This window comes from Aquarana catesbeiana, linkage group LG01, assembly GCF_042186555.1.
Source record: "Aquarana catesbeiana isolate 2022-GZ linkage group LG01, ASM4218655v1, whole genome shotgun sequence".
Lineage (NCBI taxonomy): Eukaryota > Metazoa > Chordata > Amphibia > Anura > Ranidae > Aquarana > Aquarana catesbeiana.
In genome coordinates, this window is record NC_133324.1 from 316,751,655 (window position 1) to 316,895,833 (window position 144,179).

General features: G+C 42.8%; 2 protein-coding genes across 4 annotated transcripts; one reads left to right on the forward strand and one right to left on the reverse strand.

Annotated features, from left to right (window-relative positions):
• Positions 1 to 15,240: 15,240 nt before the first annotated feature.
• On the reverse strand, positions 15,241 to 85,471 carry MVK (mevalonate kinase). 3 transcript variants are annotated; one of them, XM_073629747.1, is made up of 11 exons: positions 85,337 to 85,471; positions 75,480 to 75,566; positions 66,063 to 66,210; positions 54,769 to 54,913; positions 50,290 to 50,445; positions 49,979 to 50,082; positions 48,672 to 48,717; positions 47,794 to 47,884; positions 37,275 to 37,391; positions 28,492 to 28,645; positions 15,241 to 18,252 (listed from the first exon to the last, which is right to left on the reverse strand). In XM_073629747.1, exons 2-11 carry the CDS (start codon positions 75,552 to 75,554, stop codon positions 18,101 to 18,103), a joined length of 1,188 nt encoding a protein of 395 aa, XP_073485848.1. In that variant the 5' UTR covers positions 75,555 to 75,566; positions 85,337 to 85,471; the 3' UTR covers positions 15,241 to 18,100. The 3 variants fall into 3 exon arrangements, with proteins under 3 accessions (XP_073485848.1, XP_073485839.1, XP_073485829.1); XM_073629738.1 differs by lacking the exon at positions 85,337 to 85,471 and adding an exon at positions 79,372 to 79,520 and having other exon boundaries at positions 15,242 to 18,252; XM_073629728.1 differs by lacking the exon at positions 85,337 to 85,471 and adding an exon at positions 79,368 to 79,519 and having other exon boundaries at positions 15,242 to 18,252.
• On the forward strand, positions 79,681 to 112,749 carry MMAB (metabolism of cobalamin associated B). The gene is made up of 9 exons (XM_073629759.1): positions 79,681 to 79,834; positions 89,914 to 89,975; positions 90,060 to 90,153; positions 97,549 to 97,606; positions 99,779 to 99,851; positions 101,773 to 101,870; positions 108,037 to 108,101; positions 108,464 to 108,523; positions 111,078 to 112,749. Exons 1-9 carry the CDS (start codon positions 79,740 to 79,742, stop codon positions 111,163 to 111,165), a joined length of 693 nt encoding a protein of 230 aa, XP_073485860.1. The 5' UTR covers positions 79,681 to 79,739; the 3' UTR covers positions 111,166 to 112,749.
• Positions 112,750 to 144,179: the final 31,430 nt, after the last annotated feature.

Consider the following 144,179-nt stretch of genomic DNA (forward strand, 5'->3'; position numbering starts at 1 on the left):
TGTTTTTCAAAATGTTTTCCAAATAAATATGTGAAAAGTGTGGCATGCATTAGTATTCAGCCCCCCCGAGTCGATAAATTGTAGAACCACCTTTCACTGCAATTACAGTTGCAAGTCTTTTTGGGGATGTCTCTACCAGCTTTGCAGATCTAGAGAGTGACATTTTTGCCCATTCTTCTTTGCAAAATAGCTCAAGCTCTGTCAGATTGGATGGAGAGTGTCTGAACAGCAATTTTTAAGTCTTGCCACAGATTCTCAATTGGATTTAGGTCTGGACTTTGACTGGGCCATTCTAACACATGAATGTACTTTAATCTAAACCATTCCATTGTAGCTCTGGCTATATGTTTAGTGTTGTTGTTCTGCTGAAAGGTGAACCTCCGCCCCAGTCTTAAGCCTTTTGCAAACTCTAATGCCCCGTACACACGGTCGGATTTTCCGATGGACATTGTCCGATTGGAGCGTGTTGTTGGAAATTCCGACCGTGTGTGGGCGCCATCGGACATTTTCCATCGGATTTTCCGACACACAAAGTTGGACAGCAGGAGATAAAATTTTCCGACAACAAAATCCGATCAAGTCAATTCCGACCGTGTGTGGCCTGTTCCGACGCACAAAGTGCCATGCATGCTCAGAAGAAATTCCGACACGGGACAGCTCGTTCTGGTAAACTTAGCGTTCGCAATGGATACAGCACTTTCGTCACGCTGCAATGTTAAAAATGGTTTAATACAGCGTACTCTCTTCTTCTTTATAATGTCACAAGAATTAAGTCGTTTTGCTGCTCATATTCACACACACTTCTCACAAACTTTTATTTGTGTTTTTTTAGTGGGATTCCCTCAATATATTGTTATTAGTTGTCACATCTGACAGTTTTATATTTTTTATGTTTTTTTTTTTTTTTGTTTTTAAGCCTTTTTTTTTCTTTAATGTTTGGATTTTTTCCAAGGCTGATCTTTGTTCAATGTTATTTTTATTTTTACTCCAGAATATTTTTGTGTGTGTTTTGTGTGTCAAGTTACCCCAACACCATTGATATCTTTTATTATTTAATCTCCAGGAGATTTTTTGTTGTTGGTGACCCTTGTTCATTTCACATTGTATATTAGAAATGTACCTGAATCCTCACAAACAAACTGTCATTTTTGAAGTAAAACACATAGGAGAGTATAATTCAAAACAAAAATCCTTTATTAAGGGATCAGAACCAAACAAAGAGGAAGGCAACACTGGATCAACAGCAGAAATTAGTGAAGCCTGGGACCCCCACGGCAGACATCAATTCTTAAACATCAAAATTGGTGGCCTGAGGAGTCCATATGTAAGGGAGGGCAGTCTGGTCCGGGATTCACAGAGACTCGCATAGCAGCAGATGACATCTGTGTCCCCAGGCTGTGGTACCACAAGAGGCTGCATCTTTTGGCCGACCAGACTGGATCCAGGGCAATCACTGTCTGGTCTTCCTTCCACACTTCCTTCCGGGCTGTGGCTGTGCTGTTGGAGATGTGGCAGGAGGAGGAGTAGGACCTGGAGGAGGAGGAGGAGGAGGACTGGGAGGACCTGGAGGAGGACTGGGAGGACCTGGAGGAGAGGGAGGAGGAGGAGGAGGACCTGCAGGAGGAGGAGGAGGACCATCCCAAAGCTGTGTGTGAGGTGTAATTTGGCCCCTCACACCTTTCTCCAGAGCCTCTGATATGAGGGCCTGACACATGGCTTTTTGGCCCTCCTCCATCCTCTGCATTTTATATGCTATGAATGCAGCAATGTTCTCCTGCCTGGTCTGTGGTGCTCCCAGGACCTCTGTAGCCCTCCAAAAGAATCTGATAGCCGCCTCCTCTAGGGCACTCGTCCTACTGCCACTTTCTGTTTTCAGGGGGGGTGGAGGGACCTACAGATCAGCCAGCCGGCTCGGCCCGGCCACCTCCTGGCTGAGACTTCCCTGTGTTTGAAAAAAGGACATAGTTGTAATGTTTTGCATCATCAATCACAATCATAAATTAGTACTCCCAACTAACATATAGTTCACATCATTGATTGGACAAGCAGAAATATTTAGAGGAATGCTATACCTGGCTCAATCTGGGCTCCTCCACATATGGCCTGGAAGGCCCAGGTTGGGCGTCAGAAGCCTCAGCCGGGGGGGAAGGAAGCGTGGAAGGAAGACTGGAGAGGGATGGCCTGGGTTCAGTCTGGCCTGCCAGAAAATGCAGCCTGTCGTAGTACAACATCCTGGGGACATAGATGTCATCTGCTGCTCCGGATCTCTGTGAATCCAGGACTTTCTTGCGCTCCCTCAGATATGTGCTCCTCAGGCCACCAATGAAAATCTTTAAATAAGTGATGTCTGCCATGGGGATCACCTGCTTCACAATTTCACACAATTGCTCCAGTGCTGCCTTCCTCTTTGCTTGGTTCTTGAAATGGGGGTGGGTAATCTCCCACAGACAGGGCAGCTCCCTTAGCATATCAATGAATAGTGACATGAAGTCAGTATCTCTTATTAAGATATCCATGTTCACTGCAAGACACAACACAAGACAAAGCCTAATGTCAGACCAAACTCTCCTAATCTTGTTACAATATAGGCCTCAATCTAGAAGCAGTATAGGCCCAAGTTTGTCTCTTACCTTCATTCTTACGATCGGCGCGTCCAATGCTCCTTCCTCCGCTCACAGATCGTACGTAATACGCACGCGTGTTACACTTTATACACACTGCGCATGCGTGTAACTCCGCCCGCCCCTGACGTTCTTTCTAGTCTATTCCCCGCCCCTTTTCGTTCGGCGCAGTGGGGGAAGAGCATGATGGCGGAGTTACAACAGGTGCGTGATAATTCTAACAACGAGGAGGAGGAGGAGGAAAGCCCGGATCCAGGCACGTCCCGATCCAGAAGGAGACGTTTTAAGGCCACAAATATGTAGTTTGGGGAGATGTTGGAGATGGTAGACATCATGAGGAAGTCCGACTATGACGGAAAATATGGGCCTTACCCCCACTCCAACATCAGAAAGGCCAAAATCATTGGTAAAGTGGTCAGGAGTCTTGAGCGGAATTTCGGGGTACGAAGGTCTAAAGATCAGCTCAGGAAGCGGTGGTCGGACCTGAAGTTGAGAGAGCCAGAGCAGTACCGAAAGATCCGGAGAGTGCTGCAAAAAAGTAAGTAGTTGTGCTGTGTTCATATTCTTTCTGTCTTTATTCCGTTCGTTCTGCTCCATATGCTTTTAGTAATTGTAACGTTTAAAAAGGTCAGCTTTAATGTTCATGGGCCCATTATTCGTTCGTATCAAACATTTTTCTTTCGGCCTCTAGAACACCATTGTTTAGGCCATATGCATTTTCCCACATTTTTTTTGGGCCTACTTGGATGCCAAATATTTTTTTGTGTAGATGGGTTTGTTACTAGAATGAAATGCAAACTAGATTGTGTGTAAGGAGAGGACACTGAGCAGCTGTTTTCACATCTGGACACTGGAGCACTAGTGTGGGACACAAGAACACCATTTTTATTAGGGGGGGCACACAGGTGCTCCAGTATATACTATAGGGGGGTCTCCATCTGTGAAGCTTGTACCAAACAGGTAAAGTATTGCAGCTTGACAAAGGACAATAAAAAAAAGACATCTTTGAACTCGGCTAAAATAGAAAATTGTACCCCACTTCCAAGCAATGTTTCCTATTTCTAGTTCTGCCATCAAATATCTGTGTGCTAATTATACCATTTTTGTTTTACATAGGGGAGAAAAGACTCGGAGGACACCCCTCATCCCAGGAGACCAGAGACCCCCCCCCTCTGGAAGAAGGGGAAATACCAACCCAAGAAGAAGAGCAGGAGGAAGAAGAAGATGTGGTGGAGATTGGCACCACAACAGGTGAGTGTCTGCGACCACAGGCTCAGGTAAAAGAGATGGATGGTGGCAGATTTTTGAGACCTGTTTTTTTTGTTCTTTATCTCTTTTTAGGTGATCGTGATCCAGAACGCTTTACATCTGAAAATGCCCAGATACTGATCGGGGAGATCATGGGGTGTAATCTCCAATTGCAAAACATCCAGCAACAAATCAGTGATGTTATTAAAAAAAATAATAACATCATTGATGTTTTGGGGCGAATTTAAACCCCACAAAATCACCTGTTTTATCTTACAAAAATTTTTACAATGTTTAGAAAAGCCAAATTTGGAGGATGCACACAGTGTGCCAACATGTGCTATCTGCCATCACGGGAGATCAATGGACGCGTTTTGGGGGTGCAACCCCTTCCTCAATTATAAAGTAGCGTTGAGGAAGGGCTTGCTCCCCCAAAACACGTCCCTTGATCCCCCCTGATGGCAGATAGCACATGTTGACATTGGGAAATTTGTGTGCATCTTCCAAATTTGGCTTTTCCAGGGGTGATTTCCCCCCATCTGAACGCTATATCAAACCCAGTTCCTAAATACTGATGTCTGATATAGCCTTCAGGTTTTACCTAATGTGAACTTTGTAAGTTCAAGTTTTTTGGCTTTCTTGTTGGTTTTACACAGGCCTGTTTTATCTGAAATGGATATTTCGATTTTTGATAATGCCCCCCCAAAAATTGTTATACAACAAACATGTTGTTTTGTTTTAAAAACCTTTGGCAAATGCACATGTGATTGTGCAGGTATAAAAAAGTGCCTTACTCAAGAATGTGTGGATTATTGTCTCAACACTACAACACTTTTGGGGTGATGTAATTGCTGTTTTATGCAAAAATGGGGGTTATTTCCTAAGGGCAAATACACTTTGCACTACAAGTGCAAGTTCAGTGCAGTTGCAAGTGCACTTGTAGTGAAATGTGTTTTTGCATTTAGGAAGTACCAGCCAACACTATTCTTTATAAGGTTACCCAATCACGACATTTTCTGCACTCAACACATTTCTGTCAGGGTCAGCTCAAACAAACACAAGCAGTAAATGTCCACCAAGAATTGCTTTTGGTTGTTTTTTATTTGAAAAAGGTGTCACAGATTGTCTGGCATATTGATAGTCCCCCTACCCGCAAAGAACTCCAGGTATCGTAACCGGACATCACGGGCACTCAGGGAGGGCAAGCCAGGACGGCCGCTTTCAAGCGCCGTCATTGTTGATGTATTTGGTATTCCGGCCTCAGGCCCAACTGAGCCAGCATAGTTGGCTGAATGTTTTCTTAAAAAATTATGGAGAACACAGCACGCCAGTATAATATGGTTCAGTTTATACTCCGCCATATGGATGGGTGTCAGAAATAGTCGGAACCGGCTGGCCAGGATTCCAAATGTGTTCTCCACCACTCTTCGGGCTCTGGCCAGCCGGTAATTAAAAACCCTCTGTTCCGGGGTGAGGGTCCTCATCGGGAATGGCCGCATCAGGTGGTCCCCCAGCGCAAACGCTTCATCAGCAACGAACACAAATGGGAGACCTTCAACATTGTCCTCTGTAGGTGGCAAGTCCAAGCTGCCATTCTGGAGACGCCTGTAGAACTCCGTCTGGGCGATCACTCCACCATCGGACATCCGGCCATTCTTCCCCACGTCTACATACAAGAAGTCGTAATTAGCCGACACCACTGCCAACATCACTATACTATTAAACCCCTTGTAATTATAATAGTACGACCCCGAGTTGGGTGGTGGGACGATGTGGACGTGTTTCCCATCAATTGCCCCTCTGCAGTTAGGAAAGTCCCACCGCTGGGCAAAGTGGGAGGCCACAGTCTGCCATTCCTGTGGCGTTGAAGGAAACTGTTGAGGAAAAAACAATAAACATTACTATTTTTTCACAGAAACATGGCAAGCAGATTAGACACAAACATTATGGGTCAACCTCCAGATAGCATTTACTAAGGGGAATTTTACAACAACAAAGTATAAGGTACACCTATCATATTCCCCCTCCCCCCCTCTCATGGTCCATTTCTAACATTATAGGGGGGGGGGACTCTTGGACAGGTAACCCTCTTCACTTCATTGAGAGATGAATGCCTAAATACAGGGTATTACTTGGAACAGCCCCTCCTTAGTTACACTATTGGCAGCCCACTGGACAGGTAAGAAGTGTCATAATACAAAGATATAAATACACACTGTACACATTTGAGGACATTTGAACATTCTGCTATTACCTAGCAAGATAATAATAGGATACAAGAACTTTAAACAGTACCATTGGAAAGTAGACAGGCAGGCCCTTGCACTACATGCTTTGGGGAATTCATCCATAAATCTGACCAGTAAAGAGATGGGTATAGTGTGTATGGGTTTGGCAAAGTCAGCAGATAGATGATTGAGGATAATGAATTTGGATCAGCTGACTTAGCAGTTGGGGGGGGGGGGGTTACAAAAAATTTGGGGACACCACAAAAAAAGCCTCTGGCCCTCTGCCTGAATTTAAATCAAAAATAACATTTCCAAACATTTTAGGGGGTGTTTGGGGTAAAGCACTACTATGGAGCTGATAAAATACATTGTTAAGTGACTACATGAGGTGAATATAGGGCAGGAGACACCATGCTGGGGAGGTTAGTGAAGGGCAAATATGTATGAAGGACATAAAATAATAATTACATAAAAATCCAGCATGCATGAGGACAAAGGGGACATTCACAGCATATTACAATCATGGTAATTAGGGAATGAGGAAAGAAATACAATATATTATCAAACATTCAATACAATAAAATGTGATATAAAAGGATAAAAATCTTACCTTCATATACTCCTTCTGCAGGACCTGGATGATGGCAGAACAGGTCTCTGGGATAATGATCCCCAGAGCCTGGGGGGAGATGCCTGTCGAGAACTTCAAGTCCTGCAGACTTCTCCCTGTGGCCAAATACCGCAAGGTAGCGACCAACCTCTGCTCCGGAGTGATGGCTTGCCTCATGCAGGTATCCTGCCTGCTGATATAGGGGGTCAGCGAAGCCAACAAACGATGAAACACGGGGTCCGTCATCCTGAAAAAGTTCCTGAAATCATCAGGATTATTCTCACGGATCTCACGGAGCAAAGGCATATGACAGAACTGGTCACGCTGAAGCAACCAATTCTTGGTCCATGAACTCCTCCCCACCCTGTTCATGGACTGGACTTGTGTCAAAGTCAGGACCCCAACACCAAGCCCCCGCACAGCACGAACTCTACGAGGAGTACGCATACGAAACATGGCTAGAAAACGGTCGGCTGCTCAGAACGAAGTAACAGAACGCACTGAAGAACAGCAAGGCCTGTGAAGAGCGACCTGAAAAACAGCAACGAGCAGGCAAGATCACACAGAAAACTCCGATACAAACTGACTGCATGCACTGAAGAGCAGATACAAACCCACAAGCACAAACTGAACGTCAGAAAACGATCTGAAAGCCACGAGTCTGAAAAAGCGCGAATCGTCTCTCACCAAACTTTTACTAACACGAGATTAGCAAAAGGAGCCCAAAGGGTGCCGCACTTGGTTCTGAACCGGCCTTTTCTAGTCTCGTCGTACGTGGTGTACGTCACCGCGTTGTTGTCGATCGGAAATTCCGACAACTTTGTGCGACCGTGTGTAGGCAAAACAAGTTTGAGCCAACATCCGTCGGAAAAAATCCTAGGATTTTGTTGTCGGAATGTCCGAACAAAGTCCGACCGTGTGTACGCCCTATAACAGGTTTTCTTCTAAGATTGCCCTGTATTTGGCTCCATCCATCTTCCCATTCCCTGTCCCTGCTGAAGAAAAGCATTCTCACAACATGATGCTGCCACCACGTTTCACGGTGGGGATGGTGTGTTCAGGGTGATGTGCAGTGTTAGTTCTCCACCACACAGCGTTTTTCTTTTATGCCAAAAAGTTAGATTTTGGTCTCATCTGACCTGAGCACCTTCTTCCACATTTGCTGTGTCCCGCACATGGCTCCTCGCAAACTGCAAATGGGACTTCTTATGGCTTTCTTTCAACAATGGCTTTTTTCTTGCCACTCTTCCATAAAGGCCAGATTTGTAGAGAGCACAAATAGTTGTCCTGTGGACAGATTCTCCCACCTGAGCTGTGGATCTCTGCAGCTCCGCCGGGGTTACCATGGGCCTCTTGGGTGCTTCCCTGATGAATGCTCTCCTTGCCCATCCTGTCAGTTTAAGTGGACAGCCATGTCTTGGTAGGTTTGTACTTGTGCCATACTCTTTCCATTTTCGGATGATGGATTGAACAGTGCTCTGTGAGATGTTCAAAGCTTGGGATATATATATTTTTTTTTATAACCTAACCCTGCTTTAAACTTCTCCACAACTTTATCCCTGACCTGTCTGGTGTGCTGCTTGGCCTTCATGATGCTGTTTGTTCACTAAGGTTCTCTAACAAACCTCTGAGGGCTTCAAAGAATAGCTGTATTTATACTGAGACTAAATCACACACAGGTGGACGCTATTTACTAATTAGGTGACTTCTGAGGGCAATTGGTTCCACTAGATTTTAGTTAGGGGTATCAGAATAAAGGGGGCTGAATACAAATGCATGCCACACTTTTCAGATATTTGTAAAAAATATGGAAGACCATTTATCATTTTCCTTCCACTTCACAATTATGTGCCACTTTGTGTTGGTCTATCATATAAAAGCCCAATAAAATACATTTACGTTTTAGGTTGTAACGTGACAAAATGTGGAAAATTTCAAGGGGTTTGAATACGTTTTTCAAGGCACTGTATATACAAACTGGGAGTGGTCCTGGGGAGCGAATCTGGATAAAACTGCTGGAGGGAAGATATACTCTTAAAGCGCTAAAGACCCATTTATGGGGGGTTATGGAGATCTGGTGAGTGCGGAGTTCACAAGGGATCACATCGATCACTATAAGTGAAGATACTGGATTTTCTATCTCTGGGCACAAAACACTTTTTAAAGAGCATTTTATGAACACTGAATCTTAACACAGTTTATTGGATATATGTACTTCACACAGAGACTTGTGTTACTGACTTTTGCATAGAATCTATTTTGTTTACAATATTTATGCACTATATTGCACAGTGATCGTTATAGTTGAAATATTGTGTTATTGATTTATGCACTTTACTTAGTTAAGGATGCAAATGAGGGAGGTGCATTGTAGTACAGTTCCACGGGTATGGAGTCACTCAAGGGAATTTATTTACTTCCTTGTATAGGGGAATTGTGTTGTAGTATTGCAAGCGCCACACCATATTATCTTTACTTACCTTGATTATATTTATAGGAAAGAAGCACAGTGGGGGCAGCAGCAACTGTTACAAGACCCATAGCGTGGAGTATTGAATTGATGGATTTATCATAGTTTTTTTTGCCATTGCACAGGCATGCTCAATTTTGAGGCTTGGCATTATATTGCGTTTGCCACAAAATGCATTTCGGGGCATTTTCCCTCAAAATATGTAGTTGATAAAAACAGCTATGCAGATATTGTGCAACAGAAAAAAAATTGCAATTGCCACAATTTTTTTTCTACAGGGTCCTTGTGTGTAAAATTACTGTTTGGGTGTTCTAAGTAATTTTCTAGCACAAAATTACTGATTTTAACATGTGTGAAAATTTTAAAAATTGCCATGGATACAAGCAGTATTAAACCCAAAACCCACATTTATTATATTGCAGCTTACCAATTCTTAGGTGTGACGGCTGCATTTTTTTAGGCTTTCTTTCCTTTCGTTTCAGCCGTGAGCTGGCCAGTAAATCAGTTAGAGGGTTGAGAAAAACGATTTACTACCGACAGGGATGCTTACAATGATGAGCTTTTTTTATGTTTTTATCCTAAAGGAAAAAATGTTGGTACAGCATATAAAGTATTAGCTGGAGGTTGGCTTCAATTTGTTAGTGTATCTAAGAGATATGCTAGTACATTTAACACTTCCCTTCCCCCAGATTAACAATGCGGCTTTCCAAAGGTGCCCTTGTGCTCCTTCATCCAAAGTTGGGGCACTCTAATACAGGAGGTATCAAAGTGAAACACTACCTGCGCTAATCCAAAAAACCATACTAATAACCCCTTTACCAAAAAAGAAAAGAAAAATTTTATATATATATATATATATATATGTATATATATATATATATATATATATATATATATATATATATATATATATATATATATATATATATATATTTTCCGCACAAGTAGGCAGATAAATAATAGACAGCAGCTAACACCAGAAAGCATACACCAATCTGTGCAAATGAAAAAAATATTATACTAGTGTAGCGCTTATTTTTAGTGGCAAAATGAAAATATCTGGGTATTTGGATCACGAGCGATATAAATCAGTATGTCAATAATAACTTAGCCCCATTACTATTTAAATTAAAGCAAAAAGGGGACATCTGGAGTCGACTCCCTCTATCTGTGGCAGGACGCTGCAATCTAATAAAGATGATATGGCTACCACAGATACTATACTTGCTCCACAATTCCCCGACTTGGATTGGTCAAAAGTGGTTCAAAAAAATAGAATCCTTTTTAGGGAATTAATTTGGAAAAAGGGCCAATCTAGGATGGCCTGCAAACTATGCAGTTACCAATTAAGGAAGGAGGCAGGGCGGTTCCACACCCGAAGTCATACTTTTTGGCATCTCAGCTACAACATCTAGCACAGTGGTTCTCAACCTTCCTAGTGCCGTGACCCCTTGATAAAATTTCCCAAGTTGTGGGGACCCCTAACAGTAAAATTATTTTCGAAGTGTGGATTGTCAGCAACAAAGGCAAGACAAGTAATTTGCGCCCCTAACCCACGGACATTTAGCGCTCCCTGAGTCCTTTCCACTCGTACAGTATTAAAACCCCTTATGGTACATTGTGGATGCACCACTCTTTCTCTTTGTTCTCCTTTCTTTCCCTTTTATCTCTCTCTATCCTATTTTCTTGTCGCCCCCCCCCCTAGCCGTCTTTCTTGTTCTTTCTCTTATTCTTTCTCTCCCTTTTTCTTTGTTCCTCCCCCTCTTTATATCTCCCTTCCATGTATTCTCTATTTTTGTTCCTTCTCTTACTCTTTGGTGGTGGTGGTGGTGGTGGTGGGGGGGGGGGGGGGTGAATGGCAGTGCTGGTGAGGGGTGGGATGAGTGGCAGTGCTGGCGGGAAGTTGGGATGAGTGACAATGCTGGGGGGAGTTCTGATCAGCCAAATTAGGTTCTCTTGATCAAGGTCATCTGCTGATCTGAGAACTGTAGTGGGGACTTTTAATGGCAACTATAATCACAGGTAGTGTTACTCACTGTGTCTCCGACTTTGTGGTGTCTCGTAGCAGTGACACCTATGCCGAAATCAGGAGATAGGGTCTCCTTCAGCCCCTCCCACTTCACATTCCTCACCAGTCAGCTGACCTCTAGTCTCTGCCCCCCAGCCATGCCATGAACTGAATGGTTGGCTGCGAAGAGGCTGAGTGGGCAGCTGCAGGCTCCAGGGACAGCCCTGCTGGGCGACCACGAGAAGGCTGGGAGAGTGGTGCAGGCTTCAGGAACAGCCTAGGATTTGGTGACCCCTGGCAAATCATCATTTGACCCCCCAGGGGGTCCCGACCCCCAGGTTGAGAACCACTGATCTAGCAGATTGTGGAGTCATAGGAGGGGGGAAGTCCAGCGATAGAATGATGATAATGGAGATCCCACATAACATACTAGGGGAGGTATTATGCAGCGTACACATGGTCAGACTTTTCGACCGGACTTGTCCGACGGACGCCGATGGACCAAATCCGGCGTACAATCTGATCGTGTGTGGGCTTCACCGGACCTTCAGCGGACTTTTCCAGTCGCAAATCTGACGGACTTTAGATTTGGAACATGCTTCAAATCTTTACGTTGTAACTCCGCCGGACCCAGAAATCCGCACGTCTGTATGCTAGTCCGACAGACAAAAACCCACGCTAGGGCAGCTATTGGCTACTGGCTATCAACTTCCTTATTTTAGTCCGGTGTACGTCATCACGTACAAATCCGTCGGACTTTGGTGTGATTGTGTGTAGGCAAGTCCGTTCGTTAAAAAGGCCGTTGGAAGTCCGTCAAAAGTCCGTCGAAAGTCCGCTGGAAAGTCTGTCGGACCAGTCCGGTTGAAAAGTCCGCCCGTGTGTACGCGGTCTTAGAGGCAGACTCATTTATTCACAGATGCCCAACGATAAAACTTGTCAGTAAGGTATGGCAGGAAACGAAGGTATTAATGGGATATAGAGGGGTAACTGAATGTACCACCCTATGGAACAATAGAAATCTAGCGGAAGTAAAGAGTATAGAGAGGTCTAAAGAATGGGAGAGACAGGGCATTAACCGATTAATCCAACTATACGAGGGTAATTTTATGAAAACCTTCTTAGACTTGAAAAGGGAATTTAATATATCAAATAAATTGTTTTTAAAATATATTCAAATTAGGCATGCCATTCAAGTCTAGTTTAGGTCACAGATAATTGAATGGTCCCAGGTCCCCACTCTCCTAAAAATAATTAAGCCAGACACATCCAAAGCATTGGTCTCGATCTCTTCTTCACAGAAATTATCTCATTTATTTGTAATATACAGAGTCTATTAAACTCCTAAAAAAATGTTTAAACTTGGGTGGAGACAAAACGATGAGTGTCCCAGGTGTAAGGCGGCAGGGGATTTTATCCACATGGTATGGAAATGCCCAAAGCTATTTAGATACTGGGTGGAGATAATAGACAGGATAAATAAAACCTTTAAGACCACATTGGAACCGGTAGCCAAGACATGTCTATTAGGGAGTTTGGAGGAAGGTGGAGTTCTGACTGGTACCACCGAAGTAGTGTTGAGATGCCTATTTCAGGCGAGAAAATTAATCGCACAGAAAAGGCAGGCACAGACTCCCCCGACTGTGAAGAACTGGGTTGAGACCATTAACTCTATAGTTTGGAGCGAGAAAGTGGTACTTGTTAGGCAAGGTAACTACAGGAAGTTTGAGAGAATGTGGAAACCTTGGCTGGATGAGATGGGGTGTCCCCTATAGGAGGATGGTAAGGAGTGAATTTCTTTTTCTTCTTCTTCGTGGGGGACAATAGACGATCTAGCCTACTGTACTGCTCTCTTTCCCTTTGAGTGCTCCTCTTTAGTCCCCCCTGAGGCTCTGTAACTAACAGAACCACATGCACAAATAATGTTAAGGTGGTGTGGGTGAGGTGGGGAGGGTGGTGGCAGGGAGGGACAGGGAAGGTAGGAAGGGTGGGAGAGGGAGGGTAAAACAATAAATCAGTTAATGTACTGTAAGATACTGTATGTTATTTTATAATGTTGCATTTTTTCACTGCTTTTGTTACTTGCGAAATAAAAAAAAAAAAAAAAAAAAAAAGCTCGTAGCGCTTATTTTACAATAAATAATATATTTTATATATATATATATATATATATATATAATGCATACTAAATCAGCAAATATCATAGAATTAGTAAAAAAAAAAAATCATAAATAAAATATTATATAAAGTGTATGAAGATGGATTTTACACTTTATAAATTATTTATGATTTTTTTTCACTAATTCTATGGTATTTGCTGATTGATTAGTATGAATTATACATTATATACACAGTTATTTATTGTAAGATAAGAGTTACACTAGTAAATTATGATCTAATACAGGAGGTGTGTTACTGGCCAGATCACCATTTGAAAATAGAAGGGGGGGGGGGGGTGGATGCAGCCATTGCATCTAATGATTGGTAAGGTGCATTATATTACATTTTTTGGTTTATTACTGCTTTAAATACTAGGCATGTGATATAAGCATACATGATCATTATGTGTGGAACAGAAAGAGATGCACAGATCAATTAAAGCATATCCAAACCCAAAAACATAAATGTAATATATTTCTGCTTACCAGCCCTAAATGCAGTGGCTGCATTAGATTCCTTTTTTTTTTCTGGATGTTTGTCCTTTATTTTCTCCTGGTGATCCTGCTAGTAACACTTTCTGTCTTTTGGACAGGATCAACAAGAATGTCTCTGCAGTTGCAGCAAATATACCTGGCCTGAGAAAAGGAAACTAATGAAGCCACCATATATAAAGGGACTCATAAGCTGCCATTTAAAATGTACCATAGTGGCTAAGTAGTTAGCACTTCCACCTAGCAGCACGAGGGTCGTTGGTTCAAATCCCAACCATGGCCTTACCTTGGAGTTTGCATGTTCTCCCTGTACCTGCGTGGGTTTCCTCCCACACTCCAAAGACATGCTGGTAGGTTAATTGGCTCTAGTATGTGTTATGTATGACTGTGAGTTTGGGACCTTAGATTGTAAGCTCCTTGAGGGACTGAATGTGCTATGTATGTGTAAAGCGCTGCATAAATTGATGGCGCTATACTAGTACCTGTAATAAATATCTTCTGCATTGAATTAAAGCATTATCTGTAAAGTGACACATTTATATAAAAGTTCATAATTGTGTCCATAAAAGCAATAAATTAGGGCCTATATTGCTTTCAAAATGTTTTTACTGAAAGAGTAAAAGACAAGCATAAAAAAAGACAAATATGGAGTGGTGATGAGTAAAGTGAAAAACTTCAGAACCGAATGTCCATCAGTATAACTAAATAAATTAGGAAACAGAGCTAAGGTACAAATGAGAACAGAGCTCTCTGCCAACAAGCAATGGCTGCAAAATGTGGGTCTATATTTCAAAGTACATTCAGATGTTGTGCACACTCTACTTGTTACACAGGGGAGTACCAAATAATTTATAACAAAAAGCATTTAATGTCTGCTCAATGAAACCTTTTTGCAAAAAGAACTATAAAAGCTGCTATTGCCGACTTCTCATTCTCCAATTGCTACTTGTCTAGCAGTCATGCTGACCCCCTTTAAAAATTTTATGTTCAATACTATGGGGCGTATTTGAAAAAAAAAACAAAAAAAAAACTATTTAAAACTGCAAGGACCTTCATTCTGTGCCAAATAGGGGCAATGCTATGAGATGAGGGGTGGTAAGTTTAATATAGAACAATATATTGAAAATGAAAGGTGGAGACACCAACTCTGTAAAAATGTAATAATAATAATAATTTTGATTAACTTGAAAAATCAATATTAATAAAAAGAGAACATACAAAAAAAAAAAGAAAAAAAAAGTAAAATCAGGAAAACACTGCTCTATACAGTAATATGGCCATTAGATGGAGCTGATGATCATAGGAAATAAATACTTATTTCCTATGATCTCCAAGCTCCATCTAGTAGTCATAAAGCAGTATTTTATTGATTTACTCCATTCTTATGAATGAAGAACATCGAATCTGGAGAAATAGCCTAATAATATACAATTTGCCCCCATTCATACAGCATGAATGTACATGTTTCACAAGACAAACAGCTCTGTGATTTTTATTTTATAAATACACTCCAATGGGTCACCAACAAAGAGCAAGTATTCTAACTGTTTACTTATCTTTTCTTTGCATGCAAATGAACCAGCATAACAACAACAGGAACTAGCATTTTCAGGTCAACAATGGCAAACCCCATATTTCTCTCAGGAATGGTTTAACTTTAAAGAGGGAGTCCAGGGAAAAAAAAAAATTAAATGTCAGCAGCTACAAATACTGCAGCTGCTGACTTTTAAAATAAGGACACTTACCTGTCTCAGGGTCCAGCGATGTCGGCACCCGAGGCCGAACCGCCGCTCGGCTCTCGAGTGCTGCCGCCGCCATCTTCTGTAAGGGAATCAGGAAATGAAGCCTTGCGACCTCACTTCCCGGTTCCCTACTGCGTATGTGCGAGTCGCGCTGGGCAATCAGAACGGTCCGTGCTGTCTCTGGGACCCGTGTGTGTCCCAGCAGACAGCGCGGGGGGACAGGAAGTGGCGTAGACTCCCGTGGGAGTCTACGCCCGACTCCCAGAAGTGGGTGCAAATACCTGTATCAGACAGGTATCTGCACCCCCCTCCCCCCTGAAAGGTGCTAAATGTGACACCGGAGGGGGGGAGGGTTCCAAAAAGCGGAGGTTCGATTTTTGTGTGAACCTCCGCTTTAAATAACAATGTTATTTATAACTTAAAGATCACCACAGCACCTTCTGTCTGTAGGGAAAGATCTATTTCTTTTCCAAACACTGCTACTGCCCAGTGACCATATCTGCAGAGTAGTCTTGCACATGTGGGTATAGTATATGTAAGCCCATTTGTTGTAGACATTGACTTCTCACGGGTATTGGGACACTGCCAATTAAAGCTCCTCAGTGGCATTGCAAAGAAGCACTGAACGAGTTTAGCAGGCATGTACAGTGTGTGACACCAGACTCAATACATAGCGTGCAACAATGGATTGTGGAACAAAAGCATCAAATATGTGTAACAATTCTTCAAGTACATAGAGCGGGGAAAAGAAGTATTGAAGGTGCTATTGACATAACATTTTCACCAGTTGTCAGTAACAACTCATGCAATCCATACATACAAACAAACCAAAACAAATACGTTCAGAAATTAAGTTATGCGTAATAACAGGGAATGACACAGGGAAAAAGAATTGAACACGCTAACTGAAATGTATTTAATACTTCATACAAAATCCTTTGTTGGTAATGACAGCTTCAAGACACCTCCTGTATGGAGAAACCATACCTGGAATTAGCAATAATGGTGACGTGTTCAATACTAATTTTACCTGCGGTATAAACCCAACAACTAAAAATCCCATGTAAGCTTTGCCATGTTAATGTCATTACAAAAGTAATTTTTTTTTATATTTTTAAATCAGGGGCTTTTAAAAGAACACCCTGCCATGAAAGTCCTTGTTCAGGCACATTCTGTGATAGGTATGTGACACTCTGTCCCAGTCTTGCAATTGTGCTCCAACACACATTATGCAGGCATAGTCCAATGATGTCACCATTAGAAAATCAACCCTGTGAAATGCCATGCAGCCTTCTCTGGAGCACATAAAAACAGGGACTAGTTGCAAAGAAGCTGCAGGGGTTAATCAGCACTGAGAGATTTACAATGATTTTTCAAAAAATGGGGTAACTTTGGTATGAGGAGAGGAGAGGAAAAAAAAATTATATGTGATAAACCGTTCATCTGCAAAAAATGTTTCAGGCTTACATATACTTTAAAGTCGATTGTAAACCTGATTCATGAAATTTGACCTAGGCACGGATATCTGCAGTGTTTTCTTATCTCTCTCCAAAGCACTAAATCCCATGTCTTTTTGCTGCTCCGCTCTTCTGTTATCAGCATGATAACTTCTGCACATTCCTTCCTTCTTCTGCCTATGTGGAGGGGGGGTGCCTTTCCTCCAATTAGCTGTCACACAGTGTATGCCAAGACTTCACTTCCAGTGCTGAACAGGATGAAGAAAAATCTCTAACACAATGTGCACTTTCTAAAGAATATAGCAAGCTGAAGACAGCAGATATACATGTAAAACTTATGAAGGGAGATTTGTTTCATCCCTGTGTATCATATGAGGCTATTCACTTCACTGAGTATATGTGAGGGTTTACATCCACTTTATTTAAAATATAAACATTTTCTATTTGGTGCCACAGGTCCGCTTTGATCATATCATGTTTTGCTGACGACTAGTCCAAGATGCTGATTATGCGACTACACACATTTAGAGGTAGATTTACTAAAGGCAAACAGACTGCACTCTGCAAGTGCAGTTGGTCCAGAGCTTAGTAAATGAAGTGAAACTCATTGACTATCATGTAACCAAAAATGCAGTTTTTTTTTCCTTGCATGTGATTGGGTTCTTTGCAAAGTGAAGCTTCATCTCATTTACTAAGCTCCAGAGCAACTGTAATTGCAAAGTGCATAGTCTATTTGCCTATAGTATAATAATCTCATAGCATTTTGTCAGCTCATGAAAACTGTGGTTGGTGCTCTGCAAGCAATAGGAAACACAAATTTTATGTTTTTTTTTTCTTTTTTTTTAATTTTAAAACTAAATACATTTCTCCAAACCAACAATTTGATTTCAAACAATGGCATCTCTGGTTGGTGCGATGACTGATAGCTGGTAACAGGTAATACCCCATTATTAAAGGTTCGCATCTTTTCGCTGCATCAGTAAGGCAAGCAGTTCTAATACAATCTTCATGAGATACGCAAGTCCATGATGGTGCTCCACAATGTAATATCCATGGGCTAAATATAGGTTATTCATTTCTGAAAGCTCTTATAATATCTTGTGGCAATGACACAGAAGAATGCAAAGAAACACCTGGGGCTCCGATACTGGTCTCCCAGCACTGATATCCACAGTCTGTGAGCTGCTGCTTGGCCGCTTCCACCACACTTCGGTCTACATCTAAAAAAAAAAAAAAAACAGGAGAACTGCTATTGGAAGTTAGATTTTACAGTATATTTCTGCTACAAGGAACATCCCATATATATGTTCATTTGCTTTTTACTACTTTTTATGTTCTTTTGTAACAATTTATTGATAGAGATAGGGGGCAATTTAAGATTAATTATCACACACACACAGAATTAGCTAATCTAGACTTCACAGTTCATTATAATCTGGGAAATACTGCCACCTAGCAACCATTCCTGGTACTGCCCTTACTTGGTATATGTCTAGTCATAATTTCTGAATCAAAGGGAACATTGTTATTGTTCAATTAACACCTTTACGAATTGAAGATCTTGAATTTGAAAGAGATGTGCGACTTCTGGTCATCTAATCACTGGTCTGTTATTGCTATCCTGAAAAATCCACAGCACTGCATTTCATCAGGGGATCCGTGGGGATGCACTCCACTGAAACATGTGTGTTCTTGGACAATCAACATCTGACTTGACACATTCCATTGCGATTAGGTAAATATGACTGAGTTACCTCTGTGGCTACAAATGCTGGCGCATGTTCCTGACTCATCAGAACCGAGGAAGCTGCTTGGATAAGCTGCAAACATTACAGAACTTCAGTTGAATGTGACCCAACTACTAGTTATACTGTTCTGCATTGTAAAACCACACTGCCCATTCAAAGAAATATATGTGATTAAATTCACTACTCCTATCCAAAACTAAAAAAAAAAAAAAGGTTTTTGCTGGAGTTCCATTCCACAGACATAAGATAACTGCTGCCTGACCTGTGAAATTAGAATGCTATCCAAATTACTATGGTTCTCCCAGCAGTGTCTGTCTGCATTACTATTATTTGGCTCCTGTTTCCCCTCTCTATAGGCATACATTTGCTAACAAGTTTATGGAGATCTCTGCAACACTTTGAACATTTCCTGCCTTAAAGATTACTAGATCATGCCACCACATCTGACCACCCTTTAAAGCAATGGTCTCCAAACTTTATACCTTGCCTGCCTTTATCCAGCTCTTGGGGCACTATTCCTCTCACTGATAGGAGACACTATTCTTCCAACAATGGGTCACCATCAATGGGGTACTATTCCTTCCAATGATACCAACAATGGGGCACTGTTCCTCCCCCTAATACCAAAATGTGGCGATGTTTACTCCCACCGATGCCAGGAAAATTTCCACTCCCACTGCCCACTGTCTGCCCGCCCCCCCAAAGTCTGAAAGACAATAAACTGGCTCTTTGTTTAAAAAGTTTGGAGATCCCCTGCTTTAAAGCCTATGGGCAGCCTAGGACATTAGGAGAGTAAATGACCAATGATATTTGGGTACTACTGCTGTGTGCAAACTCTTAATCTCCAAAAGCAGAAATTCAAGAACCAAACAAAAGCCTCACAATATCATGCAGTCAATGTTTGGTCAATAGTTTTCCACATGGCTTAGTCTATTTTTAATTCAACTTTTCAAAGTCGGGTGGTTCTTGCAGTGCCAATCATGGTTCAAACAGAATTTCTCCCAGCTCCTGCTGAATCAAAATTAAACAAACTGTCTTATAGGGGCCTTTCATTTGCATCCAGAATATATTGTTGGTTAAGCATCAGTGGTGTCTCAATTTTCCTTTAAAAAGAGAAGTTTGAAAAAGTAAAAAAAAAAAAAAAACTAAAAAATATTTATATACTCACCTAAGTGGATGCAGCATTGATCCGATGCTGCGTTTTTACCCTGCCGCCTCTGCAGTGAGAACTGAGCAATCAAAACACAGCTCAGTTCTCCCCCTCCAATCTGAGCAGAGGCGAGACTGTCAATCACTGGCTATCTGCTCTCCCCTCCAGCGCTCATTGGAGCACTGGGCTGTGGAGGGGGCAGGAGCGGCTGGATCAGGCTCTATGGTCTGGATCTTTCCTGAGCCTGAATCGGCTCTGTGACATAAGCCAACAGTGGGCTTCAGCCTGCTGTCGGCTGAAAACAGCTCACAGGAGTGAACAACGAACTGCATTCCTGTGATCCATAGGAGAAGTATAGTCAAAAAAGCTTTGGCCAGGGGGCGTGGTCTAGCGCGCAAGCCGAATGGACGTGTGAGCCCGGAGCTCCGGCGAAATAAGGGACAATAGCGGCTCAAAACGACCATCCGAGGCAAACTAACACCAAGTCTGGCAGAGGACAAGGCTGGGTGACACTACGACTATGCCTGGGAAGCGGAGAAAGGAAGGAAAGGTCCAACGACTCACGGACTTTTATCCTACAAACGGCAGAACAGAGGAGCAAGATGGCGCCGAGGCCTACTCCACAACAACGGCTCCCGCACAACAAAGATCATCCCAAGGTAATCGATCTCACAATAATAGCTCCCCAAAAGACAAAATGCAGAGTCCACCTACCCCATCCACTTGTAGCCCAGCCAAAACGAAACCCAGGATGGATGCTGGCGGATTCCGTGACACAGGGAGCCCGGTCTCAGATTTTGGGGAGGACACCAGAGAACTCCCAGAATCGATCGAATCCTTCCCCACACAAAATCAGCCTGTGATAGACACAGTATTGAAAGAGATGCTGCTATCTCTGAGAAGCACACTACAATCTGACATGGCAGGTTATATGCACCGCATGAACAAAGACATACAAGATGTGGGAAACAGGGTGAGCCATATAGAGACCAAAATGGGGGAATATGCTTCCACTATCAATGACCTAGTTGACGCCCAGGAGGACACTGAGGCAGACAACGAATGGATCAAGGCAAAGCTGGCAGACATGGAGGACAGATCTAGAAGGAACAATTTAAAAATCAGGGGGATCCCTGAATCGGTGCAACAACAAGATCTGAGCCTCTATGCTGCCACTTTGTTTAAAGCGCTCGTACCAAGCCTTACAGACTTAGACATAACCATCGATAGAATTCACCGCCTACCCAAACCGCCCCATCTGCCAGATTTGATTCCTAGAGATGTGATACTCAGGCTGCATTTCTTTCACGTAAAGGAACAACTAATGTCCACAATGAGAAAACAAGAGCAGATCCCACCACAATACCATAATCTGCAATTTTTTGCAGATTTGTCACAGTTTACCCTGCAAAAACGCAAAAACCTGAACACAGTGACAAAGGTTCTACGCAACCATAAAATTGTGTACAGATGGGGGTATCCCACAAAGATAAATATCACTAAGGGTAACCGCACCTATACAGTGACATCTTTGGAGAATGGTATCAATCTCCTGAAAGAATGGGGTATCCTTTCTGACCCCCCAGAAGAAAATGCGGACACTAGCGCTCCACGCCATTTATCACAAGAATGGAAAAAAGTTACTGCAAAAAATGCCACATCTCACTCTTGAATAATTAAGGATGTTCTCCAATCACTCCTTTTAGTCCCTGACTAATGAAGCTCGCAAGATTGAACTTTTCCCCCAGTTACATTTAACAGCACAATGCTGTTCCTGGGTATTCTATACCCCCCATTCATGTTGCACCTATTGTGCTATGTCAAAGTTGAAAGTTAACGACTTTTTGTTTTTTTTGCTACTTATTTTTTCTATCTTTTCTATACTCCTGCCGTTACCTCTGGGATATGCACAGCAACGCTTTAACCTAGACTACACCTCTTCCACACAAGGAAAAACAACAGAAACTACTCCAACAAGATTCAACTCGACTTGGACCTTCAAGAACAATCAACCTCGTTTGTACCAAATGACAACCTATCCTCTGACCCGTACAAGTAAGTCCACACTATCACACGAAATTATAACCGTATCAACCACAGATGGACTAAGCACTAGAATTAAGATAAAAGTCTTAATTGTAAAGCTTATCTCATTCAAACTCCATGCCTATTAACATAATCTCCATAAACGCTAAGGGGCTCAATCACCCCATGAAACGCAAATCATTGTGGCAAGAAGCATTGACGCACCAAGGAGACATAATTTGCGCTCAGGAAACTCATTTTTGTAACCAATACTACAAAGAATTTAAGACCCTACTGACCCCCTTCTTGACACACATATTCAGTTCAGCAGCTGCCTCTGCCTCTTTTCCACCAGAAATGTTGGAAGCTTTAGTTGTGGCTTTACCAAAACCAGGAAAAGAGCCCACCTCTCCCTCAAATTTTAGACCGATATCTTTATTAAACATCGATCTTAAATTGTATGCCAAAATTATAGCACTACGCCTTGTTGACATAATGCCCAACCTTATACATCCTGATCAAGCAGGATTTACAAAATACAGACAAACCTCAGACGCAACGAGACGCATGATTAATATCATCCATATGGCGGGGGTATCTCGGAGGCCTTCTCTGCTCCTCGCGTTGGATGCGGAGAAGGCCTTTGACCGTATTCATTGGCTATATCTAACCAAAGTACTAGAATCATTCGGTTTTGTAGGACCTATTCTATCTGCCATCTTAGCCCTGTACTCTAGCCCATCTGCCAAAGTCTATATTTCTGGAACTATATCAAAACCCTTTAACATATCCAACGGTACAAGGCAAGGGTGCCCATTGTCCCCTCTAATTTTTAATTTACTAATAGAACCCTTGGCCATATATATAAGAAATCACCCAAAAATAAAAGGATTTCCGGTTGGTAAGGATACTCATTCTATAAGTCTGTTCGCAGATGACATTATTATGATTTTAACCGAGGTGGGCTCTTCTCTTACAGCGGCACATGAAGCATTACGTTTATTTAACACAATCTCTTATTATAAAGTTAATGAAAATAAATCATATATCTTAGGCTTGGGGATAGACAGTACCACTAGTACCAAACTTAAATCACAATTTCCATATAAATGGACTACAGAAGGGATAAAATATCTAGGCATAACACTCACAGATGATACCAGAAAAATGGTGGAAACAAACTATACCCAATTCTTACTTAGTTTACATCAAAAATTACAAACAATAAACAAAACAGAATTTACATGGTCAGGTCGCCTCGCGGCCTTTAAAATGACGATACTCCCTCAATTTATATATATATTTAGAGCCATACCCATACCAATTCCAGACAGTTTCTTTGTCAGAGCACAGTCCATGATTAATGGATTCCTCTGGCAGGGAAAGAAGCCTAAATGCGCATTCCATAAGCTTATTAAATCCAGAGGAACAGGGGGAGTGGGACATGTCCTGCTGAAGGACTACTATCTTGCGGCAATTTTGGCCCAACTTAAATATTGGTTTCCGGGGAATTGTACCCCAAGATGGCAAGAATTGGAATCTTTCCAATCCCCTAACCATAGCTTATACGACCTCCTATTGACCTGCACTATGTTGCCACATTCCTCCACCAAACTCTCGCCCACAATGAAGGCATCTATAAACACATGGAAAGCATTCCTAAACACTCCCATCAATGACTATCCTTCCAAATCCATTGCCCTCCCCATTACCAGTTTACAACTGTTGATACCTAATATCAACATTAAACATTGGGAATCCAAAGGCCTAAAAACAGTCGAAGATTTCTATATAGGACCCACAATAAAGACCTTCCGAGCACTTCAATTAGAGCATAACTTAGACTCTAAAGAATACTACACGTACTTACAAGTATCCCATTTACTATTATCGATTAACAACACTCATATAAACATTATTTGGAAGGCATACTTATATTTCTCAAACCCCACTACCTCTATCAAAGGTATCTCGCTATTTTATAACCTTTTAAATCAGAAATCAATATTTAACAAGACACCCTCTATGAGAACTTGGGAAATTGATTTTAATACATCCTATACCTTAGAACAATGGAAACAAGCAATATCATCCATATACAAGGCCTCTAGAAGTGTTAATCTGTGGGAGTTATGCCAAAAACTACTCTTGAGATGGTATCTAACTCCCACACGATTGGCAGGGTTCAACCCACAAATATCGCCACTTTGTTGGAGAAATTGTGGTCAAAGAGGATCTATCACCCATATTTTCTGGTCATGCCCACGATTGAAAACCTACTGGACCAATATATTCCATCTCATAAAACAGGTCACTAAAACCCAAATATATAATACGCCCAATATGGCTATCCTGTCCTTGGGAATAGATGTGGTACCCCACTCCATGAGACAAATAGTTACCCAGATTCTTATTAGCGCTCGCCTCGAAATATCGAGACGATGGTTAAAAACTGAAATACCATCTATTAATGATGTAATCAAAACCACTAATCTCCATATATCATACGAACTTATGTTTGCCGCTTCTCAAGGCAATTACACAACTAAAAGTCTGATTTGGAAAACATGGACAGATTGGCACCATACATTACATACCAAATGAAGATGTGTCTACCTCATAGAACTACACTAGATATCCCTTTACCCTCTTACTCGGTTCACTTATGTCACAATTTTTACGGCAGTTCCTTTAAGTATAACCTCCTATTTACTATATCTTTATATAAATAATGTCCTACATGAAGGCGAAATGTAATACTACCCTGAAACATAATCTTAGTTTATAAGTAATAGAGACGGAATAAAAATATTGGGTGTGCGTCTGTTGACCGAGGCACAGAAAGTTCCCATAGGGGTGCCGGAAGACAGACGCGCACTTGGTAATATAACGATATTATATACGTCTTGTTATCTTCTACAAGTATATATATTTATAAAGATGATGTTCTCCAAATAACGTTTTCATGATAGAGCAATAACAACAAAGTATCATATATAAGCTTCCTATGTATACGGCTATTTTCTTCCTTTCTGTACTATTTACTATTGAAAACTTAATAAAAATCTATTGAAACTAAAAAAAGCTTTGGCCATACTTCTCCTTTAAGCCAGCCTCAAATTGACAAATAAAACACAGCATATACATGTATATAGGAACAAGTGAATGTACCTGCCTTTAATAGTATACATGAGCCCTGTCAAAGAAAAGGTATATTTCTTTAAGATATTTTAAAGAGAAAGCTTAGCAAATAAGTGTGACTTTTTTGTCTGCCATAAATATTGTGATTGGGACAAATTTTGTAACCTATAGGATTGCTAAAGCTGGCCATACACATTGCAGGATGATGGTACAAAATCTCACAGACTCCTCCATGCTTCAAAGTATAGATGCACAACTCTCCTGTGTCATCTATTGTATTTTAACAGCCTGTAAAAGTACCCAAATAACGCCTGCATCTGATTGGATGCAGGCACGGTTCAGCTGACAGGGCCACCCACTGAGTGAATTTTGGCCAAAATTCTTTGTGGGTATGGCCAGATTTAGGCAGAGTGCTAAGATATAATGGTTAAAAATAATAAAAAGGCACCAGATAATCAAGTGGCTCAAAAAAGTGTTTCTAAATAATCATTTTTTGTTCAATACCTTGGTGTTGGTGAGCCACAAAACTATACATATAAAAACAATATAATAATAAATTAATATATTCATATATGACATATAATTATTATCAACCGATTTGCCTTCTGTGTATTAAAAAAATACTGACACACAGTACAAAGTGAATATCATTCCCCTCAGTCTCCTGGAAATGACGATACATGCAGGGCAGAGTCTGTGACATTATTACGCATGGTTGGTACGCTCCTAAATCTCAGAAGACCGGGGGAGGAAGAGGACATTGTGTGCATTAGCTGGCTAAGTGCAGGTTTTAGGACATAAAAGGAAGACTGATAAAAAAAACTATGGAGAATCTCCCACTTCTCGGATTAACATGGTAATATGAGGTAAAGATTGCCCAGCGATTCCAAAAAGGACAAAGTGAGGGAAGGAGTTTGGTTTATCCCTAATTGGAGAAAAGTACTGTTTGACCTGGCGAGTTGTTCCTAATATAGAGGACACAAAGCGTATCTATCTACAGCACAACAGCTATAGTTCATCCAGGCCTTTTAATTTATTGGAAGAGCAGAGTGTTTTACCTATTTAGGTTTGCTAACCTGCCCAAATTCATTGTTAGTCTGGCAGTGAGGTGCCAAGTGGTAATACTTGATTTTTCCTCAAGTGTCCCCAATACAATAACAGACCCTAATGTTTAATCCCAAAACTTAACCCAACCCCTCAAATGAGTCCCTAAAGAGTTCTTAAAGGCTTCCTTTTTTTTGGAAAATAACAAACTGGTTTATACTTAATCTGTGTAATGGTATTGCACACAGGTGCCCCAAACCTCTTGTAGGGTCCCCTGCCGGTGCTCATAGCTTTCCCTCTTCTGCGTGCGCCATCATAGTAAGCCACTTTGGCTCGCTCCAGGGTTTTGCTGTGTCTGTCCATAGACACACCACAGTGTGACTTGGCATCGCCCCCGCTCCCTCCTCACAGGATTTGCTTAAGAGCAGCAGGAGCCAATGGCTCCAGCTGCTGCCTCTGTATCCTGTGAGGAGAGATAAACCAGTATCACTGCAGATAGGCACAGAACTGGATCAAGAGAGGGCTCAGGTAAGTATAAGTGGGCATGAGGGGGCGATACAAATACTGGAACATTTTTTACCTTAATACAGGAACTGTATTAAGGTAAAAAATTTTTGGACTTTGTAACCTCTTTAAATCTTAACCTTCCCTAACACATAACCCCTTAACTCGATCTTAACTCTTATTATGACCTTAACAGTTAACTCAACACAACACATAAAATAAACCCTTAACTCCTAACCTTTCCAAACAGCTAAGCCCCAACTAGCCCTTAACCCTAATGCCACGTACACACGATCGGACATTTCGACAACAAAACCGTGGATTTATTTCCGACAGATGTTGGCTCAAACTTGTCTTGCATACACACGGTCACACAAATGTTGTCGGAAATTCCAAATGTCAAGAACACGGTGACATACAACACTACAACGAGCCGAGAAAAATGGCTATTGAAAAAGTTCAATAGCCAGTGCGGCTCTTCTGCTAGATTCCGAGCATGTGTGGAATTTTGTGCGTCAGAATTGTGTACACACGATCGGAATTTCCAACAACGGATTTTGTTGTCGGAAAATTTGAGATTCGGCTCTCAAATTTTTGTTTTCGGAAATTCCAACAGCAAATGTGCGATGGAGCCTACACATGGTCGGAATTTCTGACAACAAGCTCACATCAAACATTTGTGGTCGGAAATTCCGACCGTGTATGCGGCATTAGACCCCCAACAATTAACTCTCATTCTAACCTCTAAAATGGGCCCTTGCAGCCCCATCCTCCCCCCCAGTAACGTAACCCCTTAAAGTGGATGTAAACCCTCACATAAACCCAGTGAAGTGAACAGCCTCAGCTGATACACAGGGATAAATCAAAATTTTCTTCCTGAATCAGCAGCGGGAGGCGAGTCTGGGCATACACTGTGTGTGAGCCGATTGGAGGAAAGGCACACAGCCCCACTCCACATAGGCAGAATTTTGCAGAGCTGTGCTGTGAATAGACAAGCTCTCTGCTTATCTGTCTCTAAGTTCCCTACCCGACACAAATATTCAGCTGCTTTTATCTCCTGTGTTGGAGAACTTGTCAGATGTTATCATGCTGATAACAGAGGAACGGAGCAGCAGAAAGACACGGGACTTAGGGCTTTGGAGAGAGATAAGTAAACACTATAGATATATGTGCCCAGGTCAAATTTCATTAATGGGGTTTACACATCCACTTTAATTAGATAACAGTGATGTGACCAGTGCAGAAGAAGCGGACTTTGTCCTGCACTGAATACACGGCACCAAAAGATAGCAATCCCCCATCCTAAGGACAACAGCACTGATCCCTGATTCCAAAAACTAAAGGTTTAAGCTTCTGCCTCAAAAAGAGCTGAAGTTTTACCAGAAGCTACATGTGAAGTGCTGACTATTTTTGTTCAAAATGACTAAGATAAGTGTCATTTATAGTACATCATTGCAGCAATATTGCTACTCTTTGGATTTGCTTTCCTTTCAACCATAAGCGCCTATTCACATGCTTTCGTATTGGTTGTTAACACGACATGAGAACCACAAAAAACTGTCTAAAACTATATACACTGAACAGTTTTGAGTATTTTAAAAATCTTACAAAAAAAGGTGTGAAGAGGGTGCACCAAAATTCCTTTTGTCACAATTACAAATATCTTCTTTACAGAAAGGATAATTGCATACTCTCTATTCAAGTAAGGCAATATCAGTCACATGACAGAAGAAAGCATTCCTTCATCTTTTATTCTTGACTGCCAGGAAAGCTCAAATCCACAGGGAATGGTGTTTTCAGGTTCCTCTCACAACAGCCATGACATGACAAATGAGTGTAATACTTACCAGGTCGCAGTAAAGTTATTGCACAGCCACCTCCTCCAGCACCTGTCAGTTTACTGTGCAGACCATGCAAAACAGTCACCTGACAGAGTCTGTCCAATGAAGGATGTCCAACACCAATCACATTTAGGTGATGTTGATTGATGTCAATCAGTTCCTGGAAGAGCAATACAATATTTCACGACTAATGCAGAATCACATGCAATGATATTTTTCTATTCTCATGCAAACAAAGATTTTTCATATTTATTATTAAATATTACGGAAAATTAGGTGACCAGTTAGTAGATTACGCTGAGCTTGATTTATTAGAAACAACTTAAATGAGGAATAGTCTATTGTTGTCATACTATTTTCTAGCCTGCACTAGACAGATGAAGAAGCAGACTGGTTTCTGCTGGCAGCACAATTCCTGATTCAGGCAAGTATTCATTTAATACAGTAAAAACATTCAGGGGCAACCACAACTGGAAGCTCTGATCGGGACTATAATCACTCGGAGATGGCGTTGGAGTGATGGTCCCGGGACCATCACTCCAACGCCATCTCCGAATGATTATAAATTGTCATCTACTTTGAATTTTAGATGTATTTTTGTACTTTTGCACATAACTCATACCAAATCTTTTATCATGTTCTGTATATGTTCTGTATATAACATTAATAAATTTGTCATTTTTTATACCTAGTATGGATTCAGACTTTTTTTTTTCCTCGTTGGCACCCTGAAAGTCCCGCCAAAAAAAATCTCCCTTTTCTATATTTAATTACAGGGATGTTGGTGCCTATTTTCTTTATTCTTATCACTGTCACCTACTCATATAGCTTCTTTCTAAGAATACACTTCATATTTAAAGTGGAGTTCCAATCTCCTTGTCGAATTTTAAATAAAGCACCCCTATGATTTTCTTTGCAAATACAATCAAACGTGTAAACTGTTATCAATGTGATAATTGATGTGGCTTATAAATATTCCTTTACTCACAGTGTCCCTGGTATGCAGACAGCGCCCATTGCTAATGTGGGCATCTGAAGCCCGCTTGTACTTGTTTCTGGGATTTGGTGCAGCTGGCTACCCAGCATGCACCTCCCAATCTCGCGCCTGATCAGTCAGGATACAGCACGGTGCACTCTGGCTTGCAGAAATAACACAATGGCAGTGGAGGGTGCCCGACATATCCTGACTCCCATTGACTCCTGGGATATCAATGTCATCAATCCCACGAGTCAATGGGAGTCAAGATATGATGTACATCGCTGTGGTGACTAGCACTGGAAGTGGAGGGAATTTTAAATAATAAAAAAAAAGGTAACTAAATAAGAAAAAAAGCACAACACGATAGCCAAAGATTACAGGCACAGGTATTGGCTACCAGTGGGGTCATGGGTGTAGGAAAGGCTAGAACTCCGCTTTTACATGATCTCAAATACAACATACATTTGAGTCACTCTACAACAAAATACATTGGGGGCTGGTTTACTACAGGCAAATATACTGTGCACTGCAAGTGCACTTGCTCCAGAGCTTAGTAAAGAAGGTAAAGCTTCACTTTGCAAAGAATACCCAATCACATGCAAGGAAAATAAACAGCATTTCTGTTTGCAAATGAATGGATGATAGAAATCAGCAGAGCTTCCCCTCAGATCTAGAGCAAGTGCACTTGCAGTGCACAGTATATTTGCCTTTAGTAAATTAACCTCATTTTATTTAGTAATAAACATTTATATGTGCTGCTTTAACTTTGGGATGTACTAAACTGCATATTTTGATGATGGGATGATTGGATTATTGGCAGCAATACGGAGAACTCTCATTAGATGTCAGTGTACTTTATACACATATATATGGTAATGATTGTTGTTTTTCAAAATATGTTATTCTTTCCTGCAGTGCTTGATACAATGTTGCAAGAAGCAGTTGCTAATGTTTAACTGTTCACTTGCTGATATATATATTTGGAGATGTATAACAGAATCATTGTAAATTATACAGAAGTAATTGAAAAATTACATTTGACCTGTTTTTGATAGGAATATGGGTAGTAGAATTATTTCTCATGGGGTTTATAGGAGCATTATCATGTTAACACCTGACAATGAAAATATTTAACCCATTACTGATAATAATATGCATATAAATTATATTTCTACATGGGGATTATGGGTGGAATATTGTAGTTAAACATACATAGGAACATAGTCTGATATGAATATACATATAATTATTTTTCTACATGGGGATTATGGGTAGAATATTACAGTTAAACATACATAGGAACCTATTTAACCCATTTCTGATAAGAATATGCATATAATTATTTTTCTACCCAGGAATTATGGGTGGAATTACAGTTTAACATACATAGGCATATATTATACCCATTTCTGATATGAATATGCATATAATTATTGTTCTACATGGAGATGATGGGTGGAATATTGTAGTTAAACATACATAGGAACATATTTAACTTATTTATTTTAAGAATGTGCATATATTTATTTTTCTACATGGAGATTATGGGTGGAATATTGTAGTTAAGCATACATAGGAATATATTAAAACTAAGTACAATATTCCAACCATAATCCCCATGTAGAAAAATAATGCTATGCATATTCTTATCAGAAATGGGTTAAATATATTCCTATGTATGTTTAACTGTAATATTCCACCCATAATCCCCATGTAGAAAAATAATTGAATGCATATTCTTATCAGAAATGGGTTAAATAGGTTCCTATGTATGTTTAACTACAATATTCCAACCATAATCCCCATGTTAGAAGTAATGGGTTAAATATGTTCATTGTCAGGTGTTAACATGATATTTTTCCCATAAACGCCATGAGAAATAATAATTCTACCCATAATCCCATCAAAAACAAGTCAATGCAATGTTTCCATTATATCTGTTGTGAGGGGTTAGCTCGGCAGCGGGTGTGTGTGACCCCCTGGATGGGTTCACCACACAAAATCAGGCACAGCAGACAGCTTGGTAGGTGAAACAAAAACAAAGGTGCGGTTTATTCAGACTAGATGCATTGAAAAATAACAGAAAAACAAAAAAAGAAACATGAAAAGAAATCCTGGTCAGCTTGACCGCTTACTACACACGCAGTGTCCCTAACTAACAACTGGGTGCAGCCTTGTGCTGCCCCAGACCCTATCTCTCTTTGAGAAGTTTTGCCACACAGGCGTTAACTCACCGCAAAGCTCAGATACCACACTCCCCAGTCTACACAATCACAGAACTGGTTCCAGGATGGAGCATCTCCCTAAGCCTGCTGGGGTGTTTTCTATAGGTCTTAATGAGCCCACTTACTTCAGCTGGGCTCATTAACTCTTCCCCTGCAGGACTCCCAGCACTCCCCCTAGTGGTATAAGTCAGCATAAAGCCTGAATCTAGGGCATACATATTTTCCATCCTGGATGCAACCAGGTGATTTTACCTGCCTGCTGTCACATACCCCCCCCTCTTGTTTCAACCTTGGGGTTGGAACACACGCAGTCAGGCACGCATGTACTCGAGACAAAGCATCCACATTCCCCATTTTAACGCCAGGGCGATGCTTTACTGTAAAGTTGAATTCCTGTAGGGCCAGGAACCACCTATTTATCCTTCTATTGGTCTCCTTGTTTTGAGCCATCCACTTTAAAGGAGCGTGATCAGTTACCAGGTCAAAGTGCCTACCTAATAGATAGTACCGAAGGGAATCTAGAGCCCACTTCACAGCTAAACACTCCTTCTCAATTGTGGCGTAATTTACCTCATGGGACTTCAATTTCCTGCTGAGGTAAATGACTGGGTGCTCTTCCCCGTTCCAGACCTGGGACAACACTGCTCCCAACCCAACGTCTGATGCATCAGTTTGTACAACAAAGTCCTTAGAGAAGTCTGGGGAGTACAACACTGGCTGGCTACATAAGGCAGTTTTTAATGACTGGAATGCTGCTTCAGCCTCCGGGGACCATTTGACCATGACAGACTCTTTCCCTTTTGTCAGGTTGGTGAGGGGCACAGCCTGAGAAGCAAAATGGGGGATGAATCGCCGATAATAGCCAGCGATTCCCAGAAAGGCTCGTACCTGTTTCTTGCTGTTGGGACGTGGCCAACTCTGTATGGCCTCGACTTTATTGACTTGAGGCTTTATCACTCCCCTCCCAATAGTGTACCCCAGATATTTGGCCTCCTCCTGTCCAATGGTACACTTCTTTGGATTGGCCGTAAACCCAGCTTCCCGAATGGAGTCTAAGACTGCTTGCACTTTTGGCAGATGTGAGACCCAATCTGTGCTATGGATAATCACATCATCCAGGTAAGCTGCAGCATACTTCTGATGGGGCCTCAGAATCTTGTCCATTTTCCGCTGGAATGTTGCAGGTGCATTCTGTAACCCAAACGGCATTCTCTTGTATTGAAACGCCCCATCTGGGGTTACAAACGCAGTTTTCTCCTTGGCCGACTCGGCCAGGGGAATTTGCCAATACCCTTTGGTGAGATCGAGAGTTGTCATGTATCGGGCTGTTCCCAGCCGGTCGATCAACTCATCTATACGCGGCATGGGGTAGGTGTCAAATTTTGTAACTTTATTCAATTGTCGAAAATCGTTACAAAACCGCCAGCTCCCATCAGGTTTGGGCACTAGTACGATAGGACTGGACCAGTCACTCTGGGACTCCTCTATCACACCCAATTCCAGCATCCTTTGAACCTCCCCACGTATTGCCTCCCGTCGGGCCTCTGGTATTCTATAAGGTTTTAGTTTTACCCTTTCTCCTGGCGGGGTAATAATATCATGCTCTACGCCAGATGTTTCTCCCGGCAGCTCAGAGAAAATCTCTTTGTTGCGAAGTACAAACTCTTTAACCTCCTGTTTTTGGGGTTTCGATAAGGTGACTGCGATTCCAACCTCAGGAACAAAGCAATCAGACTGGACCGGTGACAAAGTCTCTGCAACTAGGGATTCCCTATCCCTCCAGGCTTTCAGCAGATTGACGTGATATACCTGTTCCAGCTTTCGCCTTCCTGGCTGTCTGACCCTATAGTTCACCTCGCTCAATTTTTCAAGAACTTCGTATGGACCTTGCCATTTGGCCATGAATTTGCTTTCAACCGTAGGGACTAGCACCAATACCTTATCCCCCGGGGAAAAAGTACGGGTCTTGGCCCCACGGTTGTACACTCTCTGCTGTGCTAACTGCGATTGGGCCAAATGTTCCTTTACGATTGGCATTACCTGTGCAATTCTATCTTGCATCAGGGCGACATGCTCAATCACACTCCTGTGGGGAGAACTCTCATTTTCCCAAGTTTCCTTGGCGATATCCAGCAGTCCTCTTGGGTGTCTCCCATAGAGTAACTCGAAGGGTGAGAAACCCGTAGAGGATTGGGGTACCTCCCTAATGGCAAACATCAAATAGGGTATTAGACAGTCCCAATTCTTTCCATCTCTATCCACCACCTTCTTTAACATTTGTTTTAGGGTTTTGTTGAATCTTTCAACCAACCCATCTGTTTGGGGGTGATACACAGACGTACGTAACTGTGTCACTTTGAACAACTTGCATAGTTCTTTCATAACTCGGGACATAAAAGGTGTACCTTGGTCCGTAAGCAGTTCCTTACAAATACCCACACGGCTAAAAACAAGTGATAGTTCTTTGGCTATGGTTTTGGCCGAGGTATTTCGAAGAGGAATCGCTTCCGGATAACGGGTGGCATAGTCCATTATAACCAAAATGTACTGATGCCCCCTAGCGGACTTCATTATCGGACCTACCAAATCCATTGCGATCCTCTCAAAGGGGATCTCAATGATAGGAAGAGGTACCAGCGGGTTACGGAAATGTGGCATAGGTGCCGACTTCTGACACACAGGGCAGGAGGAACAATAATTTTCTGTTTCCTTCATGACCCCAGGCCAATAGAATCTCTGCAATACTCTCTCTCTGGTTTTCTCTGTCCCCAGATGACCTCCAAGAATGTGCCCATGGGCCAATTCCAACACCAACTTCCTGTAAGGTTTGGGCACCACAAGTTGCTCAACGGTTTCTTCTGCCCTTTGAGCCACTCGATACAGTAGGTCCCTTTCCACAGTGAAGTACGGGTAAGTGCAAGTTTTTTCTGGGTTCACTAACTCGCCATCTATTTTCACCACATTTTCCCGTGCCTTTATTAGGGTGGGGTCTTTTAACTGTTCTGTGGCAAAATTTTCCCTGTGAACCTCAAGATCTGAAAATTCCACAGACGGCATGTTTTCATCTGAGGATGTTGGCTCCTCCCCATTTTCTCGAGTTTCCCCTGCCAATACCGACAAGGGAAATTCTGGAGAGTCCTCACCACTCTCAGAGGAATTCTGGTCATCATCTTTCTGGTCTATAGGGGCACCAGTGGGGGGCTCAGGACAATCCCAGAGTTCCCAGAACATTGGAAAATCCCTTCCCACAATGGCATCATGTGGTAAGTGAGACACTAACCCCACCTGATGAGAGAGGTTACCTTTGTGGGTCTCAAAAAACACTGAAGTTACAGGATACTCTCGGGTGTCCCCATGCACACAAATAACAGCCACCTTGTTATTCCCAGAGACCACTGTAGTAACTAATTCAGCCTTTATCAATGTCACCAGGCTACCTGAATCCAGCAACACATCCACATTTCTACCATTAATACACATTTTACATAAATGTTTCTCAGGTCCCCGAATGGCAGTACAAGCGACTGTCGCAAACATCGACTGACGTCTGTCCCTTATAAAGTCACATTGCATAGGTTCATCCACAACTGGGCAATTAGCTGAAATATGTCCCTCTTGCCGGCAGCGGTAGCAAATAATCTTTTTCGCTGCCTCTTGCGGCCTGGGCTTCCCGGGCTGCTCCCGCCAGACATTAGGTTGAACCCCCACCTTCTCACTCTCTCCACCCTCACCCCTTGGAGTCATCTTACCCGCCACGGGGAATGGTCTGGTCTTAGGGTGGAAAGTCCGTGAGTCCCTGGAAGAGGTGGTCAGGTTCTCTGTAGCCAAGTACCTCTCAACCAGATCCACAAGCTTATCTGCAGTTTCTGGGTCTCCATGGCTTACCCACTTTTGGATGGCAGTAGGAAGAGCTCTCAGGAAACGATCCATAACAACACGTTCTACAATGTTTGGTGCGGTCAAAGTCTCTGGCTGCAGCCACCTCCTGCTCAGGTGAATGAGATCATACATTTGAGACCTGGGGGGTTTTCCAAGCCGGAAAGTCCAGTTATGTACACGCTGAGCCCGGACGGCCAGGGTGACACCCAGCCGTGCCAATATTTCTGTTTTTAGCACCACATAGTCTTTTGCTTGGTCCGGCTCTAGGTCATAATAGGCTTTCTGCGATTCCCCTGTTAACAGAGGGGCCACAAGTCCAGCCCACTGCTCCTTAGGCCACTTTTCCCTTTCAGCAGTCCTTTCAAATGTGGTCAAAAACACCTCCGGATCATCCTCTCCAGTCATTTTTGTCAGTAAACGGCTCACACCAAAGGATGCAGTATTAGTGGAACCACTTGCCTCACTGGTCTGCGGCCGTTGCTGCATTAATGTCTCGATTTGTTGTTGGAGTCTCTGCTCTTGCTTTTGTAACAGCTCTATGAAGCGGGCCTCAGATTGCTGCTGGGCTTGTTGCTGAGCGTCCAGACTCTGCAGTTGAGCTTTCTGCTGAGCTTCCAGACTCTGCTGCAAAGTTGCATTTATCTGCTGCTGGCTTTGTTGTTGAGCTGCAAGGCTCTTTTGCAAACCTGCATTTGTCTGCTGCTGATTTGCATTTGCTAAAACCAGCTGTCTCAGTATCTCCTCCATGCTGGCCTTTAAAAAAAACTGCCCGCATTCTCCACCAACTGTGAGGGGTTAGCTCGGCAGCGGGTGTGTGTGACCCCCTGGATGGGTTCACCACACAAAATCAGGCACAGCAGACAGCTTGGTAGGTGAAACAAAAACAAAGGTGCGGTTTATTCAGACTAGATGCATTGAAAAATAACAGAAAAACAAAAAAAGAAACATGAAAAGAAATCCTGGTCAGCTTGACCGCTTACTACACACGCAGTGTCCCTAACTAACAACTGGGTGCAGCCTTGTGCTGCCCCAGACCCTATCTCTCTTTGAGAAGTTTTGCCACACAGGCGTTAACTCACCGCAAAGCTCAGATACCACACTCCCCAGTCTACACAATCACAGAACTGGTTCCAGGATGGAGCATCTCCCTAAGCCTGCTGGGGTGTTTTCTATAGGTCTTAATGAGCCCACTTACTTCAGCTGGGCTCATTAACTCTTCCCCTGCAGGACTCCCAGCACTCCCCCTAGTGGTATAAGTCAGCATAAAGCCTGAATCTAGGGCATACATATTTTCCATCCTGGATGCAACCAGGTGATTTTACCTGCCTGCTGTCACACTGTATAATTTACAATGATCCTGTTATAAATTATATATATATATATATATATATATATATATATATATATATATATATATATATATATATCAGAAAGTGAACAGTTAAACATTAGCAACTGCTTCTTGCAACATTGTATCAAGCACTGCAGGAAAGAATAACATATTTTGAGAAACAGAGTTATTACCATATTAATGAGTATAAAGTACACTGACATCTAGTGAGAGTTCTCAGTATTGCTGCCAATAATCCAGTCATCCCATCATCCCAATATTCAGTTTAGTCCGTCCCTTTAACTTTGTGCTACAGAAACCTTACTGATTTGTGCTACATATAACAAAAATATTGCTATCACCTCAGCTAGATTACCTCTAACACAGAATACTGGTCCATAGACAATCCTGAAGATGAAGCTTCTAGTGTGTGTTGGCACTCCTGAGAAATTGCATGTATTGATGACAGGACGGGTTCTATAATGCCTGGATACTGTAAGAAAAACAAATTGCACAATGTGAGTACCATATAACTTACTAATGATTGACCATTTTATTAGAGAAAATGTAACCAAAAAAAAAAAAAGGATACAATAGGATTTGTGTACTTCCTGTAAAATCTATTTATTGGAGTACATTGAGGGACACAAACATTCAGTTTTAGGTTACACTGCTGTCTACAGGAGGGTTGGAAATTGTCAAACCAAAAAATTGTGGGCCAGCCAAGTATTAATCCCCCTACACCTAGCATGCCTTGGTTTTGTGGTAAAGCAGCCCCAAGAGCATGATCATAATAAACACAGGTGTAACCTGTGTCCCTCGATGGACTTCAAGAAATAGACTTTATGGTAAATACGAAATTCTATTTTTCTCTCACCCATTGAGAGGCCAAAAGCAGTCCAACTAAATGAGTGGGCAACAGCAACAAATGTCTAAAAGGCCTGTAAAACAACAGAACTAGGGATGGCCTGCAGCTTAAAGTGGATGTAAACCCTCACATATACCCAGTGAAGTGGCTGGCCTCAGGTGATATACGAAGATGAAAAAATCCTCCTACATCAATTGTACCTGTTCATCTTCAGCTGTCTTTCCCTTACCTCCATTCAAAGTGCAGAATTTACACAGGATCGCTCAGCTCTGGAAAGCAGAGAGCTGAAGTTACATCAGTGGGCAGTATAGGCAGTGTTTATCTGGCGCTCCAGATGGAGTAATCCTTAGGGGTATGGTCTGTGGCTGTAATAGCTGGATGGTGATGTATCCATATAAAAGGGGTATAAAGGGTTAAAAGGAAGGCAGCCATCCTTCATAGTGTGTCCAGAACTCTGCCAGACATGTAAGGAAAAAACAGGGAGGGGGAGGCACCGACCTACGTGTAGTATTAAAATGATGACTTTAATAGGATAAGATTAAAAACACTTACAAGATGATAGAAGATGCATGCTTGTCAAAGTAAAGTGCAGTCCTGGCATTCCACATGGCTCTGTGGGTCCCACCGCTGTTCCGGATAGCTGGAAAGGATTGTGCAGCTGGCTGGAATAGATCACAGTGTTTCTCCAGGAGCAAAGGAACCAAGCAGCTCCAAACAGACCAGCATGGTCCGTGGAACAGGAAGTGATGTCACCGGCTTCTGATTGGACCTAGGCAGGGCTGGAATCTTGTCAATCAGGGCTGCAGTGATGAAAGGCTATGTGCTCGGAGCTGACTGCTTCTTCTATTGGCCTGTAGAAGGAGCAGTCAGCTCCGAGCATGTAACCTTTGCTGCTTGGTTCCTTTGCTCCTGGAGAAACACTGTGATCCATTCCAGCCAGCTGCTTACAGCAGAATAGCAGAAGGAACGAGGCAGTGGGCAGAAATAACACTTAGTGCTCTGGATTTAGACAAGCACACACTAAAGAGAGATATGCTTTGTTCATATTTCATGTCTGAGGTTTACAACCACTTTAAAGATGAGGCCAAAACATCCATCTGGTAAAACTGTAAGAACATGTGAACAGAAGACTAAGTAACAGTTTTACAGTTGCTTGATGCTGAACAGAGTTGCTCACAGATCTAGTAGGAGTGCGCCTGGCAGGAATGGGTGGAACCCACTCAATAAGACCATAATCTTTATTGATAGGCTGTCTGAGCCATTGAAAAATGGTGGGATGAGATGCAGGTTCCACTTTTTGGGGACCCTCAGTAATGACAAAAAAAGAAAAAAAAAAAAGACAGATTTCCTAATGGAAGACATAGCTGTAAGGTAGAGCGAGAGCATATCACCAGCACCCCATGGATCTCCAGAATGGGTACAAAGTTTTATTCAGCAATCACATCATTACAGCAAATAGCAAAGTTTCAGAGCCTCGCAGGGCCCCTTCTTCAGGCATGTGACCCCTGATGACATGCATGATGAAGGGATCTTGCGAGGCTTCAAAACATTGCTATTTGCTGTAACAATGTGATCGCTGAATAAAGCTTTGGATAGATCCATGGTGTGCTGGAGACATTCTCTCGCTCTGAGTATTCACGGTTCCAGCTGGTGGTCACTTCAGCACCCACTTATATGCACAGGCATGTCAACAGGAACGTGTGCATTGAGAGTAATACGTTGGAATAGTGATAAGGTAAACACACAGGTGCCAGCACCTTGGTGACACCCGAGGTGCAAAAGATAGGCAAAGTGTCAGGGCCAAATACTGGAAGTAAAAAGAGGACCCACAGAAAGCAAAAGAGTTGCTGATGCACTGAAAACTGGGGACATGGAATTATAAAGACGTTTAAGGGCCTTAAGGTGGAAAATGAGGCAGATGCCCCCTTTCGGTTTGGGAAGTCCTCAAAGACTTGGGCAATGATGGGAGGGGACTGGGAATAGAACTTTAGTATGTTGACCCCATAAACCATCCCCAGCATCCAGGATCTGAGACGTCAGTTGTCCAAGCAGTCATAAAGGCTAACAGATGCCCCCCACATTGTAAAGTAGGTTGCCCCCTAATGCCAAAGAGGATTTATCTGAGGGTTTGGAAAATTTTGAAAGTCCTGGGGGGGCAGGAGGCGGAGCCTAGCGGAGCAGACATGCATTGTTAGAGCTCCACACCGCTGAGGAGAGAAGAGAAGGACAAAGCGGAGCCTGCAGGCTCAAAAGGTATCCATTTTAACCTTTTTGCCCCAGGGAACAAACTGTGAAAGTTTGGGCAGGAAATATGGTACTGGGAGGAAACCGTGGCAGAAATAAAAATCACCTCACAAAGAGCTCACAGGCACTCACTGCAGCTGAAGCAGCTCCAGTCACCTCACAAGATACAGCATCAGGGCGCTCTCACAGACAGAAAAAGTCACAGCAAGACTCTCCATTTGAGTCAGATACAGAACAAATCCTCTCACAAACTTCTCCACAAGCCTCCTCAGTATCCCCAGTAATATTATTACAATTTGAAAAGATGCTTCATAAGGCTTTAAAACAAGCCTCAGACCAAATAACAAAAAGCCTAACCAAAGAAATAAGAGAGCTGGGAAACCGCACCGCAGCCTTAGAAATATAAATGGATGAAATTGAAATTTCAACCCAAGAAAATATAACAGAATTGGAACAATTAAAAAAAGAGAATTTAATACTTCAAACTAAGCTCGAAGATTATGAAAATAGAGCCAGACGTTCAAACTTGCGCATAAGGGGAATACCTGAAACTGTGACAGACCTGCAATCTACTATTACTGCTCTATTACAAGAACTAAAGCCAGATATCCCTATTGAACGTTTAGAACTGGACAGAGTACACAGAGCCCTCACAGCCAAAAAGAAAGATGGACCCCCACGTGATATAATCACAAAATTTTATTATTACAGAACGAAAGAACAAATACTAATTGCTGCAAGAGAAAAAAAGGAACTTAATTTTCAAGGACACAATTATCAAATTTTTGCTGACCTATCCCAACTTACTATTACTAAAAGACGATCCATGAAACCCCAACTAATGGAACTGCAACGCCACAACATTATGTATCAATGGGGCTTCCCCTTTTCAGTCAGATTTAACTACCAAGGAACAATTTACAGAAGCAGATCAGCAGATGAACTACAACAAACCCTTTTAAAATTAAATCTGACAGAACCCACAAGCAGCAACACTCCCACACGCAGAAGAATGGCATCATCTTCACCTTCAGGCAGCACCCAGAAAATTTCAGAACAAAATGGGAATCATCATTCTCACAAAAGAGGCTGTTATGCCACATCATCCATGGACCAAGAAGATTCAATGGACTGACATCCTAATTCCTGATATCTCTTCATTTATTATACTAAGAGATGGTTCTCTATAAAAAACCTGTATTTATAACTGAATGTAACTGCATTCTGATAGTCACACACTGTGTGGGATCATGTTACATTCCAGTTATATTTCTTATTACTTCTGATTCATATAGCCTTAGAATATATAAGTGAAATAAGGAAATTCTTGTTCAGTTATATATTATCAGGTAATAACAATAGATTTATTACTTTTTAGGACAAATATGTTCAATAATCCAGAAGTAATGGAAGCTTTTTCTTTCTTTTCTTAAAACAAATATATTATTACCTAACTAGTTCCTAGAATTATGTTTTTGTTTATTCTAATCTGAAGCAATACAACCTCAATTTTATGAGTTAACATATCTAAACAGTTACATATGAATAAAATATGTAATTGTTTACTCTAAAAGGGTTAAAATCCCAAAATAATTCAAACTATCTTCATCAATACCAAAGTTATTAACAGTACCTTTCTAACTGAATTATTTAGCCTAGGGCAAGACTAACCATATACAACCACCCTGGAATAAATAATTTCAACAAAAACTATATTCTGCACTCCAATTAATGAACATAGCACTTCTCTCCTGTAAGCGGAAGATCCGTGTACCCCCATTAGCCCTCCTCATTCTCCCAACCATATTATGTGGGAGTGTGACGAAGGCACTTATTCCCCTGAGAGAGATATTTATTCTCTTTCACGGGTAAATTGTGATTACTTGCAAAAAATAATTTATACAATGTATCATCTAATCTCATATGTTTTTTGTTTACTCTTTACTCCAGAATTCACTGGTTTCTTTTCTATCTATTCATCTCTTCAGTCCACACAGGTTGATCTGCGCAGTCAGCTCTGCATAACAAAAAGTAAGTCAAAACTATTTGATCTATTGCCATGGCACCACTGAATATATTTTCCCTGAATGTTCAGGGAATAAATGTCCCTCAAAAAAGGACCAAAGCCTTCCGTACTTTCCATAACAAGAAGGCTCACATAGTATGCCTCCAAGAAACACACTTCACCAAAGATTCTACTCCAAAATATATTTCTCCTTTTTATCAACAAATTTACACGGCTTCTGCCTGTACCAAGCAAAGGGGAACTCTAATTGCATTTCACCGATCCACACCATTCACCTTATCATCAGAAATTAAAGACCCAGAAGGTAGATACCTGATACTCATGGGTTATATAATGGATACAGCAATCACGGTGATTTCCTACTACGCTCCTAACAAACAACCTACACCATTCCTCTCACATATATTACAAGTGATTAATACACACAAAATAGGAACAGTGATAATGTGTGGGGATTCGAACCAGGTCCTTCTCCCATTTCTAGATAAATCACCTTTTACACCATCCAAAATAACCTCTAGATTACCTTTTTCTCAACTTCTTTCCAAATACAATCTGGTAGATTCATGGAGAGAAAGTAACCCAATGAAAAAGAAATTCACTTATTTCTCGCACCCTCATCAAACCTTCACCAGAATAGATCATATTTTTCTAACAATAGGAATGATACCAGAAATTATTGCATCAGATATAATTCCGATTCCGTGGTCTGACCATAATGCGGTATACACTACTATAGCCTCAGCCATACCAAAAGCGCATGACCCAACATGGTACTTACCGGACATAATGCTCAAACACCCACTACATCAGATGGCCATTGAACAAGCTTTAAAGGAATACATATCAATTAATAATACAACAGACATCTCCCCAATAACACTGTGGGAAGCTCATAAGCCTGTCTTGCGTGGTACAATACAAAGACAAATGGCACTATTTAAACGGGAACGCAAAAATCTAGCAAAAAAAATAGAACTCAATTTTAATGCAGCCTACATATCATTTCAAGATAATCCATCTCAGAGTACAAAATCTCATCTGGAAAAATCTAGATTGGAATACGATCTATTTCTCACTGAGTCAGTTGATAAATCCCTCAAACGCTCCAAACACAATTTCTACATGAATACAAACAAACCAGGTACATATTTGGCTCGGGTATTAAATTCAACTAACAAATCTTTCAAACCAATACGTTTGAAATTATCAAAAAATGTTTACACTTGTAATCCAGTTAAAATAGTCCATAAATTTCACTCACATCTCGCAACTTTATACAAGACAAACAATGAATTTAATCCTACAGAGGCTGTATCCTTCTTCTCAAAAATAACCTTACCTGAGTTATCTCAGAATCAAAAAAGCAGTTTGGATGAGCCTATAACTATAGATGAAGTTGCTAACGTCATAAAAGACCTAAAACTTAACAAAAGACCAGGCCCAGACGGCTACTCGGCTTTATACTATAAAACATTCTCAGAAATACTCTCTCCCATTCTCACTGAAACTTTTAACAAACTTCTAGATGGACATTCTTTTCGGCAAGAAACACTAAAATGGCAATTGTTTGTATGATCCCAAAACCCCTTTCTGATGATACTTCCTGTGTGAATTATCGGCCTATCTCTTTGTTAAACCTCGATATTAAATTATTAGCAAAAATAATAGCAAAACGCCTCAATAGCATTATAGGAAAATTAATACATAGAGATCAAGTAGGCTTCATGCCAAATAGACAGGCAGGCGATAATATACGCAGAGCAGTGTTATTGGCACATATTGCTAAAAAACGGAAAATCCCTTTATGTTTTCTATCTCTCGATATTAAGAGGGCATTTGACACAGTATCCTGGCAATATATGCAATATTCATTACAAAAATGGGGTTTTGGACCCCACTTTTTAACATGGATCAAAGCATTATATAATAAACCCAAAGCCTATATAAAATATGCTGGATACAAATCTGAAGCCTTTAATATCGAAAGAGGTAACCGACAGGGTTGCCCATTATCTCCCTTATTATTTGCCCTTATACTCGAACCCATGGCCCAATACATCAGAACAAACCAAACTATAACTGGCATTGAAGTAGGAGGTATTACACACAAATTATGTATATTTGCAGACGATATATTACTTTTTCTATCATCACCACAGGTCTCTGGTCCTAACTTAATACCAGCTCTTGATGGATTTGCAGCCCTATCCGGCCTTATGATTAATCCTAAGAAATGCCTAGTGCTTAATATTTCACTCACAAACATGGAATTGATCCCGGCTAGGGCTGCACTCCCATTCACATGGGCAGAAAAATCAATCCCATATCTTGGAATTCATTTAACAGCATCTCATTCTGACTTATTCTCAACCAATTATCCTCCTGTATTAAGACAGATCACAAATCTAATAAAACAATGGTCGCAACTTCCTTTATCCTGGATAGGGAAGATTAATGCAATCAAAATGACTATTCTACCCAAATTGCTTTATCTATTCAGAGTCCTCCCTATTCCAATTCCTTCCTATTTTTTGAGAATAGTACAAAAAAGAGCAACTTCGTTTATATGGGGCTCTTCTAAACCACGTATACCTATACACACACTACATCTTCCCAAAAATAAAGGAGGCCTGGGATACCCTAATTTTACTAACTACTACAGAGCAGCACATTTGGCCAGTCTGTCCAAATACCATGCAAAACAGGAAATCCCATTATGGGTATTTATAGAGGCTTCAGAAAATGACCCTCTATTAATATCAAATTTATTATGGCTTGATCCTAAAGACCGCTTTAAAATTCATAATCCCATAACTAACCACTTCTTATCTCTCTGGGATAAACTAAAAACCAAATATCAATTACAATCTCCACACAATCCTCTCCTTTCTTTTATCAGAAATCCGGCCTTTTATCCAGCATGGATCTACCCAAATTCTTTTAAAGCTTGGACAACATCAGGCATTCAGACACTAAATGACTTCATAGCATCTAAATCATTCCTTTCATTCCCATCGCTTAGAGAAAAATATGATCTACCAAACTCTGAGATATTTAGATATCTCCAAATCAAAAATTTCTATACACCATTCCTAAAGGGGGATACACCATTATCCCAATTATCCATTTTTGAATCAATCTGTACAAAAGATCCATTTGCTAAAGGTACAATTTCATCACTTTATAATCAATTATATGGAGTAGCAAATCTTAATAGACCCTCTTACGTTCAGAGGTGGGAGGAGGACCTGGGACGAACTTTAGAAGACACGGACTGGTCTAACATATGGCTCACATCTAAGTCATCTTCACCCAACATCTTAGCACTGGAGACAAATTATAAAGTCCTAACTCGCTGGTACCTTGTACCCGCTAGAGTGGCAAAATATTCACTTAATACCTCAGCTCTTTGTTTTCGAGGATGCCCAGAAATAGGCACATATTTACACATATGGTGGACGTGCCCAGTAATCCAAACCTTCTGGAAGGAAGTCTTCGTGATTGCATCTAAAATATTTTAAAAAATAATACAACCAGATCCATATTTAACTTTACTTAATCTAAAACCGGAATGGTTAACACTCTCTCAATTCAAACTTATGATCCAACTAATAACGGCTGCAAAACAAACAGTGGCCAAGGCACGGAAATCTCCTACATTGGTACTAGCAGAAGCAATTCACAGAATGAGTAATACAATGTCCCATGCTAAGATGGTAGCCATCGATCAAAATCAAATTCCAAAATTTGAAAAACTTTGGCATCCTTGGATAAAACAACAGTTCCTGTCAAACTTCAATGACTCTGTCCTGTTGCCATGGTAACAGATTAAATGACTTACAGAGACACCCATTCTAAGGCTTCAAAGAGAACTAAAAAGAATAATAAACTGACGAGCGGGACAACCTTGTGGACCATACCTCTACCTTTCAACCCTTTTTCTTCTTTCTCTTTCCTTTTCTCCACCTTACGATTAAAGCTCATTATCAGAATTTATTTGACCTATATACACTCTACTTGTAAACAGTATGTATAGTAGGTATAAATCATTTAAATACCTACAAAAGTAACTAAGGAAATGATATATATCTTTAATTTAGGTTTACGTGAACCCAATGTTTAATATTTGAAATTTCATGATATTTACCTATATAAACCCTACTGTAAAACAATGAGCTTACTTTATAGATCCTTGTAAACTTACTTTATGTATCTTTATAACATTGTATACTCAATAAACTTCTTTTGACAAGGAAAATTTTTAAAGTCCAGGATTTGAGAGGACTGGGTGCCAGACTTAGGAATAACCATCCATCTGTCAAGAAGCAAGTCCTCCCACGCTGAGCCCTTGGCTTTTTTAACTGAAGATGATAATCTTGCTGCAGGTGACATCCTTAAAATTAGGAAATTTTGGAAGCAGCTCTTCCTGGTTTCTAATAGGCAGTTTGTGAGGTATTTTGTGCTAGTGAAATACTTTGTTTTTCTCTCACACAATAAAGCAGTTTTACACTATGAGGGTCTCCTCCCTCTCCTTTATGGCCATACTTGATGCACAATTATGAACCATATAAAAGACCATAACAAGCTGAATGGAAGATAAATAAAAGTTCATATTAACTTGGACCATATTGAGCGCTTATTGACTCCCTTGATAATATAAGTGTTATAACCCATCTGAGTGCGTTACATACCGGGGGCACTACAGGTCTGTTTGGAGAAATTCCATCACAAAGCACATTATTTGATGTCGTTTGGAGTAGCAGAGCACGTTATCACTACTGGAACTTTTTAACAATCTGTGGATTTTTCACTATATGATTTATTTGTATATTAGTAGTAATTTAATATACTGTTTACATTGGAGAAATACTTTTAGAATATAAGGCAGTGCCGTTTCCCAATTTTTGGGATTTTATTTTACATTTACAAGTAGGTGTTTATACCTTACAACAGCATCTACCATTTGCATTTTATGTTATCACTTTAGCAGTCAATTTAAAAATGGTTTCCTATGGATGTAGTTCACATCTGTGCATTTTATGGAAAGGTTCAGGGACTTTTTTCTGGTTTTTGGTTCCATAGACTTCAATGGATGAAAAGCATGTATTGAAAAAACACAAAATGCACCTGCAATATGCAAACTGCAACCCGCATAGGTATGAACCAGGCCTTAGAGAAATGTATCCCACTGACAATGTTTTTATCTGAAAGGAAGTAAGGGGACCTCTTCAAAAACAATATTGACAAATAAAAGTGCTTTTCTTTATTATGGTGGAGGAAGGCAAGAACCCATTTTTTTTGTCTGTGTCCCTGTTGCAGATTGTTCTCTCACTTCCTGTCTTCAACAGGACAGAAGGTGAGGATAAATTTCTCCGAAATGGAGCCCTGCCTAGCTGTAAAAACCTCCCTACAGACCTGGGTGAATTTCTTTATGGACTTCTTTAAGCCCCTTTAGAAGCTGATAAGCAATAATAAGTCTAGCCATCTTGGTGGTGCAAACTGACCAATGCATTGTAGGTTTTTTGTTTATCATAAAGGGGAGGAGGCAGTTAGTTGTTAATGCCAGTCATTCAGGCTGTAAATTTCAACAGGAAAAACAGAGATTCTGTAGCTATTGCCTGATATTTTCTTCAGCTAATTTGGTAATCATATAGCCTTTAAAAATAACATGATTTTCCCAAACCTGAAATTAAACAGGTACACGTTTGTATGAAAGGTTAATATATATATACACTTTCAAGGGAAAGCCCAAACCTTGAGTAGCTTATCTTTCACTCCTGCCACCAGGATCTTTGTGCTGCGTGGTACTCTTGTGTTGGTGAGCAAAATCTGTAGCAATGGTACCCTGGAAAGAGGCCACAATATATTATACTGGGTCCACTGTAACATTTCAGCAACCTGCTGGAAAACAGAAAGAATGTTTCGCTAATAGAAAATGCAGGAGTGAAATTAACTTCTACAGTAGATAGATGTTAATATGACCCTACTGATTGCTTTGGGCTTACAGTATTTATACACAAATCTTGATGAAATGTACAGTTTGAAAATTAAAATGGTTTCATATAGGACAAACTTACATATTTTGGCCAACATACAAACTAGAATACCTAATGTTTGGTATGTGTTTTGGTCTTCTAGGGAGTGTTTTAAAAAAATTAATTTGAGATGCCTATCAGCCTGCTCAAACAAAAAGTCAATTTTTGAATGATGCCTTAGAATAGAAAGTACAGAGTTAATGAAATGTGGTCTGGACCAAGTGCACGTAACCAAACAAAAGCATTCTTTTTTTTTTTTTTTTTTTGCATTTTGTGAAAAAAAAACGATGCAATAGTTTTGTAAAAGTGTAACAGAAAAAGAAAATGAACCCTGGGCACTTCCTGTTAGTGTCAGTTTGGCCTGCCCCATGTACCATATAACCCTGTAATTTTCTTACGTGAAAGAAAGAGTAAACCATTATTTGGAGCAAAAACATCCGGTACCTCTTCATCTAACGCTCCTAAGAGACAGGATCAGGATCTAAGGCAACGTTTGCTTGCATCTTTTGCATTCAGTGTTCTCTATGACAACACTAATTAAATGAAAAGTATCCAAAAATAATAAACAATGAAAAAGGTCAGCATAAAAAAATATACCTCTTCATTGGGGTTATTTGTCCAGCTTGATACTGTAAAGCACCACCTAAAGGGAAGTAAATCAAGTTACATTATCAAAGCTGTATCAAGCAAAAAGCACAGTCCAACAGAACAAAAATATATCAGTCAGCCAATGAATAATTCAGAAAACCAGAGGAGATGTAGTCTGCATATGTCGGTTGAGTTTTTTTCCCTCAAGCAGTTTTCAAAGCAATTCATATTAGTCCTAGCCCAATTAATTTTACAATCTATTGTCCTGACCAGAGCTAAACATGTGGAAACTAGAGATGGACCGAAATTTGGCCACCGAAACATTTGGGCCGAAAATGGTGTTATCGGCATTCAGCTGATAAGAGAACAAAATGTCAATAATGACAACGAAAACGTATGCGATTTTGCCGTGACTTTACAGCGAATTTGCGTAGATTTTGCTGTGATTTTACTGTGCTTATGGTGTGTTTTTCATAGGTCATGTGACTCAAAAACCTCATCAAAAACATAACACGGGTGCGTTAATGATGCGTTCTTGCTGCGTTTTCAATGCATTTCCACTGCGAGGTGCATTTTTTGTGCAGTTTTTTTAACTGACCAAAAATGCAGCAAGCAGGATTTTTAACACCACAATGGAAGCCCGACGGACCAGTGTGCAGACATACATAGAATTTAAAGGGATACATTTTTCCTTGAGCTTTTCTTGCGCTAAAAGTGCCAATAATGTCTGACAATAAATTCATATTCATTTAAATTGATATTATTTAAAAATGCAAATACAATACAACTATATATAAAAATTATAAATATATATTACTATATTATATACTGCCATTTCTGTTTTCGGCCTAGTGCATCCTGCATTTTCAGTACCAAAATTTTCATTTGGTGCACCTCTAGTGGAAACCCAAAACAGGGTGGATGCCAACTGACATGTTGCTATGCCTTTGGATTGTGGGGAAAAAAAACAGAAACACCCAGAAAACCATATAGATATAATGAGAATATGAAAACTTCATGCAGACAGTGTTTAGGGTGGGAATTGTGTCCAGGGCCCTTGAGCTGCTAATAAGGGTGCTAGCAACATATATACAGACTGACATTCCCAATGCACGGAAATATTTATGGACCTACTGTACACTGTGTGTCTCTGATAACTTACACATATACTAAGCATACAGTCACTAAAGAGGTTTAAACAAAATAATGGTGAACCTATAGTTAGTGACATACAGTAAGCACAAACAGCAGCACATGTATCAACTTAGACTACGTATGCCACCCTACTGCTTGGACTTCTGGACATTACTACTTACCTAGTGTTGCTACAGCATTATCCACACCAGATGGATTCCCGTGGATTACCTTTTCCCCCTGAAATGCCCAATTATTAATGAGCTTTAACTCAGTCTCTGTCCACCTATCAAAAAATATTGTTTTAGTATTTAGGTTACCAAGGTAAAAAAAAAAGATAAAAGAATATCACAGTATGTATATAAAAAAAAATGATCATGCAGGTGTTATAAATCAATATTGGAAGCCATATTAAATGTAGTAAGTAGTGTGGACTTCACCATGCATAAAATGTCCCAATTAAAACCAAACTGGAATAAAGCAAACTTCATACCTGGCATCTTCTGTGCCTTCCTGCACTGGACATGAAATCCTTCCAGAGACAGTTAGCAAGGCAGCAGCCAGACAAACAGAATAGGCAGCGCTAGACCCCAAACCAGCTCCTGGAGGTAGCTGGGACCAAACCACGATATTCAACCCCTTGATATCTCTAGAACAATTATAAAAGTTCAGAAAGCATTTAGTAGTACAGTTAAACAATTCCCAAACATCTCTTAGTGCTGTTTGGAAGTATCTACTGTTTCAAAATTTAAAGACAGCATTGAGGACTATGATACTTTATGGGATAAGCACTTAGATCACAGAAGAAAGATAAAACAAGGTTTACATTTCTTATAAGAAAACACATGAAAAACTCAAATTGGCGCAGGCCTACTTTATACAATATATAAGATGTAAAACGACTATGATGAAGCAATATCAGATGTAGTACTCTGTCCCCAGAGAAAAATCACTAAAGCCTCGTACACACGATCGGATTTTCCGACGGGAAATGTATGATGACAGGCTGTTGGTGGAAAATGCGACCGTGTGTACGCTCCATCGGACAATTGTTGTCGGACTTTCCGCGGACAAATGTTGGATGGCAGGTTTTTAAATTTTCCGCGGACAAATGTGTGTCGTCGGATTTTCAGAGCGTGTGTACACAAGTCCGTCGGACAAAAGTCCAAAGTACAAACACGCATGCTCGGAAGCAAGGACAAGCCAGAAGTGGTCGGTCTTGTAAATTAGCGTTCGTAATGGAGAATTAACATTCCTGATGTGGCAAATTATGAAATCTCGAAATGCAGCGCACAATTCTCTTCTTCTTTAATGGGATAATAATGAAGCTGCTTTGCTGGTGATACTGATGGAGTTATTGCAACTAATTTTCAAAGGCTTTTTTTTTCTAGTGATATCAAGAATAATATCATTATGTTTTTTTGGGGGGCAAGTTACCACAACACCATTATCCCGTAGTTTTTAAGATCAAAGATACAACTATGTTGGTGTCCCTTGTCAATTTTACATTGTATTTTTTTAAATGTAACTGCCTACTCCCAAACTGTCATTTGAAGTAAAACACATAGCCAAATAATTTTCTCCACAATTTTTTTATTGTGCTATCTGCCAATAGAACTTAACCAAAAAGTGCATTCTATGCATCCAAAAATATAGAAAATATAACAAATCAAATAATTATTCAACCAAAAAAATAATGTCTAAGCAATAACTCCAAGGCCAATAATAAATAACACGTTATCTCCTCCGATTCCGCAACATGTCTGGTTGACGAACGGCCGTTCAGAAACAAACTGAAAAGCGCAAATCAACACTCACCAAATTTCTACTAACACGAATTTAACAGAAGGAGCCCAAAGGGTGGCACTAAAGAGCTGAAAACAACATAGTACATCACTACGTTCGTGTTTGTTGCCCAACAATTGTGTGCCGCTTGTATGCAAGACAAGTTTGGGCCAAAGCCCTTCAGACAAAAGTCCATGGTTTTGTTGGCCAACAATCCGATCGCATGTACAAGGCTTGAGAATGTATAGGTGTCTTTCAAATGTCAACCAATCCTGGTCATTGAGTTGAAGAGCAGGCAAGGACCACTTGAGTTGCACCTTTTGGTATCTAGCTTTGGAGATAGCAGTAATTGTAGAATAGTAGGTAGAAACTAATGTGGTACTATCTGGACTCTTCAGAAGTTTTTCAAAAGGGAATTAAAAATTGTTGGGTTATTATAGGTTCTGTATTACATGCGAATTGCAGGCCAAGGCTATCAATAGTAAAATAAAGAAGTTAGAGAGAGATTCAAATTCCTCCCTTAAAGGTGAACTATAGGCAAAACTTTTTTTTTCATTTTGGATATAGCAAGGGAGTGTTATAACCCCCGTGAGATTTTTTTTTGCCATCTGTGTCCCATTGGGGAGATATCCCTTCACTTCCTGTCCCATAGCCAAACAGGAAGTGACAGGAAATCCCTGAAAATAAAGGTAATTCCTTGGGGAACCCCAGGTCAACAGCACTAGTATTCCCATTGGAAGATTATCCCTCTGTTACTTTTCTGGAGACAACCCAAAATGTGGGATTTTCTTTTACTTTCACTTTCAATGATAATGGTAATCAGGACAAATAGAGAGGAAAAATCTCCTTAACGGGGGCACAGACAGCATTAAAAACTGACAAGAGTTCTAATCCATCTCCCCTCTATCCAAAACAAAAAAAAACAAAAAAAGGTTTTGCCTTTGATTATACCTTAATTGAAGAAATGTCTTAAAGTGGTTAAGGCATTCTATGCATTAAGATAAAAAACCTTCTGTGTGCAGCAGCCTCCCCATACTTACCTGAGTCCCATCTGGATCCAGCAATGTTGCACGAGAGACTTGGCTGTACAAGACTCTCCCTCCTGATTGGCTGAGACACACAGTGGGCGCCATTTGCTCCCGCTGCTGTCAAAGTCAGTGAGCCAATGAGGTGAGAGAGGGGTTGGGCCGAGCCTCGGCTCCTTGTTCTAATGGACACAACACAGCACAGCTGCTTGCTGTGGGGGCACTCGACAGGAGGGAGGGACCAGGAGTGCCAGCGAAGGACCTGAGAAGTGGAGGATCTGGGCTGCTCTGTGCAAAACCACTACACAGAGCAGGTAAGTATAACATGTTTGCTATTTTAAAACAAAACCAAAAAAAAAAAAAAAAAACACACAAGACTTTAGTATCACTTTAAATTCTTTAGTGGAACACAGATGGCAAGAGGTTTATGCCATGTTAAAACCAACTCTGAGCATCTGAGATTGTCAGAGAGAGGAGTTTGACCACAGGGGATTGTATGGTAAATTCATCCACTGTTCTGCTAAAAAACGCTTTTGTATGTGAAGGAATATAGAGAGGGAGGTTCTTAATATTGGTGGTTCCCTGAAAAGGGGGGCATCTTGCATCTGTGGATATTATGACACAAGAATTCATAGGAAGATGCTATAGCAGCTTCATTAGCAGTACATGCATTACCTAGCGATGAATTACTCTGTATTTATCTCAGCACTAGTTTTGTTTAATGGATTTGGAAAAACTGCTTAAAAGCATGAAGGTTTCCTGTAAAGCTTAACTAAACCTCTAGTTTAAAATCAGGGAAATACACTCCAAGTCTTTCAAAATAAAAACATGTTCAATGTCTGCTCGATCAGCGCATGCAGCCAACAGCGAAGCTGATCTTTGCACTCTGACAGTAGGGGATTCTCCTCGCCACCCCACAGTCAGAGTACAAAAGTATTGGGACGCCTGCCTTTACACGCACATGAACTTTAATAGCATCGCATTCTTTGTTCGTAATATGGAGTTGGTCCCCCCTTTGCAGCTATAACAGCTTCAACTCTTTTGGGAAGGCTGTCCACAAGGTTTAGGAGTGTGTCTATGGGAATGTGACCATTCTTCCAGAAGCACATTTGAGAGGTCAGGCACTGATGTTGGACGAGAAGGCCTGGCTCGCAGTCTCCGCTCTAATTCATCCCAAAGTTGTTCTATCCGGTTGAGGTCAGGACTCTGTGCAGGCCAGTTAGGTTTTTCCACCCCAAACTCGCTCATCCATGTCTTTATGGTCCTTGCTTTGTGTACTTGTCCAAATCATTTGGTGGAGGGGGGATTATGGTGTGGGGTTGTTTTTCAGGTTGGGCTTGGCCCCTTAGTTCCACTGAAGGGAACTCTTAGAGCGTCAGCATACCAAGACATTTTGGACAATTTCATCCTCCCAACTTTGTGGAAACAGTTTGGGGATGGCCCCTTCCTGTTCCAACATGACTGCGCACCAGTGCACAAAGAAAGGTCCATAAAGACATGGACAAGGGAGTTGGGGTTGAGGAACTTGACTGGCCTGCACAGAGTCCTGACCGCAACCCAATAGAACACCTTTGGGGTGAATTAGAGCGGAGACTACAAGCCAGGACTTCTCGTACAACATCAGTGCCTGACCTCACAAATGCACTTCTGGAAGAATGGTCAAACATTCCCATAGACACACTCCTAAACCTTGGGGCAGCTTCCCAGAAGAGTTGAAGCTGTTATAGCTGCAAAGGGTGGGCCAACTCAATATTGAACCCTGCAGACTAAGACTGGGATACCATTAAAGTTCATGTGCGTGTAAAGGCAGACATCCCAATACTTTTTGGTAATATAGTGTATGTCTGGCAGGACATTATCTGTCAGTGTGTGACCTTATTTTCAGCTGTGGCTCATTTATTATAATAAAGAAGGGGTGCCGTCTGTGGTTTTCCTATACGTCTGAGCAGAGAATCTTTTGAACTAAACGATTCTTCAGAAACAATGGGTGCAGGCGTGCCTTATCATGCTGGTAACTTTAGATATCTTGGTACACAGCCAAAATTTTCAAGAAATTTGAGAAATATGTGACAGGGAATTGACACATAAAACACTACTCTTCAGTGGTTGTTCAGGATAATTCATTAGACCTAGTTTAAATATTTATAGGAAGTGTCACTCACCGCCCACAGATGGAAAGGTAGAGGTAGAGAAAAGCCAGGGCAGCAAGTCTTTCAGTGTCTTTAGATCCTTCAGGAAAGCCTGCAAATGTCTTCAGTAAATCCAGCTGTTCTGAACTGGGGCTCACAGGCTCGTGTTCAGGGTCACCTACAAAAAAAAAAAAAAAATGCAGCATGAATTTAGCTCATGGGTTGTGTACAAACGAAAGCCAAACCTCACCCAAACAGTTTCTTTTTCATTTTTTTATTATTTAGAGTAGGAATAGAGTAGAAACCTCTGCTGGGTTTTTATTACGGTCTACAGGGAGCACAAAGGGGGAGATTTGCTAAGACTGGCGCACACAGGATCTGGTGCAGCTGTGGATGGTAACCAATAAGCTTCTAACTTCAGCTTGTTCAATTAGACCCCTTTCACACTGGAGGCATTTCTTTCAAGCGCTTTTGGGCTAAAAATAGCGCCTGTAAAGCACCTGAAAAACACCGCTCCTGCAGTCCCAGTGTGAGAGCCAGAGTGCTTTCACACTGGGGTGGTGCACTTGCAGAACGTTAGAAAAAGACCTGCAAGCAGCATCTTTGGGGCGCTGGAGGAGCGGTGTATACACCGCTCCTCCGCCGCCCTGCCACTGAAATCAATGGGCAGTGCGGAGCTTTGCGGGCGCTTTAAAACCTTTATTCTCCCGCTAGCAGGGGTTAAAAGCTCCCCCGCTAGTGGCCGAAAAGCACCGTTATAACAGCGGTAAAGCTCCGCTAAAATTAGTGGCACTTTACCGCTAAAGCCCCCCCGCCCCAGTGTGAAAGTAGCCTTAAAGTATAGCTAAGGGCAAAACTTTCTTTTAGTTTTGGAATAGAGTGGAGATGGATTAGAACGCTTGTCAGGTTTTTATTCCTATCTTTGTCCTCATTATGGAGATTCACCCTCTCTATTTGTCCTGTTTACCATTTTTATTGAACGTGAAAGTAAAAGAAAATCCCAAGTTTTGGGCTGTCCTCAGAAAAGTAATACAGAGTAAGGGCTCTTTCACACGAGGGATCCGTATGTCCGTTTTTCATCCTTCCGTGTTCGGATGAAAAACGGACATACATGTATCCCTATCCCTCCCTCTACGGTCCGTCATCATCCGATCCCCCATAGGGGAGAGCAGCGCTCTGACAGGTCCGTAGCTGCACAGTCATTTTCCTGCTCAGCGGGGATAGGCGTAGCGATCCCCGCTGAGCAAGCGGGTGTTCAAGGGGCGGATCATCACTGATCTGCCCCGTGTGAAAGAGCCCAAAATCCTCTAATGGGGACATCAATTCTGGTGACCTAGGGGACCCCAAGAGATTCCCTTCGTTTGCAGGGATTTCCTCTCACTTCCTATTTTGGCTATGGGCCAGGTAGAGAAGGTAAATCTCTCCAATGGGACAAAGATGGCAAAAAAAATAAACTGATAGGGATTATAATCCTTACTTACTCTATCCAAAAAGAAAAAAAGTTTTGCCTATAGTTCTACTTTACGCTTTGACAATAAAACCTGGGAGCTGATTGGTTTCTATGCCAAGCTGGACCAGATTTTGCACTCTCCAGTTTTAGTAAATACACCCCAAAAACAAGAAATGAGGATAAAATGGGTCACCGGGAAAGGAAGACACAAAAAAAAAGCAATAAAAACTTAACAGAGGTTCTACCCTTTCCCTATAAAATATGCTGCCTTTGTCCCGATTGGATAGATCTTCCATTTCCTTCTGTGCCCCAAACACCCTGTGTTCGATCGGACTGGAGAAAGGGGTTTTTATACTTCAAAATGTTGCGATTCCCACCTCCGCCTGATCCTGAATGTCTGCATGTCAGCTGAAGGTTTTCTCTGGTATCTAGCCATGTCTTTGTCTAGATAGAGGAACTGTGGGGAGATCTTGTGCATATACTCTGCTGTACTATTTTTGTCTGCATATACTGCCTTACAAAAATTCAAGTTAGACTTACCAGTAACTTGTTTTCCAGAAGTCTTTCAGGACAGCACCTAAGAGATAGTGACTCTTCCCACCGGACCACAGGAAACACCTTCTTCCTCCAGATCTTTAAAGGGAGAGAACCTCCGGTCCCGGCTGGAACACATAAGCACATATGTTAGTCAAAGCATAGTACATGAAACTAATAGGGCGGGTCGTTGCTGTCCTGAAAGACTTCTGGAAAACAAGTTACCGGTAAGTCTAACTTGAATTTTCCCAAGGCATCTTTCAGGAAAGCACCTGAGAGGATAACAGAGACTTACCCCCTTAGGGCAGGACAACAGCCTACAGGACCTTCCTGCCAAATGCCTGATTGCTGGCAGATGTAATAGTCCAGCTTGTAATGTCGCACAAAGGTGTGGAAACTTGACCACGTTGCCGCCTAGCAAATTTGTTCAGGGGGTGGCACCGGCTCTGGTTGAGTGTGCACAAATTCTATCTGTGGAGACAGCCCTGCATGCAAGTATGCTTCCAGGATGGAAAACTTCAGCCATCTGGCTAATGATCCTTTAGAAGCTTGGCAACCTTTCTTGTTGCCTGAAAAAAAGAAAAACAATAAGTCTGCACGTCTAAAGTCCTTTGTAATTTCTAGATAGCGTAACAAAATCCTTTTGACATCCAAAGTATGAAAAAAGGTCTCTTTCTCCATCAAAGGGTTAGCACAGAAGGTTGGGAGCAAAATGTCTTGTGAGCGATTATGTATTGAAGCTACTTTTGGTAAGAACTTTGGGTCTGTCCTAAGAATAACTCTATCCGGAACATCTGACTACCAGAGGTTCAGAGGCCACAGATTTTTCTAAGAACACCGCTAGTGCAGCAACCTGTACTTTCCAGGTACTGACTGCTAGTCCCCTATCTGCCCCATCTTGTAAGAACTCCAAGATGGAAACAAGGCTCCTTGGGTCTTGGGCAGATGAAATCGCACCATGAACTATATACCTTCCAGACTTTAGTATAGATGACCCTTGTTACTTTTTTCTGCTTGATAGTAATGTTGTAATCAGACGGTCCGAAAACCTCTTGCTCTTTAGGAGCTGCTCCTCAGATACAGGCTGCGAGAGACATGCTGGCCACTTCTGGATGATTTACTGGACCCTGGATTAGCAGATCCTGCCTGAGGAGGTAGATGCCAACAAGGCTTGGTCGCCATTCCCAGAACGGTTAAGAATCAGGCCCTTTTCAGCCAAAACGGAGTAATTAGGATGACTGGTACCTTTTTCCGTTTGGATCTTCCTTAATACCAGTGAAATTAACTGGAATTGGGGGGGGGGGGGGGCGTAGCAAAGGTGAAATCTCCATGGATGCGCCAGAGCGTCTGTCTCTAGTGATCCGTCGAGAGTTTAAGGAAAAGAACTGAGGAACCTGTGCATTCCCTCTTGAGGCAAACAGGTCCACCTCTGGCTGTCCCCACATACTGGAAATTGTTGCAAAGACCTCCGGATTCAGAGACCACTCTGCCTCCTGAATGGGGTGCCTGCTCAGGAAATCTGCCACTCTGTTCAGGGTCCCCTTTAGGTGGATTGCTGACAGGGATAACAAGTGCTTCTCCGCCTACAGAAGGATTTCTGTTGCCAGTGCCTGTAAGGACCTGCTCCTTGTGCCTCCTTGTCTGTTTAGATAAGCCACAGCTGTAGCATTGTCCGTCAAGACCTGAACGTAGTGCAACTGGAGATCTTGCGCGAACCTTAGTAGAGTTAAGGCGATCGTCTTTAGCTCTCTCCAATTTGAGGACCTTGTCGCCTCCTTTTTGGACCAACTTCCCTGGGCGAAGTTTTCCTCTAGGTCCCCCCATCCCCAAGAGCTGGCGCCTGTGGTCAGTCTTCTTGCGGCTGGAAAGGCCCAATCTAGACCCCTTGATAGGATCTCCTGACTCCTCAACCACCTTAGTGACCTCTTCAGTCGGATTGGAATCTTCACCTGCATGTCCAGGAATCTTAAGCTGTGATCCAATGACCTCAGGAGAAAAGTTTGTAAACACCTGAAGTGCAGTCTTGCCAACTGAATAGCCAGCATTGTTGAGGTCAGTACCCCTAATGCAGACATAACTTGCCTTATTGTTATTGGCTGGCTGGTCTGCAGCATCGACACAATGCACTGAACCTTGTTCTTTTTTCTCTTGCGGGGGGAGAAAAAGCTTCTGTTCTACTTAATTGATTTGGTAGCCCAGAAAGCGAACCTCCTGTGGCGGGTTTAGGGAGGATTTCTGGAGGTTTAGAATCCATCCTAGAGATTCCAGATGGTTGCATGCTTTGCCCAAATTGTCCTGAACTTTCCTTGAGGGGGCGAAAAATAGTAGGTCATCCAAATAGGGAATCACTGCGATTGTCTGAAGACAAAGCAGAGCTAGGGCCTCCGCCATCACCTTGGTAAAGATCCAAGGTGAGGATGAGAGCACCAACGGCAAGGCCCTGAACTGCAGATGATGAATCATGCCTTCCATCTTTACCGCCAACCTGAGATACTTCTGGGACTGAAGTGAGATTGGGATATGCAGGTATGTATCCCTTAAATCTATTGACACCACATAACATTCTGGGGTCAGCAGATTTCTGACTGAAAAAAATTGAGTCCATCTTGAACCTTCTGTAATTGACAGATTTGTTCAGAGGATTTAGATTGAAGATCAATCTGAATTGTCCTGTTGGATTTCTTACCGAGAAAATGTGAGAATAAAAAACCCTGTTGCCACTCTTCTGGTGGTACTTAAATCACTACGCCCTGCTGCATGAGCTCCTTTAATGAGGGCTTCATGGCCAGGGCTTTTACTGGATTCATTGGGGTATTCATCACAAGAAATCTTCTTGTCTCTCAGGAGCACCTAAGAGATCCTGGCTCCCCCTAAAAGATTTTCCTCCAGGCCGGAGGAAACACAAAAACTGAGGTGTGGTAGGGAGGTGCCTCCCTTTAAAGATCTGGAGGAAGAAGGTTTTTCCTGTGGTCCGGTGGGAGGAGTCACTATCTCTCAGGTGGTGTCTTGAAATACGCCTTTGGAAAATATATTCAGATCAAAACTTTAGCTGTTTGGAGTGCTGCCTATTTACTTCCAGGCACCCTGTTATCAGGAATGAAGTTAAAATCTTACAAATGGGGATGCTAACAGTAATAAAATCCTTAGGGAGGATGTGCAAATAGTAACAATTTAACCGCTTGCCCTATAGCAGTTTTACTGCTACAGGGTGACAGCTGTGCACAGGATTATATATATATATATATATATATATATATATATATATATATATATATATATATATATATATATATATATATATACACACACATATACATACATATACACATATCATACACACACACATATACACACACACACGGGATCCTACTTCCGGGTAGAGGGCGTGAATGCGTGATTACACACAGTGGGAGCCAATCGGTGGGGACCATGGACGTGATGTCTGCTGGCACCCGACGATCATTAGCCAGAGAGACTGAACTGCAATCTGCCTATGTAAACAAGGCAGATTGCTGTTCTTACAGGAGGGAAGGCATGGATCCTGTGTCTCTGAAAAGCAAGGACAAGGACCATGTCTTCCCCTCGTAAAATCACCTCCCACAGTTTAGTAAAACACTGGCTAGGCACACAGTTAACCCTGTGATCGCCCCTGATGTTAACCCCTTCCCAGCCAATATCATTAGTACAGTGACAGTGCATATTTTTAGCACTGATATTAGTGTCACTGGTTCCCACAAAGTATCAGTGTCAGAATGTCCGCTGCAATATCGCAGTCCTGCTATAAGTCACTGATTGCCACCATTACTAGTAAAAAAAATTAAACAAATAAAAATCTCATAGTTTTTAGACACTATAACTTTTGCGCAGAGCAATCAATTTACACTTATTGGAATTTTTTTTTACCAAAAATATGTAGCAGAATAAATATTGGCATAAACTGATGAAGAAATTGGATTTTTTATGGGATGTGTTTTATAGCAGAAAAGGAAAAAAATATATATTTTTTTCAAAATTGTGAGTATTTTTGCAGAGGTGATCAAATACCACCAAAAGAAAGCTCTTTTTGTGGGGAAAAAAAGGACATCAATTTTATTTGGGTACAACATAGCACAACTGTGCAATAGTCTCTTAAATTAACGCAGTGCCGTATTGCAAAAAATGGCCTGGTCGTGAAGGGGGTAAAGCTTCCAGATGAAGTGGTTAATGGGGTTGTAAAGTCAGAAGTTTTTTTTTTTTTAATTTTATCTTAATGCATTCTCTGCATTAAGATAAAAAGCCTTCTGTGTGCAGCTGCAGCCCCCCTAATACTTACCTGAGCTCATCTTGATCCAGCAATGTTGCAGGAGTGTCTTGGCTGCCTGGACTCTCCCTCCTCAATGACTGAGATGGCAACATTGGCTCCCACTGCTGTCAAAGTCAATGAGGAGAGAGAGAGGAGGTGGGGCACGGCTGCGGCCCTGTGCCTGAATGGACACAGGGAGCTCAGTTGCCCCCATAGCAAGCTGCTTGCTATGGGGGCACAACCAGGATCAGCGAAAAAGGACCCAAGAAGAGGAGGATCTGAGCTGCTCTGTGCAAAACCACTGAGCAGGTATTACATGTTTTTTTAATTTTTAACAAAAAAAAAAAAAAACAAAACTTTAATATCACTTTAACCTCCCTGGCGGTATGATTATGTCAGATTTTTTTATGCTCAAAGTGGTACATTGTTTCACATGGAAATTTGGCGTTTTTTATTGTAGGCCTGTAATTCTTAGGAATAACACACTTAAATCTGTCCAAACAAGAGTCTAGTAGACATCCCGGTTATGATACAGTTTGAAACACAAAATCATAAATTATAATATAATAAATAACTATAAATAAATAACAAATAATAATCAAATTTATTCAAAAATGTAATCAAATCAAATACACTGAAATTTGCTCAGTTGCAGAATTGTCGCTGTCATTACTTTCAGTGTCTGATGATGGATCTCCCCACTAATCACTATCGCTCAATTCTGCAAGTGATTCTAATTTATTATCGCTGTTTTCTAGCTGGTCTAAAACCGCTTTTGACATAAAAGGGACACTTTTTGGTTGCTATGGACAATCTCAAGTTTCCAGGCAGAAAGAACAGTATATATATATATATATACACACACACATACATATACATACATACATACATACATATATATATATATATATATATATATATATATATATATATATTATATAAAACTGCATGCAGGCCACTGGACAAAGCATTAGGGACAAAAGGGATGTGAAATAATTTGATTACAGTGTACTGTATGTGTAATGTGTTTTTTCACTTTTTGAATTTGGAGCCGGGCTCCATCCCTGTGCGTCACGACGCTCACAGAGAACAGAGCCCGGCACTGTGATACATTGAGCGGAGGACATCGCAGGATCCTGGGGACAAGGCAAGTAACTTTCCCAGGATAATGCGATGCAATCCTGAGTGTGGCTCGGGGTTACCGTTTTTGGTAATGAAAATTCACCCTGAGCCACACTCGGGATTACCGCCAGGGAGGTTAATGTGCATGCCACATCCATATAGACATAAGCACACACACTGGGGAAGTCTGACTGCAAGCAAATTAATCCATCAGAACTCAGATTTAAGCCAGGCAAACATAAGATCATATAAATGTGAAAGAGAAAAAAAAAAAAAAAGACCTAGTATCCCTTCTAAGAACCAAGCCCAGGACTACAAGAACACAGTTGTGGCTTCTAAGGCTAGGTTCACACACATGGAAATTGGATGCGTTTTGAACTGCATCCAATTTGCATGACATGTGAAAGAACATTTCTTTCTATTGTGCCTGTTCACATGTTTGGTGCAGCCTAAGGCTGGGTTCACACTGGTGCGACACGACAGCCGTCCTACTTTGGATCCGACTTTGCCCTGCGACATGAAGCCGGCATGTGTCCGACTTTCAATGAACGGGGATCCGACTTGGATCCCCGCCAATGCCGGCACTGTGTTTGGTATGTATCTTTAGGGGGGAACTCCGCGCCAAATTTTAAATGAAAAACCGGCATGGGTTCCCCCTCCAAGAGCATACCAGGCCCTTGGGTCTGGTATGGACCTTGAGGGGAACCCCCTACGCCGAAAAAACGGCGTGGGGGGTCGCCCCCAATCCATACCAGACCCTTATCCGAGCACGCAGCCCGGCCGGACAGGAATGGGGGTGGGGACGAACGAGCGAGCGCCCCCCCCCCCCCCTCCTGAACCGTACCAGGCCGCATGCCCTCAACATGGGGGGTGGTGCCTTGGGGGAGGGGGCGCGCTGCGGCCCCCCCACCCCAAAGCACCTTGTCCCCATGTTGATGAGGACAAGGGCCTCTTCCCGACAACCCTGGCCGTTGGTTGTCGGGGTCTGCGGGCGGGGGGCTTATCGGAATCCGGGAGCCCCCTTTAATAAGGGAGCCCCCAGATCCCGGCCCCCCACCCTATGTGAATGAGTATGGGGTACAGCGTACCCCTACCCATTCACCTAGGAAAAAAGTGTCAATTTAAAAAAAAACACTACACAGATTTTTAAAGCATTTTATTAGACAGCTCCGGGGGTCTTCTTCCGACTTCGGGGGTCTCTCCGGTTCTTCTCCACGCTCTCCGGATCTTCTGCCGGGCTCCTCCGCTCTCTTCTGCTCTTTTGCCGCTCTTTTGCTAAAGCGGAGGAGCCTGGTCTTCAATCTTCTGCCTTCTGCCTTCTGCCTTCTGCCCTCTTCTCCTGATGTTGACACGACGCTCTCCCCGGCTGGAATGCTCTCTGTGCGCTCTGCTCTGACTTATATAGGCGGTGACCCCGCCCCCTTATGCCGTCACAGTCCCTGGGCATGCTGGGACTGTGACGTTTTAGGGGGCGTGGTCATCACCCGATGACCACGCCTCCTTATGCCGTCACAGTCCCAGCATGCCCAGGGACTGTGACGGCATAAGGGGGCGGGGTCACCGCCTATATAAGTCAGAGCAGAGCGCACAGAGAGCATTCCAGCCGGGGAGAGCGTCGTGTCAACATCAGGAGAAGAGGGCAGAAGGCAGAAGGCAGAAGGCAGAAGATTGAAGACCAGGCTCCTCCGCGCCCCCTCCCCCAAAGCACCAACCCCCCATGTTGAGGGCATGCGGCCTGGTACGGTTCAGGAGGGGGGGGGGCGCTCGCTCGTCCCCACCCCCATTCCTGTCCGGCCGGGTTGCTTGCTCGGATAAGGGTCTGGTATGGATTGGGGGGGACCCCCACGCCGCTTTTATCGGCGTAGGGGGTTCCCCTCAAGATCCATACCAGACCCAAGGGCCTGGTATGCTCTTGGAGGGGGAACCCATGCCGGTTTTTTATTTAAAATTTGGCGCGGAGTTCCCCCTCAAGAACATCTGAGCACAAGTCGCGTGCCAAAGTCGGATCATGCAAGACGGCAATCCGACTTTGATCCGACTTCAATGATAGTCAATAGGCTGAAGTAGGATCAAAGTCGGACCAAAGTAGTACAGGGAGCATTTCTAAAGTCGGAACGACTTGTGTCGGACCAGTTAGGACGGCTCCCATAGAGAAACATTAAATTTCACACGTCATGCGACATGAGCTCCCAATGTCGGAGCGTTTGTCGGACCAGTGTGAACCCAGCCTAAGTGTGAATTCAGTGCAAATTGAAAAAGAGAGTGAGTTTTCTGAGCAGTGCGGCCCGGCTCAGGTGCGAATTCAGGCCCATTGATTATTATGGGAATCACCCATGTCATTCAGCTGTGAACAGGATACAATCCTGACTTGATGCTTATGTAGAACTGACCTGTTACTGATGCAAGCCTGACCTGATCCTGAGCAAAACTGACCTGAAACGCTGAACCGAAAACGGAGCTTCAATTCGCACCGCAAATGTGTGAACCCAGCTTAAGCCACCATGCTGTATATAAATACATACAAAACAATCACTTGTTGATTACCTTTTATAGCAAAATGCTTATTTTACAATGCTGTGTGCACAGCAAGTAAACATTCTAACACCGATCCGTCAGCCAGTTCAATGGAAGTTAGGAACCTTTTTGGACATCATCTTCCATTACAAATACAATCGTTTATATTTTTTTAAATTTTAGTCCATGACCTGGAAGAACCCCCTGAAGCATCTGACTAATATCTCCACTGTACATAGTCTGGTATGATGCGGAGAGAACAGGGATACAGAGGGAGATGTAGCGGAATAGAATGTTAATACCCCTATATAATGGGGTATTTCTATTATATTGTGTGTACGGTGGGGGCGCTGCAGCTATTATGTGTGCAGGCTTTGACTGCTCTTGCACATGAATATAGCTTATACAATTCAAAGCAAAATAAACTGCTGACTAACTGAAAAATACACTGAGAAAACATTCTCCAACGAGGACAGAAAACCCACCTCTATGACATGGGCTTTAAAGAACAACTCCAGCCAAGCACTAAAAGGTACGCACAGACATGATATGACGGTTGTCTGATCTGACTTAAAATGGTCAGATCAGGCAATGATTTCATGTCTACAAAAAGCCCTGAACACCCACTTTGACTGGCCACTGCTGGGGGACTAGTTATAGGATTTGATCACATCACTTTTAAATAAGCCAACACAGGCCTCCTGCCATTTATATAAGCTTGTAAGGTCAGCAGATCTTGCAGTGAGGCAAGCTGAATCAGCAGATCCACAAACATGAATTAAATATGGATTTTGTTTTATTTTTTTTTTTTTTTCACAATCAAAATTTATTGAAAATTTAGAACATATGACAAAATGGCATCAAAACAAATATCCAATACAGGTTGCGTATATATGTCAGTTTACATGGGAATAAAAAATACAAAATGAAGAAGTATATACATTAGGAGATGAATTAAGGGAAGCTTAATGTATCTGAATCTATGTAAAGCGTACATCAAGGAAGGGTGGTTGATGAAGTATTAGATTTAGTGAACATTTAAATAATAATAATAAATAATAATTATTATTATTGTTTAATTTTAATTATAATTTATATAATAATAATTATTATTATTAAATAATTATAATTAAAATTAAACAATAATAATAATAAAATGGCCATGTAATGTAGATTATGGGGTTGAAAGCAATCAGGAATTTTCAGGACTTTAGGATTGTTTCCTTAATGAGGAAATATGTATGCAAGTTATGCATTAGCTTTGGTAAAGTCTTCAGAGTGTGTGACAAGCCACCGGAATTTAACCCATTATACTACATCCATGAAAATATAACAGAGAATCCTTGAAATAGCCAGTCAATTTTCATGCAGTTGCAAACAAAGATTGTTACTATGTATAAAAGCACTATCTGTGCTCAAACTCACCTCGGAATCTGGGTAATAGAGGCTGAAGTTCACTGACATCCCAGGTAAGCTTAGTTCCAATATTTGGCAAGTTTATGAACACAGTACTGTCCCTGTGTGGTTTGACTTTAATAAATGTTCTTAAATTTAATCCCACTGCCAAAGCCATCTAAAAAAAAAACATGAAACTGACATTAAACATTAAGCATTAAGTAACAGAACATATGACAAACAGTTCAAGAAGTAATTTAACCACTTCAGCCCCGGAAGGATTTACCCCCTTCCTGACCAGAGCACTTTTTACAAATTGGCACTGCGTCGCTTTAACTGCTAATTGCGCGGTCATGCAATGCTGTAACCAAACGAAATTTGCGTCCTTTTCTTCCCACAAATAGAGCTTTCTTTTGATGGTATTTGATCACCTCTGCCGTTTTTATTTTTTGCGCTATACACGGAAAAAAACCGAAAATTTTGAAAAAAAATGATATTTTCTACTTTTTGTTCTAAAAAAAATCCAATAAACTCAATTTTAGTCATACATTTAGGCCAAAATGTATTTGGCCACATGTCTTTGGTAAAAAAAATGTCAATAAGTGTATATTTATTGGTTTGCGCAAAAGTTATAGCGCCTACAATCTAGGGTACATTTTCTGGAATTTACACAGCCTTTAATTTATGACTGCCTATGTCGTTTCTTGAGGTGCTAAAATGGCAGGGCAGTACAAAACCCCCACAAATGACCCCATTTTGGAAAGTAGACACCCCAAGGAAATTGCTGATAGGCATGTTGAGCCCATTGAATATTCATTTTTTTTGTCCCAAGTGATTGAATAATGACAAAAAAAAAAAAATTACAAAAAGTTGTCACTAAATGATATATTGCTCACACAGGCCATGGGCATATGTGGAATTGCACTCCAAAATACATTTAGCTGCTTCTCCTGAGTATGGGGATACCACATGTGTGGGACTTTTTGGGAGCCTAGCCGCATACGGGGCCCCGAAAACCAATCACCGCCTTCAGGATTTCTAAGGGCGTACATTTTTGATTTTACTCCTCACTACCTATCACAGTTTTGAAGGCCATAAAATGCCCAGATGGCACAAACCCCCCCCAAATGACCCCATTTTGGAAAGTAGACACCCCAAGCTATTTGCTGAGAGGCATGTTGAGTCCATGGAATATTTTATATTTTGACACAAGTTGCGGGAAAGTGACAATTTATTTATTTATTTTTTTTTTTTTGCACAAAGTTGTCACTAAATGATATATTGCTCACACAGGTCATGGGCATATGTGGAATTGCACCCCAAAATACATTCTGCTGCTTCTCCTGAGTATGGGGATACCACATGTGTGGGACTTTTTAGGAGCCTAGCCGCGTACGGGACCCCGAAAACCAATCACCGCCTTCAGGATTTCTAAGGGTGTACATTTTTGATTTCACTCTTCACTGCCTATCACAGTTTCGGAGGTCATGGAATGCCCAGGTGGCACAAACCCCCCCCAAATGACCCCATTTTGGAAAGTAGACACCCCAAGCTATTTGCTGAGAGGCATGGTGAGTATTTTGCAGCTCTCATTTGTTTTTGAAAATGAAGAAAGACAAAAAAAAAAATTTTTTTTTTCTTTTTTTAATTTTCAAAACTTTGTGACAAAAAGTGAGGTCTGCAAAATACTCACTATACCGCTCAGCAAATAGCTTTGGGTGTCTACTTTCCAAAATGGGGTCATTTGGGGGGGGTTTGTGCCACCTGGGCATTCCATGGCCTCCGAGACTGTGATAGGCAGTGAAGAGTGAAATCAAAAATTTACGCCCTTAGAAAGCCTGAAGGCGGTGCTTGGTTTTCGGGGTCCCATACGCGGCTAGGCTCCCAAAAAGTCTCACACATGTGGTATCCCCGTACTCAGGAGAAGCAGCAGAATGTATTTTGGGGTGTAATTTCACATATTCCCATGGCATGTTTGAGCAATATATAATTTAGTGACAACTTTGTGCAAAAAAAAAAAAAAAAAATTTGTCTCTTTCCCGCAACTTGTGTCACAATATAAAATATTCCATGGACTCGACATGCCTCTCAGCAAATAGCTTGGGGTGTCTACTTTCCAAAATGGGGTCATTTGGGGGGGGTTTGAACTGTCCTGGCATTTTATGCACAACATTTAGAAGCTTATGTCACACATCACCCACTCTTCTAACCACTTGAAGACAATGCCCTTTCTGACACTTTTTGATTACATGAAAAAATTATTTTTTTTTGCAAGAAAATTACTTTGAACCCCCACACATTATATATTTTTTTAAAGCAAATGCCCTACAGATTAAAATGGTGGGTGTTTAATTTTTTTTTTTCACACAGTATTTGCGCAGCGATTTTTCAAACGCATTTTTTGGGGAAAAAACACACTTTTTTACATTTTAATGCACTAAAACACACTATATTGCCCAAATGTTTGATGAAATAAAAAAGATGATCTTAGGCCGAGTACATGGATACCAAACATGACATGCTTTACAATTGTGCACAAACGTGCAGTGGCAACAAAATAAATACATTTTTAAAAGCCTTTAAAAGCCTTTACAGGTTACCACTTTAGATTTACAGAGGAGGTCTACTGCTAAAATTACTGCCCTCGATCTAACCGTCGCGGTGATACCTCACATGCATGGTGCAATTGCTGTTTACATTTGACGCCAGACCGACGCTTGCGTTCGCCTTAGCGCGAGAGCAGGGGGGACAGGGGTGCTTTTTTTTTTTTTTTTTTTTTTTTCTTTATTATTTTTTTGCTTTTTTATCTTATTTTAAAACTGTTCCTTTCATTTTTTTTTTTTTTAATCATTTTTACTGTTATCTCAGGGAATGTAAATATCCCCTATGATAGCAATAGGTAGTGACAGGTACTCTTTTTTGAAAAAATTGGGGTCTATTAGACCCTAGATTTCTCCTCTGCCCTCAAAGCATCTGACCACACCAAGATCGGTGTGATAAAATGCTTCCCCAATTTCCCAATGGCGCTATTTACATCCGGCGAAATCTAAGTCATAAAATGCTCGTAGCTTCCGGTTTCTTAGGCCATAGAGATGTTTGGAGCCACTCTGGTCTCTGATCAGCTCTATGGTCAGCTGGCTGAATCACCGGCTGCATTCTCAGGTTCCCTGTTGAGACAGGAGAGCCAGAGAAAAACACGGAAGACGATGGGGGGGGGGGCATTCTCTCCCACTGCTTGTAAAAGCAGTCTAGAGGCTAATTAGCCGCTAGGATTGCTTTTACATGAAAGCCGACCGCTGGCTGAAAAGAATGATACCAAGATGATACCTAAACCTGCAAGCATCATTTTGGTATAACCACTCAAAGTCGTGAATGCTGTACCTGAAGACAAAAATATGGCTAACAATAAAGCACAGTAAATGGTAAAGTATAAAAAATTGCATACCTGAAAAGCAAACATGATAAAACATAATAACAATAAAACATTGCAGAATAGAATACAGTAAAAAAGAGCAGAACAATAGAGAGAATAGAGAGAGAGAGAATAGAGAGAGAACAATAAAACGACAACTATTACTTTTTATTTTATATTTTTGTTTGTGTTTTTTTTTTTTTTTTTTACACTTTTTTTGTAACTGTAACTTTTATAACTGTAACCGGTTCCAGGTTCGGGTCTCTCAAAATGCGATGGCATCTTGGGAGACCCTGTGAAAGTGTGTCCTAGTCTGTGCAATGCTGTACCCTACGCTAATACTCAGCTAGTGAATGGTAGCATTCAAAACATTCACCAATGCAAAGACCAGGATTGTCAGGACAGGAGGGACAATAATAGCGGGTGTCACGCCTATATCCGCGCTTACTGCAGACACGACATCTTTTTTGGGGGAGTTCGTTGGGTAGGGGTACTAGGGGGAGGACATAAAGAAAATGCCTCTCATGCAGCCGACTGCATTTGGTTGGGGATGTGAATGGGGGAAGTACGGGCGCTGCAGAAGCGGTGGGTTCCCAATTAGGATTGGCGAATGCAGCAGGAAGGGCATTATGGGCACGACGGGCCTGTGTTTGTCTTCTTTGTGGCAGCGGGACACTACTTGTGCTTGCCACCTCACCAGCTTGAACTGCACTTATGGGACTCGCCACGTCACCAAGTGTTACTGCAGTGCTGGTTTGACTATGACCGGGGTGTACTAGGCCGCTGGCGCTTGCCAGTTCACCAAAACGCTACCAAAAAAACTGTTAACGATCGCAGGGATCAGGCCTGACTCTGCGAACGCTGCAGTTATGCGTTTAGTGTTTTGTAAGTGACAGTGATCGATCGATACTGCACTTGGGTGGGCTGGGCTGGGCCGGGCGGAGGGGCAAAACGCAGGTGCTAGCAGGTATCTGGGCTGATCCCACTAACACTGCGTTTTTGGGAATCCTAAACTGTTGGGGACGCTAGTATAGATCTGATCGGATCAGATATTGATGCGTTCAGATACTATACCACTAAGGGAGGTGTACGGTGCGTGCGTGGGTGTTAGCGCTACTGGCACTAACCTGACGCTGCCTGGGGCTGGTGCTTGCCATTTCACCAAAACGCTACCAAAAAAACTGTTAGCGATCACAGGGATCAGGCCTGACTCTGCGAACGCTGCAGTTATGCGTTTAGTGTTTTGTAAGTGACCGTGATCGATCGATACTGCACTTGGGTGGGCTGGGCCGAGCCGGGCGGAGGGGCAAAACGCAGGTGCTAGCAGGTATCTGGGCTGATCCCGCTAACACTGTGTTTTTGGGAACCCTAAACTGCTGGGGACGCTAGTATAGATCTGATCAGATCAGATATTGATCCGTACAGATACTATACCACTAAGGGAGGCGTATGCTGCGTGCGTGGGTGTTAGCGTTACTGGCGCTAATCTGATGCTGCCTGGGGCGACGCATATCACCGCCGGGCGATCAGGGGGCTAAATCTTTATTCGGCGGGTGCCCTGACACTATAAAAAATAAACAAACTAACCAGCGTCACCCGTAACGGTTATACAGTGATCAGTGGTGAAAGGGTTAACTAGGGGGCAATCAAGGGGTTAAAACATTTATTAGGTAGTATATGGGGGTCCCTGTCGCTATAAAACGCTGACGGCGAACCTAAATATTTACCTCACTAACTAGCGTCACCAGCGACACTAATACAGCGATCAGAAAAATGATCGCTTAGCGACACTGGTGACGGGGGGTGATCAAGGGGTTAAAACTTTATTAGGGGGGGTTAGGGGGGTACCCTAGACCTACAGGGGGGTAATACTAACTGTCCTAACACTGTAAATGTCACAAACTGACACCAATACAGTAATCAGAAAAAAAAAAAAAAAAAAAAACCTGCTGGTGTCAGTTTGTGACGGGGGGGGGGGGGGTGATTGGGGGGGGATCGGGGGGCGATCGGGGGGGGGGATCGGGGTGTTTTGTGTGCCTGGCATGTTCTACTGTGTGTGTGTGTGTTGTGCACTCACATTGCAGTCTTCTCTCCTCGGCCCGGAACGGAAAATACCGAGCCGAGGAGAGATGACATCATTTCCTCTGCCTCTGTGTACAATACAGAGGCAGGGTAATGATCCCATTGGCTGAGAGCGATCGCGAGGGGGGGGCCACGAATGGATGGCCTCCCCCTCACCTCCGATCGCCGGGGGAGATTTGCCGACCGCCGCTGGCACCGGGGGGGGGGGGTCCGATCGGACCCCCCACCCGCGGGCAGGCAAGGACGTACATGTAAGTCCTTTTGCCTGCCCGTGCCATTCTGCCGACGTATATAGTCGTGCGGCGGTCGGCAAGTGGTTAACTATAGATAAAAAAATAAAAGTGAAATTAACTAAGTACTTAAATGCCTCAGATAATTTACCCTGTAAACAGCTTTTAGTAAAGAGGAACTGCAGTCTGCTCACATAATCTGCAATAAAACCATCTTTGTCATTCTGAAGCTTCCCTCCAACCACTTTGCATATTATTTTATATATACCGTGATTCTGTACTTGCCAAATATGCTGCAGAAATCTCCTTCCACTAAGACTGGCTGCAGCCACTTTAACTGTGGGCAACTGAAGCTGCTGCCTGTTCACTTCCTGGATTTACACAGAGGCACATCGAGAGAGAGATCGAGAGAGAGAGGTGCATGATGTCATAAGCCTAGGCTTTTTACCAGACAAGTGGAAGTGGGATGTATAAGGTATTTACTGGCAGAAAAAAATGTTTTATTATCCAAAGTTAAAACAAGGGCAGAAGATTTTATAGATGGAAAGATGAAAAAATGACTGAAATTCCGCTTTAAGTTGCAAATAACAGGACGTGGGTCTCGGATTAACTGATTAACTTAATTTGATTTTGCTAATTAAAAAGACTTTTTGCAATTGCAAAACTTTACTTGTCAATTTTGGGGGATCAATGCTGCTAGTTGGTGAAGAGCTCCCAACAGAGACCAATGGACTACCCCAAGCCCCACATACTAACCATACTTGTAAAACTACCCATCCCATATAGTGGATTTGTGCTTTTGATGCCAACCTTTGCAGAAAGTTCATCTGTTCTCCTGCCATTCCATGAAGCAAAAAGCAAAAGCCCTATAAAAGCTTGCAGTTGCAATTTGGAGCTTACACAGAGTTATGGACCGCATTCCCTCTTCATGCAACAGTGCATGGAACCTAAGCAGCTAATCATAAACCGCCAGTGACGCCATGTAGGAGCAATGTCAGTTTGCTTCCACTGGTGAATGGAGAAGCAGGGTAGCAAAGTTAAGATATGTGCAGTTGTGAAGACAGCAATAAATCAAACCTGTTGCTTTTCCTTTCATGAGCAAAACAGGTTGACTTTAAAGTGGTTCTAAAAGGCAGAACATTTCTTTAACCTTCATGCATTCCCTGCATTAAAAAAAAAGTAAAAAACGTTCCAGTGGAAATATTGCCCACCCCCTTATACTTCTCTGAAACCTATTTCACGCTTTACCCATCTGCAGTGGAGCTGCTCTCCTCACAGGACAGAGAGGCAGCAGCAAATCCTGTGAGCAGAAAGCGGGGCCGAGACGCACTGTGTTTGTCTATAGGCACGCATAGCACAGCTTGGGAGTGAGCACGCAGATGTGTCACCATTGGCAGCAGCTTCCTATGGTTGCATAGAGAGTAGAGGAAGTGCCAGACTCACTTTCTCGTGGAATGGCAACCAAACTTCGGTACTTAAAAATCCCCATAGGCGTCGCATTAAAAAAAGTTTACAGGTTACCTGTTTAGAGTTGCAGAGGAGGTCTAGGGCTAGAATTATTGCTTTCGCTCCAACGTTCATGGCAATACCTCACATGTGTGGTTTGAACGCCGTTTACATATGTGGACGCGACCTACAAATGCGTTTGCTTCTGTGAGCGGGGACAAGGGAGCTTTACATTTTTTTATTTTTTATTTTACTTTTATATTATGACACTTTCCTTTTACATTTTTTTTTTTGATCACTTTTATTCCTATTACAAGGAATGTAAAAATCCCTTGTAATAGAAATAGGGCATGACAGGTCCTCTTTACAGCGAGATCTGGGGTCTATAAGTCCCCAGATCTCACCTCTAGGCTGGAAAGCATAAAATAAAAAAACAAAAAAAACCCCAAAAAAAAAAAAAAAAAAAAACACAAAACACACCTTAATCTCAGCTTCCCAGACGAGACAGGGTTTACAACTGCAGAGGCCTCTGAAAGGTCATACTGCCGGGGACCATCTGGCCCAAGGTATTCCCTTTGGTGAACTTCTGGCTCTGGCAGCTTCCTTCTCCTCATCGGCTGTTTTTAGACACAGCTGATCACGTGGTAAAGAGCCTACGTCAACGGCTCCTTACCCCGATTGGTGATGTGCCATGTCCAAGGGACACAGCTTACCAATGGTCGCTGTGCATGAGCAGCACAATGTAAAGGACATCATAAGATGTCCAGTCAGAACGGTAAAGCCACTGCCCGGCCATCATTCTGGTATATGCCAGGCGGGAAGGTGTTAAAGTAGCAGTAGAACCATGGTTAGGTGGTACTGCTGTATGACAAATTAGCCCCTTAGTAATATTTGCTAAACCTGTCCTCAAATCCCAGCAAAGGCCTACCTATGTAAATATATCTCCACTACGAGACAATACGGAGGGGTGTTCAAGTCAAACTGGGACTTTTAATTTTACAGGTATAAAAAGGAATGCTAGCGTGGTGGAACTACACGCAGTAATAAGTGGCAAGTGTGTCCTATTACTGACAGGCGGCGCACGTCGTTAGCCAGTCCAGACATACTGACAAATCTTTTTATGCCGAATCTTTCCAGGCATTAAACGCTGGGATCACTTATGTAAATGTAACAAGGGAGTATGTCGGAAAATAAATGCAGTTTCCACTCCTTGAAATTTGTTCTTTTATTATATGAACTCAAATGTCCCGGTTTGACTTGAACTCCCCTTGTAATATTGCTGACACACTAATTATATGTGTAAATAATATATATATGTGAAGCTATCTACAAAACTACTACAAGTCTGCAACATCAGATGTTGACAACCTACCGAGGCTGTGACAGTATATTTTAGAAATTGGCGCTCTTTATTGAATTAGGACATTACTAGTTAAAGCATCCCTACTCAAGTACTAGAAACGTGGGGAGAGGTAACAGAACAGTCAGATCCGAGCAGATGTCGTGGGCAGGTAGCAGGCAACAGAATAGTCAGGTCTGTGCAGAGGTTGTAGGCAGGCAGCAGTCAAGACAGTAATCGGGTCTGGGCAGGTGGCAGTCCATAGAGTAGTCAGGTCCAGGCTGAGGTCTTGGGCAGGTGGCAGTCAACAGAGTAGTCAGGTCCAGGCTGAGGTCTTGGGCAGGTGGCAGTCAATAGAGTAGTCAATCTTGGGCAGAGGTTGTGGGTAGACAAGAGAGTAGTCAGGTTGGGGCAGAGGTCGTGGGCAGGCAGCAGTCAAGATAATCCATTTGAGCATTAAGCAAGGCATTCAGGAAGTATATTAGCTCTTTTGCCAAAAGCCTGGCCAAGCTCTGCAGCTCTCTTCTCTCCAGAGAAGCCAGTTTCTGGGGAGATCACGTGACTGGACCTGAGCGCCATTAGATCAGGTAAGTATACACATTTTTCCTTTACAAGAGAGTTAGCATAGGTCTTAGAATGGGGGGGTAGGTTTAAGCTTAGTTAGGTTTGGCCAGACATCTAATTTAAAATACCCTTTTGGACAGAGGACATGCCCAGTGTAATTCACCAGGGAATTCTGGAAGTCCTGGCAGGGGTCCTGAAAGTCCTGTAACATCAACAATAAACAGACAGGTTCTAACCCTTGTCCACATTAATAATAAAAGAAAATGTTTGGACTGGAGTTTGACCTATAAACACCTAACAAAAAACTATAAAAGACTACACATGCAACACACAACATAATAAGAAGTAATACTAGTAGACATCATATACACTACCTTCCCATGGACCACAGCATGTTCACCATGTAATATTACTTTTCCAGGCGCAGATATGAATAAGTCTTTGTCCATTGCTATTTAGATCTGCCAAAAGAAAGTATTCTTAGTCAAAAAACAATCTGGAAACTTAAAGCTAAACTCAAATTGATAAAAATCTTCTATTAGTAATCCCCCTCCCAAAAGTAAGCTCTAATATAAGAGGGATAATTAAGTTATTCTTTGCTCCCCAGCAGTGAGCACTCTCCTCTTCTCCCCCTCCAGCCCCAGAATGTGGGCAGGCAGGTGGGAAAGCTAACTGTCAGATTATGCTCTGCTGCTGCCCGGCATGTTTTGTATGTGTTGCAGGGCATCTTCAGTGTGTTGAACGGCGGTTTTGTGTGTTTTACAATACAACCTTAGACCTAGGCAAAACCCCCCATTCAACACACTGAAGCCGCTCTGCAACACACACAAAACACACCCCGCAGCAGCGAGGCATAATCTGACACTTACGTTCTCCCTCCGCTGTTTGCATAGCATCGGATAATGCTGTGGACGATCTGCACATGCGCTATGTTCAGGTCCTGCCAGCTGATCAATATATCAGACGGAGTGACGTTCCGTACCGCACATGCACAGACCCATCGGAGGCATTTTTCGACAGGGGGCACTATTCGATAGAACACCGGCTTTCAGATAAAAGTGATCCCAGCAGCGGGATCACTTTTAGAAGTGCCAGGAGAAGTGCCCCTCCTCTCTCACTGCTTTCCAGGCTTACATTACCGATCGCTAAGCATCCGGCTTCGGCAGGGTCTCCCATAGAGATAAGCAATGGCAAGGAGGCCACCGCTCATCTATATGCCCTTGGAGGACCGGAGCAACATCATGACATCACTTCTGGTTTATGGACCATGTAAACATGTTTTTGTTTTTTTTTTAAAGTTAAAAAATATATATATTTTTTTTTTTTGATCTTTTGCTTTTAAAAAGGTAGAGGAGAGATTTGGAGTCTTTTAAACCCCAGATCTCTCCATAAAGAGGACCTTTCATGCTATATTGTTATCGCGAGGGATGTTTACATTCCTTGCTATGTCAATAAAAGCGATAAAAAAAAAATATATATTATATATATATATATATATATATATATATATATATATATATATATATATATATATATACATACATATACACACACATACATATATATATATATATATATATATATATATATATATATATATATATATATATATATATATATATATATATATATATATATATATATTTAAAAAAGGGACAGTGTAAAAAACGTAAAAAAAACTGAAAATTTAATTTTAAAGCGCCCCCGTCCAGTAGTGAATGCATACATAATTCAAGCCCACATATGTAAAATATGTTTGCACCACACATGAGGAGTCGCTGCGAACGCCTGAGAGCAATAATTCTAGCACTAGACCGCTTTTGTAACGTAACCTTTAGAAATGTTTAAAGCATCGCCTATGGAGATTTCTAAGTATCGTAGTTTGGCGCCACTTAATGATCGTGCGCAATTTTAAAGCATGACATGTTAGGTATTTATTTACTCAGCGTAACATCATCTTTCACATAATACAAAAAAATTGGGGTGTATATTGTGTTTTGTGTAGAAAATTGCAGCACTAAAACATTCAACGTAAACTTCAAAAAGTTCATCAACTGATTCTTAAAGTGCAAATCCTCCCAAAATAGCCAAATGTCTCACTCACCGGAAATCCTGGCTGCTTACTTAAGTGCAGCAATAATGCATGTATCCAATAGATTATGTTTTGTTTCTTTTTTTAATTTACTAAAGTGTATTTTTTCCAAGAACAAATTGCGTTTAAAAAAAACGCTGCGCAAAAACGGTGAGACATAAAAAAATTGCAACGACCACCATTTTATTCTAGGGTATCTATCTATCTTATGTTTGGGGGGTTCTAAGTCCTTTTCTAGCAAAAAATACAGATTTTTACTTGTAAACAACAAATGTCAGAAAAAGGCTGGGTCCTTAAAGAGAAGTTCCAGCCTATATTTTAAAAAAAAAATTAAAGTCAGCAGCTACAAATACTGTAGCCGTTGACTTTTAATATAAGGACACTTACCTGTCCAGGTATCCAGCGATGTTGGCACCCCTAGCCGATCTGTCCATCAACTCAGGGTACAGGCACAGGCCTCTTCACTAAAAGAAACAGGGAGTGAAGCCTCGCAGCCAGTAGATTGCCTCATGGTTGTGCGGCGATCCTCCCTGAAAGTGGGAACCTGGTTTTGACAGGTATCCACTCCCCCCTTCCCCCAAAAAGCTGCAGATGTGGCAGTGGAGGGTGCGAACAAGCGGAGCTTCCACTTTTGGGTGGCGCTCCGCTGTAAGTGGTTAATTGACACCCACAGAAGATCACACAAACACTACACATGCGATGCTGAAAACTCAGCGCTTCCCGCATCACATCAGTGTGAACCGGGCTAAATCTATTTACATCAGGTGCAATGCTAGGCATGTTTCTGTAGAGATTCACACACATTACAATCTGATTGCACAATCTCCTTTATATCTACTGACAACTGTGTTTAAAGACCTGCCTGATTGGATGCAAATTGACTGGATAGATAAGGCAGACCCGAATATTACTTAGTTTTAGCACATTTAACCACTTCCCGTCCGGCCTATAACCAAATGACGGCCGGGAGGTGGTTCTGTTATGCTGACTGGGCGTCATATGATGTCCAGCAGGATAACATGCCGGAGCACGCCCACCGGGGCACGCAGCGAGGCTATCACGAGTGCGGTACGTCAGTCTGACACGCCGCATCTCTGATCGTGATAAGAAGCCTCTGACAGAGGCTTCTTACCACGTGATCAGCTGTGACCAATCTCAGCTGATCATCACGAGAACCAGGAAGTGCCGGTAAACGACATTCCTCGGTTCGCACTGACAGGGAGAGCCGATCGGCGGCTCTCCCTGTCGGGGGGGGGGTCTGTGCTGATAATCAGCACATTGATTATCAGCACAGCCCTCATTAAATGTACCCATAAGCTGCCAATCGGTGCCCAGTGAGTGCCCCATCATAACCCCCTGCCAGTGCCCAATAAAGTGCCAATCAGTGCCCACCACAGTGCAAATCAGTACCCACCATAGTGCCAATCAGTGTCCATCACAGTGACAATCAGTGCCCCGCATTAACACCTGTCAGTACCTGCCCAACCAGCGCCCATCAATGTCACCTGTCAGTGCCCATCAATGTTGCCTGTCAGTGCCCATCAGTGTCGCCTGTCAGTGCCCATCAGTGCCGCCTGTCAGTGCCCATCAGTGCTGCATCAGTGCCGCCTATCAGTGCCCCATCAGTTCTACATATCAGTGCCAACTCAGTGCCCATCGGTGCCACTTCATCACTGCCCATCAGTGCCGCCTGTCAGTGCCCATCAGTGCTGCATCAGTGCCGCCTGTCAGTGCCCATCAATTCCACATATCAGTGCCAACTCATCAGTGCCCATCGGTGCCACTTCATCAGTGCTCGTCAGTAAAGGAGAAAACAAAATTTTATAACAGAAACGAAGAAAAACGTTTTCGTTTTTTTTCCAAAATTTTTTATTTTTTTTTTAGTTTGTTTAGCAAAATATAAAAAGTGATCAAATACCACCAAAAGAAAGCTCTATTTGTGGGAAGAAAATGATAAAAATGTAATTTGGGTACAGTGTTGTATGACCGCACAATTGTCATTCAAAGTGTGACAGCACTGAAAGCTGAAAATTGGCCTGGGCAGGAAGGGTGAAAGTGCCTGGTATTGAAGTGGTTAAAGCTGATTGTAACATTTCTGGCACATTAAATATAAAACTTATCATATATTGGTAAGCACTAGAACAAAGATAAAAGGTTATGGAATACATACATACATAGACTGCAGACAGGTGACACAGACCAGCAACACGCTCTATCAGGAGATGCTGTCACTTCATTTCGGCTTCCATACACTTCCAATGCGATCAATGAACTCTACACTGTACACATCCCTTCACCAATCAAAAACAGTACAGCCCAGACACTTCTAACCAATCGGCTGCAAGAGCTGCACTTTCCTTCCTTCCTCCAATCAGCAGAGACCCCGCCTCACCTGTTCTCCCAACCAGAGACGACTTCCACCCAACAGGCTGCATCGCACGGGACCGTGCCCAATACGTGTAGGTTGTGAGACCTAGCCAGAGCAGGAGGGCCAATCAGCTGCAGTGTAGCGTATGAGGCGAGCGGTGGGCGGGGTGTAGTCATGGCGGCGACTGTAGCCAGGTTGTTATTATGGAGAGCGGTGCGCGGATTGGGGCAGAGCAGGCGCCTGTATAGTGACAGTGCGGCTGAGGGCAGGTGAGAGGCTGCTGTGCTGATGTATACAAGATACAGTGCTGGGAAGGGACAAAGGTAGTCCCAGGGAATGCGCATTTCGCAGCATGGCCAGCTCTGACACAGGGGTCTCAAACTAGCGGTGTCAGAATGTGTAACGAATGTGTCATCGCCGCCATCTTGCTACACCCCTCACTCCACAGTAAGGATACACTAAGAAGGGGGCAAGCAGAGTTTTGCATTTTACAATTATTTTTAACAGTAAACTGAGTATATATAGTGAAACACAGTACTTAGAACTCCCTCTGACTGTTTAGATGTTGAATTTTAAAAGCAGCGGCAAGCCTGCTCATCTCATAGGTTTGCTAATTGGACAGAAGTTTGCTGCTTTAAAATTCTAATCTAAACATTTACACAGAGTTCTAAGTACTGTATTTCACTATATAAACGCAGTTTACTGTTAAAAAATAGTATAAAATGCAAAACTTTGGTGGGTGTAACAAGATGTCCACTTGCCCCCTTCTTAGTGTATCCTTATTGTGGAGGGGTGTAGGGTTGCCACCTGTCTGGGATTCACCCGGATAGTTCGGGTTTGAAATCATGTGTCCGGGTTTCAGACTGCCTGAAACCCAGACATATTATTCAGACCACACTATGGCTTCCCGGCAGGGTTGCTGGCTGCAGTTGTCTAAGCTGAGAGTGTCTGTTAAACTTTCTTTCACACCGCCCAAAGCCAGCACTAACAATTCATCCTCCCCCCACACACAGACAAGAGAGGAGAGAGGGTTCAATCTGTTCCTCTTCCTCCTGCCCCTACCCCTCTGTGTCTGCCCACACTCCAATCCCCCGTGCTGTGCCTCAGAAAATGAAAGTGGGGTCCGGAAATTTGAAGTACAGCAGCCTCAGATACATCTGGATGAGAGGTGCTGACTGCCAAGGGATGAGTGAGCTCACCATCCATCCCTGTCTGTGACGGAAGTCTCCCCCTTCTCTCTCCTGCCTCTGAGTGAGTACACTAAGGTAAATCAGAGTTCTCAGAGCACCCCTTTCATCATATTTCCCCTTTTCACCAGAGGTAGCAGTGTTTCCCCTTACATCAGAGTCCTCTCAGTACATCAGAGTTCTCAGTGTTCCCCCTTAGATCAGGATTACAGTGTAAGGGAACTCTGATGTAAAGGGGGACTTTTGTGCCTAACTTCATTTGATTAGAAATGTTATTTAATTGCAAAATATATGTATAGTTTATATATTAAAAAAAAAAAAAAGTTGCTCTGCACCGTTAAAGTGTTCGGGCAAGATGGCGGCGACGGAACGTCACTCCCGTTACACATTCTGACGGGTCGCCTAATCTGCCGGAACAGTGGCTCTCCAGCTGTTGCAAAACTACAAGTCCCCTAAGGCATTGCAAGACTGGCAGTTGCAAGCATGACTCCCACAGGCAGAGGCATGATTGGATTTCAAAGCCGCATTTTGGTGCGACTTCATGCACAGATTTCTATACAAGTCGCAACCGAAATCACCAAAAGTAGTGCAGGAACTACTTTTTCAAATCAATGCGGCACTGCAAAGTCGGCAGCGCACCGATTTGAATAGTGCAATTCAAATGTCAAATTGCACGACAAGACGCTCCAACGTGAAAGAGGGCTTAAAGTGTTACTAAACCCAGGACCCTGCATTCACTATATCTGGTCTCCCACAGTACACAGAGCATGGAAATGCAATTATTTTAGTAAATATAAACTACTAAATACCTTTTCTCATTAGCAGTCTTATGACTTCTGTTGGTGTCTGGTTAAAGCTTGTAGGAGGAGTTTTTATCCTCCTCTGACTGTCCTATGAGGCTGTAAGGACCCCAACCCTCTGTCTGGACAGTGCTTATTGGCCCTGTGCTGATCACATGCACCCTCCGAAGAAAAAAAAAAAAAAAAACTCTCTAGCAATACACACCAAACTGAGCATGTGCAAAGAATGCAGATGATTAACCCCCTAGGTTCCACAGTAGCGTAGAGCTGCACGATTCTGGGAAAAATGAAAATCACGATTCTTTTGCTTACAATAAAGATCACGATTCTCTCACGATTCTCATTCTATTTTAAAGATTCTCCCATACATATATAATATATATATATATATATATATATATATATATATATATATATATATATATATATAATATATATCTCAGTCCTCCCTATGTCACCATGCACCACCCACAGATCTACATTTTAAAATGGTTAATTAAAAAAAGAAAAATCTATATCAAAGTTAACCACTTAAGGACCATTCTCGTTTTGTATTTTAGGTGTTTACATGTTTAAAACAGGTTTTTTTGCTAGAAAATTACTTAGAACCCCCAAACATTATATATTTTTTTTTCTCACACCCTAGAGAATAAAATGGCGGTCATTGCAATACTTTTTTTTGCACCATATTTGCACAGCGGTCTTGTAAGCGCACTTTTTTTGGAAAAAATTCACTTTTTTGAAAAAAAAATTAGACAACAGTAAAGTTAGCCCAATTTTTTTATATATTGTGAAATATAATGTTACGCCAAGTAAATTGATACCCAACATGTCACGCTTCAAAATTGCATCCCTTGTAATAGAAAAAAGCATGACAGGTCCTCTTAAATATGAGATCTGGGGTCAAAAAGTCCTCAGATCTCATATTTCTACTTTAAGACAAATGGGCGGAGCTGACGTCATGACGTCGCTTCCGCCGTCCTATGGTATGGAGACGGGTGGGGGTCATCTTAGCCTCACTCGTCTCCATACCTAGGAAGTGAAAGGACCCGATTGCCTCCGCCGCTACCGACGACTTGGGTAAGCGGCGGAGGGCGCGGGAGACCGGTGGGGGTGGGCACCTCTCCCGCCGCTGATAACGGTGATCTCGCGGCGAACCCACCGCAGAGACCACCATTAACGTGTACAGAACCGCCGGCCCTAAAGATGGATACCTCTGTTGTGGCAGCAGCTGCTGCCGTTACCGAGATATCCATCTTCAAAGTAATGACGTATACATACAGTGGCCGGTCGGTAAGTGGTTAAACTCAACAAGAAAAAAAAAAAAAAAATATATATATATATATATATATATATATATATATATACACACACACTAAGCTGTGTAGGTCCTGCATGACTTCAGGCTGGCCCCTTTTGCAGGTTTAGATATGTAAAACATCAATATAAGTGCCTTTACTGTGTAAAATCCAGTAATACACTGTCTCACCCTGCTCTGCACATGCTCAGTTGCACTGCCAAGTTTGTAGAGGCCGATCTGCTGACAGCCTTAAAGCAGAATTAAACCCTTCTATCCTTTACTGCCAAGTAAGCTGCTTCTGTTTGATCTGCAACTGCCATGGTGCTGCACATGTGATAAGTTTTATGACACCAGCCAATTAATGGTTTGACAGTTTGGTTGAGGACACAAGTAAATGTGAGTTAGCAATCCCAGAATTCCAGGAATGTAACTGTTTTTTTAAATGTTAGATCGATGGGTTTAGTTCCACTTTATGATTTGCTGCTGTTCAGGGGCTCTGGGCTTCAGCACAATGGCAGCCTCCAGCAAGAAAAAACAGGAACAATGCTGGAGGCAACTTACAGCACACACTGATGTTGATTGCATCATTATTAATGTGGAATGTATGTTCCTTAGAACATTATTTTTTATCAAGTTGTTATGTGTAAAGTTCCATCTTAGCTTCTGTTTGATCTGCAGTTACCATATTGTTGTACATATGATTAGTAATGACACCAGTGATTTGCTCATTTGACAGTTTGGTTGAGAATCCAAGCGATTGTGACAGTTATCATTGCCAGCATGCATTGATTGTAACTGTTTTGGAAAACCATTAAAGCGGAACTAAACCCTCCTATCATTGTCAGCCAAGGAAGATTACATCTTACCCTCTTGTATGATCTGCAACTGCCATGGTGCTGCAAATGTCAGTTATGACACCAGTCATTTGATGGTTTGACAGTTTGTCGCAGGAAACAAGCAAATTTGACAGTTAGCAATCCCAGCATTCCAGGAATGTAACATTTTTTTGAAATGGTAAAATTGATGGGTTTAGTTCCGCTTAAAAATCCATGGGTTTATTCTGCTTTATAGTGTATTTTTAGTCTGTAATTTCAAATCTTGGACTTGGCTGAAAATAACTGTCCCTTTTTAAAAAAAAATGAAGTATCTTTACCTTGATGTTTTAGCTTTGTGTATTAAGCCTTCTGCCTTTACTGCAGTTAAAAGGAACCTGTCCCAAGAAAACTGCCATTTCTGACCTCCATGAATGAAGACAGAATAAAACTGCTACAATTGTTTAACCACTTCCCGCCCGGCCTATAGCAGATTGACGGCCGGGCGGTGGTTCCATTATCCATTATCCATTATCCATATGATGTCCAGCAGGATAACATGCCGGCGCACGCCCATCGCAGCGATCGGTGGAGCGGTGTGTCAGCCTGACACACCGCTCCACCGATCTTGGTAAAGAGCCTTCGGCGGAGGCTCTTTACCACGTGATCAGCCGTATCCAATCACGGCTGATCACGATGTCAATAGGAAGAGCCGTTGATCGGCTTTTCCTCACTCGCGTCTGACAGACACGGGTAGAGGAGAGCCGATCGGCGGCTCTCCTGACGGGGAGTCTGCGCTGATCGTTTATCAGCGCAGCCCCCCCTCAGATGACCACACTGGACTACCAGGGACGCCACTAGGACCACCAGGGAAGGGGGCAACATGTGGATGGCCAGGTATGTACCCCATGGCCATCCACATGTGCCCAATGTGTGCCAATCAGTGCCCACAAATGGGCACTGATTGGCACCATTATATTTCAGTTCTGCCCAGCAATGCCACCAATCAGTGTCATCAGTGCCCACCTATCAGTGCCCATCCGTGCCACCTATCAGTGCTGCCTATGAGTGCCCATCAGTGCTGCCTATGAGTGCCCATCAGTGCTGCCTATGAGTGCCCATCAGTGCTGCCTATGAGTGCCCATCAGTGCTGCCTATGAGTGCCCATCAGTGCCGCATAACAGTGCCCATCAGTGCCGCCTATCAGTGCCCGTCAGTGCCTCCTCATCAGTGTCACATCATCGGTGCCCGTCAGTGCAGCCATATCAGTGCCCATCATTGAAGAAGAAAACATACTTCTTTACAAAAAATTTTAACAGAAACTAAGAAAAACTTGTTTTTTTTCAAAATTTTCGGTCTTTGTTTATTTGTTGCGCAAAAAATAAAAATCGCAGAGATGATCAAATACCACCAAAAGAACGCTCTATTTGTGGGAACAAAATGATAAAAAAATTTGGGTACAGTGTAGCATGACCGCGCAATTGTCATTCAAATTGTGTACCTGTCGCATCCTGTTGCTATCGTGGATATTTATATTTCCTGTGGCAACAGTAAAAGTAATAACAAAGAAAAAAATAAAGGAACAGTGTAAAAATACATTTTAAAAGATGTGTGTAAATACTTTTTTCAGTTTGCTTTAATGTGGTCACGTAATGCAGAAGCTCCGGCTCACCTGTGTCATGGATCGCTCCACAACGGGGCAATATACCAGGAGCGTGGCTTCCAGAGCTCGTCTGTTGTTGGCACTCCCTTCTCTCCTGTGCAGAAGCAGCTTTAATTACACGGGGAGCCAGAGCTTCTGCATCACATGATCGCACTAGAGTGAATTGAAAATATTCGTGGTAGTGGCCAAAAACGACATACCCCTTTGTGTATGTTAACTTTTTTTTATAACACGTGCTCTGTGTGCAAGCTGCAACTTGTACTAACAAAAGTTTTAAAGTTTGCTCTTTTTGTATTTCCAGGACATTGCAGTGTTGTTCCAAGCCTACGTACAACAGAATACACATGCCAATGGCACTCAATTTAACCACTTCAGCTCCAGAAGGTTTACCCCCTTTCATGACCAGTCCATTTTTTGCAATATGGCACTGCATTACTTTAACTGACAATTGCGCAGTTGTGCGCCGCTATACCCAAATAAAATTGATGTAATTTTTTTTCCCACAAATAGAACTTTCTTTTGGTGGTATTTGATCACCTCTGCGGTTTTTATTTGTTGTGCCATAAATAAAAAAAAGACTGACAATTTGGAAAAAAAAAAAAACAATATGTTTTACTTTCTGCTATAAAACACATCCAATAAAAGATATGTAAAAAATCTAATTTCTTTATAAATGTAGGCCAATATGTATTCTGCTACATATTTTTAGTAAAAAAAATCCCAATAAGCGTACATTGATTTGTTTGTGCAAAAGTTATAGCATCTTCAAACTATGGGATATATTTATGGAATTTGTATTTATTTATTTTTTCTTACTAGTAATGCTGGAGATCAGCAACTTATAGCGGGACTGCGACATTGCAGCGGACAAATCGGACACTAATGCCACGTACACACGATCGGAAATTCCGCCAGAAAAACTCAGATGAGAGCTTTTTGTCGGAAAATGTGACTGTGTGTATGCTCCATCGGTCTTTTGCTTGCGGTATTCCAGCCAGCAAAAGATTGAGAGCATGTTTCTATTTTTCGGTTGGGAAAAGTTCCTATCCGAAAATGCGATCGCATGTACAAATTCTGATGCAGAAAATTCCTACGCATGCTCGGAAACAATTCGACGCATGCTCAGAAGCATTGAACTTCATTTTCTCGGCTTGTCGTAGTGTCGTATGTCACCGCGTTCTTGACGGTCGACAGTTCAGAGAACTTTTGTGTAACCCTGTGTATGCAAGGCAAGCTTGAGCGGAATTCCATCGGAAAAACCATCCAAGTTTTTTCTGTGGGAAAATCCACTCGTGTGTACGTGGCATAAGTGACACTTTTTTGGGAACCAGTGACACCAATACAGTGATCAGTGCTAAAACTATGCTATGCTAAAACTATGCACTGACACTGTACTGATGACACTGGCTGGGAAGGGGTTAACATCAGGAGCGATCAAAGAGTTAAATGTGTGCCTAAAATGTGCTTACTAACCGTGGGGGAGTTCCTTGTACTATGGGAAAGTAGAGATCTGTGTTCCTGCTTTGCTACAGACAGAATGATGCTTCTTTCCCGAACGATCGGTGGGTTCCAGCGGACATCGCGTCCATTCACAGCGGGTTGCCGGCGGCATGCACCCCAGACCCGTAAGTGTCAGATTACGTACTTAGGTACGTGATCTGGCACACAGCTGCTGCAGTAAATATGCGTGGGGTGGCCACTAAGCATTTAACCCCTTCTGGACCGCCCACCATCATTATACGGCGGCTATTTGAAGTGGAATACCATTGTTATGGCTGCAGCTAGCTGTCATTAACACCAATATCCACTTCTAGAGCAGGCAGTCCGCTTTCAGATAAAAGTGGTCTCAGTGGCAGATTCGCCACAAGATCACGTTTATCGGTGGCGAGAGAGGGGCCCCCCTCCTCCGGTGTCCGCTGCTTACCAGAGCCGCCGGCAGCGGCAGAGGCGATCGGTTCCTCTCCCCTGGTTGGCATGGTGCTGAGTGAGGGGAAGATGGCCCCCACTCAGCTCCATACCAGTGCAGGGTGGAAGCGACGTCAAAATGTCACTTCCGCACATAGCTCTTAAAGGGACATTTTTTAATTTTTATTCAAACGACTTTTTTTTTTTTATTGCATTTTAATGTAAATATGAAATCTTTTTGACCCCAGATCTCATATTTAAGAGGTCCTGTCATGCTTTTTATCTATTACAAGGGTTGTTTACATTTTTTTTTAAAGAACAGTGTAAAAGTAAAATAAATAAATTTTAACGTGCCCTGTCCCGCCGAGCTTGCGTGCAGAAGCGAATGCATACGTGAGTAGCACTCGCATATGAAAACGGTGTTCAAACCACACATGTGAGGTATCAGCGTGATCGTTAGAGCGAGCGAAATAATTCTAGCCCTAGACCTCCTCCGTAACTCAAAACATGCAACCTGTAGAATTTTTTAAATGTCGCCTATGGAGATTTTTAAGGATAAATGTTTGTCGCCATTCCACGAGCAGGCACAATTTTGAAGCGTGACATGTTGGGTATCAATTTACTTGGTGTAACATTATCTTTCACAATATAACAAAAAAAAATGGACTAACTTTATTGTTGTCTTATTTTTTAATTCAAAACATTTTATTTTTTCCCCAAAAAAGTGCGCTTGTAGGACCGCTGCGCTAATACGGTGTGACAAAGTATTTTAATGACCGCCATTTTATTCTCTACGGTGTTAGAAAAAATATATATAATGTTTGGGGGTTCTAAGTAATTTTCTAGCAACAAAAAAAAAATAATTATAACTTGTAAACAACAAGTTTGAAAAATAGGCCCGTCCTTAAGTGGTTAAAGAATGTAGCCCAGTCCTCTGGGACCTCTTGGCTAGATGGCTAAAGCGTGGTAACTTCACTGCATAAATAAGAATGAATCACAAAGCAGCAATTAGCAAATTTGAATTGATTGCCTGACCTGCACAGAACTGTGCAATTTAGGAATCCAGGCAATTGTTTCATGAATTGTATGATTTTCTGCAGATTGGATAAGTCTGCATGAATACATATATTGTTTTCTCTATATCGGGGTTTCTCAACCAGGGTTCCATGGAGCCCTAGGGTTCATACAGAGGTTGCTATGGGTTACCTGAGCAATTCCTGCCTATTATAAGTTCCCAATGACACTAATGATCTTCTAAGCTATATGTAAGGGGTTATTCTTCCCAATGTTCACAAATGTAAGGGGCATTCTTCCCACTGACCATTACACTAATGTATCATGAATTGTAGTTCTAGTTATTCTTAGCAGGGATTCCCTGAGACCGGAAAGTTATTTCAAGGGTTCCTCTGTGTTCGAATGATGAAGCAAGGCTGCCCTATATCATCTCATTCTTTCTCAGGGAGAACAAAGTCTACAGTGCTGTAGATGGTGGATTGGTAGATTGGTGGTTTAATCACCTGCTTCATTCCGCACCTTGTTCGTGCTTGTCTATTAGACAGGTACCCAATGAAATATATGCCTGCACACATCAGCTTTCACACCATGGTAGCTCAGAAGTTGGACTATGCTAGCACCTTTACTGAATTGAACAATAGCCATTGAATAAATAGTACATTTATGTATGTCTAGTGTAGCATAGGTAACAGCACAGTAGCTGCCTTCTGTGGCTGGAGATCCATGTAAGTGTCAATGGCTTGTTTTCCCTTTTCAAGAGGAGCCACTAGGATTGTTGCAGCCAACGCAAATGATTACATCTTGGATGTGTTTTGGGTTTTTAGGATTAGGAACTAGATTCATTACTTATATAGAATATATTTTAATCTACACTGTTAATCAGAATCACATTTGTCTATATAATTATTTACATAAAAGCAGCAGGGTTGCGTCAATGCCATCTTTCCCTTGTCTCTGTTCAGCTATTAGGAACAAAGAATATACTCCTCATAGGGGAGAAGTAAACCCATCCATAAAACACGTGCCGGAAATGTAACACTCCCATTGGTTGTGCTCTCAACCAAACTGTCAAACCATCCAATGGCTGTCATAACTGATCACATGTGCAGCATCATGGAAGTTGTACATTAAACAGAGGCAAAGATGGCAGCTTCCTTGGCTGAAAACAAAAGGGGGGTTTACTTTCACTTTAATAAAAAGTTCCTGAAACAAGTTCTATCTCAACTGGTGCTGTTGTCCATAGAAACAAGTCTGCTTATATCTTTCATTTTTTCCACACAGCTTAAAAAAATTCTAATTTAAAAGCTGATTGGCTGCACTCCAGTTGAGAAAGTTTGTCTCAGACACTTCTTCTTCATATTCCCCACAACGATTCTGGGTATGGAGGGCATTCAATTCCCTATTCCTTCTTCTGTGATAGCCTGGTAAATGTTCCAGCACTGTTAGATGAAGGTGGGGGGGAGAGTCCTCAGCCCTGGGTAAGCTCTATTTAGAGCAGCTTGGGCTTCTTTGCTTTTGTTTTTGTCAGCTGGGCCAAGCAGGAGCAAAGGGAAAGGTGATCATGTGCTACTGAAGGGGGCATTGAAGCATTATCCTTGCAGTGTGAATAGTTTACTTAGAGGGGAACCAGTAGTTTCACATTCATACCATTTTTTTTTGTTTGACAGCTCCCAAACAGAAGCTAGAGGAAAGAAGTTCCCAAGAATTTACACAAAAACTGGAGATAAAGGTACTGCTATCAATGACGTAGGACAGGAACTGTTTCTCTTTAAAGGAAGGCACAGATTGTATAATATACTGTATTCTTCTATAGGTTTCTCTAGCACTTACACAGGAGAAAGAAGACCTAAGGATGACTTGGTGTTTGAAGCATTGGGAGCTACTGATGAACTGAGCTCAGCTATTGGGTAAGTTGTGCCAACTTTTATCCTTGTTTTGTTTACATGTATTTAAAAAAGAAATAAAAACATATTGGAATTTTTACAGTATAAAGTGAACCTATCATAAGAAAAAAATAAAGGCTGTGCATGCTGACTTTATTCTAAAAATGCTATAGGCCTGGATTCTATGCTGTTGCAAGGTAGAGTACCCTGAGGCCTCCTGGGACACATGATGTGGTGTCCCGGGAGGCTGCATCTTAGGACATCATTCTCGCCTAGGCAAGAATCCTCAAAAGCATGAGGAGGATTCCCAAAAAATGTAAAAACTAATAAATAAATATTTATCGAACATCAAGGGACACAGCGCCTTAAAGTGGAGTTCCACACAAAAATGGAACTTCCGCTTTTCGGAACCCTCCCCCCCTCCGGTGTCACATTTGGCACCTTTCAGGGGGGAGGGGGGTGCAGATACCTGTCTAAGACAGGTATTTGCACCCACTTCCGGCGTAGACTCCCATGGGAGTCTACGCCTCTTCCCGTCCCCACCGCGCTGTCTCCTGGGAAACACACAGCTCCCAGGAGAGAGCGGGGACCACTTGGAACGCGCAGCGCGACTCGCACATGCGCAGTAGGGAACCGGGAAGTGAAGCCGCAACGCTTCACTTCCTGATTACCTCAGCTAGGATGGCGGCGGCAGCTGCCGAGAACCGAGCGGGTTCTCGGCGTCGCCTACCGACGTCGCTGGACCCTGGGACAGGTAAGTGGCCAAGTATTAAAAGTCAGCAGCTGCAGTATTTGTAGCTGCTGGCTTTTAATATTTTTTTTTTTTTGGCGGTTTGGGTGGACCCCCGCTTTTAAGTAATTACTTAATGGGTTATAGGCCACCTTCAGGTGATGGACACTGGCATACCCAATCCAGGAAGTTTACTCCCTATATAACCCCTCCTTCTTCCAGGAGCACATCAGTTTTTTCGCCAGTGTCTAAGGTGTTGGTCACGAGTGAAGATGTGCTCTGAGGAGCTCCAGGAGGGATCCATGCTGGATTTAAATAGCCTCCATACACCAGATCCATCCAAAGTGCCACTGAGGCCTAAGTGGATGGTACCTGGGCCTCGTATCCAAAGCACGAGGTTTTGCCTGTAACGCCTCTCTTTGTGGGGCTGGACCCCAGGAACTCAGGGCTTTACATTACCTAGCTTTCCTGGTGGGGTGCTTTACAGGCCCAAGGGAGTTGGAACCCCGATATCTAGGGACCCGGTCCCTGAAGGTTTGCTATACGCAGCCCGCCGTGATGGGTGAAGGTTGGATTGTCTGTTAATTCAGCAAATCCTGCGGCGGGGATGAGGTAAGGGAAGAAACTTAGGTATTAAAAACACCTATGTATTCTTTAAGGGAAAAAATGTTGTCATGCGTTAATTCTCCACTAGAGGGAGTCTATGCACATACCTTACTCTGTTGTCTTCACTGTAAAGCTTAGCCTGTGTGTGGTCGCAGCAGCGTGTGCAGGGAGATTTTTATCAAGGTAAAAGAAATCTGCAAAATGTTTTCTTTCTCCCCCCCTGAAGGGACCAGAGGGTTAGGGGGACATCAGCGCTGTACCCCCCTTAGATTACCCCCCCCCCGCCGTGGGGGGTGTGGGGGTCACGGTGGTACTGCTAATTTTGTTACCGTTGGCTGATGTTGCTGTTGTTGGTGCCTGCTGCTGGACGGGTCTCTGCCACCCCTCCCCCCCCTCGTGTTGGGTCTGTGGACCTGAAAACACCGCGCACGGGAACATTTTTAAATGTTAAAAGGGGCGGGATCTTTCTCGGAGGAGGCGGGCCTAAGCGCGCAAAACAGATAAAAACTACAGCTGGGACAGTCTCTCCTCGACTGACGAGAAGGAAACAAGCAGCCTGCACACAGGGACACAGGAGCTGTGGCACACGTGAGGGTTGCAAACTGGCATTCCTGATACAGAAAGGACACCTTTTTCCCAGCACTAGGCTGAACTTTATAGCAGCTTTAAATGTCATGACTATATTCAGTGATTAAGTGCAATTTGTATAGTGCCTCTGTTTTTGTACTTAGGACTATGCCTACCAAAAAAAGACACCACAAAAAACAAAAAATTAAAGGTTTCACCCCCAGGCATTAGGATCTCGAGTCGTATTTCCACGCTGTCATCCTCGCTGGAATTACCAGTTATGGCAAGCCAGGGTGAGCCATTGGAACAAACTGATGGTGCAACTGCTTCTCACATCTCAGCCCCTGTATACGTGACTGAAGATCTCCTTTCCTCCTCCCTGCAGGGTCTGGAAGAAAGATCAGCAGCTTTAATCGCATCCTCCATTCAAATAGATAGGAAGCGTGCTAGATCCCCCTCCCCCACTTCAGAACCTTTTCAAGGGGAACAGTGGGCTTAGGATGAGGTGTTACCCTCAGTCGTTCAGGAGGAAAAACAAACCGATGATTCCTCTGTGGAGGAAACAACGGTAGATAAACCTTTTCCAGCCTCACAATCTGAGAAATTGCTGATACAAACTCTTACGGAGATGGTTTGTTCCACTTTCATGCTGCCCCTAACGAAGTCTCTTGAAAGCTCGGTTTCTTCCTTGGGTTCCTTAAAACCTTCTCAGCCTTTGCATGCGTTTCCTGCCCATGCATTACTAGAACAGCTTATTTTTGCTGAATGGGATCACCCGGATAAGCATTTTCTCCCTCCTAAGAGATTTTCAATTCTCTATCCCCAGGAGGAGAAATTCTCCAAAAAATGGAAAGTACCAGCAGTTGACGCTGCGATTTCCAGTGTGAATAAAAGCCTAACTTGTCCTGTAGACAATGCACAAATGCTTAAGGATCCAACAGATAAAAAGTTGGAATCCCTGTTAAAATCTACTTTTTCCTTGGCAGGTGCCCTGCAGTCGCTGCAATAGGCGTCTATCAATCACTAAAGGACCAATTTAAACAGGCCCTTATGCCACGTACACACGATCGAACTTTCCAGCAGAAAAGGTCCGACGGAATCATTTCATCGGATATTCCGATCGTGTGTGGGCTACATCGGACTTTTCCTTTCTAATATTCTGACGGACCTAGAAATAGAACATGTTTTAAATCTTTCCGACGGAATCAATTCCTATCGGGAAAACCGTTCGTCTGTATGCTATTCCGACGGACCAAATACGACACAAGGGCAGCTATTAGCTACTGGCTATTTAACTTCCTTTTTCTAGTCCCGTCGTACGTGTTGTACGTCACCGCATTCTAAACGATCGGACTTTGGTGTGATTGTGTGTACGCAAGTCCGTTTCAGCAGAACTCTGTCGGAACTCCGTCAGAAAAACCGTCAGAGTTTATTCTGACGGAAAAACCGGTCGTGTGTACGCGGCATTAGAGAGATTCCTGCACAACAAGCTCGGGAATTGGCTGAACTACCAAAAGCATTATGCTTTGCCATTGATGCCATTAAAGATTCTATTCACCAGGCGTCCCGCCTTACACTTATGCTTGTGCATATGCGTAGAATCCTATGGTTAAAAAATTGGTTAGCTGAAGCACCATGTAAAAACCTCCTAACTGGGTTCCATTTTCATGGGGAGAGACTATTTGGAGAAGACTTGGACAAATATATCCAAACAATTTCTAGTGGGAAAAGTACTCTTTTGCCAGTCAAAAGAAAGTATAAACGCCTCCGCCGTCAGACTCTAGAGGAAAACCTCAGGGTCAGACCCAGGCTCAAAAGAAGTCCTGGGGTCAGACACCTGCAAAGCAGAATCCTAAAGCCTCATCATGAAGAGGCACCCCCCCCTCACCAAGATGGGGGGAAGACTTCTGCAATTTTCAGAAGTCTGGAAAGAGGAAATTCAGGACAGATGGGTCATCTCCACGGTAACGCTCGGGTACAAGCTGGAATTTCGGGATTTTCCTCCTTCTCGATTCCTGAGGTCAAGCGTTCCAAAAGATCCAGAGAAAAGACAATCTCTGTTTCAGGCACTAGACCGACTAATATCTCAAGGGGTGATCATACAAATCCCCACAAAGGAGCAAGGTCTGGGGTTTTATTCAAATCTCTTTATGGTATCAAAACCAAATGGGGATGTCAGACCCATTCTAGATCTAAAAAATCTAAATCAGTTCCTGAAGATGCGCTCCTTTCGCATGGAGACGATCAGGTCAGTAGTTTCTATCCTAGGAGGAGAACTTCTGGCATCAATCGACATCAGGGATGCATATCTGCATGTCTCTATAGTTCCCACTCACCAAAAGTTTCTGCGGTTCGAGTTCGAGCAGCATTTTCAGCTTGTAGCCCTGCCCTTCGGGCTAGCCACAGCACCCCGGGTGTTCACAAAAGTGCTGGCCCCACCTCTAGCCAGGTTAAGGGCACAGGGCATAACAGTCATAGCGTACCTAGACGATCTATTACTAATAGATCAGTCAGTGGCTCATTTGGAGCAAAGCGTACGTACGACAACCAACTATCTGGAAAGTTTGGGTTGGATTCTCAGAGCTGGTACGGGTGGTCAGGTCAAAAGGCCATCTTTCATTTCGCCTTTGCATGAGGTTGCTAGGAACCATGGTGGCTTCATTCGAAGCAGTTCCCTATGCCCAGTTCCATTCAAGACTGTTGCAAAACAGTATCCTGTCGACTTGGAGCAAAACAATTTAAGCTTTAGACTTGCCAATGTGGCTGTCCCCAAGAGTAGCCCAAAGCCTCACTTGGTGGTTACTAACCCAGAATCTGCTGAAAGGGAAATCCTACAGACCAGTCATCTGGAAAGTGGTAATGACGGGTGCCAGCCTTTCAGGCTGGGGAGCAGTACTAGAAAAGACAACTGTCCGAAATAACCTTTCCCATCAATATCTTAGAGATTCGGGCAGTGCGTCTGGCTCTAAAGGCCTGGACTTTCAGGGTACGGGATTTTCCTGTCAGGATTCAATCCGACAGTGCCACAGCTGTGGCCTATATCAGTCAGCAAGGGGGCACCAAAAGTCTCTCAGCGCAGAGAGAGGTGAACCATATTCTAACTTGGGCAGAAAGGAATGTTCCGTGCCTATCGGCAGTCTTCATTCCAAGATTGGAGAATTGGCAGGCGGACTACGCCTGTCGCCAGCAGTTATTCCCAGGGGAATGGTCTCTTCACCCCTACATATTTCTGGCTGTTTGCCAAAGATGGGGACTCTGGACGTAGATCTTCTAGTGTCCAAGTTCAATATGAAGTTAGTCAACTTTGTGGCCAGAACAAGGGATTCATTTGCATGCGGAACGCATGCATTGGTGACCCCGTGGGATCAGTTCTCACTATGTATTCCCCTGTATTCAGTTGCTGCCTCGACTTCTTTGCAGGATCAAGCTAGAAAGAAAGCCGGTAATTCTGGTGGCACCAGCATGGCCCAGAAGGTCATGATATGCAGAAATCATAAAGGTGGTCCCTCCCACTACGGTCAGATCTGCGCTCTCAGGGACCGATATTCCATCCTTCCTTACGGTCTCTAAATTTAACGGCTTGGCTATTGAAACCCACATTCTGAAGAAACGTGGGCTTTCTGGGTCAGTTATCTCTAACCTGATTAATGCAAGGAAGCCAGCTTCCAGAACTATATATTATCGAGTCTGTAGGGCTTATGTTTCCTTGTGTGATTCCAAGGGTTGGCACGCTCGGAGATATATCATAGGCAGAATTCTTGCCTTTCTACAACTAGAGGTAGAATTGAAATTGGCCTTGAGTACTATTAAAAGCCAAGTCTCAGCTTTATCGGTCTTATTTCAAAGACCACTTGCTACACATTCTTTAGTCCGGGGTTTTATACAAGGGCTGACGTGGCTTAATCTGCCCGTCAAGCCTCCCTTGAACCCTCGGGACTTGAACTTAGTTTTGTCTGTGTTACAGAAACAGCCATTTGAACCGATACACCATATTCCCCTAGTTCTTCTGACAAGGAAGTTGGTATTTTTGTTTGCTATAGCCTTAGCAAGGAGGGTTTTGGAATTGGTTGCTCTTTCTTGTAAAGAGCCATATTTGATTTTTCATGAGGACAGAGTGGTGTTGCGCCCTCGTCCAGGTTTTTTACCAAAAGTGGTCTCAGGTTTCCACCTGAACCAAGATATTGTCCTGGCATCGTTTTTTCCAAAACCATGTTCCAGGGAAGAGAAGTCACATTGTCTTGATGTGGTGAGAGCAGTGAAAAAAAATTTAAAGGCGACTGCTCAGATTCGTAAGACTGATGGCTTATTTATTCTGCTAGAGGGTCCTAGGAAAGGACAGGCAGCGTTGAAATCCACTGTCGCTAAGTGGATTCAGCAAGTTATAATTCAAACTTATGATTTAAGGAGTAAGATTCCCCCTTTTCAAGTTAAGGCGCACTCTACCAGGGCGGTTAGTGCTTCTTGGGCAGTGTGTCAACAGGCCTCCATGGCTCAGATCTGTAAGGCCGCAACTTGGTCTTCAGTGCATACATTCACAAAATTTTATCAGCTGGATTTAAGGAGGTATGAGGATATCGCCTTTGCACGCAGTGTGCTGCAGGAAGCAGTATAGGTCCTCAAGTCTGGGGGTACCCTGCGGGTTGTCTCTCCCTCCCCTCAATTAGCATTGCTATGGGACGTCCCATTAAGTAATTACTTGAGGCTCTGTGTCCCATGATGTACGATAAAGAAAATAGTATTTTTTATAACAGCTTACCTGTAAAATCCTTTTCTTGGAGTACACCATGGGACACAGAGGTCCCTCCCCTCTTTTTTGGGATTTAAGTACTGTATATTGCTTTGCTACTAAAACTCATGTGCTTCCAGGAAGAGGAGGGGTTATATAGGGAGTAAACTTCCTGCATTGGGTTTACCAGTGTCCATCACCTGAAGGTGGCCTATAACCCATTAAGTAATTACTTAAGGCTCTGTGTCCCATGATGTACTCCAAGAAAAGGATTTTACAGGTAAGCTGTTATAAAAATGCTATTATATGCAGCTGTAATAGAGGAGGGGGTGAAATCATGGAAAGTGGATGAGGAAAGTTAAAGTATACTTTAATGAAGATCTACTGTATTGTGTTTTCCTATTGTGTGAGATGTAAGTGCTTTTCATTTTCTTTTAGCCCTCCTCAATAAAAGCTGCATAAGTTAAACGTTACATAATAGTTATGTGTTCCAAACCTTGCACTGATAAGGCACAAATTGCCAGAAACTATTTTATACAAGTGGGGGTAAACAATTTTGTGAATTTAGCCTGTAGCTGTGCTATACACAAGTGAATCATAGCTACACTTATATGTGAACATAGCGTTAGCTTTACCTATATAGGATGAGGATAAACCTAAACAATTAATTCAATATAATTTGTATAAGCTCAAGAATACCGAATACTTTAATCATATTTCTCTGTAGAGGCTTCAAGTGGCAGAGGTTGTGGTGCTCATTCTGTTCTAATTCGTCTCATCTGCTTTCCAGACTGGCCAGAGAATTCTGTCTGGATGCTAATCTCCAGTTTGTGTCTGAACTTGAGAAGGTAATGCTCATTGTTGTGTTTGTACTCTCATACAAATTGATTTCTTTTTTTTTCCCATTATCCATTGTAATCAGCTGTAAGGGTTTTAAAGTTCATATTTTAACTGTATATGGAGATCAGTTTGCCTTCAAAATTATATGTAAACCTAATCATTAAACCTCACATACAATTTAACATTTTAATGTCATTTCAAAAGCTATTTAATCATTATAAATCTGCAGCTTTTAGTAAAATAATACCTGCTGATCCTGCCATGTAGGTCCTTGTTCAGGCACTTCCTGTTATAGGTGACAGTGCTTTGTTCTTGACTCCTAATTGTCCTCCTGCACTATTCCCATCATACCGGCTACCATATTGGCTTCCGAAGGAGACAGCAAGAAGCCATTTCAACACAAATTGCACAAGCATAGTCAACTGTTGTCACCAAAATGGCAGTTATTTATGATACACAGTAGTTTTGAAATGGAATAGTAGAGTATACTTCTACCATGTACAGTTTAAAAAATGCTGCTTCAGCAGTTGTCCTCAACCTTAAGGCTCGGTTCACACTTGTGCGATGCAGGAACCAGCGCTATTCCAGTGCAGGTTGCCATCGCTGTGGGTGTCAATGTAAAGTTAATGACACCCCCAGATCGTTTCTCAGATCGCAGTGTGAGCTGTCAAATGCTACAGAAATAGGATCGCATGGGTGTGAACATCCATGCAATCCGATTCCAGTGTGGACCATAAAAAGGGTCCTGCACTATTTTGGTGCAAATGCGATGCAATTTCAGCCATGCTGTTTGGCTGAATTTGCATTGCACAGACATCGCATGTGATGTGCACAGCAATGCGGTGCGAATCACATGCAATGTCTCTGATCGCACCAGTGTGAATCCAGCCTTAAACTGTTTTAAAATGCCACCTAGTTATGACCAAAAGGTTCTTATGGGGTATCGGAAATGCTGGCTGTTATCCAGTGCAGTTAATATGCAGTCTTCTGAATCAGTTCAGTTCTTAGACTACAGTCCAGATTCAATATAAGGGCATTTGTCAATGGGCGGCTTGCTTTTTGGGTAAATTCTGTTTGCATTTGAAATCAGTTTGAGATGCTTCTGACATCATTCACAGTTCACTGACAAGTGTATTTGACATGCAGTTAACCTCCTTTTGACCTGCATTTGGTTCAATGACCTGTTTTTACTGTCCCGTGGCTATCCATGTGAGAGAGGCCTCAGGCCCCAGTATAAACCCAATGGGGGCATTCAGTAAAGCTGCTGCGACACTTTTCCTGCATTAATCCCTCTTGTTAATGTATTGTGCCAACTTCAAGAAGCATTTGTGACACTTTTGGCTCTGACAGCAATTTGTGCACTAAATTCAGGTAGTTCTAAAATGCCCCACTTTTTCATTGTATCGCCTGAATGCGCCAAATGTAAAAGTGAAGCTAATTAAGACCAACTTTCTTTTGCATACAGAGAGAAAAACTCGCTCAGATAGATTTTGTGAATGTGTCTCACGTGCACTCTAAAAGTGGCGCAGCATGAGCCAAATTCAAATACAAGTTCTAAATAAGTATGTGAATTTGTCTGATTCTTCGCCAGTTTTAGAATACATGGGAGAAACTTTCAAAATCTGTCTGTGCCAGTCTTTATGAATTTCAGCAAATGAATTTTTTTTTTTTTTTTTTAAATGATATGCCCATCTATCTCCCAATGGTGTTTTCCTTTAACTGCAAGGAGGTCTGGGACCTGGTCATCCTTTCTGGCAGGGGTGCCTGGGTCAGAATACAGGTTGAGAGGAATTACAAATTCTTTTTACAAATCCTGTTATGATCTGTGTATTTGGAAGCAGCAGGAGACAGCTCCATATAAATATAGGGGGTTGAAATGTGCATGCTTTGTCAGGATGTGAACAAATATCAGAGGACTGGTTCTAGGAATGTATGCATCTGCAGAGGGGGAGGGTGGGTTACTTTAAGACTGTGCATGAGAGCAAACACTGCAAGTGCTTTTTGTCTTGAAACTTGCCTAACCTTTAATCAAGTTTGGGCACATGCAAGGATTTTTACTAGACTTTTTTTTGAACTGTATATCTTTATATCACATACCATTTTATGATAAATAAATACAAGCTTGTTTAGAATAGTACATAAATGTGTGCATACGTGATGTCTAAAAAATGTCCCCACAGATACAGTGCATGCTGCAGGATGTTGGCTCAAACATTGCAACACCTTTGTCCTCTGCCAGGGAAAGCCATAAAGGTAATGTTGGTATGCTTCATGGACTAGGCAGTCGCCTAGGGCGCAGTCACAACTGCTCGTTTCCCTAATCTCTGCCGGGAGGAGGGGGCGCCGGGAGCTTGTCAGTGCCTGAGCTTTTCCATAGTCTGGGGTGCGGGAGGTAGGTGTCGGTCTCCTGTCCTCCTTCTGTTCCGGACATCGTGCCAGCCGGCTCTCAACACCAGCTCCTCTCATACTCTGCCCCTCTCCCCCCTTGTACTCTGCCCCTCTACTGCCCTGTACTCTTCTCCTCTCGCCCCTGTACTCTGCCATCCTGTACTTTGCCCCTCTCCCCCCCCCCCCCCTGTACTCTGCCCTCCTGTACTATGCCCCTCTCGCCCCCTACTCTGTCTCTCCTGTACTATGCCCCTCTCCCCCCTTGTACTCTGCCCTCCTGTACCCTGCCCCTCTCCTCCCTGTATTCTGCCCCTCCTGTACTATGCCCTTCTTTCCCCCCTGTACTCTGCTTCTTCTGTACTATGCCCCTCTCCCCCCTGTACTCTGCCCCTCCTGTACTATGCCCCTTTCCCCCCTGTACTCTGCCCTCCTGTAATCTGCCCCACTCCCCCCTGTACTCTGCCCCTCCCCCCCTGTACTCTGCCCTCCTGTGCTGTGCCCCTCCCCCCCTGTACTCTGCCCCTCTCCCCCTGTACTCTGCCCTCCTGTACTCTGCCCCTCCCCCCCTGTACTCTGCCCTCCTGTACTGTGCCCCTTTCCCCCTTGTACTCTGACGTCCTGTATTTTGCCCCTCAGCCAAGTATAGTGCCAACACTGACTGTGTACAAGGACAGCAAGAGCCTTACCCACTCTACCCATATGAATGTCTATACAGTGCCAACATCTTCTACAGTGCAGTGCAAGAACAATTTTCCTTCCAGTGACACCCTCAAGGTGGTGGGGACATTTATTCGTTCAGTGACACCACATATGCAGGTGCATTTCTACCTAAGACCCTGTTCACCCATACTATAGTGACCTGTGTTTTAAAAATGTTGACATTTTTTTTTTTGTTGGGGGGATGGTCTTGCCTAGGGCACAAATTAGTCTAGCACCGGCCCTGTGTGCGTGATTCTAAAAAAATAAACATTCATACTCACCTATGTAGTTGAAGCATCAATAACAGCTGCATGTGTTTATTATTTTTAGAATTTATTTAAAGCAGTTGTAAGCCCATTTAATCAAGTTCATGTTAAATTAATCATCGCAAGCTATTGTGCTGTGTGTGCATAGCTTCCTACCTGCTTGCTCTCCGTGTAATCCTTCGTTTTGTTTGCAATGACAACACCGGCACATGCGCTGTTAGTCCTATTTTTCCGGCAAGCTCTTTGTGCCAGAAATATGGTATGTACATTAAGTCAGCGTCAGCCTCGAGATCCCGCGATACTCCTTCCCCATTTTGAGGCTAGGCCTCAATTATGGAGTAATGCAGCTGCAGGATCGGCTCCCTATTCGCTATACACGGTTGCCATGGTAAAACGAAACAAAAACAAGGCTTGGCTTCGGGAGCTAATGCGCATGGGTGGGATTATGGCCACAGAGACCAAGTGAGGGTGGAAATAAAATGCTGTTTAGACACGGAAGGCAAGAGTTATAATTGCCAGTGGCTGCATACAAGCAGGAGTTTTCAGAAAAAGTTTCTTATTTCAAGTAAGAACGTTCTATTTGCCTTCTGTATGTGGTGCATAGTTTCTAAACAGTAACATGCAATTCCATATTTATTATTTGGGGTAAAATTATCTGAGTTTACTACCGCTTTAACATTTTACTTTGTGTGTCTTTTATCTATATTGCACTGTTGTAATTTATGTAGCTGGATAATTGTGTATGTTTTGTGTGTATATCATGTATTTAAATTGGCATTTAGCATAATGTAGCTTCACACTGATTTATTTTGTTTCCATAGTACGAACATCATTTAGTGCTGATCCTGCCCAGGAGCTTGAGCAGTGGATTGATAAATACTCTGCACAACTTCCCCCCTTGACCAACTTCATACTTCCCGTAAGTCTTTTTAATGAAAACAAAGTACAATGGTATTTTATACTCATATAGCTTGAAATTAAAAACCTAAAGCTGATTCCCCCCTGCTTGAGATTCTGTCTTTAGTACATCCATTTTCTTTGGGCAGGGAGCTAATATTTTATTTCTGACATGGAACCCATTTTATTCAGATGTAATGGTGCTCTGTGACCTTCATGATATCGGAATACCCAGTCTTGGGGAGACAATACACAACCTGATTTTATAGCCACTAAAACAATCCAGCGAGAAGATTGGGCCATGTGGCAAACGCTACAAACAACAAACAAACAATACAAACAACAAAAATAGATATCAGAAATGTTCAGTGCTGTGCAAAAATTTTAGGCAGGTGTGAAAAAATACTGTAAATGAAGAAGTGTTAATAGTTTATCGTTATCAAATAATAAAACGAAAAGTAAATGAACAGATGAAAAATCCAAATCAAATCAATATTTGTCTCCAAATCAGCATCAGTTCTTCTAGGTATACTTACACACAGTTTTTGAAGGAACGTGTCAGGTAGGTTGTTCAAAACATCTTGGAGAACTGACCACAGATCTTGTGTGGATGTAGGCTGTCTCAAATCCTTCTGTCTCTTCATGTAATCCCAGACAGACTTGATGATGAGGCCAAACTATCAATTCCAGGAGTCCTTGTTCTTTACTCTGAAGATGTTTCAGTGTATATCTCCTCATTGATGACACCATCGATCGGGCAACATTGAGGACCATAGACACAATGGGGTTGATTTACTTAAACTGGAGAGTGCAAAATCTGATTCAGCTCTGCATAGAAACCAGTCAGCTTCCAGGTTTTATTGTCAGAGCCTTATTGAACCAGCTGAAGTTAGAAGCTTATTACCATGGACAGCTGCACCAGATTCTGAGTGCTTTTAGTTTTAGTAAATCTCCCCCAATGGTCTGCCAAGGAAACTTAATGCAGCAGGACAATGACCCTAAACATACAGCCAACTAGGATTGTCCCTTTCCTGACTGACAAAAGGGAGACTAGAACTTCATTGCAAGTGTGTGTCCCTTCTGGTTATTAGCCAAGTGCAGTGGGTTCTAGTAGTTTTGAGGCCAAGCTCATTGCCTTTATGTTGTTGTTGCCATTAGCAAAATATGTGACATACCTGCGCTGCTAGAGTTATCTACCACAAGACAGTAGTGGCTAACACCCTTGTTGAATCGGTAAAGTGAAATTGTGTAATCTGTGCAATCCACTCTATTTGTATATGTGCTCAAAACTAGAGTTGCCACCTCATCCCTTTAAACCCGAACACCTTTGAATTACACAGGTTCTGAGGCTAATTAAATGCAGATAAGGCACCGAGTGAGTTTACTTTACCACCTTAATCAGCCACAGAACCTGTGTAATTAATATGTGTTCGGGTTTAAAGGGATGAGGTGGGAACCATACTCAAAACTGAATATTCCTTCATTGTCGGCAATCACACCCTTTCAGTATTCCACTTCAATTGCACCCATGTGTGCTTTTTGGATGGACCTTGGTGTTCTAATAAGTCATAAACAGCACCAAATTTAAACTCCCTTGGATGTATGATGACTGATCTCCGAGGGCACAGTGTAGCTTATAAAGGGATGTCAAAAGACTTCATAGTGCTCATCGCAATCATTTATTAAGAACCAAAAGATTTAAAAAACTCACATTGTAAAAGACAAAACTGGCATCCATTGGTATTGTTATACTGAGTCAGATTACCAACCACAGTTCATAGCGTATTCTGCAGTTTGTGTGTTTTTATTGCCTCCCCAACCACCAGGGTAATCTAGCACTAAAATAACTAGAAGATCTGGAACACAGACATCCCACCAGGTCATCCGGGTTTTTCGTGTTGAATGGCGACATGAGGATAACCTAAGGGAGCCTGGAGATTTACCCCCCATAGGAACACTGGGAGCGTCAGCAAGCTAAAAGGCCTTGGCTAGGCTAAAGCCACTTGCCCTTTTATGCTTGCCATCTGGTAAGCAGGCTCTACTACTAGGGTGGATTGTCACTACTGCTTAGAAGTGCACGGTGGTGGTGTTTTCACTTTGAAATAAGGACTTGGAGAAATCCCCTTGATGTCATTTATATGAACTTTTAATAATTTTAGCGCAGCTTTTTACAGGACACTAAAATAACTAGTTTCAAATAAAATCATGGGATATGATTACTATTGAATATTGCAACCAAATAGCAACGCCATTTATCCACATCCCTAAATATCGTTGCTCGTCGATACATTTATATGTCCGTCGAACTGGAGAGAGAATTAGATAATAAAGCTTGGTCTGATGCTGCTTCCACAGTGAGACAGGGGTGGCTTGACTAAACATATTTCACAGGCAATTAATGCCACTTCATCATCAGTATCATTGGTGATAGAATAGATGGATCATACAATAAAGTATATGAGTTTACATATAAAATAAATATATATATATATATACACATACACATACACACACACACACAACTCACAGAATGCATAGCTCTATAAAGGACAGATGCACATGATTATATCTACAATAATAATGTATGTGCACCAGATTTCTACCTCTCATGGCCAAAAACCAAGGCACAGTCAGTATACCCCCCCCCCCCCCCCCCACCCACATCATGCCATGTACAGAGGCACCTAAAGAGTCAGGGGCCCATCCCCCAAACAAAGCGGTCATAACAGTAAACACCATGAGTTTGAGGATTAAAGTGGTTAAAAACCCGAAACTTTTTTTTAACTTAATGCATTCCTTGCATTACGGTAAAAAATGTTTAGGCATCAGTATCCCCCCTCACCCTTCTTACCTATCTGAGCCCTCATTTGATGCAGCGCTGTGCCTGTTTGCAGCTCTTCTCTCCCCTTACTTTCAGGTCTCACAGGCTTTGCTGAGGTAGCAGGAATCATTGGCTCCTGCTGCTGTCAATCACAGCCTGGGACGGGGTTGAGTCCTGCTGTCTGAGCTTGCACAAGTGCCCCCCATAGAAATCGCCTTTCTATGGGGGCACTCGCCAGAGAGGAAGAGCCAGAAGCACCGGCGGGGTAACTGAAAAGAGGAGGTTCAGAGCCACTCTGTGCAACTCTATTGCATAGAGCAGGTAAGTAAACCTGTTTATAAATATTTTTTTTCCCCAAAAATAACAATCACTTTAATAAGTTAGGGTAATAAAGCATGAACTCATGTGGGTATAACTACGACATTGTATATCTTTTTCCAGTGCTCATGTATACACTGGCAATTTATTTCTGACTTATTTCCAAAAGACTCTATAAAGGTCTTTACTCACTTTTATAGTGGTGCAATTTTTTATTTTTCACACATGTTAAAATATGCATTTTTTTGTTTTAAAATTACATTAAACCCTTGAAAAATTGTATTTCTTGAAAGCAGAGGCCCTATAAAATAAAATGGTAGCAGCTGCAATTTTTTTTATGTTGCATGATACTTGCGCAGCTGTTCATCAAAATGCCTAATTTTTGGAAAAAATACACGAAAACTAATTTTGGTACACATAAACACAATATAATAACCATTTATTGGTAGAATAAAAAAATCGGGGTTGCATCCAAACGATAACAAACATGTCAAGCCTTAAAATTGCGAGTGCCCATAGAATGGCAAAAAATGTTGGTATGCAAAATTGTCTATATGCAACACTTTAACCGCATCAATACAGGGCACTTTTACCCCCTTCCTGCCCAGGCCAATTGTCAGCTTTCAGCGCTGTCGCACTTTCAATGACAATTGCGCGGTCATGCAACACTATACCCAAATGAAATTTTTATCATTTAGTTCCCACAAATAGTTTTTTTATTTTTTGCTAAAAAAATGAAAAAAGATCAAAAATTTTATATATATATATATAAAAAAAAAAAAAAGTTTCTTAGTTTCTGTCAGTAAATTTTGTAAATAAGTAATTTTTTTTCCTTCACTGATGGACACCGATAGGCGGCACTGATTAGGAGGCTCTAATATGTCGCACTGATAGGCGGCACTTTTGAGCTCTGATGAGCACTGACTGGCATCACCGATGGGCATTGATTGGTGGCACTGCTGGGACTACATTGATAATCTGTGTCCTGATTAACTCCACACACACACTGCTGTGAGGAGTTGCCTCCGATTGGCTCTCCTCGCCTCACACTGACAGACTGTGAAGCGAGGAGAGCTGAAAAATGGCACTTCCATGTTTACATGTGAACGGCTGTGATTGGACACAGCCCATCACATGGTTAAAGAGCCGAGTCATTGGCTCTTTACCCAGATCGGGGTCGTGCCAGGCTGCACGCCCCAGAACGGAAGGAAATCCCGTAATATACGGCGGGCAGGAGGTAGTTTAAAAGCCTTTTACATATTAACCACTTCCGGACCGCCGCACGCCAATGTAGTCCAAACTTTGAAGGGAGATATTGTTATGGCAGCAGCTAGCTGCCATAACCCCTGTATCCCCGTTTCTGTGCGGCGGTCCGCTTTCTGATAAAAGTGGTCCCTGCGTCGGATTTGCCGCAAGATCACTTTTATCGGTGGCGGGAGAGGGCCTCCCCCTCCCGACGCGATCCGGTGCCCTCCGCCGCTTACCGGAGCCGTCGGTAGCGGCGGAGGCGATCGCATCCGTCTCCCTCCTCGGCCTGGAGACGAGTGAGGCTAAGATGGCGCCCACTCGTCTCCATGACACTGCTGGGCGGAAGCGGAGTCAAAACGTCTCTTCCGTCCACGCCTCTTAAAGGCACATTTTTTTCAATGTCAATTTTTTAAATGACTTTTTTTTATTTATTTTTTTATTGCATTTTTGTGTAAATATGAGATCTGAGGTCTTTTTGACCCCAGATCTCATATTTAAGAGGTCCTGTCATGCTTTTTTCTATTACAAGGGATGTTTACATTTCTTGTAATAGGAATAAAAGTTACACAATTTTTTTTGGTTTTTTAAACAGTGTAAAAATAAAATAATGTAAAATAAATAATAAAAATGAAAAAAATTTTTTTTTAAAAACCCCTGTCCCGACGAGCTAGCGCGCAGAAGCGAACGCATACGCGAGTAGCGCCCGCATATGAAAACGGTGGTCAAACCACACATGTGAGGTATCGCCGCGACCAGTAGAGCGAGAGCAATAATTCTAGCCCTAGAGCAACCTGTAGAATTTTTTAAATGTCGCCTATGGAGATTTTTGAGGGTAAAAGTTTGACGCCATTCCACGAGCGGGCGCAATTTTGAAGCCTGACATGTTGGGTATCAATTTACTTGGCGTAACATTATATTTCACAATATAAAAAAAAAATTGGGCTAACTTTACTGTTGTCTTATTTTTTTTATTCCAAAAATGAATTTTTTCCAAAAAAAAGTCGCTTATAAGACCGCTGCGCAAATACGGTGCAAAAAAAAGTATTGCAATGACTGCCATTTTATTCTCTAGGGTGTTAGAAAAAAAAACAATATATAATGTTTGGGGGTTCTAAGTAATTTTCTAGCAAAAAAAACCTGTTTTAAACATGTAAACACCTAAAATCCAAAACGAGGCTGGTCCTTAAGCGGTTAACAGTTTGGAGTTATTAATGAATTCTGGCCTAGAAATATTACTTTCAGTCTGACATTCACAGTGGCACAATTGCTATTTACAGAACACAAGCACATTTGAATTTGACAGGGGTGTTTTCCCAGGTTTTTGTTTCCTTCTATTAGATCCTCAATTTCACCTATGCCCTTTACTGCAGCTAATGAATGACAGCTTTGAACCCGGAAGTGATTGAATGCTAATTGCTTCTGAGTTCATTTATCACAGAGAAGATTGGGGAATGGATGTTCCCCAAGCTCTTCCCACACAGCATGCTGAGGCATTTCACAGCAGCTCAGGCTCCCTGACGTAATGAGAGGGCTTGCGAGCCACCATGGGCATCGGGGGGGCAGCAGCACCTTCTTTGTAGTGTAAAGTAAAAGCCTCCCAGAGCACCTTTACATGATCGCTGGCTTAAAATAAGCAATACCAAGCTTGTGGGTGCATCAGAAGCTGTGAGTTTGTTTTAGCCCCTTGAATACCAGAATGTTTGTAATGTACCTTGGTAGCCAAAGGGTTAAAAAAAATAAACAGAACACTGTTCATATATCTGCCTGTATTAACATGTTTCCCTTTTTATTTTTTCTCTAGTCAGGAGGTAAAGCTAGTGCATCCTTGCATGTGGCCAGAGCTGTGTGCCGAAGAGCTGAGAGAGTGTAAGTTCCTCCCACTTCTGAACCTTTTCTGAGAGAAGTACAGAGGGTAACATTGCCTTCTAAAAACCTTGTCTGGCTATCCATGCCTTCACTACTTTTGGCGTCACTGACCCTGCACAAGCATGCCACAAGTTAGTTCCTAGTGAAGTCATAATATCTTATGTGCATGCCAGTTCCAAGTACTGAAGCCGTTAGATTAGCATTGCAGCCAGTTAACATTTTCAGAAGGAAAGACAGGTCAGCGATGGCAGCCCCCTTGTTTCTTTCACCACAATTTGAATGGTTACAATAATATTTGTTAAAATGCTGAAATTGTCTTTCTTGCAATAACAGTAAAAAAAAACCTGTCATATTTTTTTCAGCACATTCAAATTGCTGCAAAAAGGAGAGGCAGATCCAAACATTGGAAAATACTTAAACAGGTAAAGAAATTCAAACTCGATGGCTCCCATCAGAGGGATCTTGTCTCCATAATGATCAGTGTATATTAAGGAAACAAGTCCTGCTGGATTGTCATTCATACTAGTGGTAGATTCCAAATGTCTTTTTCTTTTAGCATTAGGGAATCCTATGTTTTTATTGTCTGTAGTTTCATAGCTCAGTACAGGGGACCTGTCAGTGATGAGTGAATGACCAAGTGCACCATTATCCTGGAGCCTATTTTTTAAATTGTGGAGAATAAATTGTTGGTGCATTTGCTCATAGCATCTTGTCAGGTGTAATCACTCATTCAGGAGAATTAAAAAAAGGAACCTTAAAGTGTTACTAAACCTAAAAAACTTTTTTCCCTTTAACGCATTGTTTGCATTAAAGAGGAGGTCCACTTAAACAAAAAATATTAAAAGCCAGCAGCTACAAATACTGCAGCTGCTGACTTTTAATAAATGGACACTTACCTGTCCCAGGGTCCAGCGATGTCGGAAGCCGATCGACCGCTCGTCTCTCGGCTGCCCCCACCGCCATCCTCGGTCAGGGAATCAGGAAGTGAAGCGTTGCGGCTTCACTGCCCGGTTCCCTACTGCGCATGCGCGAGTCGCGCTGCGCATCTACACTGGTCCCCGTTGTGTTGTGGGAACTGTGTATTTCCCAGAACACAACGGGGGTGGGCGGGCATTTGCGGCTAGCTATTCCCGGAAGTGGGTGCAGATACCTGTATTATACAGGTATCTGCACCCCCCTCCCCCCTGAAAGGTGCCAATTGAGGCACTGGAGGGGGGGAGGAATCCGATGAGCGGAAGTTCCACTTTAGGGTGGAACTCCGCTTTAAAGGTAAAAAACGTTTTTAAGGCTGCATCTATTCTCCCTTCTTTTCCTCTTTACACAGCATTCGAGCAGCAGCAGGAGCCATTGGCTCTTGCTGCTGTCAATCAAATGCAGTGAAGAAAAAGTGTAGGGTAGGCTAAGTCCCACTGTGTAAGTCTATGGAGTGCGGCTCTATAAACACACAGGTCAAGAGCGTGCAGACTACGTTCTCCCCATATCCAGCGGCTGGCTATGCTAGCCCTAAAAAGGAGGAGCCAAGATAGCTGCTGGGGACCCCAGAAGAGGAGGATCAGGGCCACTCTGTGCAATACCACTGCACAGAGCAGGTAAGTATAACATGTTTGTTATTTTGATTTAAAAAAAATGTTTGACTTTAGTAACACTTAAATTGGTCGCATTAGCCTAGATAACTTCTACCAAATGGAAAGTCTGGAGGGGGAAGGTTTAGAGCTTATATTTTTCCCACTTCATCCACAACTAGAAACAAATTAAGCTTTAATTTAGCTAAATGCTATTTTTATAAAAGGATATAAGGCAGTGTAAGACAGGAGTCAGTTCAAAATCACAGCAGCTTTTATATTTAAAAAAAACGACAGCATGGGGCACAAGTGCAGTGACTTAGTCTGCCTTTTCTTAATAAAATGCAGCTAAATTGATTAAAAAATATGCATTTATTATTTTTGGAGCCTACAAAGCATTGCAACCATGATCAGTGGATTGTGGATGCAGTGCACTGGCTCAGGCCCATACTGAGGTAGGCCCCTTTCACATCGGGCTGTCCCTTTTTACTACTCCGCTTGCTCAGCGCCGATCGCTCTGTTGATTCCCGCTGAGCCGGCGAATGACAAGTCCGTCTCTGCACTCTGTGCAGGGACAGACCTATCAGAGAGTCCGCTCTCCCCTATGGGGGGATCGGATCGATACGGACCGCCTGTCCATTTTAATCCGATCCGCCAAACAGATGGAAAATAGGATATCCATCCATCTGGATTTTGCACATCGGATCAGGGCAGATCGGATGTCAGCGGACATGTCACCGCTGACTTCCGACGCTCCATAGAGCTGTATGGAGCGACCGTTCAGATCCGCCTGAAAAAACTGACAGGCGGATCTGAACGGTCCGCATGTGTGAAAGGGGCCTTACAAGACTAAAGTTATAGGGCTGGGGAAATTATCAGTGGAGCAGAAGTGCAATGACGTCATCGCCCTTGTAGACCATTAATACTTTTCCAGGCCTCTAACTGAAGGTCTGTGCGGCTTAAAGAATAGTCTGCAGGAGCCAGAGCATTTCACCTGCAATCCACGAATTGTGGTTGTAATGCTTTGCAAGCTTCAATGCAAACAATATAAAAATGCACATTTTTATTATTTATCAATTTGACTGAATTTTTTTTTTTTTACTTTTCTTTTTTTTTTGCACGTGGTGAACTTAGCCGTAAAAGTGTATGTCAATCCAAAAACCTTTTTTTTTTTAATTTTGTGATGTTGGAAAGTTGAACTCACTTTCTTCCTGGTAAAGGGTTGCCAACAGGACAGGAAGTGAGGGTAAATATGTCTCTAACTGGTTAGCAGTAAAAACCTGATGGAGGCATTCTATGGAAAAAAAGAGGTTAAAGGAAAGTTGCCAAATATGGAAATAGAGTAAAATCACCTGTTAATCTTTCTGATAACTCCTACACTTTAGATGATAATCTGATGCATTTTTACTTGCAGATTGAGTGATTATCTCTTCACATTGGCAAGATATGCCGCCAAAGCTGAAGGAAGACCTGAGACAAAATATACAAGAATGCAACCATGACAACTCAACATTTTCTATGGGTTTTGTTCTCCCTGGTAGTTTGCATATTTTCTGCAGAGAAAAAGTCATTTTTGATGAGTTATGGGCCCAGCTATCGAAATAAAATGAACTTTAAAGTGGGAGTAAACCCTCCTATCATTTTCAGCCAAGGAAGCTGCCATCTTCTGTTTAACCTTCAACTACCATGGTGCTGCATATGTGATCAGTTATGACACCAGCCATTGGATGGTTTGACAGTTTGGTTGAGAGCACAACCAATACGACAGTTACATTTCCGGCACGTTCCAGGAATTTAACTGTTTTTTTTAAACTGATAAATCAATGGGTTTACTTACGCTTTAACATCTTTAGAACTAAGGAAGTTTAATATTCATTGATATATTAAATCTGTGAGAGTAAAATATTGAAAACTAAAAGTGATGCTAAATAGTGTGCAGTGATTAATAAGTGCTGCTGGACCCAAGACCAGCCCCCCTTAGAAAAGTTTTGTGATCATTTTGCAGATACCAAATGATGCCTGCTATGTACTATCACTTAATTTTGTATAGGTGTACTGTACTGGAATCCAGCCTGGTTTCTTCAGGTTATCTTCATTTTGGTGCAGCACAAAGGAATCATATGAGTATGTACAGACCCATGCTATTTCATACACTTTTCCAGCCACGCACTTAGTGCTCAATATTAATGAACATCAGTGTATCCAGTCTTATGCCGTGTGCACACGACCGGACTTTTCGGCATCAAAGGTCCGACGGAACAAATCCGTCGGACAATTCGATCGTGTGTGGGTTTCATCGGACCTTTTCTGTCTAAAAATCTGACGGACCTTAGAAATAGAACAAGTTTCAAATCTTTCAGACAGACTTGATTCCTGTCAAAAAATCAGTTCGTCTGTATGCTAGTCTGAAGGACCAAAAAGGATGCAAGGGCAGCTATTGGCTACTGGCTATGAACTTCCTTATTCTAGTCCGGACATACGTCATCACGTTCGAAAGGATTGGACTTTGGTGTGATCGTGTGTAGGCAAGTCCGTTTCGTCAGAACTCCGTTGAAAAGTCCTTCGGAGTTCAGTCCGACAAAAAGTCAGCTCGTGTGTAACGTGGCCTAACAATACTTCCAAGGTGTAGGCACCTTGAGGTGCAGACATTTGCTTTGATAATACTAGTATTTCTGTATCATGAAAGTTCATGGAACCTGGGTTTGCTCTGTAGAAAAGGGCCTCAAATACTGTCTGAAGTGGGGCTAAGCCTTATTAGCTGAAATAACACAGTCCCTATTGGCCCCTAAGCTTTATTGTTGGATTAAAGAATGGTGGGGAGAAGGCTTATTTCCAATTTGGGTAGAGGTCAGTGCCCTTGGGACCCATGAGCTCAGTATCAAAGGTATCTAATGCCTGCACTAAAGTAGTATTGTTAGTTTGAGCACACAGTGATGTACGTAACAAGTTTAACAGTCACACGTGCCATATTCCTACTAAGTGTACAAGTCTTCCTTTTTTCATGTTCTGTATATTTTGTTTGTATATTTATTTACTATTCTGTCTACATGTAATGAAAGATTAAACACCAAGAAATTGCAACTTGATACTTGCTTGGTCAAATTCTCAAAACTGTAGTAGCGTACATAGTTCAGGATTCAAACAGTGTGCTGCCTTGTCCTTTCCATTTAAAAGGTAATTCAATTTTTCAGAGTTTCCTAAGCAGTATTCCAGCTGTAAACACATTTTAAAACAAATATAGAAAGAGAAGTTTTAAAGTAGACATAAACCCTACAATAAGTGGATTGCATTTAGTTTGCAGCACTGGGTATTGTAAGCATGTTATTGTTGTTTTTAATACATCAGTACTGTTGTTACTCTCCTTTAGCTACTTTGCAGCCACTTCCTCCTGCTTCTTAGTTAGAACAGTAAGGGCCAGTTCACACCATAATTTCTGCAAGCACATCGTTTTTTTTAAAGATATGTTTGAGTTTTGCAAATATAGAAATCAAAGGGAAAGCACATAAACAAACAGAATTTGCGTACTCCATGACTAGTTAGGCATTATCCAGAACCATAAAAGAACAACATAATATTTTGGATCTAGAGAGGTCAAAGTAAGGGGATTAGAAAGTGGAAGCGTGTTGTTGATACGTTGTATTTTTCCCCGTTACCTCACCTCAGTTAAGGCCTTTTTGATGCATTCGGTACAGAAAAAACACAGCATGTTCTACTTTTGTTAACTGCACTGTTGTGAACTAGGGCCATTGGAATCCATGTTGAACACTGTCCATGCATTTTTTTATGCAGAATAAAAATGCACTGGACTGCATTTGGTGTGAACCAGCTCTATAACTATGCAAGGTATGTTGGCAAAGGCAAATGACCAAGTGATAACAATGCAGAGGCATAATTGGAAGACATGAAAAACAAAAAATAGGATTTTTATTACAGCTTACCTGTAAAATCCTTTTCTTGGAGTACATCATGGGACACAGAGCCTTAAGTAATTACTTAATGGGTTATAGGCCACCTTCAGGTATTGACACTGGTAAACCCAATCAAAGGAAGTTTATTCCCTATATAACCCCTCCTACTTCCAGGAGCACATCAGTTTTTATAGCAAAGCAATATACTTAAATCCCAAAAAAGAGGGGAGGGACCTCTGTGTCCCATGATGTACTCCAAGAAAAGGATTTTACAGGTAAGCTGTAATAAAAATCCTATTTTCTTTATCGTACATCATGGGACACAGAGCCTTAAGTAATTATTTAATGGGATGTCCCATAGCAATGCCACATGAGGGGTGGGAGAAAACAACCCGCAGGGTACACCCAGACTTGAGGATCTATACTGCTGCTTGCAGCAGACTGCGCTCGTAGGCGATATCCTCGTACCTCCTTACATCCACCTGATAAAATTTTGTGAATGTATGCACTGAAGACTGAAGTTGCGCCTTTACAGATCTGAGCCATGGAGGCCTGATGACGCACTGCCCAAGAAGCACTAACTGACCTGGTAGAATGCGCCTTAACTTGAAATGGGGGAATCTTACCCTTTAAATCATAAGTTTGAATTATCACTTGCCGAATCCACATAGCGACAGTGGATTTCGACGCTGCCTGTGCTTTCTTAGGACCCTCCGGCAGAATAAATAAGACATCAGTCTTACGAATCTGAGCAGTTTTCTTTAAATAGATTTTCACTGCTCTCATCACATCAAGACAATGTAGTGACTTTTCTTCCCTGGAACATGGTTTTGGAAAAAAGGATGGCAGGACAATATCTTATTTCAGGTGAAAACCTGAAATTACTTTTGGCAAAAAGCCTGGATGAGAGCGTAACACCACTCTGTCCTCATGAAAAATCAAATATGGCTCTTTACAAGAAAGAGCAGAAAATTCTGAAACCCTCCTTGCTGAGGATATAGCAACCAAAAATACCAACTTCCTTGTCAGAAGGACTAGGGGAATCTGTTGCATTGATTCAAATGGCTGTTTTTGTAACACAGACAAAACTAAGTTTAAGTCCCAAGGGTTCAAGGGAGGTTTTAACGGGCGGGTTAAGCCGCGTCACCCCTTGTATAAAGCCCCGGACTAAAGATTGAGTAGCAAGTGGTCTTTAAAATAAGACCGATAAAGCTGAGACTGGGCCTTTAATAGTACTTAAGGCCAATTTAATTTCTACCCCTAATTGTAGAAAGGCAAGAATTCTGCCTATGATATATCTCCGAGGGTGCCAACCCTTGGATTCACACCAGGAAACATAAGCCTTCCAGACTCTATAATATATAGTTCTGGAAGCTGGCTTCCTAGCATTAATAAGGGTAGAGACAACTGACCCAGAAAGCCCACGTTTCTTTAGAATGTGGGTTTCAATAGCCAAGCTGTTAAATTTAGAGACCGTAAGGAAGGATGGATTATTGGCCCCTGAGAGAGCAGATCTGGCCGTAGTGGGAGGGACCATGGGCCCTCCACTGCCATCTTTACGATTTCTGGATGCTAGAAGATCCACGTCCGGAGTCCCCCATCTTTGACAAACAGCCCGAAATATGTCGGGGTGAAGAGACCATTCCCCTGGGAATAACTGCTGGTGACTTAAGTAGTCCGCCTGCCAATTCTCTTCTCCCAGAACGAAGATTGCAGAAAGGCATGTACTATTCCTCTCTGCCCAAGTTAGAATATGGTTCACCTCTCTCTGCGCTGAGAGACTTTTGGTGATTGATATAGACCACAGCTGTGGCATTGTTGGATTGAATCCTGACAGGACAATCTCGTAACCTGAAAGTCCAGGCCTTTAGAGCCAGACGTACTGCCCGAATCTCTAGGATATTAATGGGCAAGATTCTTTCGGTTCTTGACCACTGTCCTTGGACAGTTGTCTTTTCTAGTACTGCTCCCCAGCCTGAAAGGCTGGCATCCGTTGTTACCACTTTCCAGATGACTTGTCTGAAGCATTTCCCTTTCAGCAGATTCTGGGTTAATGACCATCAAGTGAGGCTTTGGTCCACTCTTGGGGACAGCCGCATTGGTAAATCTAAAGCTTGAATCGTTTTGTTCCAAGCAGACAGGATGCTGTTTTGCAACAGTCTTAAATGGAACTGAGCATGGGGAACTGCTTCGAATGAAGCTACCATGGTTCCTAGCAACCTCATGCAGAGGCGAATAGAGGGATTGCCATTTGACCTGACCCTCCCCACCAGCTCTCTTATGGAATTGATTTTTGCTTGAGGCAAGAACACCCTTTCCTGAGCTGTGTCTATGATCAGAGCCAAGTACTCCAGCCTTTTTAGCGGTAAGAGAAAGGAAGGAAGATTTCTCTAGGTTGAGAATCCAACCCAAACTTTTCATATAGTTTGTAGTGCGTACGCTTTTCTCCAAACGAGTCACGATTGATCTATAAGTAATAGATCATCTAGGTACGATACAATTGTTATGCCCTGTGCCCTTAACCTGGCTAGAGGTGGGGCCAGCACTTTGGTGAACACCCAAGGTGCCGTGGCTAGCCCGAAGGGCAGGGCTACAAATTGAAAATGCTGCTGTTCTAACTCGAACTGCAGAAACTTTTGATGAGCAGGAAATATAGGGACATGCAGATATGCATCCCTGATGTCGATTGAAGCCAGAAGTTCTCTTCCTAGAAGGATAGAAACTACCGACCTGATTGTTTCCATGCGAAAGGAGCAGATCTTCAGGAATTGATTTACCTTTCTTAGATCTAGAATGGGTCTGACATCCCCATTTGGTTTTGGTACCATGAAAAGATTTGAATAAAACCCCAGACCTTGCTCTTTTATGGGTATCTGTATGATCACCCCTTGAGATATTAATCGGTCTGGTGACTGAAACAGAGATTGTTTTTTCTCTGGATCTTTGGAACGCTCGATCTCAGGAAATGAGACAGTGGAAAGTCCCAAAATTCCAGCTTGTACTCCAACGTTACTGTGGAAATTACTCATCTGTCCTGAATTTTCTTTTTCCAGACTTGGTGAGGGGGGTTGCCTCTTCACGATGAGCCTTTAGGATTCTATTTTGCAGATCTCCTGCCCCAGGACTTCTTTTGAGCATGGATCTGACCCTGAGGTTTTCCTCTAGAGTCTGACGGCGGAGGCCGTCACCACTGCCTAGAGACGGAAGCCCCTGGTGCAGGGGAAAGAGCCCGTTTAAATGAAGGGTGTTTATATTTTCTTTTGACTGGTAAAAAAGTACTTTTCCCAGCAGAAATGGTCTTGATATATTTATCCAAGTCTTCTCCAAACAGTCGCTTTCCATGAAAGTGGAACCCAGTTAGGAGGTTTTTACATGGTGTTTCAGCTGACCAATTTTTGAACCACAGGATTTTGCGCATATGTACAAGCATAAGCGTAAGGCGGGATGCCTGGTGAATAGAGTCTTTAATGGCATCTATGGCAAAACATAATGCCTTAGGTAGTTCAGCCAAATCCCAAGCTTGTTGTGTAGGAAGCTCTCTAAGGCCACGTACACATGAGAAGACTTTTCGACCGGACTGGTCTGAGGGACAATTCGACCATGTGTGATTTGGAACATTGTTTCAAATCCTTACAACGGACTCGAGTCCGGTCGAAAAGTCCGCTCGTCTGTATGCTAGTCCGATGGACACAAAACGACGCTAGGGCAGCTATTGGCTACTGGCTATCAACTTCCTTATTTTAGTCCGGTCGTACGTTATCACGTACAAATCCATCGGACTTTGGTGTGATTGTGTGTAGGCAAGTCCGTTCGTTGGAAAGTCCGTCGGAAGTCCGCCGAAAGTCCGTCGGATAGACCGTTGGACCAGTCCGGTCGAAAGATCCACCCGTGTGTACACTGCATAAGGGCCTGTTTAAATAGGTCCTTTAGGGATAGGCAGACGCCTATCGCGGCGACTGCAGGCTGAGTGACGGCACTTGCTATGGAAAAAGCAGATTTTAGCAGGGATTCCAACTTATCTGTTGGATCTTTAAGCATCTGTGCATTGTCTACAGGACAAGTTAAGTTATTATTCACATTGGAAATTGCAGCGTCAATTGCTGGTACTTTCCATCTTTTGGAGAATTTCTCCTCCAGAGGATAGAGAATAGAGAATTGAAAACCTCTTAGGAGGGAGAAAATGTTTATCCAGTTTATCCCATTCTGCAAACATAAGCTGTTCAAATAATGCACGTGCAGGAAACGCATTCAAAGGATGGAAAGGTTTTAAAGAACCTAAGGAAGAAGCCAAGTTTTCATGAGACTCTGTTGGAGGCAGCATGAAAGTGGAACGAACCATTTCTGTAAGAGATTGTATCAGCAATTTTTCAGATTGAGAAGCTGAAAAAGGTTCATCTACCGTTGTTTCCTCTGCAGAAGAAACATCAGTTTGTTTCTCTTCCTGATGGATTGAGGGAAAAACCTCATTGTGTGCCCACTGTTCCCCTTGCAAAGCTGAAGCGGGGGAGGGGGACCTAGTACGCTTCCTATCCATTTGAATGGAGGATGCAATTAAAGCCGCTGATGTGAGAGGCAGCTGCACCATCAATTTGCTCCAATGGCTCATCCTGAGTTGCCATAATTGGTAATTCAGGGGAGGATGACAGCATAGAAATCCCAATGCCTGGGGGTGAAACCTTTACTCTTTTGTGGTGTGTTTTTTTTTTTTTTTTGGCAGGCATAGTCCTAAGTACAAAAACAGAGACGCTATACACATTGCACTAAATCGCTGAAAATAGTCATGACTTTTAAAGCTGCTATAAAGTTCAGCCTAGTGCTGGAAAAAAAGTGTCCTTCCTGTATCAGGAATGCCAGTTTTGCAACCCATACATGTCCCACAGCTCGTGTGTCCCTGTGTGCAGGCAGCTTGTTTCCTCCTCATCAGCAGAGGAGAGACTGACACAGCTGTATTTATCTGTTATTAGCCTGCCGTGCGTCCTCATGGACGTTTCACTGCACCTGCGTTAGGCCCCGCCCCCTCTGAAAAATCCCACCCTTTTTTTATTTAAATTGTTTCCCGCGCGCAGCGTTTTTCGGGTCCCAGACCAAACACACGGGGGGGGGGGGGAGGGGCGTCAGAGTGTCCTGCAGTGAGGCACAGACCTGTGTAAAAATACAGCCTACAGTAACAAACTATAACGGGACCTTCCGCATCCCTCACAGGGGGTAATGAGAGGGGGTGCAGCGCTGCTGTCCACCTAACCCTCTGGTCCCATCAGGGGAAGTAAAAAGATATTTTTTGCAGATTTGTTTGTTTGCAAAATCTCCTTCCACACGCTGTGCAGCCAGACACGGAACTGAGCAAACAGTGAGACAACAGAGTAAGGTATGTGCATAGACTCCATCTAGTGGAGATTTTAATGCATGACAACATTTTTTCTTAAATGAAAGAAAATGCATAGATGTTTTTAATATCTAAGTTTTCTTCCCTTACCTTGTCCTCGCCACAGAATTTTGCTGAATTGATAGAAAATCCAACTTTCAGCCATCACGGCGGGCAACATTTGGCAAACCTTCAAGGACTGGGCATGTAAAAATGGGGGTCCAACTGCCTGGGGTCATGTACAAGCACCCCATCAGGAAGCTTGAGGTAATGTAACAAGACCTAAGCCCTGGGTTCCTGAGGTCCAACCCTACAAAGGGAGGCATTACAGGCAAAACCTCATGCTTCGGATACGAGGTCCCAGGTAACATCCATATTAGGCCTCAGTGGCACTTCTGGATGGATCTGGCTTCTTTTTATTGAGGAATTTAAATCCAGCATGGATCCCTCCTGGAGCTCCTCAGAGCACTTCTTCACTCGTGACCAACACCTTAGACACTGGCAAAAAAAACTGATGTGTTCCTGGAAGGAGGAGGGGTTATATAGGGAGTAAACTTCCTTTGATTGGGTTTACCAGTGTCAACACCTGAAGGTGGCCTATAACCCATTAAGTAATTACTTAAGGCTCTGTGTCCCATGATGTACGATAAAGAAAGATTGCCACGCTAATAACTTGTGAACAATATAATACCGTATATACTCAAGTATAAGTCGACCCGAATATAAGCCGAGGCACCTAATTTTACCACAAAAAAACTGGGAAAAGCCTAGGGTGAGAAATGCGGAGTTACTGTAAGAGGAAAAGAAGGTCAACAATGCCCATTTGCAGCCATAGGTCCCCCGAACTTCAAACTCGGTAGTTAAGGGTTCCTAGATGCTCCCTAGCTGCAGCCAAAATTTGGGGTCCCCGAACCCAAAGGGTCCCGAAATGACATTGCTGCAGATGGACACAGTTGACTGAATTTGGGGCCCCATATCTCAAGGCCACTTGGTGCTAGGAACCCCAAATTTGGTGTGCAAACCCAGTCCAACTAGCACTACAACATATCCAAAGCTGGGGTTCCTAGCACTAAGTGGCCCCGAGATACGGGGCCCCAAAGTCAGTTCGGAAAATGTCAAGCGCTTTTCTGCAGCAGAGAATGACATTTTCTGAACCGATTTTGGGGCCCCATATCTCGGGGCCACTTGGTGCTAGGAACCCCAGCTTTGGATATATTCTATACCACTGGGTTTGCATACCAAATCTGGGGTTCCTAGCACCAAGTGGCCCTGAGATACGGTTCAGAAAATGTCATTCTTTGCACCAGAAAAGTGCTTGACTCGAGTATAAGCCGAGGGGGGCACTTTCAGCACAAAAAAATGTGCTGAAAAACTCGGCTTATACTCGAGTATATACGGTAACTGAATAATAATGATCAGTCTAAAAATAAAGTAAATCCTTGAAATCATGTCTTGTGGGGTAATAGATGACAGAAACACTCAAAGTGCACCTTCCACCGTGATAATAAAAAATGTGCCCTTACCGGATAGCTAGACTCCACATTATAGGAGCCTAGTAAGACATAGATTCACACATCATGGAGGATCCATCCTTCGGAAACAAAAATGGCGTTGAGGCCAACCTTGCGGGTTTCTCCCTTGCCTTAACAGTTACATATTAGGGTGCAAAGGGCAATGGGCAGTCGTGGATGATCAGAGTCCCAGTGAAAAGGAAGAAACCAGCAAGGTTGGCCTCGACGCCATTTTCGTTTGTTTCCGATGGATTGATCTTCCATGATGTGTGAATCAATGTCTTGCTAGGCTCCTATAACGTGGAGTCTAGCTATCCGGTAAAGGCACATCTTTTATTTTCACGGTTGAAGGTGCACTTTGGGTGTTTGTTATCTATTACCCCACGAGACACAATTTCTTCATTTTTTGACACTTTATGGACTGATCATTATTATTCAGTTATTATATTGCTCACAAGTTGCTAGCAGGGCCATCTTTTTGTTTTTCATGTTTTTAAACAAAGTGTTCTGTTGTGTGATTGCCAGCTGCTTTTTTGATGATTCATTACCTGCGCAATTACTATACTGTATCTTTTTTTCCATAATTGGAAGACAGTAGTCACCCCATAACAGGAATTGCCTGAATAAGGACTTACATGGCAGGATCCCCATATATTTAACAAAAGCAGATATAATATTTTAATGACAGAGTTTAATTCGACATTGATTTGAGAAATTATTTAGAACATGTGTATGCAGTTGAGGTGCTAATAATCAAAGCATAACACCAGCCATTTATTTTTTTTATTTTTTTAGGATTAAGCAGAAAAAAGAGGTGAAAAGTCTGCAATGTTTTTATGTCTGCTTGTGAACCATTGGGGAAATTTTCCCTTGCTTCCTTTTCTAGCATAACCAGTACAAGATATGGGAAGTACTCATCACAAGGACAGGAAGGTGCGGACAGCAATAAAAGCAGAAGTTTAACACTCCGCCACCCTCAGGTTTCCAGTCACATGGGCAAAACTATTCCCCAACTAAAACGCTAACCCTTCCCCGTTCTATGCTTTGGATGGAGCTCAATTGCTACTAGATATAGGATAATCAAGGATAGACACCACATTTTTTAAAAAGTTGTGTATATACTGCTGTATGCTTTTTCAATTTCTACAAAGGCCAACTTTAGTTTACACAAAAAGGTATTTCAGCTCTTCATGCTTGCTGGCAAGCTTGAATAACATGCTGCTAGTTTCCTTTTTCTTCTCTGCTTCCCCTGCCATCCAGAGTTCTTACTTTCTATCACCCTTTCTCTTCTATCAGCTCCTGTAAATCGCCCTCCCACCACTATCAACTTATATCCTCTTTCCCGACCATAAGCTTTGGTTTTTCTCTCTAAATTGACTCAATGAAGGTATCTGCACGTTTCAATTCAGTTGTCTATCTGAAAGAAATCATCATGAGATAGTTGCTTTTCATTTTCCCAAGGTCTTCAGAGAAGATGAAAATTTTATATTGAACAACTTTTCCTTTAAATTCATTCTTATCCTAAAGTGCACCTGGGCCCAGACTATGGACTTTATACTATTTTCCGTATTCTTAACCAGCCGTAAAAGTTTTAAACAAGCCAACCCAGTCTGATCAAGCTGTTTTTAATGTGAAGTTATTCTTTCTCAAAGATCACAACAGAGAGAGAGAGGGGAATTGAGGGGGTACTGTGGACTGTGAGTCATTCTCCTGTGTATGCACACTTTTGCATGCATCGTTTGTATATGCACACACAAAATATTTCATGTGAATCTAGACCCTTTATACATTGTGAGACATGTCAGTTATGAATGACATAGCCTTACAGAAGTTCTGCAACTGTTCCTTTGGCCAAGCCAATTTTTACCCACTAGAAGATGGCAGTAGGGGCGTGGCTTTGATGGCTTCCCGAGCAGACGTGTCTCACTGAAGCTCCCGCTCCGGCCTGCCTGCATAGAGCTGGAACCTGCACCTTTCCGCCACTAAATATGGGCAAACCACGCAAAAACAAGGAACCGGACCCCAGAGGACACGCCACCTGTTCCTCCTCGGTCCCCCCGCCACTCATTACCGAGTATTTCGGGCAGGGAGCTACGGCCGGACACCACGAGGCCAAGATGGCGCCGGCGCCACACGCAGCAATCTCTCCATCTCCTTCTCTGCAAACCTCCGTGGACCGTAGGAGCAACAGGTACGGATCCGAGGGTGACTTACCCACTCTCCGATCCCCCCTGCTGACCTTTCGATCGGCCCCCCCTCCGGAGGCCATATACTGGGCAGCCTATCGAAGACTTTTCCCCCATGCCTTATAGGGCCTGCGCCCTCTATATCCTCCGGCCAGCCATCCCCCTCCTGGGATTCCTATGCTCCAGAATGGGACCCCCGCTCCCTGCCACAATGCTCCCAACCGCACAGGGACAGAGACCCCTCTCTCTCCCCCCTCCAGAGGGACACAGCCCAGGCTCCAGCACCTTCCCAGGCCCCAAGGCCATCAGGATCCCAGGGGGCTTATTCACACACGAAGAGCCCGCAAGGCCCATTGCTAACTAAGCACTCCAGCACTACTCCCCCTTCACTACCACTTCAGAGGGGACCCCCCATGCCAGCTCCCTATTCAGCTGTAGTGCAGGGCTCCCATGCCCACATTACATCAGACTTTGACCCTGACCCTGAAGCATGTACATCTTGGCGAGATTACGTCCGTTGTATGCCCACAAAACAGGACTTCCGTATGCTAATTCAAGAAGTGCGGGACACTTGTAGAACTGAGATTAGCATGCTTTGCACTGATCTTCACCAACTGTCCACTAAAGTCGCATCCTTAGAGGAGGAAACAAACGACACTAAATTTGAAATCTCACAAATACATGATCGCTTAACTTCACAAGCTACTACCCTTAGAGACTTCCAACGCCACCTTGAGGACCTCGACAATAGAGTTAGGCGTAACAATATTAGGGTCAGAGGCCTACCGGAGGCGACACAAGAAGAAGACCTGAATGTGACTTTGGAAGCCATTTTCAATAGCATTCTAGGTCGCCCGGAACACCAGCGAGTTAAGCTGGATCGGGCACACCGAGCTTTACGTCCCCGTGGGCCAGGATCCCACCCACGAGACGTGATTTGCAGGGTACACAACTACACCCTCAAAGAGGACATTATGAGAAAGGCGCGAAACATGCATGCCATTGATTTTGACGGGGCCTCCCTACAACTTTTCCCAGACCTCTCATGGATCACCCTTCAACAAAGAAGATCTTTGCAACCACTCCTCACCCTGTTAAGGGAACATGACTTTCGCTATCACTGGGGTTTCCCCTTTAGCCTCACGGCAAAAAAAGATGGAAAGTCCACAACCCTCCGATACCCGGAGGATCTTCAATTTTTCTGCAGAGAATTGGATATTCCGGTACCACCTACCCCTGGATGGGAACCGTTGCCAGCACCCCCACTTCGCCAAGATCCTTGGATCCAAGTCGCACAAGACCGCGATCTGCGGGTCCTTCCCCACCACCTCGTCAGAGATGAACTACTACTCATCTGAATTCCTTCCTCGGCTAGATGTCTGACTCCAGATTTACACGGTCTGTCTCTTCCTATTTCTCTACCTGAGAACCCGGAGACATATCCTGCTCATCCTACTCATCTATAGTATGGACCTACTCAGCAACCAGATTCTCTCTTAAGTTAACAACACATGTTTGATTGTGACTATAAGGTTTAGATAGGACTTGCATAGCTAGCCGGGTTATGCCATCCTCCCCCCCATACTCCTCCTCTTTCTCACACTCCCTCTTCTTCCCTACCCTCTCCCCCTTCTCCCCCTTCCTTCTTCTCCCCTTTCCCCCCCTTCCCTTCCCCTCTCCATCTCACCCACTTACTCTCTCTCTCTCCCCTTCTTATTTTCTGTTTCAGGGGAGTCGCATGGTTAGGTGGGAGGGTATACTATTACGAAGAGAGATATCACTTGCACTTGTACTTTTATATCATCGTTTTTGAATTCACAAAACACATCTTACTATTGCTCCAAATTTCACGAATCAATAGCTCCAATGGTTTATTCTTTTATTCGGGCCATAGTCATGAGTATAGATATGCCGGTTACCAGTTGACGCATGCAGGTTCCATGTTTTTTCTGTTATTTAATTTTTTATTTTTTGAATTTAGATGCAGGCAGGCCCGGAAGGGGGTTATCCCCTCCTTGGGTCCATCCTCTCCTCCCCCCCGGGGCTCTCCGAATGGCTCCTTCTTCTACTTTCTCTGACAATGGCACTTTTGCCTCCTATGTCAGAGGGGGCCCTCTGGAGTTTCCCACCCCATCACTTTGTATAGGTGGGTTATATTGTAAATGGTTAACTAACCTTAATTTTGTACTAACCTTTGTGTTTTTTTTCTGTTTTTTGTACTTTTTTCTCTGCTCTTCTCCTACTGCTATCCCCATTCCTCTTCCCCTTCTCAACCTTTTGGGCGCCGCCCATCTCCGGGACCGGGTTCATGTTCGAGGGGGTCGTAGACCTCCAAACCGCAATCACCATGGAGACCCACTATAGGGACCTCCTATACTCCAAGGCTCTACCACATCCGCTAGGTAAGCTACCGTTTCTTTCCACAAAATATCCACCATGATTGACGTATTTTCACTAAACGTAAAGGGCCTTAACTCGAATGTTAAGAGAAGCCTAGCGCTACGAGAGTTCAAACGGTCTAAAGCTGACATTTTCATCCAGGAGACCCACCTTGATAAAACGGGCACCATGACATTTGCACGACCACAATATCCTCACATATACCAGGCCTCTGGCCCACATAAACGGGCAAGGGTAGCAATCCTTTTTAAGCAAGGCTCCCCCTTCCAGTTACAATCTCTATACTCTGACCCATTGGGACACTACCTCATCCTCCGAGGCCTTTGGAGAGGAGCGAATATCACTCTCTGCAATGTCTATGCCCCAAACACGAATCAAATCCCCTTTTTGTCTAAGGTCTTTGACCGCCTGTTTGAGGCCCCCCATCAGTACCTGGTGATCGGAGGAGATTTTAACCTTGTCCACTCTCCGGGTCTTGATAAACACTCAATGGGTCAGAGGAAATCCCAAGTAACCGCCAATAGAGCAGCCAGTTTCGCCAACTTACTAGGAAATATGCCCTGTTTGATGCCTGGCGCACCACCTATCCATCAGCTAAACAATTCACTTTCTACTCCCATCCCCATATGTCCCACTCACGACTAGATTATTTCTTTGTTAATGCCCCGACTTTGCGAACATGTACGAACTCAGACATCCAGGCCATTTCTTGGTCGGAACATGCCCCGATTACACTCTCCCTGGCACTCTCCCCGAGCTCCTTTCGTAAATGCCATTGGCGTCTAAACGACTCTACTTAAACATGACCCTTCTAGAATAGAATTAGAACAAACTTTGAAGCTGTATTTTGCGGAAAATTGCTCCTCTGAGATCTCCGCCTCATCTTTGTGGGAAGCCCATAAGGCGGTCTTCCGAGGCCAATGCATCTCGCTCTCCACTGCCTTGAAAAGAAATGCTAATGCAACACATAGCGCCCTTTTAGACAGACTTAAACATCTAGAAGCGCGCTTGCTCACATCCCCGTCCCTAACAATCCTTAGAGAACTCACTAGTGTAAGGGCTGGACTGAAAGATAGAAAAGGCGTTGACTAGGCTTAGACAGACTTATTACGACAAAGCCAACAAACCACATACGCTTTTGGCGAAACAGCTTTGCGACAAGGCAGCAACAACTACCACTACACAACTTAGGGAGGCAAATGGCGTCCTTCAGTCCCACCCTAACAAAATAGCACAACTTTTTCACGACTTCTACTCTGCACTGTATAATGATCCGAATGTTCCGCACAACCCACCCCCTTCTGACCTATCTCAGGCCATCCATACCTATTTAGCGGAAACGGATACTCCTAGGCTTACCTCCTCTGCTCTGGAGACTCTTAACGCCTCCATTACAGAGGAGGAGGTAACGGAAACAATTAAACTGTTGCCAAATAATAAGGCCCCTGGGCCTGATGGACTACCGTACCTCTATTATAAGACGTTCCTATCACATTTACTTCCCCATATGACAAATCTCTTTAATTCATTTCTTTCTGACACACCCATCCCCAGAGATATGCAAAACTCCTACCTGACACTAATCCCAAAACCAGGGAAAGACCACACTCTTCCGTCCAATTACAGACCGATAGCACTTCTCAATACAGACTTAAAAATTTTTACGAAACTGCTGGCAAATAGATTAAACAACTTCATGCCATCCCTGGTCCATAGGGACCAGGTGGGCTTTATCCCTTGTCGGCAGGCTGGGGATAACACCCGTAGGGTTATTGACCTGGTGGAGGTCGCGAACAGGAACACAATGGAGGCAATACTGCTCAGTCTGGATGCCGAAAAAGCCTTTGACAGGCTAGGCTGGCCTTTCCTGTTCGCGACTCTCAACCGGGCTGGTATTGAGGGCCCATTCCTCCGAGCTATCGCCCATCTATACTCGGCCCCAACAGCCCAGGTTCACACTAACTTTGCCACTTCCCCTACCTTTCTGATCTCTAATGGGACCCGCCAAGGTTGTCCACTCTCCCCTCTTTTATATGCCCTATGCATTGAACCGCTAGCAGCCCATATCAGAAATAACCCAAGTATTCATGGTATTCCAGTCCGTACTAGAGATTTTAAGATCTCCTTATTTGCGGATGATGTCCTCCTCACTCTCACCCAACCTCGCATATCTCTCCCGAACTTACAAGTGGAGCTGGAGAGATATAGCACCCTCTCGGGTTATAAAATTAACAGTTCTAAGACGGAGGTTCTTCCTCTTAATTTATCCCCCCATACACTTTCAACACTTTCACAAACATTTCCATACTCTTGGCGGTCCTCTTCTTTAAAATACCTGGGAGTACATATTACACCCACATACGATACTCTATACAAGGCCAACTTTCCCCAAATGTTCGCCTCTATCAGAGCCTCCCTAACTAAATGGAAATCTCTGAAACTGTCCCTTTTTGGTAGACTTGCAACCTTAAAGATGACGACATTACCTAGACTTCTATATCTTTTTGAGACGCTCCCTATTCCCATTCCGTGCTCACACCTAAAAAAACTTCAGGGTGACCTGATAAACTTTTTCTGGAATTACAAAAGACACCGCATTGCTAGATCGGTTCTATATGCTCCACGTAACCAAGGTGGACTGGCGTTCCCCAACATAGCTAAGTATTATCTAGCAGCTCAATTAAGACCTATAGCCTCCTGGTGCACCCTACATGCTTACAATAGGTGGACACAGATAGAAAAGTTGTGGCTAGCCCCCATACACCCAAACTCCATGCTTTGGAGCTCTGATATACCTCCCGGCAGCGTACAATTGCTAGGACCAATGGCTCTCTTACGTACACTATGGCGACGGGCCAAATTGAAATATCCGCTCTCCACCACATCTTCCCCAGTCACTTCATTCCTATTTACACCCAATATCCCTGACAGCTTAACCTCACAGATGTCCCATTTCTGGATGGATAAGGCCATATTCCGTTATGGACAACTAATTGACCCTAAAACCAGAATGCTACGATCCTTCCAAGAACTGCAAGAGACTTTTGACATCCCCAAACAGGCCTTTTTCAGTTACCTACAAATACGCCATTATGCACAATCACTGAGGTCGAATTTAAGATTTTCTCCCCTGACAGACTTCGAAAAGCTATGTTTAGAGGGTTCGTCCCCTAAGGGCATGATTTCCCGCACCTATCAGATACTGGTCACTGATATCTCACCAGATGGGCCACGACATCCATATATGGCTAAGTGGGAGCAGGCGTTGGGCACAGACTTATCCTTAAAGACCTGGCAATCCATATGGACCCAGGCTACTAAAAGCTCCATATGCACGCTTTATAAAGAGAATCAATATAAGATTTTATTTCATTGGTATCAGACCCCTGACCTGCTCCACTCCATATACCCCACGGCTGACTCCCGCTGTTGGAGATGTTATAAGGATAGGGGAACATTATTTCATGACCTGCCCTCTAATCATCCCCTACTGGGGTATGGTACAATCCCTACTCCAGTCCATCTTTGATGTTGAAGTGCTCCTTGATCCGAGGATTTTTCTCTTGGGCCTTTCACCTGCCACCTTCTCTAAAATATCCAAAAAACTCTTAGCCCATGTACTTATTGCAGCACAATGTTTGGTGGCTCTAAAGTGGAAAAAAAGAGAGACCCCCTCACTGACTGAGCTGCATTCCAGGATCAGAGATGTCAAGAGAATGGAATATCTTACGGCCTCATTAAATGATACTCTTGAAAAGCATAACCGAATTTGGGAACCCTGGGTTCTGTTGGAGACTCCTGCGACCTAATGATATGTGTCATTTATGTATTTATGACCCATCCCCCACCGACTTGTCCCGGGTTCTGGAGATGGGTGGCCGTCCCCTTCCCCTTCTTCCTCTTTTCTCTACTCTTTTCTTTCTTTTTTCTTTTTGTGAATTTATACATTTATGCAAAGGGTACTAAAGGATATACTGTTTGAGATGTATTATAATCCAGTAAACCCACTTCATTTTATCACTAACTGTTTATATTGAAAGGCTTCGCCGCCCAACGTTTGGGTGATTGTGTGCCAAATTGAAATGTGACATTATGATCTCTTTCTCTCCCTGTACCCAATGCTATAATGCTGTATTTGCTTTTCTGTGGAAAAAATAATAAAAAATTGTCAGTTATAGAAGATGGCAGTAAGCCACATGGGAGATCAATCCCAAGATGCCAGGGTGAAAATCCCTGCCTGGGGGTAGACTAATCTTTAGGGGTGAGGCACAGAAAAGCAAAACCTAAAACCTTTACAGGAGTATATGCAGTGGAAGAATTAAGGTATGGCAAACTTATCAAAGGCCAATTTCCATTAAAAAGTGCATAGGTTAAATTGTACTACTAACCTGTTAATATAGGCTCACAGAGCAAGATTCACTAGGGACAGCCACATTAATAATGGTGCAACTATGTTTCCAGAAAGCAAGAGGTTAGAGGGCACCAAGCCATCAATTAAATCAGTGCAAAATGGATAAACCCCAGTCCAGTAATCAAGAGTAGATCTAGGGCAGTGATGGCAAACCTTGGCACCCCAGATGTTTTGGAACTACATTGCCCACTATGCCCATGCATTCTGCAGTGTAGTTGAGCATCATGGAAAATGTAGTTCCAAAACATCTGGGGTGCCAAGGTTCGCCATCACTGACCTAGGGCAACAAAAAGCCATATCAAACACGGCTCATCTACACCACATAAGCACATATAGGGTTTTTATGTACAATGGTAGGCCTAGTGGAGTTCCTAGCCTTGAGCATTATAGGTCTCAGGAGAGATGCCCCTGTCCCTTGAAGCTAGGCTTCAACAACCATGGCGCTAAAGCCAGCAACTGAAAAGCATAAGATGAAATTGTTTTTTTTTGGCAGGACCCTCAACATATCTGCTAGAAGTCATACCAGGTTGGCGTACCAAATCCATCTTGAGCATTACTGGAATTTCCTCCAAATAAATCCTGTAGACAAAGATTTCAGAGGAAGAAATGCATAGATCGAGGTGTAATGATCTCACAGAGCCACCAGAGTACCGCTTCTAGATACAAACCTACCAAGTTCAGAAATCCTCCACCTGCCTGCCAACTGTTTAAGCCTGGAATGTACGTGGATGAAAAAGATGGAACATGCAATTATGGATGGTTGACTAATGTCACTGCAGTGGCATTGCCAAAATGAGGAAAGATGAGAACCTGAAACAAAGTATGTCCACAGAAACTGAGGGGGGAGGTGATGGCAAATCTGGTGAATATTAGCCAGAATTTACACGCCTGAATGTTCAAGATTGGGCAAATACCCTTTGTACTTGGGAACAGTAAACAAGTTTGGAGTAAAAATCATCTTGTGTACCCAAGGACTGGGACTTGTGAAGTTCCCACGGAATGCAGTCTCCCCACACGCCCCCCCTATGGAACAACCTGACCTTACCCCATCTTTACTCACTACCAGACCCCAAAATATGGGCCAAATGTGGTATTAAACTGATATCTGACCTCACCACCGGCACGGCAATACACCCCTTCAATCATCTAGTATGCCACAATAATGTTCCCCTTGCATTTATTTTGCTATATGCAACTGTCTCATGCGTGTAAAGCACAAATATTACCCAACGACACGCAAATAGTGCAATCCAATCTGGAGAGGGTCACAAGATATGAATGCACCAGGAAACTGACTTCGGTCCTCTATGCACATCTCCTTAGAGTTTCCTCTCCAGATCTGTCAAAGCTCCGTCAGCGATGGACACAAGACATCCCGGGACTGGACTCCGAGGATTGAGAGGACATGTGGGACTTCCCCTTTAAAATCCTGGTCTCACTTCATGACCGCCTCATACAATACAAAATACTACACCGGGCATATATTACCCTGTAATGATTGCATAAAATGAGAACCTCCCTGTCCTCGAAGTGTTGGAGGTGTACTGGGGATCCGGGCGACTTTATACATATCTTCTGGTCCTGCCCAGCAATTCAAAACTACTGGTCACAAGTAATACAAGAAGTGGTGGGGATAGATATAGCCCCAACCCCGCAGATATGCCTTCTAGGCTTAGTAGAAGAATTAGCCCCTAGGATAGTGGAGAGAACTCTGATAGAACTCCTGATTTTCTATGCCAGAAAAATGATCACTCTCTGCTGGAAAAAACGTGCCCCGCCGTCAATATTGCTATGGAAAACACATGTCGATAAAGTACTACCACTCTATAAGGAAACCTACCAAAATAGAGGATGCCCCAAAAAATACGGTAGAGTGCGGGCCAAATGGCTGGCAGAGGCCTCCACGGCAACCGCAGACTGATTGAGCATGTACATAATACCACTCTATGGGTGGATGTGATTTTGATACTTTGGGTGACTTTTTTGTATTGTAATCTCTGATATGGGTTTATTTGATATCTATTATTCTCCCTTGGGTCTCAAATGAATGATCTGATCCTTAGATATTTCAATTGAGCAGGAGCCAATACAGCAGTAGGTTGTTTGTTTGTTCTTTTCTTGTAGACGTGCTACAGCTGTATGTCACTAATGATGGAAGCAGCCCAGTTGCTGGCTGGCACTGGCCCCTGCGTGGGTCTAGGCCCAATGCTGTAGCAGGTTTACTGTTGTTTTTCTGTTTGTATGTCTTATACTCAATAAAAAGATTTTCAAAAAAAAAAAATCATCTTGTGTACCCAGGCATCTGGAATGCAAGCTATCCCAGGGAGCCCCCTCTCTCCGGGAAAGCGGGAGCATACCTACATGCGAAGAAAGGATATGTCAGTGAACAGAAAACCAAGTTTGGTAGGTCTCAACCCTAAATGTTGAGGGGATTAGAAATAAACAGGCTTCTTCCCCTGGGGACCTTTATATTTATTAAGAGCTGGTTCAAAGAATGTTGTACCTCAAAGGCCAAGCAGATCAAAGGTTTCCTACACAGGAGCTCCATAGTCCAGCACTTTAGCTAAAGTGCCCCAAACATAGGAATAAACCATTGGTACATGCGATGGGAGGCTTCTGGGAAAAAACACAGGCTCCTTGAATGAAGCAAAGTGCTCTGGCCTGAATCCCCTAGCACTGGATGGGTGAGAGCCTCCGGGCAGTTGCATGTAAGCAATGGGCTACGAGGCGTGATTGTGGTGCGGAGACTAATGCTGCATGTGAAGGACTGTCATTGCAGTAATCTTAAATTCTCTGCATTATGCCACAGTGCTTCCGAATGCTATGAACAGTGAGTGCTTTCCATGATTGCTGAGCCCATCTTATCCGCCTACGCTTGGATTGCTGCAAACCTGGCTGTAGGTTTGGGCGATTGGTACACCATGGAAACTAATGGCTAGCTCCCTATGCATGTTAAGCCGATGAAGTGGTCAGTTTCAATGGCCTGTAGATACCTTTGATAAACTGCCAGTGTTGTGTGGATACCCAAGTGTTACTAACTTAAACTGGAATCCTTAAAAGAGTAATATGTGCCCCCAGCTGGTGGTTCCTGATCAGGTCTACTCTTACTATACTGACTATAGCATCTACCAAACCCTGAATTGAATTAGTTAATTTTGTATCCATGCAATACATCTACAGCATCAGCACTACCATCCTAATTGTATTAAAAATGTGATTTATACGTCATACTTGCCTGCAAAATCCTTTTCTTTGAGTACATTATGGGACACAGAGTCAGGCTAATATTCATTACCTGGTGGGTTATACTCATCATTAGGTGAATGGACACTGGTAGACCAAAGGTCTGCAGACAGGAAGTGATCCCCTATGTAACCCCTCCCTTACAGGAAGTACTTTAGCTTTGTAGCAAGCACTAAATCCTCAAAAAAGAGCGGAGGGATCTCTGTGTCCCATGATGTACGCAAAGAAAAGGATTTTAGAGGTAAGTATGACGTAAAAATCCTATTTTCTTTTTCATACATCAGGGGACACAGAGTCAGGCTAATATTCATTACCTGCTGGGACATCCCAGAGCAATAGCCTTGAAGGGAGGGAGACACCCTGCCAATCAATAGCCATCAGAACTTATACAGCAGCCCACAGTACACTGCAGCCGAAAGCCGAATCCTCGGCTGCTCAAACATCCACTTGATAATATTTTGTAAGCGTATGCACTGAAGACCAGGTAGCAGCCTTACAAATCTGAGCCACAGATACCTGATGGCAAATAGCCCAGGAGGTTCCTACACCCCTGGTAGAATGAGCTCTCACCCTAAAGGGAGGAGCTTTATGTTTCAGACCATAGGCCTGAATGACCAATTGACGGACCCAATTGGCAATGGAAGCTGCCTGCCCCTTCTTGGGTCCTTTTGGTTATAAAAAAAAAAAAAAAAAAGTCTGATCCTCGGATCTCCACAGATCTAGACAAATAAACCTTGACTGCCTGGACAACGTCCAAAGAATGCAGTCGTCTCTCTTCCGCCAAACGAGGCTGAGAGAAAAAAAAAGCAAAATAATGTCCTGATTTAAATGAAAGGCCGACACCACTTTTTGGCAAAAAGGATGGAACAGGTCGTAACACGACTCTGTCATGGTGAAGGATCAAGTACGGTTCCCTGCATGAAAGGGCCACCAACTCAGACACCCTTCTAGCCAAGGTGATAGCCATCAGGAAGGCTAGCTTGTGTGACAGCACGTCTAATGGAATTTCCTTAATAGGTTCAAACGGTTGTTTCTGTAACACAGACAGCACCAAGTTCAAGTCCCAAGGACACATAAGTGACCTAATAGGGGGAAGCAAGCGAGTTGCCCCTTGCATAAAGGTTCGTATCAGTGAATGGGAGGCTAAAGGCCTTTGGAAGAATACTGATAGGGCCGACACTTGACCTCTGATTGTACTCAAAGCCAATTTGATTTCCACAGCTGACTGTAGAAAAGAGAGAATTCTCCCAATCACATACTTCCGAGGATGCCATTTTCTGGCTTTACACCAAGCAATATAAAAGTCTTCCAGACCTTATGATAAATCTTCCTAGTGATAGCTTTTTTAGCATTCACTAGATTGGCCATCACTGGTCCAGAGATGCCACGGTCATTTAACACCCTGACTTCAATACCATGCCGTCAAATTTAGAGACTGTAAATTGGGGTGGAATATAGGACCTTGAGACAGTAGATCGGGGCAACGTGGAAGCATCCATGTCCCGTCAATCTCACAATCTCCAGGAACCAGGGCCTGGGCCAGGCTGGTGCCGCCAGAATGACTGGAATCCCCTCTCTCTGAATCCTGCGCAACAAATGTGGAAGGAGAGGGATCGGAGGGAAAGCATAAACCAGGGAGTACTGGCTCCACGGAACTATCAGAGCATCTGCTCCAATTGCCAGAGGATCTCTTGTTCGAGACACAAACTGCTGTAGCTTGTTGTTGAACCTAGATGCCAGTAGGTTGACCTCTGGCCATCCCCAACATTGGCAAATTTTCCTGGAACACCTTTGGGTGTAGGGACCATTCCCCTGGGCAGATCTTCTGGCGGCTGAGATAATCTGCCTTCCACTTCTCTACTCCCGGGATATGGACTCCTGGTACCGCGTTGGTGGTTTATCTAGGCCACTGCCATGGCATTATAGGACTGAACCCTGATGGGGCAGTCCTGAAGCTCCACTGTCCAGGATCGTAGGGCTTGATGTACTGCCTGTAATTCTAGGATGTTGATGGGCAGGGTCTGCACTGTCCCTGGCCATTTCCCCTGAGCTGTGAGCCCGTCTAGGGTCGCTCCCCAGCCTGAGAGACTGGCATCTGTAGTCAGTACTCTCCAAGTTACTGGGAGAAAGGATTTTCCCTTTCACAAGTTCTAATCCTGCAACCACCAGTTTAAGCTTAAGCATGCCTGAGGAGATAAGCACATTGTATAATCCAGGGCTTTTCTTCCTCTGTTCCAAGACAAGATGTCTTGTTGTAAAGGCCTGTACTGAGTGATCTCCGAACAGGAGGTCGTCCAGATACCCAAGCACCAGGATCCCTTGGGCCCTTAAAAGACCCAGTATTGGTGCTAGGACCTTTGTGAACACCCGGGGAGCTGTAGCCAGCCCGAAGGGTAGAGCAACAAACTGAAAATAACGTACCTCTACTGCAAAACATGGGAACCTCGGATGAGGCTGAAAGATAGGTATGTGTAAATACGCTTCCATTATAATTGATGGAGGCTAAAAAGTCTCCCCTCTGGAGTGAGGTTACTACTGAGCGGACAAACTCCATCCAAAAGGATTGCATCAATAGATACTTGTTCAGGGACCTCAGGTCCAAAATGGGCCTTGTGTCCCAGTTTGGTTTCTGAACCGTAAACAGGTTGGAGTAAAACCCTGTGCCCCTTTCGGATACCAGAACCTCTACAAGCACTACTTGATGCACTAGATGATGTAGTGCCTGAAGCAAGAAGTTTCTTTTTGGAGGATCCGAGGGAACGCTGGATCTTAGAAACCTCTGAGGGGGCACCCCCCGTAACTCCAGCTTGTAACCACGAGATATAATTGAGGTGACCCATTCGTCCTGAATTGTTGTTTTCCAAATGTCCGCAAAGTGCAGCGGCCTTCCCCCCACCCGATGGAGTGGGGGCATCCCCTCAAAAGGAGGGCTTGGTGCTGGGTTTAGAAGAATTGTGGCCCTGCCCTTGCGGCTTGCCCCTGGCCCTAGCACCCTGTTGGCGGTGGAACTGCCCTGACGCTGAGACAATTGAGGAAGCAGTCACTGGGTTTTTAAACTAGGGACGTTTGGTGCTTTTCTTCACAAGAAGTAGAGAACTCTTCCCTCTGGAAATCTTTTGGATATATTTGGTAAGTGATATATAAGTGATCACCGAATAAACATTCCCCATAAAATGGAAAACCTGCCAATACTTTTTACAAGGAAGCTCGGCTGACCAGTTTTTAAGCCATAAAAGTCTCCGCATATGTACAGACAAGAGAGCCAGATGAGAAACCTGCTGTATTGAATACTTTAACGCATCAACAGCAAAACACAGCACTCGAGGAATATCTGTTTCACTTTCAGGCAGATCATCCTCCTGGTTAGGCCTATCCGGCCATTTGACTTGATCCTTTACAGACTGGCAAATACAAATTGCTGCAACAGTTGGCTGAATAGCTGAACTGGCAAAAGAAAAGGAAGCCTTTAACTACTTCCGGACCACCGCACACCAATATACGTCCTAACTTTGAAGAGGGATATCTTCGTTATGGCAGCAGCTAGCTGCCATAACCCTGGTATCCTCTTCTCGGCAGGCAGTCCGGTTTCGGATTCACGAGATCACTTTTAATCAGTGGTGGGAGAGAGCGCCCCCCCCTCGCGCCACGCTCCGGTGCCCTCCACCGCTTACTGGAGCCATCAGCAGCAGTGGAGGTGATCGAATCCTTCTTCCTGCTAGGTATGGGGACGAGCGAGGGGAAGATGGCCCCCACCCGTCTCCATACCATCACAGGGCGGAAGTGACATCAAAGTGTCACTTCCACCCATAGCTCTTAAAAGGGCCTTTTTTTTTTTTTTGTAACCACTTTAGCCCCGGACCATTATGCTGCCTAAGGACCAGAGGTCTTTTTCCAATTTGGCACTGCGTCGCTTTAACTGCTAATTGCGCGGTCATGCACTGCTGTACCCAAACGAAATTTGCGTCCTTTTCTTCCCACAAATAGAGCTTTCTTTTGATGGTATTTGATCACCTCTGCGGTTTTTATTTTTTGCGCTATAAACGGAAAAAGACCGAAAATTTTGAAAAAAATTATATTTTCTACTTTTTGTTATAAAAAAAATACAATAAACTCAATTTTAGTCATACATTTAGGCCAAAATGTATTCGGCCACATGTCTTTGGTAAAAAAAATGTCAATAAGCGTATATTTATTGGTTTGCGCAAAAGTTATAGCGTCTACAAACTAGGGTACATTTTCTGGAATTTACACAGCTTTTAGTTTATGACTGCCTATGTCATTTCTTGAGGTGCTAAAATGGCAGGGCAGTACAAAACCCCCCCAAATGACCCCATTTTGGAAAGTAGACACCCCAAGGAAATTGCTGAGAGGCATGTTGAACCCATTGAATATTTATTTTTTTTGTCCCAAGTGATTGAATAATGACAAAAAAAAAAAAAAAAATATTTACAAAAAGTTGTCACTAAATGATATATTGCTCACACAGGCCATGGGCCTATGTGGAATTGCACCCCAAAATACATTCAGCTGCTTCTCCTGAGTATGGGGATACTACATGTGTGGGACTTTTTGGGAGCCTAGCCGTGTACGGGGCCCCGAAATCCAATCACCGCCTTCAGGTTTTCTAAGGGTGTAAATTTTTGATTTCACTCTTCACTGCCTATCACAGTTTCAAGGGCCATGGAATGCCCAGGTGGCACAAAACCCCCCCAAATGACCCCATTTTGGAAAGTAGACACCCCAAGCTATTTGCTGAGAGGCATATTGAGTCCATGGAATATTTTATATTTTGACACAAGTTGCGGGAAAGTGACACATTTTTTTTTTTTTTTGCACAAAGTTGTCACTAAATGATATATTGCTCACACAGGCCATGGTCATATGTGGAATTGCACCCCAAAATACATTTAGCTGCTTCTCCTGAGTATGGGGATACCACATGTGTGGGACTTTTTGGGAGCCTAGCCGTGTACGGGGCCCCGAAAACCAATCACCGCCTTCAGGATTTCTAAGGGTGTAAATTTTTGATTTCACTCTTCACTGCCTATCACAGTTTCGGAGGCCATGGAATGCCCAGGTGGCACAAACCCCCCCCCCCCCCAAATAACCCCATTTTGGAAAGTAGACACCCCAAGCTATTTGCTGAGAGGCATATTGAGTCCATGGAATATTTTATATTTTGACACAAGTTGCGGGAAAGTGACACATTTTTTTTTTTTTGCACAAAGTTGTCACTAAATGATATATTGCTCACACAGGCCATGGGCATATGTGGAATTGCACCCCAAAATACATTTAGCTGCTTCTCCTGAGTATGGGGATACCACATGTGTGGGACTTTTTGGGAGCCTAGCCGTGTACGGGGCCCCGAAAACCAATCACCGCCTTCAGGATTTCTAAGGGTGTAAATTTTTGATTTCACTCTTCACTGCCTATCACAGTTTCGGAGGCCATGGAATGCCCAGGTGGCACAAACCCCCCCCCCCCCCAAATAACCCCATTTTGGAAAGTAGATACCCCAAGCTATTTGCTGAGAGGCATGGTGAGGTATTTTTCAGCTCTCATTTGTTTTTGAAAATGAAGAAAGACAAGAAAAAACATTTTTTTTTCTTTTTTCAATTTTCAAAACTTTGTGACAAAAAGTGAGGTCTGCAAAATACTCGCTATACCTCTCAGCAAATAGCTTGGGGTGTCTACTTTCCAAAATGGGGTCATTTGGGGGGGTTTTGTGCCACCTGGGCATTCCATGGCCTCCGAAACTGTGATAGGCAGTGAAGAGTGAAATCAAAAATTCACGCCCTTAGAAAGCCTGAAGGCGGTGCTTGGTTTTCGGGGTCCCGTACGCGGCTAGGCTCCCAAAAATTCTCACACATGTAGTATCCCCGTACTCAGGAGAAGCAGCAGAATGTATTTTGGGGTGTAATTTCACATATTCCCATGGCATGTTTGAGCAATATATCATTTAATGACAACTTTGTGCAAAAAAAAAAATTTGTCTCTTTCCCGCAACTTGTGTCACAATATAAAATATTCCATGGACTCGACATGACTCTCAGCAAATAGCTTGGGGTGTCTACTTTCCAAAATGGGGTAATTTGGGGGGGGTTTGAACTGTCCTGGCATTTTATGCACAACATTTAGAAGCTTATGTCACACATCACCCACTCTTCTAACCACTTGAAGACAAAGCTCTTTCTGACACTTTGTTTACATGAAAAAGTTTTTTTTTTTTGCAAGAAAATTGCTTTGAACCCCCAAACATTATATATTTTTTTAAAGCAAATGCCCTACAGATTAAAATGGTGGGTGTTTCATTTTTTTTTCACACAGTATTTGCGCAGCGATTTTTCAAACGCATTTTTTGGGGAAAAAACACACTTTTTTAAATTTTAATGCACTAAAACAAACTATATTGCCCAAATGTTTGATGAAATAAAAAAGATGATCTTAGGCCGAGTACATGGATACCAAACATGACATGCTTTACAATTGCGCACAAATGTGCAGTGGCAACAAAATAAATACATTTTTAAAAGCCTTTACAGGTGACCACTATAGATTTACAGAGGAGGTCCACTGCAAAAATTACTGCCCTCGATCTGACCTTCGCGGTGATACCTCACATGCATGGTGCAATTGCTGTTTACATTTGACGACAGACCGCCGCTTGCGTTTGCCTTAGCACGAGAGCAGGGGGCGACAGGGGTGCTTTTTTTTTTTTTTTCTTTATTATTTTTTTGCTTTTTTATCTTATTTTTAAACTGTTCCTTTCATTTTTTTTTTTTTTTTTTTTTTATCATTTTATTGTTATCTCGGGGAATGTAAATATCCCCTATGATAGCAATAGGTAGTGACAGGTACTCTTTTTTGAAAAAATTGGGGTCTATTAGACCCTAGATCTCTCCTCTGCCCTCAAAGCATCTGACCACACCGAGATCGGTGTGATAAAATGCTTTCCCAATTTCCCAATGGCGCTGTTTACATCCGGCGAAATCTAAGTCATGAAATGTTCGAAGCTTACGGTTTCTTAGGCCATAGAGATGTTTGGAGCCACTCTGGTCTCTGATCAGCTCTATGATCAGCTGGCTGAATCACCGGCTGCATTCTCAGGTTCCCTGTTGAGACAGGAGAGCCAGAGAAAAACACGGAAGACGGTGGGGGGGGGGGGCATTCCCACCCACGGCTTGTAAAAGCAGTCTAGAGGCTAATTAGCCGCTAGGATTGCTTTTACATGAAAGCCGACCGCTGGCTGAAAAGAATGATACCAAGATGATACCTAAACCTGCAGGCATCATTCTGGTATAACCACTCAAAGTCGTGAATGGCGTACCTGAAGACAAAAAAATGGTTAACAATAAAACACAGTAAACAGTAAAGTATAAAAAATTGCATACCTGAAAAACAAACATGATAAAACATAACAATAAAACATTGCAGAATAGAATACAGTAAAAAAGAGCAGAACAATAGAGAGAAAGAATAGAGAGAGAGAGAGAACAATAAAACGACAACTATTTTTTTTTATTTTATTTTTTTGACCCTTTTTTTGTAACTAACTTTTATAACTGTAACCGGTTCCAGGTTCGGGTCTCTCAAAATGCGATGGCATCTTGGGAGACCCTGTGAAAGTGTGCCTAGTCTGTGCAATGCTGTACCCTACGCTAATACTCAACTAGTGAATGGTAGCGTTTAAAACATTCACCAATGCAAAGACCAGGATTGTCAGGACAGGAGGGACAATAATAGCGGGTGTCACGCCTATATCCACGCTTTCTACAGACACGACATCTTTTTTGGGGGGGTTCGCTGGGTAGGGGTACTCGGGAGGACATAAAGAAAATGCCTCTCATGCAGCCGACTGCATTTGGTTGGGGATGTGAATGGGGGAAGTACGGGCGCTGCAGAAGTGGTGGGTTCCCAATTAGGATTGGCGAATGCAGCAGGAAGGGCACCATGGGCACGACGGGCCTGTGTGTCTTCTTGGTGGCAGCGGGACACTACTTGTGCTTGTCACCTCACCAGCTTGAACTGCACTTATGGGACTCGCCACGTCACCAAGTGTTACTGCAGTGCTGGTTTGACTACGACCGGGGTGTACTAGGCCACTGGTGCTTGCCAGCTTACCAAAACGCTACCAAAAAAAACTGTTGGCGATCGCAGGGATCAGGCCTGACTCTGCGAACGCTGCAGTTATGCGTTTAGTGTTTTGTAAGTGTCAGTGATTGATCGATACTGCACTTGGGTGGGCTGGGCCGGAGGGGCAAAACGCAGGTGCTAGCAGGTATCTGGGCTGATCCCACTAACACTGCATTTTTGGGAACCCTAAACTGCTGGGGACGCTAGTATAGATCTGATCGGATCAGATATTGATCCGTTCAGATACTATACCACTAAGGCAGGTGTACGGTGCGTGCGTGGGTGTTAGCGGTACTGGCGCTAATCTGACACTGCCTGGGGCTGGTGCTTGCCAGTTCACCAAAATGCTACCAAAAAAACTGTTAGCGATCGCAGGGATCAGGCCTGACTCTGCGAACGCTGCAGTTATGCGTTTAGTGTTTTCTAAGTGGCAGTGATCGATCGATACTGCACTTGGGTGGGCTGGGCTGGGCCGGGCGGAGGGGCAAAACGCAGGTGCTAGCAGGTATTTGGGCTGATTCCGCTAACACTGCGTTTTTGGGAACCCTAAACTGCTGGGGACGCTAGTATAGATCTGATCGGATCAGATATTGATGCGTTCAGATACTATACCACTAAGGGAGGTGTATGGTGCGTGCGTAGGTGTTAGCGGTACTGGCGCTAACCTGACGCTGCCTGGGGCGACGCATATCACCGCCGGGCGATCAGGGGGCTAAACCTTTATTCGGTAATAAATGGCGGGTGCCCTGACACTATAAAAAATAAACGAACTAACCAGCGTCACCCGTAACAGTTATACGGTGATCAGTGGTGAAAGGGTTAACTAGGGGGCAATCAAGGGGTTAAAATATTTATTAGGTAGTATATGGGGTCCCTGTCGCTATAAAACGCTGACGGCGAACCTAAATATTTACGTCCCTAACTAGCATCACCAGCGACACTAATACAGCGATCAGAAAAATGATCGCTTAGCGACACTGGCGACGGGGGGTGATCAAGGGGTTAAAACTTTATTAGGGGGGGTTAGCGGGGTACCCTAGACCTAAAGGGGGCTAACCCTAACTGTCCTAACACAGTAACTGTCACAAACTGACACCATGCAGTAATCAGAAAAAAAAAAAAAACTGCTTGGTGTCAGTTTGTGACGGGGGGGGGGGGGGGTGATTGGGGGGTGATCGGGGGGGATCAGGGGTGTTTTGTGTGCCTGGCATGTTCTACTGTGTGTATAGTGTGTTTTCACTCACAGTGCAGTCTTCTCTCCTCGGCGCCGGAGCGCAAAAAAAAGAGCCGAGGAGAGATGACATCATTTCCTTTGCTGCTGTTTAGCATACAGCAGCAAAGGAATGTTCTCATTGGCCGGCGGTGATCGCGAGGGGGGGGCCACGAACGGATGGCCTCTCCCTCACCTCCGATCGTCGGGGGACAAAAGAGGACCGCCTCGGGCACCGGGGGGGGGGGGTCCGATCGGACCCCACACCCGTGGGAGGCAGATTACGTAGATATACGTGATTTTGCCTGCCCGTGCCGCCTTGCCGACGTACATCGGCGTGAGGCGGTCCTTAAGTGGTTAATGACTTTTTTTGTTTAATTTTTTTATTGCACTTTAGTGTAAATGAGATTTGAGGTCTTTTTGACCCCATATCTCATATTTAAGAGGTCCTTTCATGCCTTTTTTCTATTACAAGGGATGTTTACATTCCTTGTAATAGGAATAAAAGTGACAATTTTTTTTATTTTTTTTTTAAAGAACAGTGTAAAAATAAAAAAGGTAAAATAAATAAGAAAAAAAAAATATTAGACATCTCTCTCTCTCTATATATATATATATATATATATATATATATATATACAGGGCGGCACAGTGGCGCAGTGGGTAGCACTCTCGCCTAGCAGTAAGAAGGGTCGCTGGTTCGAATCCCGACCACGACACTACCTGCCTGGAGTTTGCATGTTCTCCCTGTGTCTGCGTGGGTTTCCTCCGGGTACTCCGGTTTCCTCCCACACTCCAAAGACATGCTGGTAGGTTAATTGGATCCTGTCTAAATCGGCCCTAGTATAGGTATGAATGTGAGTTAGGGACCTTAGATTGTAAGCTCCTTGAGGGTATAGGGACTGATGTGAATGTATAATATATATATGTAAAGCGCTGCGTAAATTGACGGCGCTATATAAGTACCTGAAATAAATAAATAAATATATATATATATAGTGTAACAAAGTGTGGCGCTAAGTGAATAATACTCTACGTGTACTTCATTAGGCAGAACCAAACAGAATGTCAATCTGGAAGGCAGTATGCGAAATGAACCAAGTTAATGAAACACAAAAAAAGTGGTATAAAGACTGTTAGTTGGCCCTAACAGAAAAATTTATTTTCCTTTCTTTTCATTAAATATAGGAAATTGTGTCCTGAAGTGACTAGCTAAAAACACAAAACCATATAAAGTGTTTGTATAATAAATAGTGAAAATAAATAAAAAGTGGAAAAGGTTGCATGTATGTCACTTTCTCATAAACCAGTATTCATAACAGAATAATAACCCACTGTTAAATGTGTGAGACAAAAATGTAAGGATAACAGAATAAATAAGTGAGTACAATAATGGTGACAATAAAGTGATGGTGAATAGCTGAAAAAGTGAAAATTGTCAACACTCAAAATCTCAGTGAAACAATACGCCTGACATAAATTGTGTACTGCTGATAAGGCCACAAGTCCAACGTGAATATAAGACCATGGGTCTATAGCTGGAACGACCGGCAACGACCAGGATGAATGGTGTGGGGTCCTTGAACCCAGGAAGGGCATACACACGGTCTGAGGTAAAACAGATGTGTAAATGGAATAGGCAAATGCACCCTTACCGACAGTGGTGGACTCACTAGCCAGCGGCTTGGGAGTCAAACAGGCTTGCAGTACAGCTGAAGAGGTGGCCCGCTATCCACGGCAGCGAACAATGGAGGAGGGCTGCAGCACTCACCAAACAAACTTCTCTGGTCTCATCAGTAACCGATATCCATGGCATGGAAGGGGAACTACTCACAAGGGTCCAGCTTCATATGTTGGAGGTAAATCCTCAAATATGGTAGGGATTAAGAAAAAAAGAAAAAAAGAGAGCTCCCCATAGTGTGAATCGGCTAATTATGAGCTTTTATTAAAACACAACAGTAAAAACAAGCTCTGATTCCATGAAAGGGAGCCAAGTATAAAAAGCGCTTGCATCAAATGGTGTCAAGACAGGCAAAACGACCCAACGCGTTTCGTCCTATGGGACTTCAACTGGGGTAACCGATATCGATGGCATGGAAGGGGAACTACTCACAAGGGTCCAGCTTCATATGTTGGAGGTAAATCCTCA

Bases quoted from the DNA above. Each gene is read 5' to 3' on its own strand.
- MVK (XM_073629747.1), bottom strand. From the start codon at position 75,554: ATGGACAAAGACTTATTCATATCTGCGCCTGGAAAAGTAATATTACAT. The intron at 50,083-50,289 runs GTATGAAGTTTG...ATTTTTTGATAG, and splicing joins GAAGGCACAGAAGATGCCAG to GTGGACAGAGACTGAGTTAA. The intron at 37,392-47,793 runs GTTTGGGCTTTC...TTTTTCTTACAG, and splicing joins TGAAAGATAAGCTACTCAAG to TATCCAGGCATTATAGAACC.
- MMAB (XM_073629759.1), top strand. From the start codon at position 79,740: ATGGCGGCGACTGTAGCCAGGTTGTTATTATGGAGAGCGGTGCGCGGA. The intron at 89,976-90,059 runs GTACTGCTATCA...ATTCTTCTATAG, and splicing joins CACAAAAACTGGAGATAAAG to GTTTCTCTAGCACTTACACA. The intron at 108,102-108,463 runs GTAAGTTCCTCC...TATTTTTTTCAG, and splicing joins TGCCGAAGAGCTGAGAGAGT to CACATTCAAATTGCTGCAAA.